Consider the following 103,308-nt stretch of genomic DNA (forward strand, 5'->3'; position numbering starts at 1 on the left):
TCTTGCACTTCCGTCCTCAAACACAGGCACCATGTTTGATGACACCACCTTCAGACTCGTCGTTTGCCTCCGACTAGGTGCTCCATGCTGCTCTCCTCATCGCTGCCACTGCGGGGAAGCTGTCAACAGCCTCGGTCACCACGGCCTGTCGTGCAGCCGGAGTGCCGGCCGCATACCACGACATGCCAACATAAACGACGTGATCCGTCGCGCTCTTGTTGCCGTCGGCGTGCCAGCCGTACTCGAACCAAATGGCTTGGCACGTGACGATGGCAAGAGACCAGACGGCATGTCGCTATTTCCGTGGAAGGTGGGTAGGACTTTAGTGTGGGACGCGACATGCGTCGACACTCTTGCGCCATCTCACCTTCCCGGAACTGCATGTTGTGCTGGCTCCGCCGCTGCACAAGCAGAGAACCTCAAGCGGCGCAAATATAGTAACCTTATAGGCAATTACATGTTTGAGCCGTTTGGGGTTGAAACTCTGGGGCCGTGGGGTCCGAGGGCGCACCTTCTTGCCAGGGATATTTCCCAGCGCCTGGTTGACACTTCCCGGGACCCAAAGGCTGGCTTTTATTTCGCACAGAGGTTGAGCATTGCCATCCAACGTGGCAATGCTGCCAGTCTTTTGGGTACATTACCCAGTGACAGCGATGAGGAGCAATTTTTTGATGCACTGTATTAGTTTTAAGTTGTATATATATATATATAAGTTTATTTTATTTTATTTTCAATTAATGTAAATATGTATATTGTGAAAAAGGTACTTAAATAAAACAACAGATTAATGAATCAAAACTTTCAATATCAAAAAAAAATATGTTCACACAGACAATTCCTTAAAACTTTTCTTGCAAATTTTTTTTTTTACCATACTTTCCAACTGAAACAAAAATGTCAATGGTTAATTAAAATTTCCCACAAACTGCATATTTTCGATGACTAAGGTTATAGCACACACCTGACCTTTTTCGCCTCAATTCACCGTTCTAGATAAGTCATGAAACAGTTTGTTCTACACACAATCACAATTGGAATAACTATCGGAGGCAATGCTAGAGCAAGCTGTGTGCTCTAACCTTTAGCTTAGCATGTACCAACCTTTTTACTCTTTTTTTTTCGAGGGCCGTAAGACGTATGATGAGATAAAGGAGCACACCGCAGTTGCTATTTGTTGAGTAACATTTAGTATGTTGTTTGGTAACATTCGTTTACAAAAGGTTTAGATTATTTAGATTAGCAAGCGTCGCCGTGTAAGGTGACGTCTTGTATCTTTGATAACGGTCAACTTCTAACCGAAGTTAGCAGTTAACGAGTTATGTAATGTTTGCGTCATCCGCGGTGTAAGGCCGGCGACTCGGCTTGCGACCAGTGAGCGGCTGCTAATGTTCACAAGTTACGGAATGCGATCATGTTTACAAACGTTTCTCAACAAAACTGAACCGCGGTGATGTTCCCTAGACGACCATACGGCGCTACGGATATCGGTGTCGCGTTATTGTCGGACAATCTTTTTTCGAAGTTGGTTTGGGTTTACAGTCACTGCGAAATAAAAAGATTAAAAATTGTTGGACGGATTGTGACAGCAAGTAGTGGGGTGGACACACTTTTATTCAGGTACAAGATCCCAGAGTCCCTTATTTTCTCATAAATAAACAGTTGATGTAGGAAGTTCTTCAAAACACGATGCTATATTTGGGCAGACAGTAACAAACTACCCCATAAAGACCAGAACATCCAAAAAGGATTAGGGACCCTGGGATATTGGTCTGTTTCTTTAAGTCCACAAGTATATAGGTAAGGGCGGGTACTCACTTAGTTAAACAAGGCCCAACTTCAGCGACCACTACCTCGTCCTTCTTGTACACACATCGTGTGCTCGGGAAGCCCAGTAGCTCCGCCAGCACGTTGATGTCTTGGTACGTAGGCTTCGCGCGAAGCAACTGCAATACATCAACACTTCAGTAAAGACATCGTTGATACACAATTGCCATCAGTGTGTTCTATTTTCTCCTATAAAAAATCAATGATCATCCGTCGGACAGCCTAAAACAACTTTTTACTATGAATTTCCATATTTCAATAAAACAAATTTTAGGGATTTTGTCACGGTTACATTAATATTATTTTATCCAGACGTTTCTGATCCTTTACTTACAACATCCATAGTCACGGGCAGACTAATAATAACCGCGATATTTTTTATATTTTTAAATATTTTTTTTTTAATATAATTTAACATTTAAAAATGTAAATAATATGTTGTGAAGCAAATAAATTAAAAACAAAAACCGCGATAAAATCCGTAGTTTTATTTTAATGTCTAATATTCACGTAAGTTTCAGAAATCAATATGATTTTTCACGTTCAATTTCAGAGTAATGTTTTTTTCTTAAGAAAACTGACAGTGTTGTCGACAAGCTTTTGCCCGGAAATGTATAAATGAATAGTGTAAGGCTGGAAACAGTGCTCGACCGACAGTCAGCGCTTACCGTCGGTCAACGTAGCTATATCTGTGCAAGTCTATGAACGTGCACACAGCCACGCTGACGGTACGCGCGTAATTTTGTATGTGATTCGGTCGAGACGTCGGCCGAGCACTGTTTCCAGCCTAAGCGTGTGTACCTCAGTGGCCACTTCCCTGCGGTCCTCGATGGCCGGCATGTTCCAGAACACGAAGCCGACCACCACCTCGTCGCGCAAGTAGAAGAGCAGGCCGCGCTTGTACCGGTTCACGTACTCCGCGCTCCTGCAACAACAAACAAATAATTTATATACATACATAAATTAGCGACCCCCTCTCACATAAATTAAATACCACATAAATATTATAGATGAAATCACCAACCCGCATTGAGCAAGTGTGGTGATTATCCTTCTCCGTGTGAGAGGAGGCCGCAGCCCGGCAGTGGGACGATAAGAAAAAGGCTGTAACAGCGACCCCCCCCCCCAGCTTCTCACAGGTGCAATGCTGATACTAACTACATTATACATACAAACCTTCCTCTTCAATCACTATCTATAAAAAACCGCATCAAAATCCGTTGCGCAGTTTTAAAGATGACCCTGACGCAAAAACGCCGGGTGTTACAAGTTCAAAGTGTCTGTGTGTGTAAATGTGTATGTGACATCATAACTCCTAAACGGCTGATCATATTTTGATGCGGTTTTTTAATACTTTGTAGTGAAGAAGTTACACTATTTATAGAATCAAGAAGCTAAGCCAAAAATTAGAAGAGGTAGCTTAGACCCAAGAGAAGGACATAGGATTTGTACCACCATTGTTCTACAGGATAAGCAGTTATCTTGAGACGCGGGTGAAACCGCAGGCGGCGTCTGTATGTATGTTTGTTAATTCTTCATGAGCAAACGGCTGGACGACATTTGATGAAATTTGGCAGTAATATCTGCACTTCTATATACTATCTAATAATAATAAAGAGGAAACATTTTTTTGTTTGTACCTTAAAGGTTCCGAAACTGCTGGAATGATTTTAAAAATTCTTTCATTTTTTACATATAGATAGGTATTTGTGTAAAAAGGTCTAATAAAGATTTTTTTTGAACAACTTAGTTGAACAACATAGACTTCTAGATAAACAAGTAAAAAGAGCCATTAGAAAAGACCTTAGAAATCTAAATACACTACTAGTCAAGGTCGCTCTAGAGAAACACCGATCCTTGAGAGTTGCCAAACAAGGTATCTCGAAAAGCAAACCCTGGATCAATAGTCTACGGGACGAAACTGGCACAAAACAACACAGCAGACCAAAAATTATAGAGATATGTACAAAGTTTTATACTTCACTATATTCCGATACTGGACAAACAAGTAATGACCTTACATACCACTACCCAGAAGACATTACACCTATCTCAAGCTACGAAGTCCATAGAGTCCTCAAGAGTATGCATTATGGCAGAAGCCCTGGAGAGGATGGTATTACTACTGAAGCCTTAAAACTTGGTTCAGCCACACTTGTTCCACACCTTACTAGTCTTTTCAATAACATCTTGAAAACAGGCAAGATCCCAGATACGATGTGCCACTCTAACATCATACTACTTCACAAAAAAGGAGACAAATCTGACATAAACAACTACAGGCCCATTAGCTTAGTCTCGCATATTTACAAATCTTTTATAAAAATTCTTCACAACCGGATCGATGTCAAGTTAGACTCCCAACAACCACCCGAGCAAGTGGGCCAACATCACCACAAACTGGGTCCCTGAGGATGGAAGGCGACCGAGAGGGAGACCAAGAAAACGCTGGAGAGAAGACTTGGACAGCTTCCTCTCGGACTGGCCACAAACAGCGATGGACAGAGAAAAATGGAAGGCTATGGGGGAGGCCTTTGCCCAGCAGTGGGACAGCGTAGGCTAATAAAAAAAAATGATTTTTTACCTTTTTTTAAATACTTGAACTAATGGAGGTATGTCGTACCTGCTCTGGAAGCAGCCTTGCCTTTCGCCCGCGTTGGTCATTGTCTCGGCCTCCTTAATGGATTCTTCGTCCGTACATTCCTTGAAAAGCCCCACGATGGGCATGCATGCACCCACTTCGCCGACTACCTGCTCACAATATAACAACGTTCTAGCAAACTTGTTATTGGCAAATTATCTAATACTTGATGCGTGAAGTCACTTTTCAAGAACAATGATAAATCAAATCGGAATTGCTCTGGCGTTCTTCGAATTACCTTGGTTTGTTTGGGAGGAAGGTGGGTTGCAGGTTTTGAACTAGTAGAGAATTTACTCAATTGTGAATTCACGAGACCATCATCTCCCGAGCCTTTTCCCCTAACTATGTTGGAGTCGTCTTTCAGTCTATAGGTGGTGTCGGATTGCCGTCCCATCGGGCGCAGAGAGTGAAGGAATAGGGAGTGCACTTGTGTCTGCGCAAATGCTCGTGCACTATAATATGTCCTGCGCAGCTGGCTGATCTCCTTAAATGAGAACAGCCGCCGTGGCCGAAATCGGCCGTGGACACCATTATAGTTGGCAACCTGAGTGAGTGTGTTACTGACCTCCATCTGCAGCAGATCGCCGAGGCGCACCCACCAGTTGGGCTCCATGTTGCAGGGCATCCAGTAGCCGGTCATGTTGGAGCCGGCGATGTAGCCCTGCTCCTCGGCGTTGATGACGTGGTCGGCGCGCATGCGCGTGTCCTTCTCCTGCGAGTAGTAGCTGGCGGCGTCGCCGGCGATGTACAGGTGAGTCCGGGCCTCCAGCTCGGTGTTCACCAGGTAGCCGCCGTTGATCTCGTCGCGCTCCAGGTACGAGCCCTCGGCCAGGTCCACGCGCGGCTCCGCGCCTACTGCCACGAAAGCCTGCAGGGACACATACATCATACAAGCTTTTGATTTGCATCTGTGCCAATTTCAACGACGTATATGCTAATGATTCTCGATATAATTGGTACGTATTTTTTTTTACATAAATCCGTCAGTGCAACTCAGCCGAATTTAAACTCGGCGCGTGTGTTACTAGCCTTATAATCGTGCTGCGATCTCACACAAAGCATACGCAATGATCATTCATAAATTGGGTTAATAAAAAATCATTAAAAAAAACAAAAAAAGCAGCACATATCAGCTATTTTCCGTACTTTCAATTGATTATTTACGTCATTTTATGTCAACCTCCTGAAAGACGCGGATGAAAATACCTATAATATCTACCTGTTGAGGCAATGTAAGACAATACAAGAATAAGAATATAACTTACGAAGTCCGTGACTAAAGACTGGCCGTTGGACAGCGTGAGCTCGAGTCTCCCGTCTACTGACTCGAACACATCGTATACTTGAGCTGAAACCAGACATACATATAAGTAAATAATTATAAAGAGGAAGTTTCTCTGTACAGATGCCATCAGGTCAACCAACCCCAATCTGTCAAATACCAAGCAAACATAACCAGCCACTATTTTGAGAGATTGAGGTAGGTTGGTATGCTGGAGTCTCTACAATCTATCAATTCTTTAAATAGATTTTCAACTCTACCTATAAGGTCCAATTTTGATGTGGACAGATTAAAGTAACTTGAACAGCTAGCAAAATCGTTGATATATTATATTAACATAAGAATTGCGTTTCGGATGGCACGCCTAACAACACGCCGCATACGGTTGAACTGGAAGCCGACCCCCAACATAGTTAGGAAAAAGTCTCGGGAGATGATGAGATGGTGTACCTTTGGGCACTTGCGTGACACCCTCGCACTTGATGAGCTCAGCGGCCCACACGCCGAGGTACTCCGGCAGGATGCCCGACAGTATGCCCTTGTCCTTGTACACGTGTGTTATCACCCTGCCCGGCCCGTCCTCTAACGGCATCATTTTATCTGCAATAACGTGTAAGACACATAAATAAGAACAAGCAAATATACTTGAAAAAACACAAAATCATGGTAAAATTAAAAAAGAACAAGAAAGGAGAAAAATATGGGTCACAAAAGTATTTCTACGTCGTTTAGATAACCTTAAAATATTGAGTCATTCGCGTTGAATCCTACTTTTGGGTCCATTTTAATATGTGGTTACCACATTTTAAAAATCAAAACGTCTCGTTGGATTCCGATTCCGATTAAATAAATTTTCACATATAATTATAACATGGGCTATATTTTACCCGGTTATGGACAGGAGATCCTTAGGGATGCTATATATTTAGCTAGTTAACACAAACAGACGAGGACATACAGAGGAAGTTCATACTTCGTTTATATTATTGTATGATAGCAGAGATATTCAGAACTTACTCATTTTGCCCAGATGCCACGCGAGCTCGCAGCCCAGAGGGCCGGCGCCTATGACTGTTACATGCTTCGCTTCTTTGACTTTCCTGTCAAATGTAATAACATAAAGTACATATTGTTTGCGTTTCAAAAAAAGAAACAACATTCAAAGCTTTTTCATAACATTTTTGCAATATATCATATTATTCTCATTCGTCTGTTCAAATTGACATAAGATTTATTGAATTAAGAAAGAAATAAAATAAAAACTGACACAATATTTTTTGTCCTTTTGATCTTTTTTTTCAACTTTGTTTACCTACAGAAGCTGTTTTATCCGGGTAGGTAAGAACGCGAGTGAAACCGCGGGAAAATGGCTTGTAAGAATACACGAATACGAGGATCTTTTTCCGTAATCAAGACTCCTTACCTGTACGCTAGCTCCAAATCCCTAACTGTACGCATGGTGCAAACTTTTTCCCGTACTGCCTTCGGAGCGGATTTTATGATGTCAAGAGTTCTTGGTTTTGAACCTGCGAAGAAATAGAACAATGTTCAAAACATCATCTGACTAGCCTTTTCTTGTTATATCTTCTTTTTGTTAGTGAGAGAAAATTAAAAATACGTGTCTATTATTTTTACAAATCCGTAATAAGACCTGTCGTCCTGTATGGATCAGAGTGTTGGGCATTGAAAAAGAAGGATGAGAAAAGAGTGCATGTAGCAGAGATGAGAATGTTGAGATGGATGTGTGGGGCTACCAGAATTGACAAAGTGAGGAATGAGTATATCAGAGGTAGCCTGAAAGTAGCGCCAGTGACAGAAAAAATGAGAGGTCAGCGTTTGTTGTGGTATGGGCATGTGATGAGACGGTGTGAAACGCATGCTACAAAGAGTGTGCTAAGTATGAATGTGGAAGGATGGAGAGGCAGAGGTAGACCGAGAAAAAGATGGATTGATTGCCTGAAAGAGGACATGAAGCAGACGGGAGTGGATGTAAGTATGACGTCTGACAGAGAGGAATGGAAGAAAAAGACAAACCAAACCCAAATGACTTGGGAACAGGGCAGGAAGATGATGATGATCTAAAAGACGGACTAATTATTTTTTTTCAGTCATCATTCCTATTGGCGGATTGTACTGACCGGGGGCCAACAGACACCGCTCGTAGTATATCGGATGCTCCCCACTCATGGTCTTGACGTAGGCCACGTGGTCGTCAGCGTCCAGTCGGACCACACACCAGCCCGTCGCGATCGACAACGCCGGGCCCGTCTTTTTCCGATAAAATACAACGGGATCTAAGAAATCTCCGCAATCTGCATTAAACATTCTGCAAGAACAAAAAATACCTCTTAGTTAAATGTATCGAATAAGAATATCATTTATTTGTATAAAACATGCTATATAGAAGATGGTAATGCTTTCGACCCCGTAGGCCCCTGTTAAATTACAAATTACAAGTACATATACTCGTAATGCCCAATTTATAAGAGAGGAATGCGAAAAGGAGATATTTCACGCTTAAAAAGATCAAAACCGCTAATATATCTAGAGGAAGCTAGGTTTTAAATCTTGTGGACTGTGAGGTAGAGCAAATGAATAAATAATCATACGTTTGTCTTCGTCCGTCTTCGACATACTTCAAAATCTTCGGGTCAGGAGGATCTTCTTCAAACCACATTTGCTTACTAAGCGGCGGCCGCTTGTAGGGGAAGGAATCTTCTTTCGTTACGAAGAATACCTGCATAGTTATGTGGTGTGACCAAAGCATTAGCGAGATATTGCTGGGACCAGACAGAAGATGTCTTTAACAATTTTCTAGAGATGCGATGGCTCTGGGCCATGTCACAGACAAAAGACGGTCGGTTCTTAATACAAATAGTTATTGGGCCTCATCAGATTAGCTCAAGACAATAAAGGTGTAGAGAAAATATAAAGCATTTATTTATCTAAGACGTCGGGCAGTAGGGCACGCCACCATCGTGGCGGTAAGTCCCCTCTTTGAGGAGTGGCTCGGGAGGAGTCACGGCGCCCTCACGTACCGCATGACGCAGGTCCTCACCGGACACGGTTGTTTCGGGAGGTACCTGCACCGCATCGGTCGTGAGGAGGCGCCCGGGTGTCACCATTGTGCGGACAGCCCCGAGGACACGGTGGACCACACAGTCCAGGTGTGCCCCGCATGGGAAGGGCACCGCCGGGTCCTCGTCGAGGCTTTGGGCGGCGGCGACCTCTCGCGTCCGGCCCTGGTTCAGGCCATGGTCCGGGGCGAGAGGGAATGGGATGCCGTCGCCTCCTTCTGCGAAGCGGTCATGCTCGAGAAGGAGGAGGCGGAACGCCAGAGAGTTCGCACCTCTCATCCCGGCCGCCGCGCTGGACCAGGTAGACACCATGGGCGCCGGGTGTCGCGAGATGACTCCCGGCCACCGTAGGCGTGGGTCTGTGGGCGGTGAGTTCGGGTGGCTCATCGTCCCTCTGTCTGCTTAGACGACAGACCCGTGTCGACGGCGCGCGTTGTTCCACGCGCTCCTCAAAGAGATGTCAGCAACCCCAGCGGGGCCCAGCAGGCAAGGCCTGCCGGGGCTGCGGGTTGTTCGGAAGAGATACCGCGGCCCTGGTACATAAAAGGCCTATGACGGAACACGACGGTTTTTAGTCAGTAAGAGTCTGACACTCCCTCACCGCTGCTAACCCACAGCGGGAGGGGTCATTTGATGATTTATTTATTTATTTAATTTATTTAATAGTTCATGTACACAGATACACACACAGAATACAGAAAAGAAGAAAGATAGAACATATAGTACATAGGCATAGGTAGTATAGTATATAGTACATAGGATTTTTGATGTCGGAAAAAAAAAGACGTCGGGCAGTCAGTCGAAATACTTTCTCATTCCTAACTTTTCTTCTAGCTTAGGGTGCGTGTAGACACGTGTGTCTACACGGTGCATGTAGCTGGAGCAAGTTAACATGCGCAAGAGCACGCGGGTGGGTATGTTACTTTGGTACATGCGCGAGTCGCTGGACCCGCACGTTTTAAAATTCATGTAACCTGCGCGTGTGCCTCAACATGCGCAAGCTACTTGCACCGTGTAGATGTACCATTGAATCCTTCTGTAGTGTGTCCGGTAGTTTTTGTAGTACCTATTTGTTTTTTTTTTATTAGCTTCACTTGTAAGTACAACTATGTATGTAAGAAAATCTTGGAATCTTAATTTGACCCACTTCCAGGTCTTCGATTAGGATGAAATTTTGCACAAGCCCTGAGTTATGATGACAATACCTACATGACTAGCTTGTTTTTTAGTTTTAAAAACTATTAATTTTATTGTAAAGCTGAGTCTAACAGTACCTTAGCAGTTTTGTCGTGTTCCATAATGGCCTTGTATGCGGCCCAGCCGGCGGCGCCCGTGCCTATTATGAGATACTGAACGCAAGCGGGAATGTCGCGCTCGTTGTACGGCCGCTTCATCTTCCTTCGAGGCCGCCCTACAAATGGTGTTATTGAGGTAAGTATCCTACAAATCCTATATCTTACAAATTCCTACTTATATTGTAAATGTGAAAGTTTGACGCACAAATGACTGGACCGATTTGGTTGACATTTGGTATTTAGATAGGTGATACCCTGGATTAACACTTATCAACACACCACGCGGGCGAAGCAGCGGGCGAAAGCTTTACACACGGTCGGCTTTGCTCCATGGTACCTAAGTTATTAATTAACTTGGGTTATGTATGGGTGCTAACACAACTGATAAACTACATATAGCTACATCATGTACATAGTTATTAATACATATTAATATTGTAACACCCAGACCACGGAAAACAAGCATGTTCGTCGCATAAATGTCGACCGAACCGGGAATCGAACCCGGGACCTCAGGTTCGGTAGTCCGACACGGTAACCATTGCGCCGTCGAGGTCGTGGTATACACGGTGTTACAAAAAAATACAGTAAATATCAAAGCCAAAATAAACGCCAAAAACAGAAGTTTGTCATGTCATTGAATAGAAGTTAGGATATTTAATAGTTATTATTCAACCCCTTTCGGTTTTACAGAAATTTCGTAATAACCTGTTACTTGAAATTGAATTTTCTTACCACTTGTTGACTAAATAAATGCAATAAAAGATACTGGTACTATCCTAAAAAATATGTCCTACTATAATTTAGATAGATATCCCTCACGGTCTACTATCGTACTATCCGACTACTATTCGTTTCATCTTTGTACTAATACTGTAGAAGGGTACATTAGCTAAGCAAGCTACGAAGTTTATTTACTTCCAACACAAGAAAGCATATATTTTAGGTACTTACACACAGGTTTTTCTTTCGTTACCTCCTGCATTCTCCTCCATAAATATAATTTATACATCTGAAAGAAAATGAAAATTAGAGATGCAACGATTAAAGCTTTCATTTAATCAAATACCGGATACCCGGCTTCGCTTCTAACCACATAAGTGGATACCTGGCGGCCGGATATACGGCATATTCAAAAAATAAATGCAATTAATAAACCGAAGATTACATTTTGAAGTTCCAGATTTGTTTGAAAAATTATACCTTCATTAATGTGGGGGGATAGTGACATTTCATGTAAAGATTGGCTTACAAAAAATTGAAGTAATGAAAAAATTGCAACTGAACAACACACGCTGATCTCGAACATTAGTCGAGTATAAGCACAGTCGATGAACAATTGGACAAAAATAAACTAATATACATTTATTTATAAAAATCGATTTATTTACCTTTTGACACTTATTTTACATTCCTCAGCTAGCTACCTTACAACAGACCACACGGCTATCCGGCAGCGTAAGACAAGCGAATACCAAGTATGCGGGAGGCCGAATACCGGACCGAATTCCGAATATTAAACGGACATTCGTTGCATCTCTAATACCATTAAACTGATCCCAACTAGCAAAATGATTGATATTTTATACTTAATGGTATTTTAATATTTTCTCTTTTGTTGCAAAATATATTGCATCAAAATCAAGTAACTATTGCTAATATTACAAGAAAGTTGATATACAGAAAATATTTCTGTTAAAATTCACGAGATTTGTTTGAATTTGGTAGAAATAAATTTTGCCTATCGTCTGGTTGCAATATTACGTGTTTGAGAGTTTGAAATGGTTCGGCAGGCTCTACGTATAGTTTCTGGACACTATATCAGAGTAGAAAATTAGATTTGAAAATACCACTAAGTATAAAACAATATGGTGTAATGTGATGGCACTTTAATAATAGGGCTCACGACTTATGGTAATCCAGCCCAACATTTTTTTAGTTTGTACTAAATGAGATGCTATATGTAAATGGTTGATTTGACGCAAAATTGTACTTTGTCATTGTTATGTAGAGAATATTTTCTGGCCCTCCTGAAGACGAATATATTATTAGCGATATTAGACCACAGGAAGGACAGGCTAAGGAACATTTTTATTTGGATTATAAACGGTAAATTCCACGAAGGGCACTTGTGGGACATAATAATGATAAATGGGACGTAGTAATGACTCTATTCCTAAGTTTTACAGAGATTATGATGGTGAATAAAGCTACATCGCCGTTTCGGTGACTACAGTGACTTTCATCTTTGCTAGTTGGGGCTCCAGCGATCAGAGTACGCGAATGCTCACCACTCTAATAGTTCTTCTGTAGGCAAGGTGCGCTTGTGGGGAATTTGCTGTATTTATCATCGCTTGCAAGCGGCTGGTAGATTGGGTGTGGTGTGTCACGTACTATTGAAACACTCTTGTTAAACATACTGCCGTTAATAGTTGCCCGAACCCAAATAGTTGCCGTCAACGAAAACGGTTATGCAGATAGAGAAGTTCCTATAGCCACGCTAATCATTCGCTTGCAATAATATGCCGTGTTGACCTAAGCTTCCAAATCATGCTTTTTGTAAAATAAAATAATGGGAACCTATTTACAACTCTGCCTGCTTTGGGGTACAATAAAATTTTAGGATTGTGCAGCCAACTGTTTACACCTTAACACAAATATTGTTAGTACATTTTTAATACTACTTCATGATGTTAATCCTATAAACTGTCACATTATAATTCAAGTTGCAAGAATTGTGTGCTTAGGGCGAGCCCACACGACACGCATGTCACACGTGCGCTACAAAGTTATAAAGTTTCTAAACAAAAGGGTGCGTCTACACGGTGCATGTAGCTGGAGCAAGTTAACACACGCTTAAGTGACAAGAGCACGCGGGTGGGTATTCTGCTTTGGTACATCCGCGAGTCGCTGGATCCGCACGTTTTTAAAATGCATGTAACCTGCGCATGTGCCTCAACACGCGCAAGCTACTTGCACCGTGTAGCCAAGTGCACCAAGAATTCTTAGATATAAAATCAATAAACAACATTGATACTAACCAAACCAAACGCACCGAAGAATGACAGTAGCGCCCAAAAATACATCCAAGGGAAGCTCGGTGGCGGAGGCGGGGGGGGAGGCTCCGGCGTCACCACCGGCTTCAGAGAGCATTGCCCTTTGTTAGTACCCTTGGTGCAGTCCAGCATCGGCTGCAACGGTAAGTCAATGCACAGTTATTCAATAATTCATAAGTACTCAACACTTCCAGGGGCTCAATTCTGCTAATTTTACTTAATCGACATAAGATTGATATCCAACTAAGATTCAGTCACGACTGGATTACTATTGAAACGTAAGTATGTGGCACTCCGTAATTTTTTCATAATGAATTAATCATGAATCATATTGTCTGCAAATTATTTTCGATTGCAATATGATTGCAGAGCAGAGACCAAATAGCAGACCAGTGGCAAGCCAATGAAATGTCAGTAGCAGAATTCCCGATAAGGTTAAAACTGCTATTGAGATTCAATTGGTAAGTATATAATTGTCACATTATTAACTTAGCAGAATCAAGCCCCTGATATCGAAATTTGGATAACCAACTGCGCAAAAGCCTACTTCAGTGCTCCATTAAAGTAGACATGCGAAGATAAGAGCAAAGATTTCTGGGCGGAGACGAGATGTTTGAATAACGAAAATATATTAGTTGATTAAAACTCGTCCGCTCCGCTTTGCTCGTCTGTTTTGGTGGATAAATATCAATTGCGGAATGTATCACCATAAAATTTTTACATAAAACAATATCGTGGTATTGTGATAAAAACATATCGTGAACATAATTTACCTTCGTAACGAGATATACTTCCCCGAGTAAATAACTTTTCAAGAACAGGAAAATTCTTAAATCTGCTAAATATGACGTAGGTAATCTTATCTCAAAATAATTTTGCTAAATGAACAACATCCTACGTCTAAAATTGTTCCACCATAAGTATTGGAAACTGTAGATGTGTCACTAAATTATTTAAATCTTTCAAACTGCTGGCAAGAAAATTGCTTTGAACCAGTAGGTACGGAGCGCAACTTAAAAGTACCTAGGCCATTACTGAGGCATTAGTAAAAGCTCAAAGTTAACGATACATGAAACAAAAATTTATTAGAAACGATGCGACATTTTTACGAAAATAGCCTAAATTTTCAATTTTTTTAAGTTCGAAAATCAGAGCCCTCGTTCGCGTTAAGTATCCGCTTTGACGGTCAAGTCGTCGGTCTGGCCGAGCTCCTGCTTCTCGGCCTCGTCAAGCAGCGTCATGCGGTCCAGCGGCCGCCACGGCTCGTGGAACGCGTACTTGTACTTGTTCCTGCCGTGGTAGCCCAGCTTGGGCAGCGCGTCCTTCACCGCCTCCGTCAGCCGCTTCACTGGCTTGTCCTTCCAGTAATCCGGGTGCACGATAGGCGAGTTGTGAAACAAGTCTTGAACACTAGCACTCGATTGGAAACAAAGTTCCGGATTTTTGAACAGCTCCATGTTGTCCTCGTTTGGAATTTCCTGTCAAAAAATGTTACTATTCACTTCAGGACTATCGGCAGGGAGGTGTTATAGTGCGTTGGACGAGATTAATTGCCCTCAATGTTTTGACCTATAAAATGTAAATGAAACCATCTGATAGTGTTGTAATGCGTCTATTTCAGTATGTATAGTGCGTATAATGTCAAGTCGTTCTCAGAAGTCAGCGATGCAGTGTTTCAGAGGCGAAGCCAGTGGATGTCGTAATCGGCGCAGCCTTCTTTCATCATCGCATTTCCTTCTCCCTCTCCCTCCTTCTCCGCATCTTTCTTTCCCAATCCTCTAAAGAAGCCTCTGAGGCGTCCGAAGAAACCTGGGGCTTTACTTTCTTCGTCCTCGACGGCCTGCGGGTCGATGCCGCTTTGGTATCCTGGAGGGTGGTGATGGAAGCCGGGATGATCTTCGTTTTGGCCTTCCTGGTCAGTGGTAGTGTACACCACGCTGGTCCGCTGATGAAGAAAGCACAAGCTGGATTTCATTAGATACTTAATGTCACGGCGCGGGGCTCTGATTTCGTCAAACGCACTATTCAAACACCGCATTGATAATGTCGCAAAGGTTCGATAAAAAATTGTTTCGTGAAAGTGTGTAAACAGTAATTACCTTGACATTACTGGGCGGTAGTGGCGGCACGACTACGTCGGGGACTTTGATCCTGTAGGGGTCGTAGTTGGGCGGCTGCGGCCCCTGTGGGCACTCCGCGCGCCACGGTTGTTGCGGCGGCTCTGACTTCGGCCACGGCTCTACTTTCCTCTCGGCGGAGCTCTGAGCGATGTCCTTGCAGCACCCACTCCCACCCTTATCTTGTGAATAATTAAAACGACCCGCTGCAACAAAATTATTGTGTTGGTTTATTTCTGGCGAAGTGGCACACTTACCAAGAGACATTTGTGAGACCATTTTGGAGTTCAACTAAGCTACATTGATTCTAAATGTTGCGTAGGTACCAGTGCTCCCTTTGGAGTCGCTACAAGCTACTAACTTGCTACTTGACAGGTGGTGTCAGGTACGGAAGTTAAAAAATTCGCGAGTCGATGTTGTTCACTGACTGCCCTCCTTTTACGAGGTCTACAGATCGATGTAGTCAGGCGGACTATGGAAATGACATTATACAAGTTTATGGAAAAATCGGTGACTTACCTAGTCCTTTGATGACTTGCCCTAGACAGTTGCTGTTGAACGCAAGCGATGCATGGTTAATGTGCTTTATTTGAGCGCAATATCGAAACGGACCTATCATGTTGACTCCCGACACATAAATTTGCTTCAGAATATAAAAATTATAAACACACCCAATTTAAGCTTATGATTATAAAAATTACATTGTTTTTGTAAAGTACGGCATGTTATTTAGTTTTGAGGGAATTGTTTTCTGACAGCGTGTGGAAAAAAAGTGAATGAGATGGAAATTTTCTTTTTGGGATAGGTATATGGTTTTTGAAAATTGTATTCAGACTTGCTTTCTTCTGTCAGGGATATTGCACCTCTTTGGTTTACTAAAAGGTTTTATCCAAAAATTTGTATGCGTACGTAACCCAAGAAATCATAATTATTGTTTTGAATTTACCGATTATGTGCAGGCTTAACTTATTTTTTGGACTTGACTTTGTACCGAGAGACTTGAGACCGGTTATAAAAGTTCGAGTTAATTAGGACAGGGATTTATTCGCATGATTTCCAGCCACTTTTTCGCGATGAGATCGTTTTTGACTATCGTATAAAAGTGTATGTAATTTTTAGCTCCTAGCCATTTTGGTCAACTGCACAGCCGGTTTAGTAGCCTGATACTACCTCCGTTTGAGTTTATAAATAAACTAAGAAATAAAAACAAAACATACATTCCAAACATAATTTATTTTTGTACAAAATAACAAAAGAATTATAATAAATACATCACTTAATTGATCGTTTGTTTTAATTTTTTTACAAAAATACTTTTAATTAACTCACTTAGGTGTTGGTTGTTACAACATGGAATGGCGTAGCACAAAACATTTACAGGAAGAACGCATAACATTAACGTAAATTATAATAAATACTGCTTAACTTAATGGCTAAAATATTAAAGTATTCGTGGCATTCGAGACTACGGAGGAAGGAAAGACAGCGGAGATGCCATAAGGAAGGTAGATCAGTCGCCTGCTTGAAGTTCAATGTAACTTACGGTAGGCGTGATCAATTACTAGAACAACGATGCATTCGGGTCCTTTGTCATATCAAAACCAATCTGCCAAAGATTGGTCTTGATTGATTGGTTATTTGGGTTATTGGTTATAAGGGCGGGGCTGGTAACGTTCCTCGTCCCTCAAACACCGGCATTTTGGCGCGCTACTTAGGAGATTTTGCGTTATGTCATTTCCGCTAATAATTTTGCTCTCCGTGTTCGAGACATAGTTACCTTACCAACGTGTTATTTGCGAAAACAAAAGATAAACCTTAAACGGGTTAAATGGGCAAAAGTAGTAAGATTGTTATTCTTTTTTTTACTTTCATTATAGAAGATCGACATTTTGTACTCAGTGGTTTTTACAACCGATTGCAAAGCCTCACTTTATGTTTCAAATAAACCGTTTCGTTCGAAAACGTTTCATTAGTAGAATTTAAAATTTACTATGATCTCTGAACTCGGGCCATTGTGTGACTAAAGGTACGTTTTGGGTGCGGGTTATCGAGTAGGATATTATCCGTCTTACCACAAAAACTTTTAAACGTCAGTTTATGCCTTGTCTAAAAAAATGACAAATTATGACGTTGACATATGGTTCATTTTGCAGCCAAAATTTTATTAGACAAGTGTAAAACAGGGTTTAAAGTTTTTGTAGTAAGCCCTATTTGTTTAACCTTTGATACTCGTATGTACATCTTAATGCCACGAACAAAATGCAATAAAGGTATAAAAAACAGAGGAATAATATTATAATGCCAACTTCTGTAACATAACATGTAATTACTGCAACATGCTGCGTGATGTAACACGTCACGTCCAATGGCGTCGAACTTTTTTCGTCAGTTAATCTACCCAAAACCTTCTCCTAAAGTCTGACAAATACATGTTGAAAACCGCATCCAAATCGGTATAATTAAACGCGAGATAATCGCATACAAACGTACTTCCGTCAGTTCAAACAGAGAACCTCTTTTTTTTTCGTTTTCGTTTAAGTCGGTTTCTGCCCAGCGTGTCGCACGATGTCGCACAACGCCAATAAGTTTGCCACGAACTATACATGAAGCATGTAACGCAACATGTTGCAATCACTATGTTGCACAAGAGCTTATCTACCTAAAAGTGAACACACCAACATTGACCAATCACTGGACAATTTAGAAAACCGTGAAGACATGTTTAAAGTGATTGCTTAGGCTTGAGTCACTTCCCACTGAAAACATTCAAAACATCATGCTGCCACAATCGATCTTTTCATTTTAGAATAATGGTTAAATCATATTTAGTAAGCACCCACTGAGCCCAAAACGCTTTCACACTAGCGGATTTCCTGCTCAGTTTTTCCTAGCGGATCGTATACCCGGGCGTGACAGTAAACAATTGACAATCACGATTTTCAAACGACGACACGTCGCTCAAAAATTGTCACATGTAAAAAAAGCGAGCGGTAAATCCGCTAGTGTGACAGCGCTGGAAATGTTCCAATATATTCGGGGCGGTCAGACCAAACGAGTAAAGAAATAGATGTTTAATAAGAACAATTGTATCCCTATTCAATTACTTTTTAATCTTGCATAGACGCAGAACTTTCTTTCAGATATCTAAAACTATTTGTTACTTGTGGGTACAATGCGTATCTGCTCTCGTCTGGTCTCGACACATTATAAGAGACATTTCACACATGACGTCATAATTTGAACATAAAAAATACACATTCAAATCCAATATTTACTTATACATGTCGTCCGATTTATCAAAACGCTTGCGTGTGCCTTACTTTATTTTAACTCGCGTCAATTAAATAGATATTCATAATATTTACATCATATAACTTTCCATAATCTTACTATTATGTACAAGAACAGTCAAGTGTACATTGTGTACAAAACTGCACATAAAATTCTTGTATTAATTACCATTTTTAAATATCAAAACAATTTAAGGATACTCCTGTATTTCAGATAATTAGTGTACTTTAGAATTTGAAATGAAATTGTTTTTTGCTATAATCAAATTAAAAAATAAAACATTTTGGACAAAGAGATCACATGAATATTAAATTCAATTTTGTGTAATTGGAACATTTAAATAAATATATAAAAAATATGACGTAAGCAACATTCATTTTGACCTACAATATTCTAAGAAGGTATAATTAAAGAGGAACTGAGCAACATTAAAATAATAGACCGTGAGACGAAGGTCTACTCAGTATAAAAAGGTTTTTATTGCTGTAGTATTCAATCAAGTATAGTACAGCTGTCGAAGACAGACAAATAAGTAACAACAACCAAATATACGACGTGTAACGTTAAATTCGCAAAATCTCGGACACCCCTAACGATTTATATTTCAATTGACCAAAATCTGAGTGAGATTTTCTTGTACTGGTAAGTTCTACTGGAAATTCTGATCATCTCTGGCGTTTTTGAGGACGCGGCGAGATGAGACGAGGCGTACAGAGAATGGTTTGATTGATTATTCTCAAATTATTTTGAGGTTTTGCACATTTAGTATTACATGTCGTATACTAATTGGAACTTGTCTAGGAGTAGTGTGTTAAATAATTTGCTAGTCTGCTTTTTTAGACATTGAAATGTTTTTCCTCTTTCTATCCAAAGAGACAGAAATGGACAAATCATTATAAATTAAACAGTAATCAAGCTGAAGTTCACCAACAACATAGATAACACTTTTCTTAAAACAACCGTTTACTATAAATATTTGCATTCAACTTTCAAAGTAAACAATTGTTTTAAGAAAACCAGACTTATATGTTGTTAATAAACGAAATGGTGTTATACAAATGATTCTGAAACTTACCAGCAACACGATCACTAATCTTCTTATATCCTCGAACCACAGAATTCACTTCACAAATCACTAGTGTCCGCAACACAACGCTAGGGTTCAGTACTAGAGGTCCTCAGAGGCCAGTCCGGTCTCATTCTAGGCCGAACAGCCAGTTGATGCCCTGAGCCAAGAACAGGATGAGGGGCTGCCACGCCACCAGCCAGCGGATCCAGTCCAGTAGCTGGCCGTATAGGATGTGGGGCCGGTCCCAACTGAGGTAGTGTTAAGGAATATTGCTGTTTACTGCTAAAATTTAATTAGTGTTCTTTCAAAAATCTCAATTTGAAAATACATATGTCATTGGGTTATCATTGTTATTCGAAAGCAGTACTTGGATATTATTTTTTTCCAAAAAAAAAACAAATCAAATGACATGTCAATCACAACTTGGAGACTTTTCAGAAAATTTGACCTAAATTACGTTCCTAGTGCATGAAACAATCGTTTTTCCAAGCTCTTCTACCTAGCAAAAATACAGTAAAAACAGCCCTGTTTTTGCACATTTTTGATGTCGAAATCGTGCTGATTTTCAACCACCTTTCAGTCTGATCAATCGATCCGTGCAGGTCTTACCTACCACAAAAAATGATTAAGTGGCTTTTTTAAAGGATACGGGTTGGTGAACATGCGCTTGAGATCCACCTTCTCCTTGCAGTAGGGGCAGGTCTGCTTCTTGCCGACTATGCACCAGCCGCGGATGCAGAACTCGTGAAACACGTGGCCGCAGGTCAACTTGTACGTGTTCTCTGTAAGTTAATGAGAAAGTTAAGTTTAGTATAAAAGTTAAGTATAAGTCCAAAACAAAATCAGTATCGGCCACATGCGCATACTTGTGCTCGGAATGTAGTAACTCCGTCGAGTTTACATAAATTATGAAATCCTGCTACTTTCTAAGTTTGTATGTACTTTCTAAGTATATCTTATACACCATTGACTGTTTCGGATGGCACGTTAAACTGTAGGTCCCGGCTGTCATTGAACATCCTTGGCAGTCGTTACGGGTAGTCAGAAGCCAGTAAGTCTGACACCAGTCTAACCAAGGGGTATCGGGTTGCCCGGGTAACTAGGTTGAGGAGATCAGATAGGCAGTCGCTCCGTGTAAAGCATTGGTACTCAGCTTAATCTGGTTAGACTGGAAGCCGACCCCAACATGGTTGGGAAAAGGCTCGGAGGATGATGATGATGCTACTTTGCGGAAATCATAAAATGTTAGGAAAAATAATGCGCACCCGAGCGGTCGATGAGTCCACATCTCCTGAAGCCCCGTGGAGGAGCGAAATACGTCCAAAGCCTTTTACTGTCTCGCAGAATTAACGCTACATACTTATATTTCTAAACATTTGTCTCATTGAGTTCAACGAGAACTACTCTAGAGTAGGTACCTACATGGTCTACACCGTTCTATATCCATCTTGTGACCACCAATTTATGGGACCACACTATCGATTTTTTAGGGTTCCGTACCCAAAGGGTAAAACGGGACCCTATTGTTTTCGCTCCTCTGTCCGTCCGTCCGTCTGTCACCAGGCTGTATCTATCATGAACCGTGATAGTTAGAGAACTTAAATTTTCACAGATGATGTATTTCTGCTGCCGCTATAACAACAAATACTGAAAACTAGAATAAAATAAATATTTCAGGGGGCTCCCACACAACAAACGTGATTTTTTTGCTCATTTTTGCTCGATATCCATAAATATACATAGAATATTAGTTTGGATGGTACGGAACCCTACGTGCGCGAGTCCGACTCGCACTTGGCCGATTTCATTTTGCTCATTTTCTAAATAATGGTACGGAACCCTTCGTGCGATTCCTACTCGCACTTGCCCAGTTTTTTATATTTATATTCGCTTCTGTTTGTGTCCTGTATGCGCCATGAACGCAAATAAACGCGAAAGTTAGCTCGTGCATTACCTATGAGCCCCTCCGCGTCGACGTCGACGAGTAGCTGGTTACCACAAACAGCACACACGTTGGTGTCCAGCTGCCGCGTCGGCATGCCCTCTTGTGTGTAGTACTGTAACATACACAACGATACAATGAATGCACGTACACATACACACGCACGTACATACACGTACCATATTATCTCTGCCACACCTTAAGGTTGACTGCAGAGAATACCTTGCAATGACCTTGAGCCTCTGCGCCCTACAAACTCGGGGCAAGAAATACGTAGCGAGAACGCTCATATTTTGGTTTAAAATGTTTATAAAATGAAATGTTCGTGTTTTGAAAAAAATAAAATTACCATAATGTTCGTTATTAAATTACCTATCTATTAGTTTAGGTAGCAAATAAAAACAATAGTTACTTTACGAAGAGATGCATATTATTAGTGATTATTTCTCATCTCTGTGGTTTCGTTGTGACCCTCTAATTAAACATTACGATACTTAGAAAAAAAAAGAAAACTACCATTTTGGAATCAAGATTATGTCGAAATTTAATGTATTTTTTATTAGAAGGTATTGCTATTGGATAAAGAGAAGTTGACTCCGAAAAACTGCACAAAAAACGACTGCCGCTGCGTTTTGCACGGGAACGCGCCTTAAGTCCGTTAATTATATTGAATAAAGTTTAAATAAATACACGAAAACATACAAAAATGATATAGGAAGTTTTCAAGAATTCCTTCTCATCTTGACACAGATGGTCACTCATCAGGGACGACGACACAAATGTCGCTTAACCGTATTAAAACTTTATAAAAAAACCTATGTTACCTTTGATCACATCGAAAAATAGCCTTGTGAGTGAATCCTACACATGACACACATAATTTTATAAGTACCTATTAGGTACAAATATGTTTATTTTAATATGAACCGCGTTCAATATCAGTTGTGTAAATAGAAGTGCAACAACATTTATTTATACTTTATTGTAATAATTATATGCACACTGTTTAAAACAAGAGTATTCCAGACTATGATTAAGAACTTGCGTTACCCGAACTTTCTTCTTTAAAAACATTATTTTCAAAAGATCTTTTTACTCTTTTCTTGCGATGTAAGTTGCACATTACCGACAGACTACATATGCTTGTATATGCCTTGGGTTTACACCAATAAACTAAAATTACTATTACAGGTGCTATGACTTTTTTCAACCAAACAGAACTTAAAAAAAGAAATACAAAATCCTCACCCCAATAGAAGCAGCCATTTTATCGGTGCAATATTCAGCGACATCTCTCCCTAACACGCCGAAGTATAATCCATAGAAGAGCAGCATTAACGCCACGTCCATCCACTGCTGCGGCTTGTGGCCGAATGCGAGGTTGAGCCCGAAGAACGTCAGCATCATTAGGATGTAGCCTACCACGCCCAGGAAACAGCTCACCTTATATATTAGGTAGAACCATTTGTATACTAGCCTGGAATCAGTGAATTAGTAGGTAATATTTTTTTTATTATTGGCCAGTTTCACCGGTGACTGACAGTCTCTGATAGCTTATCATGAACTTGTCTGGCAAATCACTACATAGTAAAAAACAAAGTCGCTTTCTCTGTACCTATGTCCCTATGTGCGCTTAAATCTTTAAAACTACGCAATGGATTTTGATGCGGTTTTTTTAATAGATAGAGTGATTGAGGCGAAATTCTCGTCTTTTTCTTCTGTAGTCAGTGCTTTTCTTAATATCATATGACATTATTTCACAATTGTATAAAGAAAAATCATAGTTAAAAATTATAATCATAATAATTTTGTTAATTTAAAAAGTGAATATCTCACCTCGGCGTGGTGACAGACATGGGTCTGGTAGTTGACTTCCTTATGACCACCGCGGTGAGCATGGTGAATATACTCCAGATGGTGATGAACCTCCACCACTGGTTCTTGACGCTCATCAGCACTGGTATAGACCACATCGCCACCATTGTGAAGAACTGGATACCAGAATTACGAAGTTAAATAATAAAAATAAATTTCTGATCTAGTAATATGCATTAGAGTATGTTATTCTATGTTTCTCACGGATTCATCCGCATCCCGAGAGAAATTCAACCAGTACAGGGGAAAATATATTTAATATCAAAATTATTTATAGATCTTTTAAAGAATATTTAATAATTTATGTTTTAAAGAACCCGTTATTATAACAAAATCTTAGGCCTACTTTTTAATCGCGTTTATACTAATAAGTGATACAGAAATACTGTCGAGTGTAAAATAGTAAACAGGAGACATAAAAAGTGTGCTAGAACACAATACTCACAGCATAAGACCTGTAGTGCCTCTTCTTCCACTCCATGACAATGATTTGTGCGACTATGAGTGTCACAATGAGGATCATGACCATGGTCGTGTGCATGGACTCGTGCCCCTTGTGCATCTCATGCAGCTTCTGATGGTCATATCTGGAAAGTTACGTTATTATTACGTATGTCTCTTTCAGTCCACTGGAGTCCCGGATTTTTGGGAGGCGAATATGGGGCGAAGCCAACACGCTGAAGCCCTTTTGAGACTTTAATGACATGGTGACACATAAGTTATTATTAACTAGCGGTCTTCCAGACGTTTCACCTGTGTCCCGTCGGAACTATTACCTGTATCCGTATAGAATAACACAAACTGTGATGTTTCAACTTTTTCCTATATTTCTGAAAGGTGGGGACAGTTTTCACAGGTGCAGATTTTACTTTGAAAGTAATTTATGTGCAATTGTTAACTACCCTCCTACCTAAGTTGGAAGAAGTTCTTAAGTTGAATTTTTTTTTATGATTGTATTTTAAGTACTACATATTATCTATACATAGGCATATTTTTAGTACTGATGAAAATTTACTAGTAACTGTGTATGACATCATGCATGTTGAATTAAATAATCAATATACCCTAATTAAGTTAATGTCAATGTTTCTTAATGAGTTGAAATATTGTTTTCAAGGTTAATTGAATTCCTAATGTGGAAGCAGAAATTGGTCAGTAGCGCATCTTAGGCAAACTGGTATCTAATTGGCTCAGTCTCGCCAGAAACCAAGAAAAGTACAGTATTAAAGCTCAGTATCATTCACGCTATAATAAATTGAGAGAAATTACTTCATATTTAAAATAAAATTAGCTTTAGTGTAGAAAAGTTGAATGTCTGTGTTATTATTTGTCATAAGATTGATATTTGCTTAAATAACTTTAGGTATCTATCACCCTGTTTAAAAAAAAAACATAAATAACATATGTTATTGGTAAACTGCTAGTACGTACGTAGTAGTAGTCTATTAATAAGTATTTAATGTACAACAGTTACAACTCATGTGTTAAGTCAAATTGGTACTTTTCTCTTAGTGTAGGTCACTTTACTAAATAATAACATATTGAGAATTTTTAAATGAAATAACATCTTAAAACTGATTTCTGTGACTGTAAATGTTAATTAACTACACAACAACAGCTGTTTTTATTGACTAATAAGCAAATAAACGTCAGTCATTGACTGTTTGATAAGCAACTTACTTGTACTGTAACCTATGTTATGTCAATTGGCTTATCAAATAATGAGACAACCTGGCTACAAGCTATTGACCATGAATAGGGTACAATCAAACAAATAGATCAAAATCTTACCTCAGCTTTTCGTCTGCAGTCAGTTCCTCATAGGTCTACACAAACAAACATCAGAATTATAAGTAATACGGTCAAAAATATTACAAAATCTTTAATTAGAATCCAGTATGTTTTACCTTATTAGGATCGACAGGTCTGTGGAGATCCATGGCTGTTTCTTACACACAACACTTTCAAGAGGTTAAAATATTTCAATAAATAACCATAGGTGCATTAATTTAATTATAATATTAAAATTATCCAAAATCTCCCGTGCAGTAAGACCCGCGATGCCGGAGACTTAGCGCGTTCCAAGGTAAAAACTGGGTTTTTTAATTCTTTTCATCATTCCATTAATAACCTTACTGCTTTTTCATCAAGAATGTGCTATGTCCGTCTTTGTTTTACATGCTAAAAATCCAACCAAGAGCTTTGAATTTCTTACTGTCAAAGTGACACTGTTGACAAGAACACCATGGATGTGTGTGCATTGAGCTGGAAGTGGAGCCAAGGGTTTTAGAGATTACAACAATTAAATGAGGAAAAGATGGAGAACTTGTTACGTAAGTGATAATTTTAAGTTTCACAGAGAACTCTGTGCTTACTATAGGTAGTAATAAAATTGAGCATGATATATTATGAAACCTCTTGTCTGCTTAAAACCACAAACAACACAAATTATTATTAACTGACAAGTGACAATGTACGTCAAATTGATTTAAGTCAAATGTTACGGGAAAATATGTCACGGCTAAGTTGTTTTTATTTGTGAAATGTTTTGTTTATTTATATTTAATTAATAACTGGGGGATAAATCGTATGTTTTGTGATGATATCTTCACATTCTAACGCTTATTAAAATGCCTAACAAAGGTAAGTTATTGAATAAACCAAAGAAAGTAAGTTAGAAACTACTATGTTTTACAATACATAGCAATCATTACTTAAATATTTATAGGCTCAATCCAGCAGTTCTTTGATAAAAAACTACATTGTGCGTTTCTTAAGAAATGTACATACCATCCTAAATGCTGTAATTGAGCATTTAAGGGAATCATGGCCGAATTACGCCTTACACCCGGCACAACGCCATTCCTAATTTGAGTACCATGAATCCTCATGTCATTTGGTTTTTCACGCTATTCTCTTCATTTGCCGCCCCTAAGAGGGGCCTACTGACTTTTTATACCACTTATTTTACCTATTGCTAGAAATAAGTAGCTAAAGCATAATGTGTAAACATAATTGTATATTTTCAGAAATGAATCGTAACCAGCCTGTAGATACTAAGGTGGCCACACCAACACCGGGTGTTGCTAAAGCTGTTGTTGCCAAGGTAAGATATACTTTATAGAACTACATCAGACTTGAGTAAAAAGTATAGAGGCAACATCTCATTACAGTCTCATTATAGTCTGAGAGATCAATAATGTAGCTTATGTTTATTTTTCAATAAGCTTTAGATCTAGGATCTATAAAGTTGATTCTGGTATAGAGTTACCATAAATGATAGAAGGGTGAGAACAATTTCTGCTATATTATCATACAGGTGCGTTTTAAGATTAGGTTGGAAAAGAGCGGAAAATAAGACTGGTTTTATGTCACTGTCTCCAATCCTAGCTAAAGCTAGGATCGCAGGATTTAAACTACACAATTTCTTTTAAACAGGAAAATAAAATCCTCATTCATGCAATATAATATTTATTGTACAATTGATCTATGAGTTTGATGAGAGGTTTATTAAATATTTTTCCCACATCCTTTGCAAATACAAAGTCTAGGTGATTGAACTTGGGCCAGGAGCAGCCAGGTCGAACCTCTTCCAGGACACCTGTGGACTTCAGCTGGTCTGCTAGCCTCATTATTTGCTGTGGACAAAGTAACCATTTATTATTTTAATGAAAAAGTTCCTACAAGCATAACCTACTTGGGGAGTTGGAGAGAAAATCATTCTCTAGAGAAATATTGTATGCATATAGTAAAATTTACGAATTTATATATGTTTGACATAAAAAAAACAACTAATATTTTAAGAAGTAATTTTCCTAAATTATTGGATTGCTTTATTGTGTCTGTAATGCCTATTGCCCTTATTAAAGTATTAACCCAAAAAACTGTTATACACATATCACACATGTGAACTTCAGCTAAAAAGGCTGTTGATGATATAAAACCAATGAGTATACTTACAGACTTCTCAGTCAATTGATCATTCTCTCCATAGAGTAGAGTAACAGGAACTTTTACATTAGTCAAGTTGTATGGCTTCACTGGGCCAGACAGGCCACCGCTAAATGTGGTGAACACGCCTGAAACAATCGCAATACTTAATTAAGCAATGCCAACCAACAAACAGATTTGTACAATTCAGATCTGTTTTTCTATTCAAAGAAAAACATTCTGTATAAAATAAGACTAGTAACTGATTGCAACAGTAGAAAATTTGGTTTGGATATGTTTTTTTTTTGCATTTTGTGAAATCTTCTAGTTACTTTTATACCTTTTAGAACAGTGGTTCTTAACCTTTTTGACTTGAGGGACCACGTTAACTAAAGTTTGTCGTGCCGGGGACCACCTCATCAGTTTACCTAAATTAGCACTCAATTCTTTATTATTTATCAAAAACAATCTGAATTTTTGGGTCAGTTCTACTCAAAGCTAAACGCATGTCGGCAGTTGTAAGTAAATGCAAATAAAGAAAAACTTGCCTATGTAGTTTCCAAACGCGCGAGCGCGAAATTTTTATCGGACTTAAACCAAATATTACGTAAAATTTAGCCCAAACGTACCTACTTAACGTTTTGTTTGTTGACAAATGCAAAAATAAGGCCCATAATATAGTTTCTGAATACGCGAGCAAAGCGAGCGCGTAATTTTATCGGACCTAAACCAAATATTGTGAATTTCAATAAGGTGAATGTTGTGACGTATAAGGAAGTTCAGGAGTTGGCGCTAGATAGGCGTAAATGGAAGGAGCTGCACCGACAAGAGCTGGGCTCTTAAATTGAAGAAGAAGAAACCAAATATTACGTAAAATTTAGCCCAAACGTACCTACTTAACTTTTTGTTTGTTGACAAATGCCAAAACAAGAGCATACTGATTTTTAAATACACGAGCGAAGCGAGCGCGAAATTTTAATTATTTTTTAAACGGTTTTATTAAGACTCAAAACCAAAATTACGTAAAATGTGGCCCAAACATAAATTTTCATGAATGGGGGGACTAGTTACGACATACCCGATATACGTCCATGCGAAAACCCCGCTCGCAGTTATAAGTCGATAAAAAATAAGTTAGATAACGTATAGCAACGTCGCGAATCTAAGCTTCGCGGACCACTTGGAATGCCTCCAGGGACCACCGGTTAAGAACCACTGTTTTAGAAGAACCTCAACTACATTTTGAACTGCTATATAGGTCAAAAGCAGTTATGTCTGCTTACCAGAAATGGCGATCTTTCCATAATGTTCTAGCGCTCGCCATGACGCTGGCTGTACTCGATACAGGTATATTGGTAACATTTCCTGAAAGCAAAAGTTACAACATTATTATCAATACACCCTGTATATCATTACAGCTTTGCTTCGATAACACAAAACTCTTTCTGTTGTCCTTTACTGGCCCATTGCTGGGCAAAAGCTTCCCAATGGCGATAAACTACTCGAAAAGTTTATTAATGAGCGTAAAACCTTACTTAGACTCGTACTTTAATTAAAAATTTAAGATGGCTTACCAAATCGTTCTGCTCAAAATCTTCGCCGACCAGAGTGTATATGAAGTTGGTGCACAAATCAGTCTCCGGCTGCTTGAGGTTACACAGCGTCGATATGAGGCCCTGCAGGAATTGTGGCTGCAGCGATGTCATGCCTCGAGCTCGCATTACGTTCTGAAATATTCATATAAGTTATTTGTACCTGAAAATATCTTCTAAGTATGAGCCCTCGAACGCAAATTAACTTTCTATTAGTGAAATAATATCTTACAAGTGGTTTATCAAAAGTTCCTCCTAACACACCGAACCATAAATTCTGATAACTTACCACTATATCTAAAGTATTAAGCGCTAAATTGGCAATGAGCTTCATATTGTCCATGTACACAGCCGGGGCTAATGCCACGAAGGCGATCAGCTTGTCGTTATACTCTGGTCTCTGGGAGAACATGATGAAGGAACTGGTGGTGCCCATGGAGTAGCCAACCAGCATGATCTTGTCCAGTCCCGTGATGTTCAAGACTCGGTCGATCATCGCTGGCAGGTCGTATTTACCGTGCTCGTGGAAACTGAAAAGAGACAATTATTATTGTTTACTAACTTCTGCCATCGGTTTCACCCGCATCCCGTGGGATCCTCTGCACGAACCCGGATAAAAAGCCTCTAGCCTTCCTCGATAAATGGGCTATCTAACACTATTTTTTTTTTCTTTTCAAATCGGACCTTGAGATTAGCGCGTTCAAACAAACAAACTCTTCAGCTTTATAATATTAGTATAGATTTTAGCCCGTGTGTTGGCTCTGCGGGATAGACATGCGTAAAACTGGCTAATTTAGGTGAAGCCTACAAGAGATGATGACTTACGTAAATAGAATTATCAATCTTTTAAGATTGATAATTCCCGAATAAGAGACCTTATATAAGTTATATACCTAATGAAATTCTGAAGAAAGAACATACCTGAAATCCCAGAATTTAGGATCATTTTTAGTAAGGTTTGTGTGAGTGGAGTACACGGTGCCTCTCAGATTTCCGAGCCATACATCGTACCCTGCGTCTGCTAGGAGGTACGCTGGAAACAAACATGGCTATTGAAATAATGCATTCAGTCCTACATGGTTCGTCTACTTTATGGAAGGCAAATTGGGGTTAAGAATGCCAATTGATTTATCAACTCTCGTTTGACTGTAAAAAATGTTAAATGTTCTCTGTCGTAAAGATTTGGATGTAATGGGGAATGTTCAAAACCCTCAAGCGCCCAAGCCAAGCCCGTTTGCTTAAATTGCTATTTTCACACTTACAAAGACTTCTCTCAGGCCCCATGATGACGAAGTCACTGCTCCCTCCAAGGAGGCCGTGTATTATCAAGATGGCCTTCTTCCCCTTCGCGTTGAGGTCTCCCGTTCGCCTCGCAGACCGTCTCCCGGCCGGGATCCTGTGCATCTGCAGCACATAGCCATCGGGGGTGGTCACTCGGTGCTTCTCTACGGGGTAGCCTGCTGCTTTGATCAGGCTTGGCTGAGGAAGATGGAGAATTAGGAATTGAGTTTTAGATGAGATAAAGCTGAGGTTATCGATTCTTTCAAAGAAGTATGCAAAAAATTGCCTGTTATTATAATCTACACATTCCTTGGTCGGTCCATCACGCGTGAATGTCTGGATCGATTAAGCTTAAAATAAGAGAGGAGCTAGACCCGGGAGAAGGACATATAAAAGTGTTTGTCACCATCAGGGTACCAGAAGCAGTTATCTCGGGACGCGGGTAAAACCGCGGGCGGAAGCTAGTTATTAATAAAAGTTTCCACTTTAACTTAACCTAATTAGGTTAAAAGACGAACAAAAATACCTAAGCATTGCTGCTAAAGTGTAAACTTCAGCCAGTTTCTTACCTAACTGAAAACGCTTGAATAGTTACAGTTATGATATAACAATGTTTTTTTCTCCCTTTATCTGTGAGATAAATCGATCTCCATTAGCTACGTCTAATTATGCGACTATTATCTCTATAATTATGTCCTATAAAAGAAAACGCTTTAGTTAGTCACATTGTTAGTGTTTCTAGTCATTTTTCAGCCTGAGAAAAAGTATAACTAAGCGTCGGTCTTGTAACAAATATTTGTTAAATTGCTGTTCTGTACAGTCAAGTATTTTTACTAGTTTTAAACTTTTAGAGGTTTATGGCACTCTCGACCCATAGCGTAACACATGAAGACCATTTGTGAAGTGAACAAACCAACAAACACAATATAGTAGATGTAACACAGGAGCTATATTTATTCTGTTATGTAGAATGAGTAAATAAGCATAAAATGTCTCTTAATTTTATGAGCGTTCAGTAAGCAAGGGCATTTTATTGCATACTCAAGTTCTTACGTTTACGAGCTTAATACAAGTAGGTATAGTTATCGGCACGGATAATGAGCTCTCGGCGGATGAGTGGGGATCGCTTTGCGCACCGTAGGTACACTTATGGCGCCCCGCATGGGAAGGGCACCGCCGGGTCCTCGTCGAGGCTTTGGGCGGCGGCGACCTCTCGCGTCCGGCCCTGGTTCAGGCCATGGTCCGGAGCGAGAGGGAATGGGATGCCGTCGCCTCCTTCTGCGAAGCGGTCATGCTCGAGAAGGAGGAGGCGGAACGCAAGAGAGTTCGCACCTCTCATCCCGGCCGCCGCGCTGGACCAGGTAGACACCATGGGCGCCGGGTGTCGCGAGATGACTCCCGGCCACCGTAGGCTTGGGTTTGTGGGCGGTGAGTTCGGGTGGCTCATCGTCCCTCTCTCTGTCTACTTAGACGACAGACCCGTGTCGACGGCGCGCGTTGTTCCACGCGCTCCTCAAAGAGATGTCAGCAACCCCAGCGGGGCCCAGCAGGGCCAAGGCCTGCCGGGGCTGCGGGTTGTTCGAAAGAGATACCGCGGCCCTGGTACATAAAAGGCTTATGACGGAACACGACGGTTTTTAGTCAGTAAGAGTCTGACACTCCCTCTCCGCTGCTAACCCACAGCGGAAGGGGTCATTTGATGATTTTTGACGTCGTTAAAAAAAAAAAGGTACACTTATGGCAATAAACCAATAAATCATTTCTCCCAAGTAATCACCTGCTCAATGTAGATCGATCAGCAGATCTTGAGCATATAAGGCGTATCCATCCTCTGCCGCCGAATGAGTCGCTTGCTGAACCACTAACTTTTGCTGAAGTTGTTCAAGCCATCAAAGAGCAGAAAAATAAAAAAGCAGTTGGCGTTGACAACATCGCCGGAGAACTGCTGAAATACGGAGGGGAGCAACTTCATACTTACATCTGGCAAATTTTTGATCGCATTTGGAACGAGGAAACAATACCACCTGAATTTAAAATATCCCGTATACAGACACTGTATAAAAACAAAGGAGACCGTTCCGACTGCAACTCCTACCGGGGTATATCGCTCCTCTCCGTCCCTGGGAAGATATTTGCCAGAGTTCTTCTCAACCGGCTTTTACCAGTCTCCGAAGCCATATTGCCAGAAACTCAGTTTGGGTTTCGACCTAACAGGGGCACCGGCGAAGCCATCTTTTCCATCAGGCAACTCCAGGAAAAAAGCCGAGAACAAGGCCAACCTTTGTGTATGTGCTTCGTGGACTTAGAAAAAGCTTTTGACTGCGTGCCGAGGGAAGCCCTCTGGACTTTACTGGCAAAATTAGGTTGTCCTGAGAAGTTTGTGAGAATGATTCGCCTTCTGCACGACGAGATGACCTGCTGTGTTACCTATAATGGTGACCAGTCTGAGTTCTTTCCTGTCACCTGTGGGGTCAAACAAGGTTGTGTGCTTGCGCCAACACTGTTTGCTCTCTACTTTTCTGTCGTTGTCAGTGAAGCGCTCAAACAAACTTCTGCTGGAATCAAAATACGTTTCAGGACTGATGGGGGACTTTTCAACCTGGCCAGATTAAAAGCATATACTAAAGTATCTCATGCTCTTATAACGGAGATCATGTACGCTGATGATCTGTGTTTTGTTACCAACTCTGCACAAGAGCTCCAGAACCTGATGACTAACCTTCAGGGAGTCTGTTGTCGTTTCGGTCTAAAAATCAGTGTTAAGAAAACTGAGGTAATGGCAAGCGACTCTCAAGGAGCTACAGAACCTGTCAAGGTAAACATTGGCGATACTGAGCTGAAGCAAGTGAATACCTTCAAATATCTGGGCAGCACAATTACATCCAAGTGTGACCTTGATACCGAAATAAACCATCGCATTAGCGCTGCATCAGCTGCTTTCGGTAAATTACGAGCCAAGGTCTTACACACACATGATTTGAAGCTTTCGACAAAAATCTCCGTTTACAAGGCCATAGTCCTCCCAAATCTTTTATACTCGGCTGAAACATGGGTCCTCTATCGGAAACATATACGGGCGCTGGACCGATTTCATCTAAAGTGCATAAGAGACATTCTGAAAATCAAATGGTCGGATCGGATTAGAAATACCGAAGTGCTACGACGCGCGAATGTCTGCGGCATAGAAGCGTACTTGATGCGGCGACAGCTCAGATGGTGCGGTCATGTTTTACGCATGGATGATGATAGGGTGGTCAAGCGCATCTTCTTTTCTGAACTCCAGAACGGCAGACGGAAACAAGGTGGCCAGTTCTTACGCTTCAAGGATGTTCAGAAAAGACACATGAAAAGGTGCAACATTGATCCTCAGAACTGGGAGACAAAAGCCATTTGCCGCCCTGAATGGAGAGGCCTACTTAAAAATGCGATCAAAGATTTCGAAGAGCAAAGGAAATTCGCACTGGATGCGAAGCGTGATGCTCTTAAGGCTAAAACACCAGTAGCCATTCATTATAACTACGTGGACGGTATCCTAACGTGCAGCCAATGCTCGCGCACGTTTACACATAAAATAGGGTACTGCAGCCATCAAAGGGCGCATAAAAGAGCTGATCATCCTAGTTCTTCTCTCAATGATAACTGAAAGCAGTCACCATAGCCGAAATCGGCAGGGAAGTATATATAAATCATTTCTGCGCAGGTGAAGGTCAGGGCTCAATATCCTTGCCGATGATTATAGTTAGTTGATGGAACTCTTACATAAAAAAAAAAAAAAAAACATTTATATTGTATAAAAAATGGCCATAAAATAAGACGTCCTCCTATGTACTACATAACATAAGGAAAAATGGATGGTACAAGGTCAGTTACCCAAATGTCACCAATTAAAAGATCATTGGCTTTTCTACCAAATAAATAAAAAAATACTTGAATCGATCGATATCTTGAAATTGATGATCGATTGTTTTTGTTTTTACCATTCTGCATCACCTGCAGTAGGAATCACGATGCAACTTGCGTATTCAGCATTCACAACAGTAATAACGTATCTGAATATTACAAATGCAGGTGACATCATTAGGCAAGCGAACTCATGTTAATTTAGACCATAATAATTAAATGAGTCTTTATGGTGTGCCAGCTGTTACAAATTAGCACGTTTCAAGGTTTTCTCAAAAGCTACAAAAAAAATAATTCGTCTAGTATCTAGTCTGCGTACATAAGTTGTTTATGACCCTCATTGCATAACCTTTATTGCACCAATTCTATTAATTCTTAAAAAAAAACTGCCCCATTGTTCCCCTAACTTAATACTTGCGAACCAAAATTATCTCAGCCTTCCTCAGGTTAAGGATCTAGCCAGTTTTAACTCCATATTCCGGCACTATCTGAGATGTTATTTTTTACTAAATGAAATTGTTATTTTTTACTAAATGAAATTGTTATTTTTTACAAACGTTACTATACATGGTCTATGTTTATGTACGGTCTAAAATATTACATAGGTAAGTGTGGTTGTAACAGCTTAAATCTCAGCCTTGAACTGGTTGCCTAGAACCAGACCTTTATTATCAGCTCTAGCCTGCAGGCCTCGACATCGCTAAACGTTCGACGATTTTGCATGGGATTGTCATTAAAGTTGGCAAGTGCCAATTGAAAATACCGACGGTAGCATTACGGCTATTAACATATTAGACGTTTATATTTTAAAGATTACGAGGCAAATGTTTGAGTGTCATTGCATTGCTCTTGTATGGATGATAGATGGGCAACTTTATTTCGTCCTGATTATATGTATTATACGAAGATATTTGGACCTCGATCTCTTTATTTCTTCTTCTCTCCCTTTCATCGTCACGGTCGAGAAGACCGACTCTTTATTACATTCTACTGTTATTATGGGATTTTGGGAATTTACCATACTGAGTCTGATAATATTAGGTATTATTATTCATCAATTCCCTAATTTACGTGGAGTAGGTACCGAAATGGTGATCAAATGGGTCCATTCTGTAGTAGTCATTGTAAGGCTAAAGACTATAAAGCTTAACTGATATATTAGTATATAACTAATGCCTTTTACTTGAGTTAACATAATGTTCTTAAAGATTAAATTTATTAATTGTTATAGAAGAGTCGTGCACATTTGATTATGAAAATTAATTGAAAGAAATTAATTGCTGCCTATTTGCAACACTGCTAATCATTGTTATTCAATGGCATGACTATTATTAGTCATTTTATGTTTTCTTCTTTTAATGTGTCATGTATTATCACAACTTTTATACGATCCATATTCCAGATCCCAGAAAAAAGTATCTAAATAGTCGTCTCCTTCTTCAAGTCTAATCATCAAAATCCTCTCACGGTCGAGCGGGATGGACCGACTTTTGCTGATGCAAACCCATGTTCCTTCTTGACCATTTGTTTTCGATATTCCAGCATGAGAACTGTTCCACTTTATTTTACCGGCAAGGCGAACCCTGGGCGTTTTTAGGTTTTGTTCCAAACAATAATAATCTGCTCAGTAACTGAGTGGTGGAGAAGATAACGTAACTACAAAGTAATCAAAATTCGATTATTATAGAAGCTGTTTATAATCTACCCAGTGGCCACCCATATCTTTGTCTTGTATAAAATCTTTATCAGTCCACGTTCAAGGAAATAAAATAAAATATAACTCATACATTAAAATGGGTGCGTGATATAAATTTGAATGCGGAATTCGCAGGCTTGCGCGCGCATCTTTATGACATAATCAGGTGAAACGTGACGCGAATCCTGCGCACCCATTGTTGTTCTTTTTGTTGCGCACCTTTGTCGTATTAGACAATTATATCGATTGCGTGTGAATATTCGATTAATATAAGTTAAACATGGGAAAATATCTCCAAATGAAGTCTTAATTCACGCGATGATTTTACTAAGTTATGGAAAATATTTTGTTACGCTTTCGCTAATTTTTTTCTTCTCAGAAAAGTAAAATGAAGAAATTAATGGTTTGAGGGTTTAAATTAGTTTTAAGCGCCACCATCACCTCTTCAATTTCAAGTATGCTCTACATCTTCTTGAACTTTTTCATGTTTATTTTGCGGTCGAGGCTATGTTTTTCATCTGTCACCCGTCATACTAATATTCAGTTCTCTCTTATTTTGTTGTTCAGGCACGATGTTCTGTAGGTACCTTTCCTTCATTGCTCTGATTGCTCATTTAATATTCCAGGTGTTTGTTTATTTACTGATATTTATCAAAACTCCGACTGCCGCGTAATTTGAAGATAAAATCTGTCGGTGTGATCGCATGTTTTGATGTACAATAATTGTGATGTGGTCACGATACATTAATTTGATATCAGAACTATATTATATGAAGTGTAACATGAATTTTATAGAGGTTTCACTGGTGGTTGTACATAAAACAAATATTTGGACTGAGAATGACCTAAACAAGCTATGCCATCCCGAAGTTATTTCTTAATTGGTAATTTTCGTAAATAATGCGCATTCGAGCCTAATTAAGGAATATTTTGAAGACACAAAAAATCTGTCAAAGATTTTCTTGTTATCCATACAAATGAAGTAATTAAATTTAAATGGCTACACGAGGTAGTGACATTGTAGTACACTGTCTATGACATAAACTACAAAAGTTGAATGTCTCATCTACCACCTACTATTACCTCTTGTTGTTTCGCGTGAAATAAATAAACTTTGAGCACAGATTATTGAATAATTTGTTGACTTTGAATCTATTTGCACTGTAACAAAACTTATTGTATGTCATGTTAATCATATTGTAAACAGTTAGGCATTAAGTGCAGTCTTGGATTCTGTAGATTTGATTTTTCAAAAGAATCCTTTTATTTAAGACATTTTAAGAGTAGGACATTGTCAAATGCCTTCGCTCCATCTACACCAGAGGCAAGTTCATTCTCTTGCTGACTAGAGCCATCCACCACATTTGATGAATCTAACATAGTTATAGTAAAGAGTCCTTATAAAAGTCCTTTCTGGCTGCCGTCATCAGAAAGGGTAAATTAATGATTTCCCGCTCACCAAAAAAATCCTTTAACCTACATCACATAAATAAAAAAAATATGATAGTTATACATCATAATTATCATAAAATAATAATATATCACATATATTAAATAAAGGAATCAATAAAAAAATAAATAAAAGATCACATAATCCCGTGGTTCTTTCTACATGAATACGTCCATCACTTTAACTTCCATCAGATTAGGTCTCTCTTTTTTGCACCCTAACAGAACCGCGAATCTTCACAGCTGTTCCATACACACAAGTCTATTAAACGGACAAGTTAACAATGACAGGTACTTAACCATTATTAGTAGCAGGTCATCACTCATCGGCCGCGAGCGTGTAATTATCGAGCTATGAAGCTATAAAATATAATTGCTCTTGCAACACAGTTTATCTTATTAACACTGCGTGCATCCTTAAGAGGGACTTAAGTATTGGCGCCTTAGGGACTCGGAAAAAGGTAGACGCTATAACTCCCCAAGGTCTAACTTCAAGATTCGCATTATCATAATCAGCTTAAGTGTTTAAATCGTCTTCCCTCCCACGTCTATGTTGGTTCGTTATGACTTTCTTAGGAAAATTTGAGCCAGGATGTTTCTCCAAAGAATTATGGTTAATGTTGGTCCAGATCTGCGGAAAAAAAAATGGCGTCCACGGCCGATTTCAGCCACGGCGGCTGTTCTCATTTAAGGAGATCAGCCAGCTGCGCAGGACATTATAGTGCACGAGCATTTGCGCAGACACTGGTGCACTCCCTATTCCTTCCCTTTCATAACCCGATGGGACGGCAATCCGACACGACCGGAAAGAGATCAGGCGCAGGACCGACATTTACGTGCTCTCCGATGCACGGTCGAATCAATCACCAACTTCCAGACTACGGGTTGCTTTGTGAAAGTTTAAGAAAACCCACAAAGCGATTTCGGCCCGAACGGGAATCGAACCCGAGACCTCGTGCATGGCAGCCGCGCTTGCGACCACTGGACCAACGAGGCAGTCAAATCTGGGGAAATCAGCTTGAACACAACTTCTACAATAGTACCTGCGTATAACATACGACAAACCAGCTTTTTGTCAGGATAAGACAGAATTACGCTGAAAGCAGTTTTATAAATCGCTGTTTCGCAGTTTGATAAGGCTTCATTTTCAGGAGGTCATGTGTTTAACTAGCCATAAATGGATGGGCACTAGGCGCAAGTCGCTTCCAACCGGTTATTTTGGAAACCAATGGGCCTATAGGCCAAGAGGCCTATGTTCAACTGTGGACATTATGTGACTGAGATCATGATGATTCAAACTTAAATAATTTGCTGTACTTTGCAGAACAATACAAATTACGCTTTATAATGAATGCCCACGGGAAGTGTCTCGCACAAACAAATAATTGTATGCATATTGTAGCTTACAATATGGCATTCCCGTTTGGAGTGTATTTTATTAAAATAAGCTCACGTGCGCCCGCGTCCTATTGTCTTGTTAGTCTTTTATCTAGGGACAATATATGCGGAATTAGCCGTGTTAGTGTTGTTATGTCATATGTATGTATTGTACGTGATTATTATAATTTGCGTATGCAGTAGCTGGGAGCGGCTTATGGGAACCAGATTCGTTAAGGCAAAAAAATTGAAAGTACCTAGAGGTCAAAAATATGATTGTTAAATACAACTTCTATCGTTGGCGATGTCGGGAAAAGTGTAGGTACCGAGTAAAAATCGAGCGTCGTTTTATTATCAATTAATTTGATGTTCTTCTTCTTCGTTTATTTATTTTTATTAATCACGTGTTATCACACGTGCCTGATTAAGTTTTTTGAATACCACAAACTTGTTTCGTACCCGATTATTAGATTAAAATTGAGTAAAAAATAGTATCTTATCCAAAAAGCTAGTATATCCTTGTGTATCTGGTTTGGTTGGATCGCGTAACGAAATCCATAATTTATTTTTGACAAGTAGATTAATTATACTGTCTAGTCCTTTAGTTTTTCTAAAACTGTTGTATGATAAGGATAATATATTGCTTAAGTATGCGTATAATCGATTAGTCTTTAAATTATCATCTTAAGTAAAGATGGCTATTCATCATTTCATTTGCCTAGCCTTTTCTCAACAATGATCGGCTCGGCGTCCAGTCTTACCAGACGCAGCTGAGTGACTGTTTTACAACCCAGTTACCTGGACAAAACGATATCCCTTGAAGAGACTGGTTGTCGTAAAAAGCCATTACTTATAGATAGTCGTGATAGGATAATTTCATGTTAGACATTTTCTCTTTTTTATATAAAACTAGCCGTTTTTCCGCGATTTTACCCGCGTCCCGTCGTAACTACTGCCCCTACCGGGATAAAATATAGCCTATATTACTCGTGGATAATGAAGCATTCGAATGGTGAAAGAATTTTTAAAAACGATCTATTAGTTTTTGAGCCTATTCATTACAACCAAAGAAACAAACAAAAAAACAAAGTTTTCCTCTTTATAATATTAGTATAGATTAAACAGCCGTACAAAAGAGCGCATCTTTAGAAGTTTAATATGTCCATACTTATCCAAGTATATTGGGTGCAATTTGCAGTTCGCAAATTAACTTTTTATTCGACGACTTATCTGTCTTGAGTTCCTACTTATATTATTATTTGTAACTTTTTTTGTTGAAGCGGTTTAATTCAGTATACTATCAGGTTCAAGAAGCCTAGAACTAGGTTCTCAAAAAATAAAGGCTAAAGACACTAATTAAAAATGCGATGGCTTCTTATGATTTTTTTATTTTTAAGGTGTATACATGTCAACGTTGTATATTTGTGTATAGTTATTTAGATTATTATGAAACTGCTTTATAGTTTTATCTGATTAGTAATAATGTGGATTGTGGTGCTATTTATTAGTTCCCGTAAGTAATTTAAAATAAACAAGTAAATATTTATAAAGTTCAAGGTAGTTAAAGCACCCTGCAATCTGCCGTGTGCCGAGTCGCGGTGGCCTATTGGTCAAAGTTGTTACAATTGTTGGGTTCGACCCCAGGTCAGAAAAGTAGCAACTTAACTTTCCTTATTTTTTTAGTTATATTTACTTGCCATATTCATGTTCAATACATTAATGGTTGAGTATAAGTGACGGAACATGCTGAAAAAAACGTGAAGTCTGAAATCACCAAGCTTGTTGATTAAGTATCTTTCCTTTTCTGTATGGAGAAGGTAATATCTTAATATATCTTAAGAATGTCATTTTTACGTTATGTTATGTATGAGATCGATATCCTTCCCACCGTGATACAGTTGGGTTTATAGTTGTTGCCTTATAAGAAAATCACGGTTTATATCTTGTGGAATTTTCATAGAGTTATTGCCCTTCTATTTCACGGTTTGAGATGTGTTTGTATTGTTTAACATTTCATTTACTCACAACTGTCATGTAAGCTTCCTTCCGCAACTCCGCTTCACAGAAAACACCGAAAACCAAGACCAAACATAATTTGTATACAAAACTCATTTCTAATTTTTGACACTGCACTAAATTTAAAGAAGGCCCTTTTATAAAAAAAAAAAACAATGTTCTAATTTCAAATAGCGCTCATTCGCGGCCAGTTCTCATCTCAACACTCGAAACTCGGCCGTCCCTGCAGAGGTTTTTATCATTGAGGCTTTTGCACGCATCCTACGTCAGACGTTCGTGTTATGAATGTGATGCGTATCGCAAGCGCAGGTTATATTACAACGATCGATTTTTATACATAGCATTAGTTTATTTTTTTGAGAACAAAGTCGGCTCAGATGTATCCCGATTGGGCACTTATGAGTCCTCATCTTCGAGCTTTATGGTCATAAAAAGTTTTCGCAGAAAAAGTATTAACAAGGTAAACGATTTTCGATGATAAAATAACAAATAAGAAAAATATTAAGGTCTTTTTATGGCATCCCAAATTAATAAAAACGACGAAACGAATGGGACACAGGGTAAGGTTAGTATAGTATTTAGTTATAGGAAAAGAAAATAAGAGTTGTCGATACCTACATTAAATTTCGGTTTCAATATGATTTTCACAGATCAAAACCTAGTGGGTACACGGCGGTATTGAGGCAAGGATTTAATTCGGACATCCTTATCCTTACCTGCTTTTGCCTGCAATTTCGCTGTCCAAACTGCTTTTCATATGTAAGGATTAAAATGGTGCCATATCCTTCCTCATTCATTGTCTTATCTAATAAAGTGTAAATCAGATTGTAGGTTTAACCACTCACTTAAGCAATTTTCGAAATACTATGTACTTCTTAGGACTACACTTGCATTCATATTTTTTCTTAAATAATTAAGTTAGTAATTCAGTCGTAATAACTTGCCAGCTATCGCAGTTAGACGTAAATTATAGTATCTCCGTAAAGGCCTTAATAAAATACGTATTGTACAACTTAACGTTTTCTTTGTGAGTCAATTTTAAACAATTATGTTAATAAGGCGTGCCATGTGCACATGTGGACGCGTTTGGACTGTTAATATGATCTGTTGTGGCTTCTTGTTTTACGACTCCTCAGTATTTTGTGAGTTTACTAGTAAGTTTGGATATTATAGGCCTGGGAGGTCTTGATGAGCCCAGTGCAAAAGTGTCGGCCGAGTTTGGCCTCGGAAAGCAAAAGGGCTATTGAAAGACCAGGAAGAATCTAATACTTATAAGGCCAATGTCTGGTAGAATATAATAGATCCACCCAATAATAGAATTGTTTAGGTAAATTCACACGTTAAAATAATGTAGGTACAAACCTACAAAGGTAAAACCATATGGTTTTATTGTTGTACTCATACCATAATCTGTCTAATTTCCTGCAGCGAAAATTGTCCCGCGCGAATGAATTTATTTTCCTGTTCAATTACCTTGTAGTAAAAAGGAAATTATTTTTAACAAAACGGTTTATCTGTTTAGTTTTCTGAAACCAAGATAAGAATTAACACATACCTACGTAGGTTAACGCCTAATATCGTCATAAGGACAGAGCCGGATTAACCATATTACACGAGAAGTAATGGCTTTCCCGGTGTCCCCCGCACCCATAGCTTTTTTTAATTTCTATTCTTGAGACTACAGGCCTGCTTATATGTTTATTTATTCTGCCATTGCGTAAAGAGAATTCAGTCTGTATATCTGCCTAAGCTCTTTCGCCAATCTTTATTAAACTTGTGAAAGATAGCCTTCTTCAGCCGTGAATCTTAGGAAAAAAGTATTTACCGGTTGGAAAGGGAACAAAACAAACAAAATATCTATCTAGGGGAAGGACACCCAATTATAATTGAATTAAAACCCAATTAATGTCACTAATCCGGTAAATGTATGGAAATTTCAAAGCGGTTGACCTACAATGCCGTTATATCACGACTTAATATTAATCACGACCAATGATAGTTATTAACGCGGAAAAACGTGGTTACACCTAACTTTGTAAGTTTTATTGAGGTATTACTTATGTGCATATTAATTTTATTTCCTACTTAGTATTTACATCTATATTCAGGACTTTATTTCTTAATACAATTTTTGTCAAGTAAAATTCCGCTAAGGACTTTTTTACGAATACGTCCTTTGCAGATTTTTCTCAGTGATCATTGTTTTGAGCTGAATGAAACATTTGAATCTCGAAGGTCCCCTAAGTCTGGAAATTACCATCAGCTCAAGGGGAGCTCTTTATGCTCAAATTCGAGGTTCCTCATTGTGACCATTTTGACAAGCTCATCACTCTGTTTTGTTTGCGTCATACCCAATTCCCCTCTCATTATAATTTTATGTAAATGCTTTGAAATCTTCAGTCGTAACATTAAAGGACTCGAGGGTCTGGGAGGTCATTGTATTTAGGAGCAAACAAGCCAAACCAGATAAAAGCCGAAATGGTGATCCTTCTTTTTTTAGAATTCACTCCAAAAATAGCAACGCGCAGATATTTCTTTTTGTATGCTTTGGTGTGATATGAAATTATGGAAGCAATAAACAATATGAATGTGATATAAATAAAAAAAAGGAAAAAAAACAACCGGAATATCGCACTGACAAATTACAAATTCGTATGACGTCATACAATAGATTTTTGCGAATCGGGAAATGATTTGCTATGAATAATTTACCAATAAGCCTAGACTGCTCTTCATTGCAAATGCGTTTATCATTGACCGTGATTTATTCACGGAATGCCATCTTCATTAATAAAAATATATATACCTACTTCTTTTTAAGGAGTCGGTTAAAAATCCAGGAATACTGGACATTATTTTTACCTACAAAAGTAATAGTTGCCTCATTTAAAATCGCTGCTCTAGGGATATAATTATGCTGCTTTAAAATCATCATCATCATCATCATCTCAGCCATAGGACGTCCACTGCTGAACATAGGCCTCCCCCTTTGATCTCCACAGATACCTGTTGGAAGCGACCTGCATCCAGCGTCTTCATGCTTTAAAATACCTCCTGTTATTTCCATGAATAATTTGTTCCAGTGCGTAAAAGACGCGACCCTGTCTCCCGGGGCGCCATCCAGCATGGAGGTTGAGCGCACGGAACTGCTGGGCTCGCTGACCACACAGCAACAGCAGAGGACCAGCGCCAGGGTCATCAAGAAGCTAAGGTTGGAACCCCCTGCTGAAAGGGACAAGAGGCCTGCTAAGAAAGATGGATCTGATGGTAGGTGACTTTATTCTAATGTAGTGGTCTTTATTCGTATATATTAGATTTTTCACATAGTTTGATCTACTAAATACACACGATCTTCTGTTCCAAATCGAAATCACTATATATTTCTGAAGGACGAAAGTGGACGGAGATTGATCAAATATGACATTACTCTCTGGAAAATAATGACTTAGTAATTGTTTGTTGTAATAATATTGTTTTCGTTCCTTCAGATATCCCAGAATGCGAGACACCTAGCAAGATAGACGAAAAGGAGCTCAAATTCCCAACAGTCAAGCAAAGGATGCCCAAAGCTTTATGGTCTACTGACGAGAAGAACTTATTCTTCGAAGCCCTCAACGAATACGGGAAAGACTTCGACGCCATAACCGCTTATATTTGTGCTAAAATGAAGAAGAAAGGCATGCCTGATGTCAACCTGAAGACCAAGACGCAAGTCAGTCACTTCTACTACAGGACGTGGCATAAGCTGTCCAAGCATGTACACTTTGATGAGAGTGAGTATTTGTCAAATGAACCTTCTAGCTTAGACTTTAATGATCATTTTTGGTTGGTAGTGGAAGCCTTTGACCTTCCAAAAAATAGCTCTATGATTTATGATCGTAAATAAGAATAGACTGTGAAAATAAGTACCTATTGCTCATATTCGGCTGTTAGGTGTTATTTTTGAGCTAGTCAACCTGTTTCTTCGTCCTTATATTATTCCAGAAATTTAAAATCAAGTAATGCTAAGTGGGTTTTGTCAACTATTTATGAGTTGCGAACTTGTTCGGCTATAAAAATAACACATTTTTTTTTAATTTATCGCGGCGGAAGAAAATAATCAAAAACATTACCACGTACATAGTTTCCATGTCATCTGTCTAAAGTATGTGCATTATTAAATGAATTAAAATAACCATGTCCATGACTTGGTACATTAAACTATAAATTACATTCCATGTGACAGTCGCTAATAGGACATCTTATAGGACATGACTATCATTAGATGAGATGTACCTCTTTATAATATTACACCTCCATTAATTCTTGCATTGTATTCTTCACTAAAACATGTGAATGCTTAGTTAGATAAGCGATAATTCTCAGGAAACCAGCGATTTTAAACTGGTTTTAAGATTAATGAAGAAATTAAAAATTATGACAGGTCTTGTTTCAGAAATAGATGACAAACACTTGTTTTTTTTATGTTGAACATAGCAACTAAGATGCACATAAATGGCAATGTATTAGTTACTCTTGTGCAATTACTAACTTTATTAAGTGTGATACACTAAAAAATTACTTCTGCTTCCCAGTACATCGTCTTTATATTTTGAATGCCGTCATCCCAGTCATTAAACTGGATTTTTATGCTTACCGATGGTCCTATCATTGTGTGTTTTGTTGTTCAACAATAATTAAAAATGCCATTTTCAAAAATGTGAATGCCCCTGCGAATGTCACCTTTTAACGTTTTTGAAAAACAAAAATGACCAGAAAGACATTAAGATACTTAAACCCTCCTTGGTTTTAGTCTGAATTCCAAAAACAGAAAGGGAAAAATAATTTAATGTATAACTTTAGAAATAAGTGGTAATACAAACACTGCCGAGAACTCGGGATACCGGCTTCGAAGAAAGATGTGAAACTTATTTTTAGCTGTTCTATATTTGGAAGGTCGATTTTATACTTTTTGTAAAAAGTTTATTTTATCTCGTTTGGGAAAAGTACGGAATAACTTAAAAGTTAATTATACCTGTATTAGTATTCTCCTTTATCCTGTAGACCTTTATTTGTCAAGTCTTTCAAGTAAGATCCAATGTAATTTGTAAATTTTCCTATTCTATTTACAACGCTTAACACGATTGGTTTCAAGATGGGTGACCATTTTGTCATGGCGAGTTCCGAAGTTCGGAAGGCACGTCAAATCAATATTAAAATATTATCTAACGACAGCCAATAAGGCTGTCGTTTGAATATATTTGGCAGTCGTTACGGCAAGCCAGAGTCAGATAGCCCGTCTTACCAAGGGATATTGGGTTGCCCGGATAACTGGGTTGAGGACGTTAGATAGGCAGTCGCTCCATGTAAAACACTGGTACAGCCGACTACTGGAAGCTCACCCCACCTCCATAAAAGGATAGGCAGATGATTTCAGTAACAAAAAAAAAATGTCCTAATATTTACATTGTTTATGTTAATAATGTACGTTGTTACATAAGAAAAGAACATGCGCAGTACCAGTGTAAAGGTTACCCTTAACATCCATCATGTAATTAGACTTGTGTTTTCCACGCGTTAAAAATTGACACATTCCTGAACAATGTTGCGATCTAACAATTAGATTCGTGTTGACAATTACTACTGCTAAATTATAAACAATGTGGTTTTTCTCAGAATTATTAGTAACATTGTTTTTATTAATTTTTAGAGCGTTTTGGAGCAGGTCTAGAATTCTTAAAATTACATAAAACTGTGAGGTGTACTTTACTTATCCTTTAAGGCAACCTTTCGTGTTTGTTTGTTTGTTCAAAACCTTTTTTTGCAATGCTATCTACAGATATCACGATTACGGTTTGTTTTTATAACATTTTTCCATAAAAATATATTTTTTTTTGTTTTTGAAAACAAGGATGGGTTTTAAGACCTAAACTGAAATATTATAACTCTTAAATATTGTCATTTGAAATAGTATACTTATCAATACATATAGGTACCGAATACACATCAAATAACCAACTTATATTTTTTTCTTTCAGATGTAAAAAAGGTAGCTCAAGAATTGTACGCGTTGATAAACTACGGCGAACTACGCAAGAAGCTGGTGTCGGTGAACGAGAAGACATGCGCTCGGCTCGGCGACATGGTGCTGTGTGGCAGCATCGTGGTCCGCGCGCGCGGCCGCAACCTGCGCGTGCGCACACCCATGTGCCGCGCGCTCCGCCGCCTCAACCAGATCACTGGTGAGTATGTACTGCCGGCGTGACGTGTCACGCTATATACTGTCATATACACCTCCCCCATGTGCACAGAGCTAGCGCTGGGCGCGCGGGTGTGCGGGCGCGCACAGGTGTCGCTGTGTGGCGTGCAGGCGGCGGCGCCATGCAATATACTGTCATATACACCTCCCCCATGTGCACAGAGCTAGCGCTGGGCGCGCGGGTGTGCGGGCGCGCACAGGTGTCGCTGTGTGGCGTGCAGGCGGCGGCGCCATGCAATATACTGTCATATACACCTCCCCCATGTGCACAGAGCTAGCGCTGGGCGCGCGGGTGTGCGGGCGCGCACAGGTGTCGCTGTGTGGCGTGCAGGCGGCGGCGCCATGCAATATACTGTCATATACACCTCCCCCATGTGCACAGAGCTAGCGCTGGGCGCGCGGGTGTGCGGGCGCGCACAGGTGTCGCTGTGTGGCGTGCAGGCGGCGGCGCCATGCAATATACTGTCATATACACCTCCCCCATGTGCACAGAGCTAGCGCTGGGCGCGCGGGTGTGCGGGCGCGCACAGGTGTCGCTGTGTGGCGTGCAGGCGGCGGCGCCATGCAATATACTGTCATATACACCTCCCCCATGTGCACAGAGCTAGCGCTGGGCGCGCGGGTGTGCGGGCGCGCACAGGTGTCGCTGTGTGGCGTGCAGGCGGCGGCGCCATGCAATATACTGTCATATACACCTCCCCCATGTGCACAGAGCTAGCGCTGGGCGCGCGGGTGTGCGGGCGCGCACAGGTGTCGCTGTGTGGCGTGCAGGCGGCGGCGCCATGCAATATACTGTCATATACACCTCCCCCATGTGCACAGAGCTAGCGCTGGGCGCGCGGGTGTGCGGGCGCGCACAGGTGTCGCTGTGTGGCGTGCAGGCGGCGGCGCCATGCAATATACTGTCATATACACCTCCCCCATGTGCACAGAGCTAGCGCTGGGCGCGCGGGTGTGCGGGCGCGCACAGGTGTCGCTGCGCGCGCGCGAGTGCGCGGCGTGGGCGCGCGTGCAGGCGGCGGCGCACAACCCGCGCGCTGCGCTGGCGCTGCCACTTCGAGCCAGGCTCCGGGCGCTGCTGCGGGCGCTACAGAATAGGTGGGGAACTGTATCCTTTTCATGTGACTCCGTAATAAAGCTTCGTCGATTTTTGAATGAACTCATATATTGTTCAGAAAGGGTACAATAGTAATCGCACTCTGTGATCGAGTGGCAGACTTTCGTCAGCTGCCGGTTGTGTGAGCGGTACGAGCAACGCGGGCGACACGATGAGCTCATACGCTGCTGAGATGCCATCACTTAGTGCTAGTTAGGCCGAAGCACTCACCGTGCTCGCCAGATGTGAAAACTTCAACAAACTACTTCTAGCTTCCACCCGCGTTTTCACCCATGACTCGAAAAGATGACTTCCCACACCTGTTTTCCCTAACAAAACTAGTTCTTACAGTACAATGTATTTCAAAACAGCCGATGAAATCATCTTCAACAATGTATAGTGTTACATTGTAAAACGCGAAAATTATATGGTTAACACAAAAAAAATTAGATCCGAGTGCAGTCACGGTGTAAGTAAACAAGGATCTGATCAAACCGTGATATCCATTAAACATACAATGTAAAGGAATTAAGTGATAATCGCTGTTTTTGCTAGTTAAACATTGTAAGTAATTTGTCACGAATCCATTAAATAGGTATTTATTTATTTAGTAAAGCTGTTTTATGAAACTAAACACAATTTAAATACAATGTGCTGGTCTCTTGTTCCTCTTGGTTCTTTCAATTTCCCCGTCAGAAGTTTACAACAGGTCTTAAAAGCTACCAAGCCATAGTAGTGCCCTTCCAGAATATACTCCCAAACCGTTCCATAACTCGACCCCAGTCACCGTTCAAGCTGCACAAGGTAGCTGACGTGGACGTCAAGACAGAAGACTTGCAGAAGGAGCCAGAAGAATACGCTGATGTACCTCGAGCTTGTGAGGATACGGAGCCCAGTGAAGAACTGGTGGAACACCTGAATATGGAGACTGATAGGATTATATTGCAAGGTAATTTCTTAAGAGACTTGTGTCTTCATATTTTTAGGGCCAATCATCTCGTAAGACCGTCAACTTTTCTGCTAAAAATGTTTTTTTTTATTTGTGTTTTATATTGTAGTCGTTTAAAGATTGACTGTACCTCGAATGGAATTCTAAATCAATTTACTTTTCATATATCTTCGTATTTTTTCGTACGCGATGCTATCTAGCCTACGCTCGTTCTTCAATCTCACTTCCTGAACATCGAAAACCCATCTTCTCATCTTGAGATTGATGCTATATGCTTTCATTGTACTTTTGAAAAGCGCTGTCAATATTACTATCGTATCATACTGTTGTCGCCATGTAAACGACGGCATGTAAACCTGCAACGTGCTGCGTGCGCCGCGGGACTTTGGCTGTCACATTCTGTCATCAATTTGTCATGGAAGAAAATTTTTCTTTTCGTTTTTATTTGTCTCAATAAATTGTATACGATTGCATTATAATAAACGATTATAATAAACGATTATAATAAACGAATATATACGTATCAAACATGGACCATCGAGCCACATGAAGCCTCGCATCGAATCGAGCATCGAATCAGCAAGAAACGGTCAGGCCGGTCGTTCCTCTTCTTCTTATCCTTTCCGTTTGTGTCTAATATCGTGCTGTATTTCAGAATTGCAGTTCGTAAACCTACCAATATGTGCAGTACGTGGTGCCTGTCAACTTGTATTTCGCTGTTGGTGTTTATACGTGAGTAACCGTCTCTTTGTGAACCGCCAAGATGAGTGACGAGGAATACGGTGAAAGTAATTGTTCAAATGTAGGTGATCTCAAAAAACAAAGGGGTTCTTTAAAAAGGCGATTAACGTTATTTGAAAAGTATGTTAGCAAGTACGAAAATGTAACATTATCCGAACGACAGCAAGCTGAGCTTAGTTTACGAATGGAATCGGTTACAAATGTTCTTACGTCTTTTAATAGAATTCAAGATAAAATCGAGCAATTAATAGATGAGGTTGACTTAGACAAACAAATTGAGTATAGAGAAGCTTTTGAGGACCAATATTTTAGTATTATGGCAATTGCCAAATGTTTAACCGATGTTGCAAAAGTTTCAGGTAAATGCGATAATTTACAGTCTATGCCAAATAAAAGTTCAATTAAACTACCTCAAATTATCCTCCCCTCATTCGACGGTTCGTATGATCACTGGCTCGAGTATAAAAATTCATATTTATCTATGATACATAAGCGGACCGATTTAGATTCAATTCAGAAGTTCCATTACCTAAAGTCTTCGCTTACGGGTTCCGCACTCCAAATAATAAGTGCATTGGAGTTCACTGCAGCCAATTATACTCACGCATGGGAGCTTTTGGAAAATAGGTACCATAATAACCGATTGCTTATTCACAACCATGTCAAATCTTTGTTTACTGCACAATCTATCAACAAAGAATCTCCTTCGCTAATTAGGAAACTAATCGATTTAGTTTTACGCAACTTGCGAGCGCTCAAATCTCTGGACGAACCGACGGACACCTGGGATACTTTAGTTATTTATATTATTGTATCGAAACTCGATTCAGCTACTGAGCGTGAATGGGAGAACTTTAAGGGCACAATATCATCGGATTTTAATAAAACTAAAATAAAATTAGATGATTTATTGAATTTCTTACGTAATCGGGCTGACATGTTGGACATGATTCATAACAATCATACTCGAAATACGAATAACAAGCCTAGTAATACGTCTGAGGTCAAAAAACATACTAGTGCCGCTCATACACCGCAGTTACATAGTTTTGTGTCCACGCGTAACAATAACAATACGATTAAACCCGAAAAATCGAAGAATGTTTGTGTTATGTGCGGTGAAAAGCACGCATTGTTTATATGTTTTAAATTCCTTAATTTAACAGTTTCTGACAGAATTAAATTTGTTGATAATACGAGGGATTTGTGTCGTAATTGTTTACGAACAGGTCACACAATATCAGAGTGTTTGTTTGGGCCATGCAAGCAATGCAAGGACAAACACAATACTTTATTACACAAGGATAAAAGCCATGTTATTGCATCGGTACCGGCAGCTTCAACGGCGAGTGTTGATAGGGAGCCGGTTTCTGTCGTTTCATGTGCTTTGAATTTTGTAGACAACACCAGTGCCTCGCCAATCGAAAATGCGTCTTGTGTCTCAGTACCACAAGTGTTATTGTCGACCGCGATAGTTGAGGTTCTTGGTAGTGATAACAAATACTATACGGCTCGCGCATTGATAGACGGTGGTAGTCAGAATTCTTTCATTTCGGAAAGGCTCTGCCAACGTTTAAACGTATCATTAATACAGTCCACTATACAAATTGCAGGTGTGGGAAAGTCGGTTTCACACTGTAATAAATTATGCGATATTACCATGCGATCAAAAACGAGTAACTTTAACATTCAATTGCAATGTTATGTTTTGCCGAGCATTACAACGAATTTGCCGGCATCTCATATTTATTACGACACACTCCTCATCCCGGACAACGTATGTCTCGCGGACCCCACGTTCAACATCCCATCAGAAATCGATTTGCTGATTGGTGCTGACGTTTATGGGGATTTATTGGAAGCGGATAGAATTCGATTATCAAACGGTCCATACCTACAAAACTCTAAGGTGGGTTGGCTAATTTCAGGTCCTATATTTACAACCAATTTACGCGCTAATAAGGTTCATTGTCATTTTACACAACAGTCGAATGTTGATACACACTTACGTAAAAGAAGAAGGTGTAAATTCGGGTTCGGTATTAACCGAAGAAGAACGTCAGTGTGAGGAATATTTTATTAAAACCACTACACGAGATAATAGTGGCAGGTTCTCAGTTCGAATACCATTGAAGGAATCAGCTGATGTTCTTGGTGATTCATACGAGAGGGCAAAATCACGCTTCGTGTCATTATAGCGGAAATTAGATTAATACACTTCGTAGGTATAAAAGGTTATACAGTGACTTTCTACGAATAAAGTTATATAATGACCTAGGGCATATGTCTGAAATAAACGAGTAGGCATGGCCGCATTATTTCCTACCACATCATGGGGTATTCCGCGAGCACAGCACTACAACGAAACTTCGTGTAGTGTTTGATGCTAGTGCCGCAACCACCTCTAATAATTCGTTAAATGACATACAGATGATAGGCCTCCTCTCCAAAACGACATCTTTTCTATTTTACTTCGTTTCCTACGGTATAAATATCTTGCCAGTGCTGACGTGTTATGGCTTTGTGAAATCGATTGGGCTGGATTAGAATGCCTTATTATAATTTAAAAACGTTTGTCCAAATCGAGTGTCCCAAATAAACGTCCTTACCGGGTGACGCGATTTGGTTGCATATTCAAGGCACAGATAATGCTGCAGATATTGTGTCGAAGACAATGATCTGTGGTGGCACGGGCCAGCCTTTTTACAGAGCCATGACATTGAATGGTCAAATAATGTTATTTTTCATAGATAATGAAAAATTGCCCGAATTGAAGGTTCAACATGCGAGTATGGTGTGTAGTAATCAGAATAGTGATTGTTTAGTAGATTTTAATAGATTTTCTTCATTCAATCGGCTGCGTCGAATGTCAGCCTATGTAATTATAATTCTTTCGATAACAACAGAAACATCCTATTCTGTTGTGTAGTAAACATAGACTGACTATGTTGATATTTGCGCATGAACATAAACAGTTATTGCATTGTGGGCCTCAGCAACTCTTGGCTTCTGTGCGTGAGACTTGGTGGCAACTTGGTGGGAGAAACCTAGCTAGGAAAACTGTCCACGATTGTGTCACTTGCACGCGACTTAAGGGAAAAATTGTACAGCCTCTCATGGGTAATTTACCCGCTGAACGCCTGGAAGCTGGGTTCCCCTTTATGCGTTGTGGGGTAGACTATGCGGGTCCAGTGATGATATTGAATCGAAGAGGGAGGGGTGCAAGTCTCACTAAAAGTTACATTTGCTTGTTTGTTGTTTATGTACCCGTTCCATTCATCTTGAACTAGTTACAAGTCTATCAACGAAAGATTATATACTTGCTTTGAAACGTTTTATATCCCGTAGGGGTAAACCAGCTGAAATTATGTCGGATAACGCAACAAATTTTGTAGGTGCTGAACGAGAATTTGTTTCATTCATTGAAAGTAACAGTAGCGATATTGATGATTTTACTTCAAATAACAACATTAAATTTAGTTTCATTCCTCCGTATGCTCCTCACTTTGGCGGTTTGTGGGAGGCAGGGGTGAAATCGTGTAAGCACCACCTGCGACGCGTAATCGGTTCAGCTAATCTCACTTACGAGGAACTCAGTACGGTATTGGCACAAATTGAAGCCATCCTCAATTCCCGACCCTTAACCGCCCTGTCCACTGATCCTAACGACCTCCAACCCCTCACACCAGCCCATTTCCTTATCGGCCGGCCATTGACTGCTCCAGCCTGCAGAAATCTGACTGAAATATCGACTCATCGGTTAATGCGCTACGACGTTATTGAGCAGATGAGGCAAACGTTCTGGAAACGATGGGCGAAGGAATATGTGGCGGAGTTGCAGACGCGCACTAAGTGGAAAACTCGTCAAGATTCTCTCGCGATCAATCAACTGGCTTTGATAAAAGACGACAACCTGCCGCCACTAAAATGGAAGTTAGGGAGAATCATACGAATGTATCCTGGAACCGATGGTATCTCAAGGGTGGCCGACCTACTGACGTCATCGGGCATCACACGTAGGGCATTCTCGAAAATATGCCCCCTGCCAGTGTCACCATAGCAGACGATGTGTCTGCTAATCCGAAATGTTGAAAATGTTGGAACCGGCTGTTTCCAAGGCCGGGGCCATGTTGTCGCCATGTAAACGACGGCATGTAAACCTGCAACGTGCTGCGTGCGCCGCGGGACTTTGGCTGTCACATTCTGTCATCAATTTGTCATGGAAGAAAATTTTTCTTTTCGTTTTTATTTGTCTCAATAAATTGTATACGATTGCATTATAATAAACGATTATAATAAACGAATATATACGTATCAAACACATACTTCCACTAAACACAGGCCTGCACCAGTGCCATAAGTATTTATAGACGTACAAATTCCCCTAGAACTGAAAGCGCCGAAGAAGCTAGCCCTTCACGTAGGGCCGCGGCCCGGGGCCGACATCCACCTGCCCGTGGTCTCGCCCAGCGAACAGCTGTCCAGCCAGAAGATATGCTTCTCATCATATCTCGAGCGGATGGGCACGCAGCGCGACAAAGATGGCGGAGGTGAGTTATATAAGTATTTCATTACCTACAAAGATAAAGTTATAAGCATTTATTGTGGACTTTTTGTGACTTTCATTATCGATGGAGTTTCTTGCTGCTTCCTAATAACCTGCAACGACTTATTTGAAATAGGAAAATTTGTTTTTCAGCCAAAATCCGAACACCAAAGCGTCAACGCAAAGACAGCACGACAGACAAAGACAAGGAAGAACAAAAGAAATTCAAAATGGACGACCAAGACAAACTGATTAACATTGAAGAGACGGCCATAGACGGCATAGAGCTCATGGCTAATTACAAAATACCACAAGAAGACGAGGAGAAACCAAGCACAGAAGATGAAAAAGAAAGAGAAATTATTGAGGATGACCCCGCCTACTTACCCGACAGAGACAAAGATGTATCAGAAAGAGATAAAGATTTGGCTGAAAGAGATAAGGACATGTCAGAAAGAGAGAAGGACAGCTTTTCGGAAATGGAAGACGATGAGAAATATAACAAGAGTGACACGGATAATGAGAGTGATGGGAAGGATAAAACTGCTAAGGATACTAAGTTTAAGAATTTGAAGGTACTGTAGACATTAATAATATTGACGCTCTTCAAACAATGTTTTATAATTTTATCTTAGTAGGTATTGTTTTCGACTAAAATTATTCTTAGTAAAATTTTTGTTACTAACTAATTTCTCCAAATTGATGTACATATTTTACAAGTCATTGTTGCCGAAATTATAATCTTCAAATAACATTTTGTGCAGGTTAAATTCCGTATACGACCAAAGAAGCGTGGGGGTAGTATTTACACCCTGGTTATGGATAAAGACGCTGAAGAGCCGAAGGTGGAAGAACCTCCTCAGGAACCGCCCAAGGTTGAGGAGGAGGCTAAGCCTGATATTGATGTGGACCTGGCATTGAGGCAGATCAGGAAGGGCTGGAGTATATATGATGCAGGGGATCTGACTATTGGAGATTTGTATTTGATGGTGAGTTTTAAGTTTTAAGGGTAGCTGGATTATTTTTTTATTGTCACAATCGATTTTTTTATTCGAAATGGGCAGAAGAAACAGCTATTTTGGAACGAAAAATATTACATGAGACTGCTAGTGGTGAATTTTCAATATTTATTAATTTTTCAACTGAGTTATGAAAGTTCAGAAGTGAATTGCAATCCGAAAGGCGTCATAAACAAGTATTTTTCCGAAAATTAACTAACGTAATACTGTTAAGATACTGGTAATGGAAATATTTAAATAACCAATAACCGTTATTCCAGTTCGGTTCCCGATCAAAGCTCGAATTAGACTACTGGTGGGCGGAACCCACTCCGCCACTCCCACAGCCGCAGAAATCCGCCACCCCGCCCACAGCGACGTCCGACAAACGCGACAAGTCCGACAAATCCGACAAGTACGACAAAGGGGCCGACAGTTCTGTGGAAGACGAGAAGGAGCGAGCGAGGGAAAGCGACAATGATATTCTGTCGCCGAAGAATACTTATAGTCAGGATAGTAATGATGGCATGTCCGGGGATGAGAGAAAGTGTAAGTTTTTTAATTTTTTGTTTTGTATGTCTGTTTGTCGTCATCTCATTCATATGTATTCATTGTTGAAGGCTCATTTTTTCCTATCCATTACACTCTCATGTATGTGTAATAATCTGACGACTTAATATGTATAGCCTTCCCTGCAATTCATTCACTGCTTTCTTGGTCTTTCCTATCACACATTCATAATTTTGCTAACTTGTCACTTACGAGCTTTAAATTCAATCACTTTCACATCAAAAATAAAGCTGCAGAAATCCTTTACAGATTTAAAAGTTGAAAACAAGAAAGATTTAGTCCAAATATGAATTATAGTTCGGCCATTCAGAGAATGCGTTCCTGACACGTCGCGATTGAACTGACGACGTAACTACATTCATTGATTATTGATATAATAATGTTGTTTTAATGCTCCTCAATTGTTAAAACGGTAAACAACCAGCAAAAATATTTTTATCGTAACTGCAACGCCATTGCAAAGTTACGTCGTCAGTTCAATCGCGACGTGTCAGGAACGCATTCTCTGAATGGCCGAACTATAACAGAACGAATAAAATCCTTTTTACTCACCATACCTTACCCTTTTCCTGGCTTTTTTTCTTCTTAGCCTTTATTGTCCCACTGCTGGGCAAAGGCCTCCCCTCTCGATCCTGTTTTGGAGCGTGTGACGGTATTGCGTACTCGGTCTGTCCGTTTGATGCCTAAAATACTACGCACCATTGCTCTTTGCAAACCTTGAGCTTTTCCTGGCTTATATAACAACAAAACAATACATAAACAAAAATATGATGATAATCCTTGTAACCTATGTTGCATCATGCATGACGAAAATCAGTGTCGAATTTCACCACGCCAATACCATAAAAAAACACCATCACAAAAATTTTGCACTGTTCAATCATCTGATTCACACAGTATATAAGACATTCTAAAATATATATATTTTTGCGTAGTAAAAGTGTGTTCTATGTATGTATGGTCAGGTGAACAGTTGGCGTCTCCGGAACATAAGGCGTCGGCCAACAGTGGCACGTTCAAGTTGGTCAGCAAGCTTATCAATAGGCCGCAAGCGCCGCCTCCTCAGACTGGGTTCGCTGTAATGAGTGATAGGTATGTATGACAAATACAAAATTGAAAATTATATAATAAGCGTCGGATTTTAAGGTGTAAATAGTAAATAGCATGTTAAAGAGGCAGGAGAGTAATTAATTGCGATATAACGTGGTTAGTGAAGGCAGGTTTTTGAGCACCTTGATCGGCAGTTTATCTTTTGATATACAACATGTAACGTAATTAACGCACACCCTCAAACACCCCAATTAGAATATTATGTTATAATCATAATACATACACTGAATTTTTAATTTAACATGAATATGCATTGTTATTTACTAAATTAGTTATACCAATTCTTGGAGAACTTTTTGGTCATACTACTACGCACGCAAATATCGCGCCGCGCGCCGCTCGACTCGACACAACATAACCAAACTACGGAAAAAGCCGACAATACACGAAGTTTTATTACTTTGAGTTACGGTCTATTTGAATTTGTTTTGACTGTACAGGGTTAATATGACAATAATTACCGTAGTTTTAATTATTTTTGGGATAAAAAATTACCTATATTAAAAATGATATAAATCGATTCAGTAAACGATTCTGAACAAACTAATTTCAGGATGTGCGTTAATTAAGTTACATGTTGTATAAGGAAAATCATTCTAAACTGACTCTGTTTTGAAGAATGTATCTAGAGGTAAGTATATAGAGGCACCTATGTAAAAACAGAAAAAAATAGAGTGTTGTTCTTTGCGAATATCCAAAAAAAAGACAGAAAAGCAAACCTAAGAAAAATACGGTTCTCTTTATTAAAGTTCGACTTTTGATTATTTTACATTTTTTTTTTTTGCGTTTGTGGCGTTAAGACCTTCAATTTTTGTATTGTGACATCTATATCATATGTTGTTTGCAGACTGAAGCGGTTACTAGCGCTAGTGGGCAACCCGCACGTGGGCGCGAGTGCAGCGCCGCCCGGCGGCCGCTGTGTGTGCAAGAATATTCACGTTTGTTCACACGATAGGAAACAACCAGTACAGGTAACTAGAATTTTTTCTTTTAACATGGTGCAAGTTATAACGCGTATATTGTTGAAATAACGATTTGTAATATCGAATCAATCGGCAAAGAAAATGGATTCGGAATTACTGATTTTAAGATGGCAAGTTTCGCAAGCATACACATGTTTCATTTTGTACTTCTGACATTTTTGACATTCTTTCTTCTTCTTCTTCATCCCGGCTTTCTTCCCAATTTTATTTGGGGTAATACAACTTTGACTTGTCATACTGACATTCCTTCCTTCTTATTTATGTCATCTTTCAGGCAATCTTTTCTCTAAATGTATTTCACGTATTTTTTTTGTAATGTCCTTTTCTGTTTATTTTGGTGTACAATAAAGAATATTCTATTCTATTCTATTCTATTCATTTTGTTTTAGAAGCCACAGTTCTGCACGGCGGCGGCTCGGCAAGAGGAGGTTAGCGCCGTGTTCCGCCAGCCCACGCCCATCGCGCCCCGGCCTGACAGCGAGGTAACCTATTAAACACTTCAACTCTTTACAAATTTTTACACGGATTTTCTATTTTGAGAAGGAATATAGTAATCTTTTTCGGTCGCTGCAGACTTGGTCATAAATTATCGGAAAATGACCGTAATGAAATATTTTATTTGTTTATGACTGATTTGTTTTCTCTCTTACACTGCGAGTAGGTGTGTGATTTAAAAACGTAGTTTTTAGGGTTCCGTACCCAAACGGTAAAACGGGACCCTATTGTTTTCGCTCCTCTGTTTGTCCGTCTGACACCAGGCTGTATCTCATGAATCGTGCTAGTTAGAGAGTTGAAATTTTCACAGATGATGTATTTCTGTTGCCGCTATAGCAATAAATACTGAAAAGTAGAATTAAATAAATATTTTCGGGGGCAAATAACAAACGTGATTTTTTGCTCATTTTAAATAATGTTACGGAACCCTTCCTGCGCGAGTCCGACTCGCACTTAGCCTTTTTTTAGAGGCCGACGCCTTTTTAACATGCTTTCTATTATATGGTTAGGTAAAGAAGCGTGAGATGCAGCTAGAAGGCCTCCCGCGCTGGCGTCGCGGGCGGCCGCGCCTGCCCGACCGCCGCGTCGTGGTGCAGCGCCTGCTGCCGCTGCTGCCCAAGCTGCCGCATACCACCGGTACGTATTATAAAGTGCCTAGCCTTTTCCCTATGTTGGGATCGACTAACTAAGCGAATGCAGCTGAGAACCAGTGTGCCAAAGTCAAAGTCGTTTATTAAAGAAGGCTAATTATATTAGCACTTTTTAACGTCAAAAATTACATAAAGGACAGACATTTCATCACTTCCTAGTGTTACGGCTGGAATAAGAAGAGGTGAAGAACAAACTTCCCAGCAACACAACTGTCTATTACAATTTCCTTATTAATATAATTTATAATTGTATATAATATCAATAGTAAACACCGAAAAATACAAACACATGGAGCAAACTCCTATCTGACCTTCACAACACAATAACCCGGGCAACCCGATACTCCCGTGGTAAGACTGGTGTTCAGACTACCCATAACAACTGCTAAAGGTGTTCAAATGATAGCTGGGTCCTACAGTTATTCGTGCTTTCCGAAACACGGAAGAACTCGTCATTATAAGATGTTCATCCATTCAAAGATCGACTGCACCAAGCTTTGTTTAACCTTATAATCGTTCTATCTGCACGGCTTTGACTTAGCCACGAGCATTTCATAACTCACACCTAATATGAACTCTATGCACAAATGTAATAATAAAATTCTAGAATATTCTCTTTGTGTGTAGGGGTATCCAACATGCCAGTGAAGTCAGTGCCGACGTCTCCGCCGCCGCCGCCGCGTATACTGCCCAAGCCACCGCTCACGGCATCCACGGAGTAAGTGCAGCTTATTAAACTAGCTTCTGGCTTCTGACAGTGGCGAATCCACCGTCATACTATATGGGAGTTATTTCCCACACCCATATAAAATGTAGGTACCGCTGAATTGTAGTTTCCTTTACTGGTCGATTTGAAAAATTATTTCAGTGTTAGATAACTTAGTTAGCGAGGAAGGCTACAGGGTATATTTTTCGGGTGCGTGAAGTAGGAACGCGGGTGAAACCGCTGGCGGAAGCTAACAGTATATAATGTACTAGCCGTTTTCCCGCGGTTTTACCCGCGTCCCGTGGTAACTACTGCCCGTACCGGGATAAAATATAGCCTATGTTACTCGTCAATAATGTAGCTTTCGAATGGTGAAAGAATTTTTAAAAACGGTCCAGTAGTTTTTGAGTTTATCCATTACAACCAAACAAACAAACAAAGTTTTCCTCTTTATAATATTAGTATAGATTGTGTAACACTAATATCATAAAGAGGAAAGTATTGTACGTTATGCGCGTCGATATACTGAATGTATTTGAAATTTCTTTCACTATTGGGAAACTTCACTGTCGCTGGGTAATGTAAGCTATATTTCTTCCCCCGAGCTGCGAGTGAAGCCGCGGGAAACAGCGAGTATTTACATAATGGATTATGTACACATCTTCTTCCTCCGAGCCTTTTTCCCAAACTATATTGGGGTCGGCTTCCGGTCTAACCGGATGTAGCTGAGTACCAGTGCTTTACAAGGAGCGACTGCCCTATCTGACCTCCTCAACCCAGTTACCCGGGCAACCCTATACCCCTTGGTGAGACTGGTGTCAGACTTACTGGCTTCTGACTACCCGTAACGACTGCCAAGGATGTTCAATGACAGCCGGGACCTACAGTTTAACGAACCATCCGAAACACAGTCATTGGTGTCTAAGGTATATATACTTAGAAAGAACATACAAACTTAGAAAAGTTGCATTGGTACTTGCCTGACTTGGAATCGTACCCGCGCCCACTAGGCCACCACGACTTCAAGAGATTATGTACCACATATTGGTTGATAACTAATCGTTTATTTTCATACATACAGCAGCCTGTCGATAGTGTACGTGCTGAGCGAGTCGAACGGCCAGTTCTACTTCCACGACGGCGAGCGACGCATACCCATCAACCAGACGCCGGTCAACACTATTGTTATTAGTAAGTCCACTTTTATATATCTCTCACTACATAGAATTTTTCAATTTTAATTTAGATCTTCCATTTTTATAGTTTTAATTGAGAAGTTACTTATGTAAACTGACATTAATATAAGGACAATGTCAAAAATATCGTTCTAAGAAACGGAAGTGAAGAGAAGTTAAAGACCCGCATGTAGCAGTTAGGGTGCTTACATAAAGAAACAGGTTTCCGGTACAGACAAACCTGTACGGGTAGGTACCGATCAGCGCAGGTATAATATTTCAATATAATCATATTCACTCACTTATAAAAAGAAACAGGTTGTTTACCTGTTTCAACTTACCTGGGCCCCGATTCTCCTAAGTTAATAATGTCAAAATCGAATAGAAATCGAATCGCAATATGATCGTAATAGCAGTTTTAACCATATCGGGCATTCTGCTACTAATAAAAGACCAATCGTATTCGATTGACATTTGATTGGTGTGCGATTGGTCTGCTATTTTGATGATTTTGGTCTATACGGTAGTTTGCTGTACAATCATTTTGCAATCGTAAATCATTTGCAGACAAAATGATTCATTATTGAATGACAGAAAAGGATAAAAAGGCTTATTTCAAAGAAAAAATAGCGGAATGCCACATACGCTTCCATCGTAATCGAGTCGGGATTGGATCTCAGTCGAATCGAGTCGAACGTCAATCGAAGGTCGCTTAAGTAAAATTAGGAGAATCGGGCCCCTGTTTCCTTATAAGTGAGCACCCTTAGAAAGTAATTTTTGATATTGTAGAGACGCCTGCGGGTCAACCTACCCGAATCTGTTTTTACCAATCGAATATTAACCTTTCGCTATTGTGATAAGGTTGAAAATCTATTGAAGAAATTTGACAGATTGAGATAGGTTGACATGCAGGCATCTGTACTGAGTGATTGTCAGTAGATACTATTACAAACTTTAGTCCTTAGTAGTTAAAGTTATATAAAACAAGATATTCAGTACTTTATTCCTCACATACGAATATGATCTTCACAGAAGAAGAGGAATCTACCGAGGAGTCAAAAGCGAACGGCAACGGCGTGAAGTCAGAAACCGACGGCAAGGATGACGTCACCAAGAGCGAGCCCGCAAGCGAACGCGACGATACCGCGCCCGACGCTGCACACGTGCCGCGTGAGAGTTATATTACTAGCTATATACTGTTTTCAAATATTTAGAAAGTCATAAAGTCACTCATAGCTAAATTCAGTGCGGCAAAGTTACTTAATGACTTTTTTTTACTTCTCATAATATGCCTTCTAGTAAGTTATTGACATACAGTGGGTATTATCAAAACGATCCAGTTCCTAATGAACTAACGAGGCGTTCAGGTTCCTTGACAAATCTGTCACAGATTGGTCTTGATGGATTGGTGATTTGGTTAAAAAAAATGGGCACCCCAAAGAAGTGAGTGATGAGGGCGGGAATAACGTTACTCATCCCCCGAACACCCGCATTTTGATGCGCTACTTTCTTTAGCAGATTATACCATTTTGACATGTCCGCTCCTCATTTTGTTCTAAGTGGTTTCTGCGCAATGTTACGTAACGACAAAAAGTTTTGGCGAGAACTTAATACTAAGGTGCATGTTATTTGTCGTACAGCGGAGTTCCTATCATCGGAGTCGATGTCCCTGTCGCCGTCGCGGCTGCTGCACGACGCGGACGGCTGGCTGGACGGCGCCGTGCACGACTTCTCGCTCAGCAGCTTCCTCGGACACCTGGAGGGTAGACCACAGGTATGCAGTCACGACCCGGCTGATCATCGGCCACGGTGGCTGTTCTCATATAGCGGAGTTCCTAACTTCCTCGGCCACCTGGAGGGTAGACCACAGATATAGAGCGACGACCTGGCTGATCATCGGCCAGGGCGATTGTTCTCATATAGCCGAGTTCCTAGCTTCCTCGGACACCTGAAGGGACGTCCACAGGTATACAGTGACGACCTGGCCGATTATCGACCTCGGCGGCTGTTCTCATATAAGGACATCAGCCAGCTGCGCAGGTCATATTATAGTGCAGACACAGGTGCACTCACTGTTCCTTCACTCTCATAGTCCGATGGGACGGCAATCTGACAGCATCGATGGGAGATCACGAGCAGTACCGGCATTTGCGTGCATTGAGATGCACGAGATAAATAATAGTTTATTGGTTCCCATTAGATCCACTCTTTGGATCCGTGCACCTAAATAGATACATATGTCGGAGACTGTCATTAGTACGGACACTAAACGTCACGCAAGCGCGCCCTCTGGTGGCGTTTCCGGTGAAACAACATTTTGGCGCGCTTGGCGGAGTCGTGGCGGTCAGCGTGTCGGTCAGCGTGGCGGTCAGCGTGTCGGTCAGCGTGGCGGTCAGCGTGTCGGTCAGCGTGGCGGTCAGCGTGTCGGTCAGCGTGGCGGTCAGCGTGGCGTCCGCGGAGCTCAGTCTTGGTCGAGACTTCGTTGAGTCGTCGTGTCGCACACCTCTCGAAACTGCCTTTCGTTACGTGTAGTGTACCTAGTGTTATTGTAAAGTCTTGTGATTTTTGTATTGTAATGGTTCTTCTAACCTAACAGACAGACATGTGTTGCTGGGGAGTTTGTTCCGCCACTTCTTCTCCCCAGCCAAAACACATAGGAAGTGGCGAAGGGCGGGCGTTTTGGGGGCTGTCTTTTGTTCTGACTAATTTGAATAAACGTTTGAGTTTTGAGTTTGTTTGAGTTATCTCTTTGCTCGATTACCCTAGCTGATGTCGGACGATAGTGCCATCCCGATGTTCGCCTGCGACACATAGATGTTCTTTATTAGGTACACCAATTTTACATTTTTAATGATCTAGCTGACCTTTCTTAAGTACATGTCTAAAAGGTCTAATATATAAAATAAAACCTTTTGACTTTGACATTGTAGCGACGGCTGGAGCATTAAGCGCATTATGCCACATCCAGAAACCATCAATGATTTCTAAAATAATGATTGAAATACATATAAACTTTTATTTCTTAATATTTCAGGTGGACTCTCATCTCCAATCATTAATGGCGGAATCCAGCGTGGACTACGTGGCCAAGTTTGCAGACTTAGCGGCCGAAGTGACGGATGAACAAGACCACCCGCCCGATGAACATACGTAGAATTGACACTCTTAATAATTTGTCTACTGTTAACTGTGATTTAATAAGTAATAGAGTTTTTAGAGTTTTTTGTGTGCTCGCCAAACATAATGGCGGCCCGCATCTAACTTCAGAGTACATGTACGTACGTGTGGACCCCACCTCTGCCTCAGGCGCTTTCCAGGCACGGTGATGTGAAATCTAAATATGGTTTCTGTGGAACGACCTGCTATTAAGTTTGACATGTATAAAAATAAAAAAAAATTATCACTAACCGCCTAAACCGATTTTATATGGACGTTTAGAGCCTTGAAGTTCGAGCAAAAGGACTTTTTTACTGAAATTGTGGATTTCAAATAGTAATTTATATTTGTCCATATGAGAAGAAAAGTTTAAAGCACTTTTCAATACATATAGAGAAAGAGAATAGAGTGAGTTTGAATTAACTGCTATCCTTTCCATTATAATGTTAAATATACAAAAAGGTTTTGTAAAATTTTATTTTGTTGAATATTGATTGTGTGACTTTGACTTAATGATGTATGTAATTATGAAATTAGTGACTTTAAATTGTGGAAATAAGAATAAATGTTATTTAATTTAGAAATGTCTGTTTTATTTTCCCCAAAAGTAATGGTACATTTCTGTGCATTGCATAATAAATACGTAAAGTAATCCACTACTGACTTTATAGTGACGGATCTGTAGTAGTGGCCACTGAGGGCATGCCTACAAGCTGAATATATTTGTGAATTATCACATTAATTTCTGTATTTCAGGTTCTCGTATATATACTCCCCGATGTAACCCTTTATGGATCTCACTAGTGCGTTATATACTAACACTTTGTACTGATTGAGTACTCCCTTATTTATTTATTTTTATACCTTCCCGGTTTACCCATTTTCTGAAGCTTTCCGTATTTACCCTATGTATCCCCTTAAATAGTCTCCATGTTCAAATTCTCAGCCATACCGGATGGATATGCACACAGCCTTTTTCAATTGCTGAGTCAGCCCCATTATGGCCCCATTAAGTACTTCACGACCTATTGTACGTCATAGTTCGAAATACTGTAATATTTTTGTCACGACTCCCCAATAACATCTTCGAATGCGAGCGCACCTGGGTATGGATTATATGCGCGTTCTTACTTATGCTATTAATTATTTTGCGGCCTGCCATTATTTTTTGCGAGAACTTTAGCCAATTTAAAATGATGAAGATTTCTTTTGAAAAGGTAGAGGAAAAGGAGTAGGTGTAATATTCGTGTCTATGGAACACGTGCTAGGTGTCGCAACATCACTGGACCACACACAGCTCTACGCTATCTTCTATAGCAGTGTTTCCCAAAGTGGGCGATAACGCCCCCTTGTGGGCGCTGCAGGTCTCAAGGGGGGCGGTAAGAGACCCAGAAAGAAAATGGGGGCGTTGTGTAGAGGCCTGGGAGGTGATTTGTAATTTTATTTAGCTAGGAGACCTCTTAGACAACGACTGCATGAGCTTTCGACTCTCAACAACAAATTGTGAACATCAACTAAGTAATATGAATTAAAAGATTGCTCAAACTCGGTTCTATATTTCTCTCCGCGTAGTTCATATATCTGTCCTATTTTATTGAATATAGAAAAAAATAAAATCATATCAATGTCTGTCGCTTCGTTTCGTAATTAAAGTAGACACAAACAAACAAATAAAAAGGCAACAGACACACTTTCGAAGAAGTTATAGTGGTTTTTAAATAGGTGAAAAACCGACCTAATGCGAGTCGAACTCGCACACGAAGGGTTCCGTACCAGAGCAAAAAGGAGCAAAAAAAAACATGTTTGTTGTATGGGAGCCCCCCAAAATATTTATTTTATTCTAGTTTTCAGTATTTGTTGTTATAGCGGCAACAGAAATATCAAAAAATCTAATCTGTGAAAATTTCAACTCTCTAACATGAACCGTTCATGGGCGAAAACAATAGGGTCCCGTTTTACCCTTTGCGTACGGAACCCCAAAAAAGGGGGGCGCTAAAAAAATATTTATTCTCAAAGTGGGCAGTAGACAAAATAGGTTTGGGAACCACTGTTCTATAGTCTATGGCTACCTGCCAACAAGAATGTTTACGTTGCGAGGTTATGTTCTTTCTATAGCTCTTGTTGATATTATTTAATATAGTTCTAAAACATATCCAGATGCGTTTGCACAACGCAAAGTACATTAAATATCCTTAATGTAAAACCCTATTAAGTGTAGTTCCCTACAACAACAGATACAATGCTACTTTTATTCATGTAAGTTTTTTTTTATTATTGTTTTTCCGACATTATTTTTTCCGATTTATAAACATCTTTTTAATATTATATTCACAAAGTTTTTAAGTATAAAATCTCTCTTTGCCATGCAAACTAATTGGAATTACGATGTAACTTTATAGTACACTATATTTATAAAAACACGTACGTAACATTACATTATCTCTTCATACTACAATGTTACTCTATTAAATTAAAGACTGAACAACGATAAATACCTATATATTACCTACCAGTACACTAACTTCACGTAAAACACACGTTATACTCGTAACATGATCCCCACTGCAGAGCTCAGGCCATCTCACACAAATAATCGTGATGTACAAACAGTGTTGTATTATTTCCAGTTCCTTAATAGTTCTACCGCTAATATTCATCGGCTTCCTGATCTTTATAACCTTCGTGCTAGTGCCTTTCGCCTTCATCTTCGCGTCATGGTATATGAGGATCAAGGAGCGGAAGCTGACGCGTCGTAAGAGAGACGGGGCTAATGTGGCCTTTTTCCATCCATACTGCAATGCTGGGGGAGGCGGCGAGAGAGTGTTGTGGGTGGCTATTAAGGCTGTATTGGCCAGGTATGTATATTACTTCCTACATAGATTTCCTTATATAAATATAGAGTCATAATCTTAATGTTGCTGAGCGCACTAGTCAAAGACAATTTGGTTTAAAGTTAGAAAGAATTCTAAACATAGGTTGGCTAGATAAAATGTAGTTCCCAGACATTAGTGCAACTGTAAGAAATAACTAATTTAATGTGAGGATGATGCAAGATCATACGACATAGTTCATTAGTCATCAATGAAATGAATGCTGATGCTGATTGAATTACAAGTAGTTCAAAGTACTATATTCCTTGCTAACTGAGATATGTGAACAAAATGAACTATGAATCCTTTAAAAGAATAATGCTACTTGTGTGAAAAATCCTAATTTTGTACAGGTGTTTTCCCTTATAATGATATTGAATTCAATTTAGTAACTGATATAAAATTGTCTGGCCACCGTACCGAATCTTAGCTTTGTTCCCACCCAGAATTAGAATCAAATTAAAAACTTTCTTTCTCAGACCTGCCTCGACAATCATACTTTATTTTAATTACTTTATCCTATTGTCAGTTGTAAACCCATAAGCTTACTTAAACTGAACTAAACTTTAATATATTCCCATCTTTAAATTAATTCCAAATCAAAAAACAATATGTGTCACTATTTGATCTCTATAATTACATCAAAATATGTAATATGAATGTACTTTCCCCAGGTACCCAGACTCAAACATCCACATCTACACAGTAGAGACAGCAGAGCCGCAGACTATAATTGACAGAGCCCAGAACCAGTTCAACGTGAAGGTGGACAAGACAAAGATAAACTTCATTCGGCTCAGCATGCGACGAGCTATTGAGGCTAAGACGTACCCGTACTTCACGCTGTTGCTGCAGAGTTTGGGCTCCATGATTCTGGGTTTGGAAGCTTTTATGAAGTTGAATCCTGGTGAGTATTTAAAGGCAAAAAGAATCTTCTTTCTCCTGCCCTGTTCCCAAATTTTTCTTAGGGTCGGCGCAATATGTCATTTTCTTCCATTTTCCCCTGTCACTCGTCATACTGACACTCACTCATACTACATTCATACCTAGCACACACTTTGTTGCATGCGTATCATCCCTCCTCATTACATACCCATACCACGACAATCTTCTACTTCTCATCTTTTCTGTAACTGGCGCTACTTTCAGACTTCCTCTAATGTAATCATTCCTCACTTTATCCATTCTTGTAACACCACACATCCATCTCAGCATTCTCATTTCTGCTAAGGCAAAAAGAATATCAGAACATTACACAGTATAAAAAAAAACAGACTTGCCTTCAAATATGTGGAAAAAAATCTCAATTTTCCAAAATTAATTGTGTTGATATCTGCTGTGCTGCAACTTATGTTGTGTTGTGCATCTTATGTCATGCCCTACATGAAATGTTTCATACTTGATTCTTGAACTCTAATTCTTACTAAGAACACTAGAAAAGCTTTTTTACTTCCCAAATTCCTACACAAAATTGGAGTCTAATATACAATTAGTAAATATGTTTCTTTTTTCTCTTTCAGACATATACATAGACACTACAGGCTTCGCGTTCACTTTCCCAATATTCCGCTACCTAGCGCAATGTCCGGTCGGATGCTATGTGCACTACCCCACCATCACAGGTGCAATGATGCGCCGCGTGAAGCATCGCATCGTCTCCTACAACAACAACAGTCTTATTGCCAGAAACCCGCTGTTCACGTGGATGAAACTGCTGTACTATAAGATATTCGGATGGGTAAGTTCAGCTAGGTCCAAGAACCTACTATAATAGGTTATAATACCCACCATTTGCGTGGGAGTTTGCGCCACATTTTCTTTTTCACTGTCTTGGTGTCTCGCACCTAAATTAAAGTTCTTTTCATGTTTTATTTAATAAATGTATGCCTTATATATTCAGTTGTATGGCGTGGTGGGTCGTTGCGCAGACGTGGTAATGGCGAACGGCACGTGGACGGAGGACCATCTCAACGAGCTGTGGTGCTGTCCGCTCAACACCTTCCGCGTCTACCCGCCTTGTGAGGTAACAGATGCAGAATACTATACTTACTTCTGAAATCTGTCTTCAAGAAAAAATTGATTAAAACATAACTACATTTAGGTCATCAACAGAATTATACATTACATCTTTCTTTTTGACATTGGGCACATCCCTAACGCCTGACTACCGATAGAATAGAAACCCTATAATTACCGATTTCGGAATTCTTAAATGTCAGAATCAATATTTTTTCCAAAGAGCAAATTTCTTGTCTTCTATAATATAAAAATGAATCGCAAAATGTGTTGGTAAGCGCATAACTCAACAACGCCTGGACCAATTTGGCTAATTCTTTTTTTGTTGTGTTTGTTATTGTCAGCAGAAGGTTCTTATGAAAAAAAAATAGGGTAAAGTAGAGAAGTCAGTTGACGGGAGCGAAGCCGCGGGCAAAAGCTAGTTTATCATAAAAGTCTTGGCAAGAAACTGAGTTTTATTTACAAAACTACGCTTTATTCCAGGTATCAGAGCTGAAACAGCTGCGGTCTCTAGTGAAAGAGTCGGACCCCATCCGCATACTGTCAGTTGCACAGTTCCGACCGGAGAAGGATCACCCGCTCATGTTGCAAGCCATGTATGAGCTCAGGAACTTGCTTGTTAAGAACGAAATGTTATGGAATAAGGTGGGTACATGATCTCCTTTTTACTATAGTTAAATTAAACCTATTAATGTAGTTTACAAAGGTATGCGGTAGCAAAATTTCCACTAAGAAAGAAGCAATAATAAGTTATGGCAGAAGGGAAATTATCTAGGTACATACTTTTGTATTATAGTGTATTAAAAAATTCATGTACTAAAAAACTATTTCTTTTCACTCAAAGAAGAGTAGTATAAATTTAACATCACCCAATGAGACAGTAACAAGTTTCCCCCAACTTGATATACCAAAATGTTCAGGAGAAACCGCCCATTGTAATTCAAACTTTATTCCCACCTTAACAAGAACCATATTCCTCCACAGATCAAACTAGTCCTAGTAGGGTCCTGCCGTAACGCGGAAGACGAGGAACGCGTACAAAACCTGAAGGACCTCGCTAAGCACCTGTCTCTAGAAGCCAGCGTGGAGTTTGTAGTGAATGCGCCGTATGCGAGGCTACTGCAGATGTACCAGACCTCATCGCTGGCCATACATGCCATGTGGAACGAGCATTTTGGCATCAGTGAGTACAATTTAAGTAAATTCAAGCAAATTGGGCCTATAAAATTTTGTGTTTTGAGTATGCTGCGTATGAATTTGTAAGTTTTTGAGTCTTTGTGTTGGTCATCATCTCCCTAGTCAACCTCAACATAATTGGAAAAAGTTCCAACTATGGTGTTGTTGGCTTCCAGTTATATGTTAATCTACCTGTGTAGCATTCATACAGACAGTACAGATACATAGAGCGATTGTCTATCTGACCTCCTCAACGCAGTCACCTGGGCAATCCACACCCACAAACCTTGGTATGACTGATTGTTAGACTTTCTGGATTCTCATTACCTGTAACGACTGCCTGAGATGTTCGAATGATAAATTATGTTGGTAGGTTCTAATATAAAAGTAGTAGGTATGAATTTATGGATGCAGAATTACCTTTTTCTTGTAATTCGTCCGTTTATGACACTGTACATATAATCTGTTTACTTCAAACTCACAAAAGTACATGAGGCGCAGTGTAGATGCCAACCTGACCAAGACGTTTTATTTATCTCGTATATCGTTTTATGGATCAGTCTACCGCGCAACGGTGTAAAGTACGCGCGCGCGCTCCGTTATTGTTCGTAGTGATCGACAATGTCGTCGTCTAATTCGACAAATACTGTAAAATGTGTTCATTGTAATATAGTAATTAATGAGGTGTTAGCGTTCATTCAATCTAAAATGGACGTGATGGATGAAGAAAGCATGATACGTCTGTGTGCTACGTCATTCTTGGAAAAAGAAATAGCTGCGGCCAAGAATTTGTTATTTGATTCGATCTCAGCGGTTAAGAAAACTACGCGAAAAGGTGACGGCAAAAGCCAACGTAACCTTGAAGATATAATAAGTACATTAAAGAGAGTAGAACCTGATCAAATTCCAATTTTTGTGGCGAGAGAATTGCACCGTTTACCCCCAGTTACGTTCGATCATATCGACGCAACGAGACTGCTTAAGGACATTATTCTGATGCAAAACGAAATACAAACCCTTAAGCGTGATTGTGCTACTATGGAACAACTAAATCAGTTACGTATGGATCTTAATAATATCAAGCAAACATCAATCGTTAACAACTTCGATTGCAATATTAATAAAAAGAGAGGAGGGTATCGGAATATTGATATTTCTGGAGGTGAGCTTGACAGTGGGCCCGTAGGGCTAATATTGAATTATGATACCGGTAAAACACAGGAATCAACGGGATGCTTATTGCAATCATCCACAATATCTAAAGTTGGCGATGATAACTGTACACATAAAGATGATGTTGACGGGATGGGACATAATTCGAGTGTCGTACAGCAAAGTGAACACATTTCCGATCCACAACAGCTGAGCTCGAGCGATGAATCATCGTCGCCTGCGCCGCCGCCGATGCAGCGACAAGTTAATGATTGTATTACCGTGTCCCCGAATAGTGGAATAACGATGGCCGAGGTTTTGCGCCGAAACAATGGAATGCAATCTAACAAACCGGATAACAATAATGAGTGGAGAGTGGTTCAGAGACATAAAAGGAAGAATTATTTTAGTGGAAAAGTTGGTAATGCCTCAAAAGATACTGAATTAAATTTTAAGGCAGCGGAGAAAAGATTACCTATTTATATAACAAATGTTCATAAAGAGACCTCAATGGATGATATTATCACTTATATTCTGAAGAAAACTGGAGAAAAAGTGAATCTGACTAAATTGTCTATCAAGAACGAAAATAAATATAATGCTTATAAATTTTTTGTACCGAGTTATACGTTACATCTGTTCTTAAATGAATCTATGTGGCCTAAAGGGATAGTTTTTCGTCGGTTTGTACATTATCAGTACCGAACTGAGGATAAGCGCCCTGACACGATTTATAATAATAATAAATAAATGGACGACATACAACATAGTAAAATTATGTCATTTAATTGTAAAGGCCTTAAGAGGTCAATAGAATGTGTGAGGTCTTTCTGTGGCAAAGCAGATATAATAACATTGCAAGAGACATGGCTACTTCCACATGATATACCACTATTGGGGACAATAAGTGAGGAATATGCGTACTTTGGAAAATCTTCGGTGGATACTTCTGCAGGATGTCTGAAAGGAAGACCTTATGGCGGATTAGCAATATTATGGAGAAAAAGTGCTTTTGTATCTGTTACTCCCGTGGACTGTAATAGTGATCGGTTAGCGGCATGTAAGGTAGTGGTGAATAACGAATGCACGGTATTAATATTCTGTATATATATGCCTGTTGAGTCACGTGATAATCTTATCGAGTTCACGGAATGCTTGAGCGAAATAAGTGCAATAGTGGAAAGCAGTGGTATCGAGTCGGTGCTCGTGCTTGGTGATTTTAATGCCCACCCGGGTGGCCTTTTCTTCAGTGAACTAACAAACTTTTGTAGTGAGCAAAGATGGGTGTGTGCGGACACGGAGCGCCTCGGTCTTAGTGCAGGTGACTATACTTTTATGACTATACTTTTATAAGTGACGCTCATGGTTCTTGTAGGTGGCTTGATCATTGCATTAGTACTGAAATGGGTTATAAAATTATATCTAACATAAAAATACATTATGATGTTTTCTGGTCAGATCATTTTCCTGTAGAAATAGAGTGTAATTATAATATTGTAAGGCATAAAAAAGGTAAATATTGTAAGGCATAAGTGTTTCGGATGGCACGTTAAACTGTAGGTCCCGGTTGTCATTGAACATCCTTGACAGTCGTTACGGGTAGTCAGAAGCCAGTAAGTCTGACACCAGTCTAACCAAGGGGTATCGGGTTGCCTGGGTAACTGGGTTGAGGAGGTCAGATAGGCAGTCGCTTCTTGTAAAGCACTGGTACTCAGCTGAATCCGGTTAGACTGGAAGCCGACCCCAACATAGTTGGGAAAAGGCTCGGAGGATGATGATAAGGCATAAAAAAGTCACTTCAAATTATATCACAAACAAAATAATTTGGGGATATAGGACGCCAGCACAGGTCCAAAAGTACCATGACATCTGTAATAATGTTTTTAAAAGTATTGATTTTCCGAATGAATTCCAACAGTGCGCTGATAAACATTGTAATAATGTAGAACACCATGAAATCTTAGATAAAATGTATACTAGTATTATAACAACGCTGCAGGAGGCTAGTATGGAAAGTTATGATATTGTTGTGCATCGTAAATATAATGGTAAAAAACCCGTGTCTGGCTGGAACAAGCATGTAAAGGAAGCACACGAAGAGGCTAAAACTAGTTATTTAAATTGGGTGTGGCATGGTAAGCCGTCTTCTGGCCGTGTTTACGATGCCATGTGTATAAGTAGGAAAATTTTTAAATCTCGCCTTAAGTGGTGTCAAGACCATGCCGAGCAAATTAAAATGGACATATTAGCATCACATTGTAAAGAACATGATTTCAAAAAATTCTGGCAGTGTACAAATAAAATGAATTTAAAACAGAATCTCGCTGAATGTGTTAACGCTGAAAGAGATCCTAATAAGATAGCTAATATATTTAAAGATCACTTTAAGGTAAGCTCTCGTGTGTCTCCTGACTCTCTGGAATTGACAAAACGCTATCAGCCAGATATAGATACTGATACCATTATGCAAGTAAAAACAAAAGATGTTAAGAGTATTATTGACAACATGACTCGAGGTAAATCGCCTGGGCATGACAGCCTGAGTGTTGAACATCTTCGGCATGCGGGATGCCATTTGCCAAGGGTTTTAGCCATGTTTTTCTCCCTATGTGTTAGTCACAGGTATCTTCCACGGGACCTCATGAGAACAATAGTGGTACCTATAGTTAAATGTAAAACCGCAGATATAGGTGATAAGAGTAATTATCGTCCCATCTCTCTGGCTACGATCCTAGCTAAAGTACTGGATAATATTATTAATATACATTTAAGAAAGACGATAAATCTACATCACGCGCAATTCGGCTTCCAACCGGGCTTATCAACTGAGAGTGCCATTCTTTGCTTGAAGCACACGGTTAGGTATTATTTGGATCGTAGGACACCAGTTTACGCTTGCTTTTTAGATTTGTCCAAAGCGTTTGATCTAGTTTGTTATGGGGTCCTGTGGGATAAACTGCGTGAACAAAATGTACCTACAGAACTTGTGGAGATATTAAAATTCTGGTATGGTAATCAATTAAATGCTGTGAAATGGGCAAATTGCTTATCTGAAGAGTACAGACTGGAGTGTGGTGTGAGGCAAGGGGGGATTTCCTCACCCACTCTTTTCAATATTTACATGGACGACCTGATTGGTGAGCTCAGCAGCATGCATGCGGGCTGTCACATTGATGGTGTGGCTGTAAATAATATAAGTTATGCCGATGACATGGTGCTGCTGAGCCCATCAATTGGGGCTCTCCGCAACCTATTAAAAGTCTGTGAGCGGTATGCCGAGTGTCATGGCCTCATGTACAATGTGACCAAGAGTGAGTGTATATTTTTCGGCCTAGGTGATAAAACCTTGCATGAACCTCCACCTATTTGTCTCAATGGTTCTCCTCTTACTCGAGTGAACAAATTTAAATATCTTGGGCATATTGTCACCGATGACCTTAAGGACAATGAAGATATCGAACGTGAGCGCAGGGCGCTGGCTGTCCGGGGGAACATGTTGGCTCGCAGGTTTGCTCGTTGTACGGTGCAAGTCAAGTTAGCGCTATTTAAAGCTTATTGTCAATCGTTTTACACCAGCAGCCTGTGGGTCAATTATACTCAAAGGGCATACAGCGCTCTGCGCGTACAATATAATAATGTACTCAGGATGTTGTTGAGATTGCCGCGGTTCTGTAGTGCGTCCTCGATGTTTGCCGAAGCACGCATAGATGATTTCTATGCATTAAGACGCAAGCGTGTGGCATCGATGCTGGCCAGAGTGCGCGGTAGTAGCAACGACATCTTGAAAATAGTGGCAAGTAAATATCAGTGTCCGATACACTCGCTCTGGGTGAAAATAGTAGTTGGGACAGTAAAATAAATTGACATGTTTAAAGTACCTACTAACATAGTTTATAAGTCTATTGTTACTAACCATTATGGATCTATGTTATCTGATTAAATAAATTATTATTATTATTTACTTGTATGTCTCTGACCGACCACGGGACTACAGAGTCCCGGATTTTTGGAAGGCGAACGTGGGGCCGAAGCCAACACGCTGAAGCCCTTTTGAGACAACTTTAATGAAATGGCGACACAAAACCGACGATTATCCCCGTATACACTATAGAAATGTACCCAAGGACAATCCCCGGTTCTGTGCTAAACTATTGCTAACTATGGATGAAAACTACTTGGGCTATTGTGATGGGATGCTAATGGACTAGGAATGGGGAAACTACGGGAACTATGGCACCTGCCGATGACAATGTATTAAATACATGTTAAAATGGCAGGTGGAGACTCGCCAACTCACTTACTGGGCCCCCGGGAATCAGTCACTGAAAAGCAACAAGAGGGCAACAGGGACATGAGCGGCTGAGAAGGGTGAGGATACCTCGGCGGACTTTAAACGCAGATCACGCGCTCCCTGTGGGTCCAGCATCACCGGCCCACTCGCCACTTACCACGAGGCACCTACCCTCCGAGCAGGACTAACCTTGCTCTAGCGACTCCACTCTGACCGGCCGATGAAGGCAAGCCAAGAGGCGGGAGACCTATCCCCCGTCATGCTTCACTCCGGCAGGCCGGAGATGGGGGACAGTATACTCTCCCTGGAGCACTCGGATATATAGCCCCGCGGGGTCGCTACTCCCCGTCATCCGCCTCAGATGCCCTGCGGGGCTATTATTATTATTTGTATGTCTCTTTCTGACCTCGGGACTACAGAGTCCCGGATTTTTGAGAGGCGAACGTGGGGCCGAAGCCAACACGCTGAAGCCCTTTTGAGACAACTTTAATGAAATGGTGACACAAAACCGACGATTATCCCTGTATACACTATAGAAATATACCCAAGGACAATCCCCGGTTCTGTGCTAAACTATTGCTAACTATGGATGAAAACTACTTGGGCTATTGTGATGGGATGCTAATGGACTAGGAATGGGGAAACTACGGGAACTATGGCACCTGCCGATGACAATGTATTAAATACATGTTAAAATGGCAGGTGGAGACTCGCCAACTCACTTACTGGGCCCCCGGGAATCAGTCACTGAAAAGCAACAAGAGGGCAACAGGGACATGAGCGGCTGAGAAGGGTGAGGATACCTCGGCGGACTTTAAACGCAGATCACGCGCTCCCTGTGGGTCCAGCATCACCGGCCCACTCGCCACTTACCACGAGGCACCTACCCTCCGAGCAGGACTAACCTTGCTCTAGCGACTCCACTCTGACCGGCCGATGAAGGCAAGCCAAGAGGCGGGAGACCTATCCCCCGTCATGCTTCACTCCGGCAAGCCGGAGGTGGGGGACAGTATACTCTCCCTGGAGCTCTCGGATATATAGCCCCGCGGGGTCGCTACTCCCCGTCATCCGCCTCAGATGCCCTGCGGGCTATTATTATTATTATTATTTATACAATTCATCAAAGACCTTACACAAATTCCTTATAATTCTCTAAAAATCTCCACTAAATCCACCAAAAAACCCTGCAGGTGTGGTAGAATGCATGGCAGCAGGTCTGATCACGATCGCGCACCGCTCGGGCGGCCCGCTCTGCGACATCGTGGAGACTGCACAGGCCTCCCGCACCGGCTTCCTGGCCGCCGAGCCTGATGAGTACGCCAGGGCTATACTGGAAGTCATTGCACTGTCGAGTGACGAGAGGAAGAGGATTGTTGAAGCTGCTAGGTGAGTCAAAAAAAATTGTCTGTACATAGAAAGATTGGCGCCGGCTTTGTGCTTTCTTTTTGTGTAATGCTTTAGGTAAAATTCGTCTGACATCAGATTGTAACTCAAGCACCGTAATAACTAGAGTTGAAGTATGTCTAAAAAATATTTGAAGTCCCCATATAGCAAATGGATTTTTTTTTTCTTGATATTTGGTCCTTTGTCCCACAGAAACACAAATTCTTTATCTTTGTTTTGTTAAACTGTTTCCTATGCTTCTCCATTTAAATTGTATCTTTCTTCTGTTCCCAGGGCATCAGTTGACCGTTTCTCAACAATGGAGTTCGAGAAATCTTTCCTCAGAGCGGCGGAACCTCTAATGAACTTAGAATAGTATTTATAAACTAAAAGCCTTTCAATCTTCTGTACATTTCGTTCCATTAGTTTTAAGCATAATAATAAAATTAAACCAAAGCTTTTTCGTGTTTTTTTACCCCTTACATTCCAATATGGAATTAAAAAAAAAACTAAAATATTTGTAAAAAAAATCGTTTAAATATATTAACAAAAAGATAAATATTTATTTATTTATAATGTATAAAGATGAAGCTTAAATTAACATTGGAATGATATGCTTGTTTGTCTATGAGGCGATGTGGCCGACCCTGTCTCTAGGGATCAGTCTCAGCTCTGAACCATGCTTCAGGAATACATTGCCTGAAACAAGACAAGAGATTGATAACAACTCATAACTAGCTATGTAGCTCGTAGGGTTGATGGCATTTCCAATTCATTAAGTTTCTCTAATTATTTTGAAATTTTTCTGTAAGTAAATATTTTATGATAAAAAAAAAGTGAAAACTTCAAGTTTTTAGAACCATTTGTCGACGAAGGTATTATAAATTATTTGCGAGCCTCCATAGACTTCAATGGTAACTATAACTAGGTCTGTCTATACTTTTACATATAGTGAGGTAGCTATATTGATTTAGATATGGACGTAAACTGAACTGCCTCTACTTATATTGAGTAAGAAAAATCAGCTTCAAAACTAAATGTGTCTCACCAGCGGTCTGTTGTGGGTTGATGCCGATACCGTCATCAGTGATGATGGCGCTGGTGGCCGGTTCTACGCGGAACTCCTCGGCCGCGAACTTCAGCACCGCCGTGAATGGAGTAGCTTCGGGCACGCTCAAGCTGTGGGTACATAGGGATGGTAAGTATGTGTCGAGAAACCTGTCGGGATATTGTACATAGAGATAGTAAGTATAGGGATTGTGGTGAGAAATTTGTTCATAGAAAATTCACCTGAAAGTAGACTGCCTACTGTATACTAAAAATTCTGTAGTGTGGGCCAAAATGCAATGTACTTACTGTAATGTAAAGTTTCTCATGTTTAGTTCATAAATGAGGTGTGAGAGGGGAATAATATTTTTTGTCTAAAAATAAGTTAGGGTTTTGTGGATTGTTATGAAAATTAAATAATTAAAAACCTTTTTATTTACTTGCTGGTTATGAAGTAAGACTCACTGTCCATATCTATAAGTTGCTAAAATATCATAATTATATACACCTCTGTTGGGTGGGTTGAATAAATAAAACGTAAAATATGAAATTACACATATTATATTTACAAAATCTTCCTCCAATACGGTAGATCATGATCATAATTCTGTACAATATCAAAAAACTGGGACTTTAAACATTCATTACTACATATCTTTTGTACCACACCAACTAATTCTGAATAATTCAGTTCAATATAAAATGATTCGGAAGACATTCCCTCTCTTAACAATTTACCGCAGTCAGCTAATGCTTCTACAATGTAAGTAAAAATATCCGAGTTATCTACACACATTTCTATAAAATATTGGCTGTCAACTTTGAAGAGCATTCTCCAAAAGTTTTTGGACGTAACGTCTTTGCTTATGACAATGTTGAGAATACCATCAGCAATAAGTTTCACAGCTTTACAATATTTTGGTTCATTGTTCAACAAACACACAACTAATAACTCCACTATGTCCTGATTGCAGTTATTTAATAAGCTCTGTATATCAGATTGGCACGCACTCAGTTCCAATAAAAGAACTTGACTCTTAAACTTTAATATTTGATCTTTCCCCACTTGATTGCTCACATTCCTAAGTAAAGTTTCTTTAGATGCTGCTTCAAGCATCAACTCAGTTAAACAGTTCTCTAATTTATCCTCAGAAAATATCTCCAGAAATAATCTAAATCCAATATCCAATTGATTTATTTTTGTATTGGAATCAATTATTTTTTTAATGATATACTTTGGTGGATCTGTGAGGCAGTTTTTAATGAGACTGTTTGAGGTCTCATTATGACTATTTAATACTGATAAGAATTCATTGATGACGTTTCTCTTCTGCAGTCTATCGAGACTTCTTTCCACATGTTGTGATATTAGTAAAGCATTTCTAAGTTCAGCCTCTGTTGTATCATTGTCAGGCCAGTTGTCCAGTTGACAGAGGTCTATATAGTCTTGGAAGAAGTTGAGGAACTGTTGCACTACAGCCGTTTCCATTATTAAACCTTATAACTTCAACGCAGAGCGCTGGGCCATTCAGCATCTGTAGAAATGAACAAACTAAAATTGACTACGAATATTGTATTTAAATTATATAATTTTAATATATGTTCTACGTTGAAGTTATAGGGATGTCTTAAGGTGGTGTTAGCTAGAAGCTAGAACTATAAGCTAGAACTTACACTTTGAACGGCAGTTTAGGATCAGAAGTTAGTGTGATCTTGAAAGTTACTTTCGACCTGCAGAAATAAATGTTCTTTGAGTCAAGCACTTATAATATTGTACCATAATCAATAATATACGTTGGTTAAATGAATGTGATACTTACATTTCGGCAGAATTACCAATAGAAGTACAGAAAATAGAAGTCTGAATATTTTCGCGATTCGTACGATCACAAAAAGAAAGTGACGTTGTCTGTCTGACGCATACACGTTTTAAAATGTCAATGTCAAAATTAACATATATGTTGTTTGGAAACCACAAGCCCTAAATATTTATTTATTTAATACTTTAATGTGTTAATTTATTTTTGATATGAAAAAGCCAAGATGACTTACTAGCAATACATACAAAAGGTGCCGAAAATGGTATCAACGTATTATCTTGAAAGATATGTAATATATTTTTATAAACCAACGTGTGTTTTTTGCACCTGTGAGGAATTCTTCCAAAACTCTTGAACGATAAACTGTGCTGTCAATTTGTGGTTGTCAGAAAAAAAATAAACATCAAAACATTGATCGATCGATTTGATCACAAGTATAAAATGTTTTAAATTGTAAGAAATAAAGGTGCAATCTAAAAGACAACGTAATCATGTTTATTTTTGTGAAGAGAAATATTCTCCAGACTTTGTCGTTTATATCAGGCATTGGTTTAGTAACATGCATCGTTTTACACTGCACCACAAAAATTTCACCATTAACTGGAATATCGTTTCCTGGTTACGTGCTAGGTGTATTTCTCGTTTGCGTACATATTACTTTTAGGTTTATTCAGGCTACGATGCTTTTACACAAGCCAATAAAGTATGATTTGGATGTTATAATGGACGAGTATCCGTATATGACGGTGGTGAACGAGTTGATTCGGAAGCGGCGCAAGAAGAAGTCTCGTGTGTCGGAGATTCGGGAGTATGACACAGATGAGCTGAGTGTGATCTCGACGGTGCTGGAGCGCAAGCTGGTGTCGTCGTGGTACGTGCCCTACATCTCTCAGGAGATCGGGTTCCCCTTCGCGTGTAAACAAATGTTGGATCAAATGATTGGAAAGAGCTTTCAGGTTGGTGACATGTTTATAAAATTGTAGCATACTCTAACTACTATACTTCCAATGAACAATAAAATACATTCTAGATATGATGAGTTTCCAAACAATAGCTTTTTAAACTTTTAATAGGCTTATATTTAAAACTTGTTCACAGATCTGCAACAAGATAGAAATCAAAGATGTGTACGTAGATTTGACCACTATCTTGACCAGTCACCTGAATGAGTACCAGAGAGCTCAGAAACGTCAAGAGAACTCACTTAGTATTCCAGTGGAAAACTTTTACAAAAAGTCTCACCCTGTATTTAACCCTGCTAATAAGCTTCAGCCTGCAGACCACTGTACCAACTTACTCCGCATAGTATTCAAAGAGTTGATACCCTGGGAACTCTGGGACACCCCACATTCGGAACTACTAGTACGCATCTTATCAAAGAAACTTGACAACTTTATCGACAGCACTTTAGCCGACCCAAGATGGCTGAACGATAAGTTACTAACAATTCTGCAAGGGAAACAGGAACCAACCGTAACTGAAGTGAAGAAAGAACCGGAAAAAGCCCCAGTACCTGAAGAAGTACCGAAGGATAAAAAATCTGAACCAGTCAATACGGTAACGGAACCACCACCAGTAGTACCTAAAAGTACCGTTATGCAAGTGGTTCAAGAGGAGCCAAAGGTTGAGACAGAAGTGGAAAAGATAGAGAGTATCGTAGAAGAAGTACCAGTGACTAGTACGGAGCCTGTTGATATAAAGACCTCGCCTGTTTTGAGGCAGAGGCGAGGCAGGCAAGGCAGGAATGAAGTCAAGATCTACGATAGGATTATTGAAGGTATATCATACATGTTTTATCGAAATATAGGTATCTAATTCTACTGTAAATATTTTTCATGCTGAAGTATACCCACACAATTCAGGTTAAACATATTAATCAGTAAATGTATTGTGTTTCAAAATCGGTCCAGTAGTTTTTGAGTTTCTCCATTACAAACAAACAAAAATACTTATTTTTCCTCTTTATAATATTAGTATAGATTTATAGGCCTTTGAATGCATGTCACAACTGACCTCCACCCAATATTAGAATGCATCAAATCCTTTACCTTGCTCTGTAGGCAGTGTAAAGACCTGGGAGACAGACATAGACCTGCAGTGCATCAGCCTGGGCCAGGACCTGCTGGCCAGCCTGGATGGGGAAATCACTCTGTCTCGCTTGTGGGGGCACGATAATGATGGATCCCCCAACCCGCCACGAGGGAAGAGCCCGCAGCCGCTGTGGTTCGGTAAGTTACTAAAAACTAGCTGGTTTACTTTTGACCATTATGTATTTCCTTAGGTACTTCATCATTAACTGTCCTTGTACTGCCTTTTCTACAACTCCTATGTACTTCCTTATATACTCCATTATGTACTGCCCCGATGTATTTTTTTATGTACTATACTCCCTTATGTACGCCCTTGTGTACTGCCCCTATGTACTCCCTTTCATACTCCCTTATGTACTTATGTTTGTAATCCATTATGTACTTCCTTATATACTCCCTTATGTACACGTTATGTACTGCCCCTATGTACTTCCTTCTATATTCCCTTTCATACTCCCTTATGTACGCCGTTATGTACTGCCCCTATGTACTATAAATAATGTACTCTCATTTAAATCCTATAGGTACCTGCTATCAAAAATCTATATTTTATTAGCGCCATGAAGTGACATAACATACAATGCGTGTTATCTTTAGTAAGAAACAATGACGTCATAATATTGTTGTAATAATAGACTAAAAACTTGTTCCAATACGGCCCACTTGAATCCAGTACATTTGCCATTTAATATTTAACGTTCTCTACTTTCTAAATTCAAGGCGAAGAAGAGACAATAGAAGTGGACCCGCTAGACGCCAACATATTCAAAGACCAACAAACCAAGAAGGAGCAGAGTCCGAAGCCCGCGGACGCCTTGCTGAAGGACTTGCAATCCACCGTCAGGGAGGCCAAGACCAAGATAGGGGATCTACAGGTGTCCCACACACTTGCCTTAGATGTGCCCCGCAAGCAAAACTCCAGTGTATGTTGTTTGCACGATCTTTCTGCTTCAGCTTTTTACCTAAGTCTATATAAAAAAATCTGCGAAAATATCAACCTTATTTTCAAAAAATTAAGCACTATTTTGGCGAGACATGCGGCACTTTTTATTATAATTCAAAAGCTATTGGCATTTTTTTGCATGTCTCAATCAGCCAAAATGCGCAGCGCACTGCTTTACAGTTTTGTGATCTAACTAAACAATAATAAAGATTGGTTTTGGTTTTGGCATGAGCAAGGGCCATCATTATACCTCTTTGTAAGAACTGAGTACTGTAAAAGATGTAACTACCGTTGTGTATTTGTCCCAAAGATAGAAATACTCTTCGAAAAATAAGTGTGATGATATCTCAAAGTTGGACGTTGAGTTATAAGATCTACTGTCTCAAAGAACTTTTTGGAATAAGTTGAGGTGACATGAGTCAGAAAATAATATTTTAAACTGTGTAAGTTTGGACAGGTACCTCAGACACCAGGCACATTACGGGCACAGGTTATGCTTTGTATGTTCTCTCACTATCTGTACAACTGTCCAACTCCAGTCTGTCTGTCTTATTGTTCTACTGTAATGTCCTGAAGTCACGTGTTATTTAGAGCCCAGCTTGATGTAGGCTGGTTGATTTAAAATTCGATTTTGAACCTTTTATGTTTTGCTATAATTTTTTTTGGCCTTTAACTAGCTCGCAAATCCGGTTAAAACTTCTACTAAATGCCATCTTACACAGAAAAGAAACAAAGTTATTTTTTTTACTTATGCTCAACATTTATTATCTAATTAAATACACCCTAATATCCTTGCCATCACAATAATTTATTAATTCTCCGTATTTTAGACTCTTTTCCCAATTGCTAAGGCTCAAAATCCAATATAGTATCTTCCAGTACAGTCAAGTTAGGCATTTTGATCTGCATGCAAACAGGTGACAAGCATGACAGTCACATTGCACGGTTACACATAGACATTTGTTACTTTCATTGTATTGAAATAAATTCTCTTGTTGTGTGAGTGTGGCCTTCTTCAGTTGAAATTATACCTTCTATACTTGTGATAAGGTCTGTTTTCTGTGATAGTTTGTGTTGGTGATAGATTTTGTGTGTGTGGTCTGTTGAATTTGTGAATAATATATAATATAATGTCACACACGGTTGGTTAGCCCCATGGTAAGTTATTAATTAACTTGTGTTATGGGTGCTAACACAACTGATAAACTACATATAGCTACACATATACATATTTATAAATACATATTGTAACACCCAGACCACGGCCAACAAGCATCCTCATCACACAAATGTCGACCGAACCGGGAATCGAACCCGGGACCTCAGATTCAGCAGTCCGGCTTGGTGACCATTGCGCCATAGAAAAAAAAAGGGAAAAAATTAAAGGGGTCTTATCTTGAAGATGAATATAAGGGCAAAATTGAATTTTATGAGTTGTGCCTACTTTATATATCAATTCACGTAATTGCTGAGTAAAACGTTATATTGTACAATAATGTACGTAATAGTGCAATAGTGATGTTTTCCCTGACGTAGGACGAAGCGGCCGGCATGATGGAAGGGCTCCTGGACTTCGGCATCGCGGGCCTCAAGAAAGGACTCCGATTTACCGGACTCAGCGATGACTCGGTAAGTGAATGAAAAGGAAAATTAATTTAGAATAATTTCAGGTTTTGGATAATATAAAAATACTAGTAAGACAATATTTTGTATTAAGATACTCCAAACCTGACAGACAGACATGTGTTGCTGGACAGTTTGTTGCGCCACTTCTTTTTCCCCGTATTGGAGGCTGTCTTAATAATGTTGACGTTCCAAAAGTGCTTTTTTTCAGCTTTCGAATGGTTTTTTCTTTTTGATTTTATTTATTTAGTCCCACATCTCAAGGGAACCTATTCCGCAGCCGGATTAAAAGTAGCTTGCCTCTATCTACTACTAAGCTACTTTTCTGGACACCGTCCATGCGAAACCTCAACATAAATCTTTTTAGCTGGAAAGCGTAAAGAACAAATCTGCTTTATAAGTCAATTTAATGCCTGTAGGACAAGTCTCCATCGCACCGCGCCAGCGATCGCTCGCCGCCGGCCGAGCCGCGCCCGATGATTGCCGAACATAAGGAACCGCACACTAAGGAGAACAATAACGGTCATAGAGGTAACACTTATACTGTTGTAATAATAATTATTTATATCAGCTTAGATTGCTTGCTTTTACTTGAGGTATAATAACGTATGCAGTAGACATCCAGCTATGCGATTTATTTAAGAATGACAATATATCATAATGCACATTGCACACGTGACACATAAACAATAAGTATATCAAAATACTGTGTTAGTTATAAGGCGAGATTCTACAGAAACAGTGATGCACATAAAAGTTTCTACTGGCCTGCCCCTAGTTATTGATGTTTCTTATAAAACAAACATATGAATTGTTTTACAGATGAGAATAACGTGCCACAATTGGTGAAGCAGCACAGAGTGACGTCACAGGATATCGTGGTGAGTTAGCATTCCAATACAGGTTCACCATAATCAACAGACCTAACTCAGCGGGCAGCGCAAAATTTATTTACTTGTGACGTCAGTCGTCACACTTCTTTCACGGCTTATTGAGAATTTGAGATCGAAAGGTTGATGAACAAATAGATATATCGGATGTGCCCACACCTTCGGCTGGATCCGGTCTACCTATGTTCGATCGTCTAATATGTGTTATGTTTGACGAAAAGTACATGCTGTCATTTGCACTTGTCTTTATTCTGTATGAAATTTGAATCCATGACTAACTTCCAGCCGTCGTTGCCGCGTGCTGTGCCCCGCGCCGAGGGGCTGCCGGCGCCGCTGCCGGACTCGCCCGAGCCGGAGTACGAGGAGGCGGCCGACCTCTCCACCAGCATCGCCAAGCTGCGCTGTCTGCTGCAGCAGCGCGCCGAGACCAGCCCCAGGTATACTGTGCCCCCAGCTCTGACCCCCGTACTCAGAAACGTCTAATGATTACTTAAGTCACTTCTGTAACAAGTGACGAATTGTCAAAGAAATCCTTCACTAAGAAATGACTTAAGTAACCATTAAATGTCTCTAAGTGCGAGAGTAAGCGTACTGTGGCCTCAACTCTAGGTGCAGCCCAAGCATTAGGCTCCTCATCTTGTCTGAGATCATTTAAACGTTAACGCTGGCAGTATTTGTTGTTTAAACCGTATTTTGTCATATTGTAGGTACACTCGTATGTGTGCGTGCATCGAACTGTCGCGACTTTATTTAGACAGGAAGAACATAATTAGTGTTTTAAATGTTTTTTTTTTTACATTAGATTCATGTTTTTTCTCCCACAGAAATTGATCTTGAAAATTAAATAAGTCCATACAATTAATATCTATCTTGTTTAAAAAAGAAAATTCTGAACTTTGAACAAGGATGCAAACAATATCACCCATATATAATTGTAATGTTCGTCGTCCGCTGGTTAGGGCGGAGCGCGCGGAGGAGGTGTGGTGGGAGAGCGCGGAGGAGACACGCGGCCGCGCGCAGCAGCACCACTCGCTGCGGCCCGTCGACACCGCCACGCTCGCCGGTACTTTATCACTTATATTATTATCAATTATCATCATCCTCCTGCCCTTATACCTATTCTATTTGTGGTCGGCACACCATGTTTTCTCCTTCCATATACTCTTCTAACTGCTGTAATTTCAACATTATTTTTCATTAATTACATTATTTCCATGCATCTCGATTTTCATACAAACCAGAAATCGTTTCTTCGATTGTCCTTTTCCTCTACATATATTCATCCTCGTTCATGCTCAAAACCTTACCCATGCTCAAAACATGACCTTCAATTATTTCGCCGTCACCACTTTCGATGAGGTTTCACATCAACTCCCGTAAGGGTCAGAGAAAACACAGGCGAGATCTGTACCTAGCGTGATGCTTTCAGATGAGTACGATATGAACATGGACAGGAACTCCTCACCCAGTCAAACTTCTAACAACATGCAGAGACTCGACAAGTAAGTGATTTAATTTAAAATGATCCATCTTGATCGCTCTCTCGGATTGCTGTCCCGCGCTATGAGAGTGAAGGAATAGTGAGTGCACCTGTGTCTGCGGAAATGCTTGTACACTATAATATATTCTGCGTAGCTGGCTGAGCTGATCAGGATTTAAAATTATTATTAACCTTCATCTTATCCCACATGACACGCTACTGACCCCCACATGACTACAGACTGTTCCAGCGCACAGTGACAGGTGTGTTCAACTCGCTGAAGACGGCGGTAGGCGCCGAGGGCGAGCAACCGACTCGCACGCTACACGACTGGACTTATGTCGCTACGGCTATAGATCTTAATGTAAGTTGTAAATGGATTTTTTGTTTTAATTATATTTTTTAACCTATGCTGTTTCACTGCTGGGCAAAGGCCTTCCCCATAACCTTCCACTGTTCTCAATCCATCGCTGTTTGTGGCCAGTCCGAGACGAAGCTGTCAAAGTCTTCTCTTCAGCGTTTCCTTGGTCTCCCTCTTAAAAATATTATTATACTAAAATTATGTAGCTGACAAACCCTGTCTGGTTGAGCGTGCTAATTTTAGGAATTACTTCATCCTCCGAGCCTTTTCCCAATCATGTTGGGGTCGGCTTCCAGTCTAACCGGATTCAGCTGAGTACCAGTGCTTTACAAGAAGCGACTGCCTATCTGACCTCCTCAACCCAGTTACCCGGGCAACCCGATACCCCTTGGTTAGACTGGTGTCAGACTTACTGGCTTCTGACTACCCGTAACGACTGCCAAGGATGTTCAATGACAGCCGGGACCTACAGTTTAACGTGCCATCCGAAACACAGCCAATGGTGTCTAAGATATACTTAGAAAGTACATACAAACTTAGAAAAGTTGCATTGGTACTTGCCTGACCTGGGATCGAACCCTCGCCCTCATACTTGAGAGGTTGGTCCTTTCCCTGTCCTTTTGTCGACCGTGGTTACGGCGGGGCAGGGGGTGCGAAGAATTTCCGGGTTACGGGAGGCCTCCAGACAAAACTCACTCTGGCGACGTACAACGGCCGCACGCTACGGCTTGACTCGCATCTGGCGCAACTCGAGGTGGAACTTGGGAAGATTAGGTGGCACATATTAGGGTTATGTGAAGTTCGAAGAGAGGGGGAGGACACCATAACCCTCGAATCAGGTCACCTAATGTACTTCCGAGAGGGAGACCAACAATCCCAAGGTGGCGTTGGGTTTCTGGTTAATAAGTCCCTAACTGATAACGTTGTGGAGGTGTCTAGTGTGTCGAACAGGGTAGCGTACCTTATCATAAAGCTCAGCTCAGCTCAGCCGACAGGTATAGCCTCAAGGTAGTGCAAGTGTACGCACCGACCTCGACACATTCAGACGATGAAGTGGAGGATATGTTTGATGATATATCAAGGGCCCTCCACTTCACTACAAAGACCCATTACACCGTTGTCATGGGGGACTTTAACGCTAAAGTGGGAGTACAGATTTGTGGCGAATCGGCAGTAGGATCCCATGGATTTGGAAGCAGGAATCATAGGGGGCAAATGCTCGTCAACTTCCTCGAACGCGAGGGGCTGTTTTTGATGAACTCCTTTTTCAAAAAGCAGCCCCAAAGGAAGTGGACGTGGCAAAGCCCCGACACTATGACTAAAAATGAGATTGACTTCATCATGACGAACAAGAAGCACATATTCAGAGACGTCTCCGTGATCAACCGGTTTAACACCAGGAGCGATCACCGACTTGTCCGAGGCTCTCTGAATATCAACTTCAAGGCCGAACGTTTCCGTCTGATGAAGGCCAGGCTCCGACCAACACTGCTCCAAACCATGACAGGATCTGAAACGTTCCAGTCAAATTTGGAGAACCGATTTGCCGCCGTGGAAACCACAGCAGACGTTAACCAGAACCACGAATATGTGGTTCGGATCCTCAGGGAGGAAGGTTCGAGATTCTGTAACATGCAGCGTAAGGGCAAGAAATCAAAGCTTTCGGAAGAGACATTAGGGCTTATGAAGAAACGACGTGAAAACCCGCCTGTCACTTCGTCAGCTAAGCGGGCTCTAAACCAAGAGATCAACAAGCACGTACGACGCGACCTCCGGTGCTCCAATACTCTTGACATTGAAAGAGCAATTGAGCTGAATCGGGGGTCAAAGGTGTTCGTACAATCTCTTGGAAGAAGTCGTTTCTTCGGTACCGGCAGTCCTTTCGGAAGTGGAAAATTTCTATGGCCGGTTATACGCATCGCATGCATCTCGACCTGATCCCGGAAATGAGGATTCTAGAGCCACATTAACACGCCATTTCACCGAAGACCTGCCAGAAGTCAGCAGTGGCGAAATCGAGGTCGCTCTGAGACAGCTCAAAAATGGAAAAGCCCCTGGCGAGGATGGCACTACAACAGAGCTATTAAAAGCGGGAGGTAAGCCCGTACTGGGGGAGCTCCAGAAGCTTTTTAATGCCGTCCTTTTCGAAGGGAGAACTCCAGAGGCGTGGAGTAGGAGTGTTTTCGTCCTGTTCTTCAAAAAGGGAGACAAAACCCAGCTGAAGAACTATCGACCCATTTCCCTCCTAAGCCACGTATATAAGCTGTTCTCAAGAGTGATCACGAACCGACTTGCGCGGAGACTCGACGAATTCCAACCACCGGAGCAGGCTGGGTTTCGGAGCGGATACGGCACCATAGACCACATCCACACAGTGCGGCAGATTATACAGAAGATCCAAGAGTATAATCAGCCCCTGTGTCTAGCATTTGTGGACTATGAGAAGGCCTTTGACTCGGTTGAAATCTGGTCTGTTTTGGAGTCCCTGCAGCGTTGTCAAGTAGATTGGCGATACATCCAAGTGATGAGATGTCTCTACGAAGCCGCTACAATGTCGGTCCAAGTACAGAATCAGCAAACAAGGCCCATACCGTTGCATCGAGGAGTGAGACAAGGGGATGTTATTTCCCCGAAACTGTTCACTAATGCAATGGAGGATATGTTCAAGACGCTGAACTGGAAAGGACGCGGCATCAACATCAATGGCGAACACATCTCTCACTTGCGATTTGCTGACGATATCGTCATCATGGAGGAAACGCTGCAGGACCTACAACAGATGCTGAATGACCTGGCTGAATCTTCTCTACGCATCGGCCTACGGATGAACTTGGACAAAACCAAGGTCATGTTCTACCGGAACCGATTGCGATACACGGCGCCGTTCTCGAAGTTGTTCGGAAATATGTATACCTCGGGCAGACATTGCAGTTAGGTAGAAACAACTTTGAGGACGAGGTGAATAGGAGAATTCAGTTGGGTTGGGCTGCATTTGGGAAGCTACGTCGAGTCCTAACATCGTCGATCCCACAGTGCCTAAAGACAAAAGTCTTCAATCAGTGCGTCCTACCTGTCATGACTTACGGAGCCGAAACGTGGACACTGACGGTACGGCTCACGGGCGTAGCCAGGTTTTAGAATCGGGGGGGGTTCAAGAAAATAAAACGAATAAAAATACATAAAATAGCCGTTTATTCATAAGAACAATCTATACATATAATAAATCTGTAAAAAAACTGTGTCTGTACATTGAATATATTTAAAAAATAATAATTGGGTGGGGTTTAGAAACAGTAATGGAGCACAAATCCAAAAAAAAAATTCTGTCTGTTTGTCTGTATGTCTGTATGTCTGTATGTCTGTATGTCTGTTTGTTTGTACACGCTAATCTTCGGAACTACTGAACGGATTTCAATGATTTTTTCTTTGTTGTATCACTATTAAGCCTGGTCAACATATAGGCTATAATATATCTTCGAAACTTGAAGACCTGATGCAGAACTCCAACAGACCAACAAAACTATAAGAGATATAAAAATGGTGCCATGGCAAAAATTGTTTCATGTGATGAGCATTTTTAGTTGAGATAATAAATTTGAAGATCTGGAACACCTGATGTGGAACCCCAAGAGCCCAGCTTCTCTGTACCATATACAGGTATGGCGTTTTAGCAAAAGTTGTTCAATTTGATAAGCACTTTCTATTGACTTATACAAATTGAAGATCTAAAACACCTGATGTGGAACTCCAGGTGCCCAGCTAGACTATAGCATATAGAGGTATGACGTTTTAGCAAAAGTTGTTCAATCTGATAAGCACTCTCTGTTGACTTATACAAATTGAAGGTGTAAAACACCTGATGTGGAACTCCAGGAGTTCAGCTAGACTATAGCATATGAAGATATGACGTTTTAGCAAAAGTGGTTCAATCTGATAAGCACTCTCTATTGATGTATAAACATCGAAGATCTGGAACACCTGATATGAAACTTCAAGAGCAATACTACACTTGAAATGTATAGAAATGAATGTTATGAAATAGGTATGGTGAATCCTATCCTAAAATAATGGACACGTATTTTTCTTTTCTCTCTCTCTCACAAACAAATAATAACGAAGATACAACAACGCTTCGTTAAGTCACTGCTTAGTACAAATTTTACATACTTAGACGTGGCGTCACGAGCCCTCACTCTCCGACTTTGTTGCGTTATATCTCATTATTATTTTGTATGTCTCTTCCAGACCTCGGGACTACAGAGTTCCGAATTTTTGGGAGGCAAACGTGGGGCCGAAGCCAACACGCTGAAGCCCTTTTGAGACAACTTTAATGAAATGGTGACACAATACCGTCGATTATCCCTTTATACACTATAGAAATGAACCCAAGGACATTCACCGGTGGACGTCGTTAAAAAAAAGACAATCCCCGGTTCTGTGCTAAACTATTGCTAACTATTGAGGGAAACTACTTGGGCTATTTGTGATGGGATGTTAGTGGATGTCAATGGTACATGTAAAAATGGCAGGTGGAGACTCGCCACCTCACTTACTGGGCCCCCGGGAACCTGAAGCGTGAGGATACCTCGGCGGACTTTAAACACAGATTACGCGCTCCCTGTGCTTACCATGAGGCACCTACCCTCCGAGCAGGGCTACTAATCCTGCTCTAGCGACTCCACTCTGGACGGCCAAGCCAAGCCAGAGGCGTGAGACCTACCCCCGTCATGGTTCACTCCGACCGGCCGGAGATGGGGGATACTCTCCCTGGAGAACTCAGCATATAGTATAGCCCCGCGGGGTTGCTACTCCCCGTCATCAGCCTCAGATGTCCTGCGGTGCCTATATCTCATTATTATTGTCGTTATTATCTCAAGAGCCTTTGTCCCAATTATGTTATGGTCGACTTCCAGTCACGATGCAACTGAGTACCAGTGTTTTACAAGGAGCCTATCTGACCTCCACAACCTGGTTACCCGCTCAACCCAACATACCTTGGTAAGACTTACTGGCTTCTGACTACCCATAACGACTGCCAAGAATGTTCAATGACAGCCGGAACCTACAGTTTAACATCCCCTCCAAATAACGGTTATTGGTATCCAAAATATACGTAGAAAGTACATACGAACTTAGAAAAGTTGCATTGGCAGGCACTTGCCAGACCTGGAATCAAAGACGCACGCTCATACTTGAGAGATTGGTTCTCTACCCACTAAACCACCACGACTTCCACTAAGTCACCACGACTTTGTCATCTATTTAATGTTTTTTTACGTAATAATACGTGTAACATTTTTGCCACATAACTTAAATGCAGACTTATTAGAATCACTACTTTTATCCCTATGATCACGCCTATTGCGGTTCAGTTCTCAGCGTTTTGTTTAGTCCAATTTAATTAAATATATAGAACGTTTCTAATGTTTATCCGTATTCCGTTGTTTTCAAGTCAACGGGCCCTTAAAATTCAATATCAGACGGTTCAGATCTTTGATTTTGCTGACCCCGTAGTCGCTGGCATAAGGGACAGGATCCGCGTACGAAGTCGCGGGCAGAAGCTAGTATTTAATATATATATATTTAATAATAAACAGATTCAGAGAAAACTTCTGGAATGGAAGGAATCGTCGAAGACCTTTTTCAAGAAGTTGGACAATATAGTCTAAATAAAAAAATTACGTTCAGTTATACCTAGGTACACGTTATAGAATTAATCTTCTGTTCTTCTTTTTAAATATATCCACTACTTCACTCGCATCAATTTCTATCCCATAGTGAATGTTCATGAGAGCCAAGCCAGTCAGTCTGTTTTCACCCGTTGTGTTCCGCAAGTAGTTTTTAAGCCTTCTTAGACTTGAAAAAGACCTTTCTGGGGTAGCAGTGGAAACAGGTAACGTAGCCAGTATTTGCAACAATGTGTAAATATTTGGATAGAGTTTTTGGTCGCACTTATCTAAGCATTCCAAAGCTGATTTTGGAGTAGGGGAGGTGAGAGTCATAGCTGCTTTCCACACTTCAAGTTCTGCTTTGACGACAGATGTACTCTTTTCAGGCAGCACTTCTGAATACATACAAAATGCCTCTTCAATTTCACAACCTTTTGCAAAATTTGACGGTAACACACCAGACAGTGCCGATACTACTTTACGGTGTTTCGTAAATCTCTCAATTTAATTAATATAGTTAAAGGATGATGGGCAATTTTGTATGAACCCTGGCCTGATAACCAATAAAGTTCTAATGTATATTATATTATTGCTTATACCCTACAGTTACTGAAATAAAACAGTTCATGTCAAGAATCGACCGGAAATAAGTACAATCGGGCACAAAAGAGTTATACTTTTTGCACCATTTTTTTTTGTTAAAATAAAATCCATAGTAGAAAAATTCATTGTATGATGTATTTTCGTCAACTTATCACTTATTTAAGTAAGCCTAGGGTAGACTATCAATTAAAATCGGTCTTAACTAGGCATTGTTTTAATAGCAAAACAAAACATAAAAACTTTTACTTCTACCACCGTATATTATTTCCATTATTGGAGATAGCATTTCCTCTTTCTGCGGCACCAGGATAGTCGGCCCTGGGTTGTCGAATTATTAGAAAAGTAGCGACCCACCCCAGCTTCGCACGGGAAAACAGTATTTCCTCACTATTTAACGGATGTTATTACAAATGCCAGCACAGCTCTAATTCCACAGGATTATATTTCAAAGCAAAATGTATTATCCTGGCCATTAGATGATGTCTGTGCACGACAAGTATTTGCATGAAATGGGCTACGAATTTGACTGAACTGATTTGAAAAATCTTTCAGTGCTGGAAAAGCTACGTTATTAATAACTAGCTTTTGCCCGCGGCTTCGCTCCCGTCAACTGACTTCTCTACTTTACCCTATTTTTTTTTTTCATAAGAACCTTCTCCTGACAATAACAAACACAACAAAAAAAGAATTAGCCAAATTGGTCCAGGCGTTGTTGAGTGATGCGCTTACCAAGACATTTTGCGATTCATTTTTATACAAGGTGTTGATTTGCATTTGTGCCATACTTCAGGAGGAGGACATAAAGTACGTAAATAATCGATTGGAATTACAGTAGACGGGAAATAACTAATATGTACTGCTTTTTTTGTCATTGTAATGTCGTAGTATTTCAGAAGTAATCCAATTTTATGAATGAAATTTACGAATGATCGTTGCGTATTCTTTGTGTTTGCGTTTGTGTGAGGGCGCAGTACGGTTTTAAGGCCAGTAACACACACGCCAAGTTTAAATACGGCTAGATGACATGGACGGAATTCGGAAAAAAAATAATTAAAAAAAAATTACGTACCAATTTTTTGGTTGATTTGGGGCGAGAATCACTAGCATAATTACGTCCTTGACTATGGCACGGATGCAAATCAACAGCTTGTATTATAGATAAGAAGATAGGTTTTTCTTATATACCATACGTGCCAAAGTAGTTTAATTCCATAGGCAGTCGTAGGCTTACAGGACTGATATCTTTTTCCCCAGTGGTTAACAATGTTCCACCAATAATGGATATTATTGATTATGCCGGTTAAACTCACTGGAACAGCGGAATAGTTACACCTTTTTTGTTTTTTTTTTTTTTTTCCGACGTCAAAAATCATCAAATGACCCCTCCCGCTGTGGGTTAGCAGCGGTGAGGGAGTGTCAGACTCTTACTGACTAAAAACCGTCGTGTTCCGTCATAGGCCTTTTATGTACCAGGGCCGCGGTATCTCTTTCGAACAACCCGCAGCCCCGGCAGGCCTTGGCCCTGCTGGGCCCCGCTGGGGTTGCTGACATCTCTTTGAGGAGCGCGTGGAACAACGCGCGCCGTCGACACGGGTCTGTCGTCTAAGCAGACAGAGGGACGATGAGCCACCCGAACTCACCGCCCACAGACCCACGCCTACGGTGGCCGGGAGTCATCTCGCGACACCCGGCGCCCATGGTGTCTACTTGGTCCAGCGCGGCGGCCGGGATGAGAGGTGCGAACTCTCTGGCGTTCCGCCTCCTCCTTCTCGAGCATGACCGCTTCGCAGAAGGAGGCGACGGCATCCCTTTCCCTCTCGCCCCGGACCATGGCCTGAACCAGGGCCGGACGCGAGAGGTCGCCGCCGCCCAAAGCTTCGACGAGGACCCGGCGGTGCCCTTCCCATGCGGGGCACACCTGGACTGTGTGGTCCACCGTGTCCTCGGGGCTGTCCGCACAATGGTGACACCCGGGCGCCTCCTCACGACCGATGCGGTGCAGGTACCTCCCGAAACAACTGTGTCCGGTGAGAACCTGCGTCATGCGGTACGTGAGGGCGCCGTGACTCCTCCCGAGCCACTCCTCTAAGAGGGGACTTACCGCCACGATGGTGGCGTGCCCTGTACTGGGTTGCGACAGTCGCTCCCTCCAGGAATAGTTACACCTTACGTTGTGAATACTAACTGTTATATTTTTAATATGGACACATGCACTTTCTGTGACACGTCCTGACTGATATTGACAATAATATAATGCACTTAACAGCCCTCTCATACAAAATGAAGTGGTTCAAGTCCATGGGCTGCCCTATGCTATCAAGTGTCATATCTTCGTTCTCCGGTGGTTTACAATATTTTGCCCATAATAAAAAATGAAGCTTATGACATAAGCTATCATTTGATGTGCAAATGGTATTTATTGGATATACCGGTTAGACTCACCGGAATGGCGGAATACGTACACCATACGTTGTAAATACTACCTGCTAAATAATCGTTTTTTTTTTTCAATAAACTTGGAAAATATGGGCACAGACACCTTCTGTGACTCGTGACAATTATTGACAATAATAATGCACTTAAACATCCCTCCCATACGCACTGAAGTGGTTCAAGTCCATGGGCTGTCCTATGCTATCAGGTGTTATATCTTCGTTCTCCGGTGATTTACAAGGTTTTACCCATAACAAAAAATGAAGGTTAGGGTATAAGCTTTCATTTGATATGCGAATGGTTTTCATTGGATATACCGGTTAGACTCACCGGAATGGCGGAATACGTACACCATACGTTGTAAATCTTCCTGCTAAATAATCATTTTTTTTATAAGCTTGGAAAATATGGGCACAGACACCTTGTGTGATATGTCCTGACTAATATGGACAATAATATAATGCACTTAAACATCGCTCCCATACAAAATGAAGTGGTTGAAGTCCATAGGCTGTCCTATGCTATCAGGTGTTATATCTTCTTTCTCCGGTGGTTTACAAGGTTTTGCCCATAACAAAAAATAAAGCTTAGGGTATAAGCTATCATTTGATATGCGAATGGTTTTCATTGGATATACCGGCCAATTTCACCCATCATCCTTTATCTTAACTTTTCGGGGGGGGTTTGAACCCCCAAAACCCTCCCCCTGGCTACGCCCGTGGTACGGCTGGTCCACAAGTTTAAAGTCGCTCAGCGGGCTATGGAAAGAGCTATGCTTGGCATTTCTCTGAGGGATCGCATCAGAAATGAGGTAATCCGTCAGAGAACCAAAGTCATCGACATAGCCCACCGAATCAGCAAGCTGAAGTGGCAGTGGGCTGGCCATATTAGCCGAAGAACCGATAACCGTTGGGGTAAACGAGTTCTAGAGGGGAGACCACGCCTCGGCAAACGTAGTGTAGGACGTCCTCAGGCACGGTGGAGTGATGACTTGCGCAAGACGGCTGGCAGGAGCTGGATGCGAACAGCCGAAAATCGATCTCAGTGGCGTGCACTTGGAGAGGCCTATATCCAGCAGTGGACTGCTATAGGCTGATGATGTGGTCCTTTACCCACTAGACCACCACGACTTTTTTAGGAATTACTTATTGCGAAAATTGTTTTAGTGTGTGATTACTTTTTATAAAGGTTCTTACGGGACGTGAGGTTTCTGGAAGCTAATCATTTGACAGTCTTTGTGTTGGATATGTTACCGTAAGATTACAAACATCGTTAGATTACAATCTATCTCGAGAGATTGTAAACTGTCGAATTATTGTGAACCGTAACATCTGATTGCAATTTAACGCATTATTTTTCGCTATATTATAATCTATCGATGAGAAATTGTCAAATTGTCAACTGTCCGAAAGCTCTCTCTGATTGGTCAGTCTTTTTGTAAGATCGACCAATCACGACCAGCCGTTCTGTTCCCATGGAGTTCCCGTAGAGTTAGGAATGAAATAGAGGTGTCAGTTAAATAAAATAAATGCTCTTCAAAAATTCTTCAAGTATTAAATTTATATAAAAATAACTCTTATAAAAATACAGTTAGGTATTTTGTCTTCAAATACAAACTAATATTTAAAAATAAAATAAAAGGGGTGCTAATTAAACAGGCTTCTTTTTAATATCATTATTCGCCCCCAAAAATGTATGTTGCCTTCTAAATTACTAAGTCAGCCACAATTAATAAAGCGTCGAGCATCTAAATAATACTATCTTAGCCACGAGTTATCTTCCACTCTAAATACAACTCAGCATGATGGTTATTTTTTTGCATCTAAATTTGTAGCATGCATTCTAACAGTAAACTTCTTAAATACTATTAAATGACATCATAAAAATATTTATTTACCTTCTAATTTTTTAACTCGTACCTACTGAGTTTTTTGTTTAAAATATAACACATCCCATATTAATTGACCCAGCATGGAAGTAAGCATGCAACATGCAGCAAGCATAACTTCTGTCACGGCTCCGGCGCTGCGGGCCGCCTCGCCCCTCCGCGCCTACGCGGTTTTGAATTGCACTCTAGGGGTAGGGCAGACAAGACTACGTGGAGTCGGTTTTGCAGCGATTCGTTTTCGTCACTAACTTCAATTTTTAATAAAATTTTTAATTGTGTGTAATTTGAGTCTTCAAAATTAAGTACAATTTTTGATTTTATAAAAAATTAAACCGTCACTTATTTTTGCACGTCAAAGAGCTGTGACACCGGGAGTTGCAAAGAACATTGTCTTTTTTGACGTTCTACCAATCAGCGCGCAAGATGCATTCCGTTCTACGCCAGTTGACAATTTGACCGCTCTACATCACTCTCGATCTTACAAAAAGACTGACCAATCAGGGAGAGCTTTCGGACAGTTGACAATTTGACAATTTCTCATCGATAGATTATAATATAGCGAAAAATAATGCGTTAAATTGCAATCAGGTGTTACGGTTTACAATAATTCGACAGTTTACAATCTCTCGAGATAGATTGTAATCTAACGATGTTTGTAATCTTACGGTGACAGATACATCAATAAAATTATTATTTATCAGACCATATATCTATCATATTTAATGTGGAGTAATTTCTTGTATATTTTTGCTACTACACACAGCACCTGCGGCAGTTCTGCTGGCTTATGTAAGCAGAAAAATACCGTTGGCCTTGTGTGCCGCAGCTTTTTTAATGTTGTTTTTTGTCTGAACAGATGATGATGACATAAGGTCAGATAGGCAGTCGCTTCTTGTGGCACACTGGTACTCAGCTGAACCGGTTAGACTGGAAGCCGATCCCAACATAGTTTGGAAAAGGCTCGGAGGATGATGATAATATAGTAGCATAATTCCGTATGTCCCCGTCAGGTGTGCGGCGCGGTGTCGCGGCTGGTGGGCTCGCGCCGCGCGTGCTCGCACGTGGAGGCGGCGCTGGACTCGCTCGCGCAGCTGCCCGCCCGCCGCCGCCTGCCCGCGCACGAGCCCGTCGACTATGGTGAATATCCTTACTTTTATTAAAAATCGTCTGTTAAAATCTTGAAGCACAAAATGAGAAAAAATCTTCTGAGTAATGTCGCAAAAATGCGGGTGTTCGAGGGATGACAAACATTATTATTTTCGTCTTTACCGTCTTTATTTGGACCTGTTCATTTTTCGTATTACTAAAAGTCGTTGACAGTTCCCTCAAAAAACTCAAATGCCTCCGTTAGTTCACTCATAACTGATTGTTTTGGTCATGCTCCATTAAGAAGGAACCGGATCTACCTGTACAATGGCATCTCCGCTAATCTTTTCTTACTTATATTTATGTGTACTTATTTGTCTGTCAACATATTATTTATATTTTTAAATGTTAGATTACAAAAAAAATAAAAAAAACATTTAAAAATATAAAAAATAGATGGCCACCGATATCGGGCACAGGGTCCAAGATACCGGCGGTTAGGGTCCCAGAGACAGAAACCTCCTCACAATACGCGCCGTATCAAGGAGTACTGCCTTCTGAATCAATTCCTTGATCCAGCCGCCCAACGAGAGCCTCCTGAGGTGTTGGTCGAGGCTCTTGGCTATTATGTAATGTATTATGTATTACGTAATGACAATCGGCACAATAACAGCCGTGTCGACATCCCACATGGCGACAACCTCGTGCGCTAAGTCAAGATATTTTATTTGTTTCTCTTTCTCAGCTTTCTTTTATGTGTACTATTGTTATGATGGTTGGAGTCACAAAATTTGATATGTTGACAGCTGGCATCGTTACATTACTTTAAAATCACGGGGTCATGACCCCCGAGCACACATATGCACATGCAGCAAAGTCCGATAATTGTTACGCCATTATTTTGAATATTTTTCCTGACATGTAATACATTTGGTGTGTTATCTGTGCACTACAGAGGAGTGGTGCGCGGCGTGCGGCGCGGGCTGGAGCGGCTCGTGCGCGGTGCTGGCGGCCGCGGGGCTCGTCAGGTCACATGTCGCGCACAGGCTGGCCACCATGATCATTGCTGGTAGGTACATTCATTTCATTATTCATTTTCATAAGTAATCTTTCAATGTTTTAGAAGTCGATATATTTTTTATTTTGTAGCTCATGACTATCTGTAGAATTCGCTCACGACTAAGGCCCTATATAGCATACCTCGCTATACCATGGTTTAAAAATTGATCTTTTAGTTCATCATCATCATTTGCCTCCTTTTGACAAATATTTCGGGGTTGGCATCAAGTCCAACCAGAAGCAGCTGAATACCAGTTTTTTACAAAGAGCGACTGCTTGTGCGATCTCCTCAACCCAGTTGCGCGAATAACCCAATACCCATAGATATGACTGGTTGTCAAAGGCGTACGCGTACCTATCGTGTTACCAAGCTAACTTATTGGGAAGTAGTATAACGCGGTGTCCTGCGTGAGCGACGAACGCGACGCGACGCGACGCAACACGACGCGACGTAATGCGACGCGATGCTATACGCGACAGATGTCCTACGTGATTTTGGTCATTACTTCTCAAATCATGGAGAAGTTGTGTTGCAATTTTGCTTGAAAGTTCATATTTAAAGTACAGACAGCAACAATCTTCCAACTTGTTTGTACTAATAAACGATTTCTTTAATATTTATGTTTTTTTTGTCCCACAACAATCAACGCTTCTGAATAGTTCGCGGTGTCGCGTCTGGTCGCCCTCAAAACAAGTACGCGTTACGTCGCGTCTCGCCGCAGACTGTCACATAGGCCGCATGTAGGGAATTCCTTTGAGTTGATCGCGTTCGTCGCGTTCGCAGCGTCGCGTCGCGTCGCGTTCGTCGCTCACGCAGGACACCGCGTAAGCATTCGCTTTACAAAATTCTGGTACGCAAATGCATCCAATTAGACTAGAAACCCACCCTACTAAATAAGAGGAAAGTTTAAGCTTATAATAATATCTATATTTCCAGACATAGGCGAGGCTCTCATAGACGTCTGGCTGTCGGACTTAGCAGCCTGGCTGCGGAAGCAGGTGTTCGTGGTCTTCGAACAGATGCAGAAGGACAGCGACTACTTCCAGCCCAAGGAGAACTTGAGGCCTTTCAACCTGGATGAGACCTGCGAGGTGCTGATGGAGAAATTGCCAGGTTAGATTATTTTTGGATTGTATTTTTTTGGAAGTAAGTGTGGTTTTCAAAATGACGGCTTAAATAATGACAAGATTTTTTTGTAATAATTTTATCACAATAATTAAGTGCCGTGTTACCTTTTTAGTTACATATTTAAATACCACATAATTATGTATCTTTAATTGGATAAAAAGATCCTAAAATCGCCGGGTCAACATTTCCTGAATGCCCTGTGTAGGGGCAAAATACATGTCGAGAGAACAATTTTAATTTATTTTCCTGTGGAATTAACGTTACATATTTTTCATTACAATTTATGTCTTTTATTTCTGCAAATTTATGTGTTTAAAAAAATCCAATAATAAAATAATACCAATTTAGCTCGCATCATTTTCAACATTTTTAGTTATCACTGATACCACGTAAAATATTTCTCAATTAATGAATCTCCCTTCCAGCTGTAATGTACGCGTTTGGAGCCGAGAACCTGTCCCCGGCAGTCCGCCTCCTAGTCACCAGCCTGTCTTCCAAGCAGATCAACAGTGACGTCACGTACCGCGCCCTCGACATACTCGTCGCGCACTTTAAAAAATCAGCCGCTCTCAGAAACCCTTCCTTTGATAATAATTAGGTAACTTACCTACAGTAATATTGTTAACTTATGTACAGTTTTGTCCGACTGCAAAGAAGTGTTTTAGCCCAAGATCCAGCGTATGCTACACCTTCCTTATTTTATAAAGGATGACACTTTGTGTGTGCATATCTACTTTACAGTGGGTATGAAAGACAGATTATTACAAAGTATGACTGTATTTTGAAGTCTTGGTAATGGAATCTTCTAAATGGTCAATGATTATAAGTAAAAAGTATGTATAAGATACTTGATTTCGTGCCAATTTTAAGTGATCAAAATCAATTTAAGAAATCTTGTGAAATCCGTGATTGGTTGACATGTTGATGATTTCATATAATACACATCTATTCCACTATGATATCAATAGTTTTAGAGTAACAGATCTCTTTGATATAACTTACTGTAATTATTTTAATATTTTACATGTTCTCTACTTACCACCGAGATTAAAGTACATACTTTTAACCAGTGGAGCAGCGTGGCTGTCCGTTGCCCGGGGCAAGATACGATGATATGATGATGATGATGATGTTGATGATGATGATAAGGAATAGTGAGTGTACCTGTCTGCGCAAATGCTCGTGCACTATCATGTCCTGTGCGGCTGATCTTATAGAGGACAGCTGCCGTGGCCGACAATCGGCAGGACGCCATTATTATTATTTTTTAGTTATGTATGGTTCTAGTCTAATTTCAGATCTGATGTTAAACTGCTGAGATTTAAAAAAAATATCGTGATTTTATTTTATTTTGTTTGATGTTATAATAATAATGTGAATTGACATTCCGTTTTTATACTTAGTTGTAAACTTTATTTTATTATATGATAAGCAAATTAATGTACCTACCATGTTTAATCGTTATTAATAAAGAATTTCATGAATTCAATAGTTGTTTTTTTTGTTAGTTGTGAATTATATAAAAGTAGGTATAGATAGTTCAACTCAGATTTGCGCGCGGCCCTATGTGTGCGTCGGCTTGTAAATATACAACTTTCATTCGTGTGACAGTGACGTCGTCCGAGCATGACGTGTTCTTATCGCTTTTTGTTATGGGTACAGTCGTTTACGAAAATGTCTAGTTCTTAACGGAGAAAATGTTTAAGGAGTCAGGTAGCGTTTCAAAAAATGAAACAACATTCAAAGCTTTTTATTATTACATTTTACAGTTTTTCATTATTTTCTCATAAGTTTTTTCAAATTGACGTTGACAGTATCTAAGAAATAAAAGAGGTGAAATATCTAAGATGAATTAAATACTCCTTACATATTTTCTAGATCTCGGGACGCGGACAATAAATAAAAGTGTGGACTAAGAATGTAAAAAGACGTATAATCTAGTATAATAATGTAAACAAAATGTGTGGGGAATTTTAAAAAATAATATTGCTTCGCATAATGTCGACCAAAATAAGACGGAAATAATGAAACTCATAAATGAACGTTTAAGTCATATTGATGAAGGGATGTTGGGTAATACTTGTCGACATGTACAAAAGAAAAAAGAAAAATACTATAGACATTTTGACATGGAGTCAAAATTTATAATTTACCTCGGTGAGAGTAGCGAATCCGA

At 40.2% G+C, this 103,308-nt stretch overlaps 7 protein-coding genes across 12 annotated transcripts; 3 read left to right on the plus strand and 4 right to left on the minus strand.

Moving 5' to 3' along the window:
* Window positions 1-784: 784 nt before the first annotated feature.
* On the minus strand, window positions 785-15,409 carry LOC124635927 (apoptosis-inducing factor 1, mitochondrial-like). Of its 3 annotated transcripts, XR_006985080.1 has the most exons (16): window positions 15,275-15,409; window positions 13,161-14,653; window positions 11,074-11,131; window positions 10,099-10,235; window positions 8,357-8,484; window positions 7,886-8,073; window positions 7,171-7,273; window positions 6,765-6,847; window positions 6,198-6,347; window positions 5,731-5,813; window positions 5,031-5,333; window positions 4,448-4,575; window positions 2,626-2,749; window positions 1,816-1,943; window positions 1,102-1,542; window positions 785-883 (listed from the first exon to the last, which is right to left on the minus strand). XR_006985080.1 is itself a non-coding variant. In XM_047171891.1 (15 exons), exons 2-15 carry the CDS (start codon window positions 13,305-13,307, stop codon window positions 868-870), a joined length of 1,776 nt encoding a protein of 591 aa, XP_047027847.1. In that variant the 5' UTR covers window positions 13,308-14,653; window positions 15,275-15,409; the 3' UTR covers window positions 785-867. The 3 variants fall into 3 exon arrangements, 2 of the variants coding, with proteins under 2 accessions (XP_047027847.1, XP_047027846.1); XM_047171891.1 differs by lacking the exon at window positions 1,102-1,542; XM_047171890.1 differs by having other exon boundaries at window positions 785-1,542.
* A 7-nt stretch (window positions 15,410-15,416) lies between these two features.
* Window positions 15,417-25,828, minus strand: LOC124635930 (RING finger protein 121). Of its 2 annotated transcripts, none has more exons than XM_047171894.1 (9): window positions 25,377-25,828; window positions 25,261-25,295; window positions 23,915-24,056; window positions 23,431-23,585; window positions 22,843-23,071; window positions 21,607-21,709; window positions 20,302-20,434; window positions 19,659-19,900; window positions 15,417-15,498 (listed from the first exon to the last, which is right to left on the minus strand). In XM_047171894.1, exons 1-8 carry the CDS (start codon window positions 25,407-25,409, stop codon window positions 19,780-19,782), a joined length of 951 nt encoding a protein of 316 aa, XP_047027850.1. In that variant the 5' UTR covers window positions 25,410-25,828; the 3' UTR covers window positions 15,417-15,498; window positions 19,659-19,779. The 2 variants fall into 2 exon arrangements, with proteins under 2 accessions (XP_047027850.1, XP_047027849.1); XM_047171893.1 differs by lacking the exon at window positions 15,417-15,498 and adding an exon at window positions 16,507-17,355 and having other exon boundaries at window positions 17,504-19,900.
* A 121-nt stretch (window positions 25,829-25,949) lies between these two features.
* LOC124635931 (protein cramped) lies at window positions 25,950-64,707 on the plus strand. Its single transcript, XM_047171895.1, has 20 exons — window positions 25,950-26,112; window positions 26,499-26,575; window positions 43,794-43,977; window positions 44,199-44,483; window positions 46,728-46,931; window positions 47,881-48,056; window positions 48,828-48,993; window positions 54,123-54,284; window positions 54,434-54,855; window positions 55,045-55,269; window positions 55,560-55,827; window positions 56,814-56,940; window positions 57,806-57,929; window positions 58,331-58,423; window positions 58,946-59,072; window positions 59,714-59,804; window positions 60,874-60,983; window positions 62,000-62,137; window positions 62,608-62,741; window positions 64,002-64,707. The coding sequence occupies exons 1-20, from the start codon at window positions 26,100-26,102 to the stop codon at window positions 64,119-64,121; spliced, it is 3,246 nt and encodes a 1,081-aa protein (XP_047027851.1). The 5' UTR covers window positions 25,950-26,099; the 3' UTR covers window positions 64,122-64,707.
* On the minus strand, window positions 26,924-41,001 carry LOC124635928 (lipase 3-like). The gene is made up of 8 exons (XM_047171892.1): window positions 40,720-41,001; window positions 30,254-30,470; window positions 29,913-30,024; window positions 29,281-29,521; window positions 28,974-29,126; window positions 28,683-28,764; window positions 27,430-27,548; window positions 26,924-27,107 (listed from the first exon to the last, which is right to left on the minus strand). Exons 1-8 carry the CDS (start codon window positions 40,804-40,806, stop codon window positions 26,925-26,927), a joined length of 1,194 nt encoding a protein of 397 aa, XP_047027848.1. The 5' UTR covers window positions 40,807-41,001; the 3' UTR covers window position 26,924.
* A 1,478-nt stretch (window positions 64,708-66,185) lies between the features above and the next one.
* On the plus strand, window positions 66,186-77,471 carry LOC124635572 (GDP-Man:Man(3)GlcNAc(2)-PP-Dol alpha-1,2-mannosyltransferase). Its single transcript, XM_047171495.1, has 9 exons — window positions 66,186-66,379; window positions 66,751-66,978; window positions 67,668-67,900; window positions 68,514-68,731; window positions 68,894-69,016; window positions 69,493-69,654; window positions 69,994-70,192; window positions 76,819-77,014; window positions 77,306-77,471. The coding sequence occupies exons 1-9, from the start codon at window positions 66,363-66,365 to the stop codon at window positions 77,385-77,387; spliced, it is 1,458 nt and encodes a 485-aa protein (XP_047027451.1). The 5' UTR covers window positions 66,186-66,362; the 3' UTR covers window positions 77,388-77,471.
* A 55-nt stretch (window positions 77,472-77,526) lies between these two features.
* Window positions 77,527-80,015, minus strand: LOC124635573 (ubiquitin-fold modifier 1). Of its 2 annotated transcripts, XM_047171497.1 has the most exons (4): window positions 79,879-80,015; window positions 79,733-79,789; window positions 78,060-78,190; window positions 77,527-77,710 (listed from the first exon to the last, which is right to left on the minus strand). In XM_047171497.1, coding segments are annotated over exons 1-4 (264 nt in total). In that variant the 5' UTR covers window positions 79,881-80,015; the 3' UTR covers window positions 77,527-77,636. The 2 variants fall into 2 exon arrangements, with proteins under 2 accessions (XP_047027453.1, XP_047027452.1); XM_047171496.1 differs by lacking the exons at window positions 77,527-77,710; window positions 78,060-78,190 and adding an exon at window positions 78,604-79,593 and having other exon boundaries at window positions 79,879-79,983.
* Window positions 80,016-80,178: 163 nt separating this feature from the next.
* Window positions 80,179-102,623, plus strand: LOC124635571. 2 transcript variants are annotated; one of them, XM_047171493.1, is made up of 15 exons: window positions 80,179-80,834; window positions 80,977-81,655; window positions 81,939-82,106; window positions 82,689-82,891; window positions 84,448-84,540; window positions 84,954-85,065; window positions 85,357-85,415; window positions 85,710-85,861; window positions 86,384-86,487; window positions 86,854-86,926; window positions 87,145-87,268; window positions 98,869-98,995; window positions 99,900-100,013; window positions 100,941-101,117; window positions 101,558-102,623. In XM_047171493.1, exons 1-15 carry the CDS (start codon window positions 80,370-80,372, stop codon window positions 101,728-101,730), a joined length of 2,823 nt encoding a protein of 940 aa, XP_047027449.1. In that variant the 5' UTR covers window positions 80,179-80,369; the 3' UTR covers window positions 101,731-102,623. The 2 variants fall into 2 exon arrangements, with proteins under 2 accessions (XP_047027449.1, XP_047027450.1); XM_047171494.1 differs by having other exon boundaries at window positions 80,180-80,834; window positions 82,689-82,843.
* The last annotated feature ends 685 nt before the right edge of the window (window positions 102,624-103,308 follow it).

The sequence above is a fragment of the Helicoverpa zea genome, chromosome 13 (genome assembly GCF_022581195.2).
Source record: "Helicoverpa zea isolate HzStark_Cry1AcR chromosome 13, ilHelZeax1.1, whole genome shotgun sequence".
NCBI lineage: Eukaryota > Metazoa > Arthropoda > Insecta > Lepidoptera > Noctuidae > Helicoverpa > Helicoverpa zea.

What these genes read in the sequence shown, in the direction of transcription:
- LOC124635927 (XM_047171890.1), bottom strand. Translation starts at nt 13,307, where the DNA reads ATGCTGGACTGCACCAAGGGTACTAACAAAGGGCAATGCTCTCTGAAG. An exon ending in GCGGTGTCTGTTGGCCCCCG is followed by an intron (nt 7,274 to 7,885) that starts GTCAGTACAATC and finishes ATTTCTTCGCAG; the next exon opens with GTTCAAAACCAAGAACTCTT. An exon ending in GCAGGGAAGTGGCCACTGAG is followed by an intron (nt 1,944 to 2,625) that starts GTACACACGCTT and finishes GATGTATTGCAG; the next exon opens with TTGCTTCGCGCGAAGCCTAC.
- LOC124635572 (XM_047171495.1), top strand. An exon ending in GAACGAGCATTTTGGCATCA is followed by an intron (nt 70,193 to 76,818) that starts GTGAGTACAATT and finishes AAAACCCTGCAG; the next exon opens with GTGTGGTAGAATGCATGGCA. An exon ending in AGGATTGTTGAAGCTGCTAG is followed by an intron (nt 77,015 to 77,305) that starts GTGAGTCAAAAA and finishes TTCTGTTCCCAG; the next exon opens with GGCATCAGTTGACCGTTTCT.
- LOC124635928 (XM_047171892.1), bottom strand. Translation starts at nt 40,806, where the DNA reads ATGAGTTTTGTATACAAATTATGTTTGGTCTTGGTTTTCGGTGTTTTC. An exon ending in GGGGCCTGAGAGAAGTCTTT is followed by an intron (nt 30,025 to 30,253) that starts GTAAGTGTGAAA and finishes GTTTGTTTCCAG; the next exon opens with CGTACCTCCTAGCAGACGCA. An exon ending in CCTAAATTCTGGGATTTCAG is followed by an intron (nt 29,522 to 29,912) that starts GTATGTTCTTTC and finishes GTCTCTTTTCAG; the next exon opens with TTTCCACGAGCACGGTAAAT.
- LOC124635573 (XM_047171496.1), bottom strand. Translation starts at nt 79,547, where the DNA reads ATGGAAACGGCTGTAGTGCAACAGTTCCTCAACTTCTTCCAAGACTAT.
- LOC124635930 (XM_047171894.1), bottom strand. Translation starts at nt 25,409, where the DNA reads ATGGATCTCCACAGACCTGTCGATCCTAATAAG. An exon ending in GACCTGTCGATCCTAATAAG is followed by an intron (nt 25,296 to 25,376) that starts GTAAAACATACT and finishes TTGTTTGTGTAG; the next exon opens with ACCTATGAGGAACTGACTGC. An exon ending in CGACGCGGAGGGGCTCATAG is followed by an intron (nt 20,435 to 21,606) that starts GTAATGCACGAG and finishes ATTAACTTACAG; the next exon opens with AGAACACGTACAAGTTGACC.
- LOC124635931 (XM_047171895.1), top strand. An exon ending in CCGCCTCAACCAGATCACTG is followed by an intron (nt 46,932 to 47,880) that starts GTGAGTATGTAC and finishes CCATGTGCACAG; the next exon opens with AGCTAGCGCTGGGCGCGCGG. An exon ending in TACAGAATAGGTGGGGAACT is followed by an intron (nt 48,057 to 48,827) that starts GTATCCTTTTCA and finishes ACTCGACCCCAG; the next exon opens with TCACCGTTCAAGCTGCACAA.
- LOC124635571 (XM_047171493.1), top strand. Translation starts at nt 80,370, where the DNA reads ATGTTTATTTTTGTGAAGAGAAATATTCTCCAGACTTTGTCGTTTATA. An exon ending in TGATTGGAAAGAGCTTTCAG is followed by an intron (nt 80,835 to 80,976) that starts GTTGGTGACATG and finishes ACTTGTTCACAG; the next exon opens with ATCTGCAACAAGATAGAAAT. An exon ending in CGACACCGCCACGCTCGCCG is followed by an intron (nt 86,488 to 86,853) that starts GTACTTTATCAC and finishes TGATGCTTTCAG; the next exon opens with ATGAGTACGATATGAACATG.